We start from the raw sequence: 131,587 nt of genomic DNA, 5'->3' as shown, positions 1-131,587 counted from the left end.
CGATCCCGCACCCTCTTCTCCCCCGGACCCCCGGCCAGGCACTGGACCAGGCTGCCCAGGGCAGTGGTGGGGTCCCCATCCCTGGAGGGGTTCAAACACCGTGTGGACGTGGCACTTGGGGACACGGTTCAGCAGCCGTGGGGGTGTTGGGGGGACGGTTTGGCTTGATGATCTTTAAAAGGTCTTTTCCAACCTATAATTCTATGATCCCGTGATTCCAGCGGCCCAGCCACCCTTCCCAGCCTAGGCAAGGAGGGGAACTGGCACCCAAGGGTGCCCAGCGCTCGGAGATTTTTCCGATCAGATTTTCCGAGCGCTCACCTTTTCATCTTCGGGAATGGGGATCTTGCTGTCGAAGTAGGTGGTGAACGGCTCGTCGGAGGAGGCGTCCGGCGGCTGCAGCGGGTTCATGCTGCTGGAAATGGTGCTGACCACCTCCCCGTGCTCCCCCGAGGCATCTTCTGCAGGGGGGGAAGAGGAGCAGAAAGGGAAGGAGGAGTGAGTGAGGGTCCCTGGAAACCCGGCAAAACCCGGCAGAGGCCTGGCAAGACCCACAGGCAGCACATTCTGCCCTCACAGCCAACGCTAATTAGGTCATTAAGAGACAATCGAACGAAAATAACACGCACTGCTCCAACCCCACCCCAGGAGACCGCGCTGCCTCGCCTGAACTCTCCCTCTCCCGCACGGTGGCAGGAGGCGGGCTAGCCGGTAGTTTATTTATTCAGATTAATTAAAAAAACGCCGTCACGGGGCACTGTGCGGTGTAACGGCAGCCCCGCAGCGTTACCGCAATGATCAACCGGGAGCGAACAAACCAGACCCCGGAGAAACCCGCGGCAATTTTTGCACCGTTCCCGAGTGCGTTGCCCCAAACTCTCCTGGCTAAGCCACCTGCGAGGGGCTCAGCCCGGGGAGGTCCCTGCTCTGCGGGGGCCGCAGGGACCGCAGGACGCAGCGCTTGGCTGGAAGCACCCGGGAGACCGCCTGACAGTTTTCCCCCCTCCGAAAGTGTCCGAGGCAGGCGGGAGAGCCAGCCTGGATGACTTTTCGGGCCGGTTTCTAAATTTCAGTTCTGAGGAAGGCGCGTGGGGTTATTCCAGCGCGTTCCTACGGCTCGTAACGCCGCCGGCTTCCTCCCCTGCCCGCCTCCAGCCCCTTCTCCCGAGTCGCGGCGGGACTCACTCTCGCTCTCCCGACGCGGCATTCCGCGTGCGTCCCGGGCGCCCAGCCTCCGCAAGAGGAGGGCTCCAACCCAGGCCAGCTCTTTTACCGAGTTTCCTCTTGCATCATCAGCGCAAACCGAAGCCGGTTGCTCCTCCTTTTTCCCTGCCTCCCGAACACCTCGCCGGGCTGCCCCGCCGCAGACCCGTTTACGTGAGGGACCCAGAGCCACCCGTGTGCGTGCGGGCAGGAGAGATGGGTCCGCACCGGACAGGCTCGTTCATCTCGTTAAACACGGCTGAGCGAGCCCCGGGAGCTGTAAATCTCCTGCTGGGCTCAGCTCCAAAGCCTGCGGGTTTGTGCCGGCTGCGGCAGCCAAGCGTGCGGGGCGGGGAACGGGCGCGCCGGCTCCGTGGGGGGGGGTTCGCAGGCCACGGGAATTAATTAAATGGGAAGCGGATGGATGAGAGCGAAATGCGCTGCGCCGCAGCGCGAGCCTTACCGTAGGACGCCTTCCGCTCCGTGTCCCAGTTCCCCATGGCGGGGCTTTTCCAGTGGCCGGGAGACTGGTTCAGATTGGCCACACTGGCTGTGGAGGGGGGGAAAAAAAACACCCTGTCAAGGTGGAGGATGAAAACCTGCAGCAGAGGTGGGTTTCTGGGCCAGCTTTACGCCCCCAGCCCGCTGCCAGCTTCGCAGACCCTCGCAGGGCGGGGAGGGGGGGGGTTGAGCCCGGGACCTGCGCGGAAACTCCCGCTGCGACACCACGAAGCCGGGGGGAGCGGACCGACCCCGGGCACAGCAGCGCCGCGGGGTCGTCTGCGAGCGGCCGGGCTGAGGACAGCGCCTGTTGTGAAACGCCGGCGAAGGAAACAAGAGTGGAATTTCCATCATGTGTAAAAATGACACCCCACCCCTCCCCTTCCAGGCACGGTTCTCACGTCTGCGCCCCAGCCCGCACGGGGCAGCTGAAGTTTCTTCCGAGGGCACGGCGCGACTCTTTCATCGCGGCGTGATTTTTAAATGTAACCCATGTGGAAAGGAACCGGGGGATCTGGCACAGGACTTTGGGTGAGGCTGGCGGTTCTCCGGGCTTGAAGAGGTCAGACCTCCCCCCCAGACCCTCAAGGACGAGCCAAAGCACCCCCAGCAGATACGTCTGGTATGCAAAGCACTTATCTCCCTCAAAGCCCGTTGTACGCTAACGGGAGAGCTCCTTATAACAAGGCACTATTGGTCCAGCGAAGACTTTGAAGGAAAACTTTATCCAGGAATTCATTTTAAGTCTTTTGGACCAATTTTAGGTTTTCATAGATTAATTCCCCGGTGCCGCAGCCAGCTCCACAGGCGGTTTGTGACCGAGGCAGGCACGCTAAAACAATCCAACAGGGTTACCTCACGCAGGGCCGCGGCGATACCGCTTCTTGTCGGCAGGACTGCAATTGTTACTTATCTTTCCAAATATACTTAAGATTTTAGTGTTGACTCTCGGGCAACAAGACGAAGAAAGCACGCCCCGTGCCCCGGGAGCTCTCGGCTCTGCGCAGCGAAGCCGCCCGGGCGCAGCGCTCGGGGAAGGGGTTTGCTCATTCCGCCACTTTGCAAATAACCTCGAGCGGTGGCTCCGGGCGGGCACGTCGGGGAATTCACCCGAGCCGGGCAGAGCGGTGAGGATTCACCGTAAGGTTCCACGTCCCGTTTTCTCGCTGCTCCCACACGGCTGCGCGCCAGCCGGCTCTGCCGAGCAGAAACCCGGTGCTAAAGGCACCCGGGGCCGGGGGAAGCGGCTCCGGTCCCGGAGGTGTTCGCCCGGGGACGGGAGGGGTGATGAGGACGCGGGGCTGCCCCGTCCTTGCTCCCTGTGCACGACCCTGAGCTGTGACACCGCGGTCTTCAACACATCGGGGCCCCCGGACCCCTTCCCGGCTTTAATTGCCCCCAAATTGCTGTGGGGAGAAACGGCAAGTAAATACCCCCGGCCACCTCGGAGAGGACGAGGGCCACCGCTCCAGCCTCCGCAGCCTCAGACCTCCCGCTCGGACGGGCGCAGCCCCAAGGCCGGAGCAAAGCTCTCCCCCGTCGCACACGCTATTTTCTTTCTTCAAAGGCTCCTTCGGAAAGCGCTAAACCTGAGGGCTTCTGCGGAAAAGAAGCGCCGCAGCTCAGCAAGGAGCCATCTTCTCCCCCAGATGTGACTCCTCCGGGAGCAGCAGTGCTTACCCTGGCAGCCCGTCCCGCGACACGCTCACTCCATTAAGAAAGGCGAAGAGGACGACGATCGCACGGAGGGCGTTCGTTACAGCGCGAGACCGACCCAAATATCTCCTCGTGAAACGCACCCCAGCCTGGGCGGGAGCGAAATCGGTTTCCCTATCTCCGCCGGCAGCTGCCGAGCTGGCGACGCGCTCATCCGCCGCCGGACGCAGGGGACGCTTGCCCGCGCGCGCCGGGTTGGAAACGCTGCCCGCAGAGCGCCGGTAAAAGCAGCCGGCGGCCGCAGCCGGGTGCGAGTATTTCGCACGCTTTCCAGCCTTGGGAAGCGGGGAGCTGGCAGGGGAAAGGCGGTGGAAACGCGTCTGAGCGACGTTTTGTGCCCGCTCTGCCTCCACGCTGCTCTGAAAGCACGGCTCCAGGGACGCCCCGCCGCCGCGCTCAACGCGGATGGAATTAGGGGATAAAGAAACTGCAGGATAGAAAAGGTTGGGGTTCATTGCTGCTTCTGCCCATGACCTCTGTGAACGTCTTCACGCGACTCCTCAACGCCAGGCGTGGGCTTACAGGCCACGTTCCGCCTCCTGGAGGTAAAACACCCACCGTACCCTTCACACGCCGCGTTCCCGCTCCAGCAAGGCGGCCGCCTTCCCGGGAGGAACATTCCTGGGAATAAGGCGAAAACCCAAGAGCAGAATATCAGGAGGCTGCTCTAATCGAGAGAGCAAAGACACTGGGGCCGTTGTCCGGACCTTCAGCGCCCGCGGAGCGAACAACGGGTCATTCTTCCACGTGCACCCTCCCTTTTCACCGATGAAACCGCCTCGGTGCAGCGGGTCTTTTCTTCTCGACAGCCAGCAAAGCCGACGGGGGGAGAAGACGAGGAGCCGACGGCTGCTTGCTCATCCTCACCGCGGAGACACGGGGGTTCGGCGGCCAAGAAGGAGCGCGGTCTCGCCTCACGCCGGGAGCGGTTCCTGCCATTGAGATTTCTGCGTTTGATGTTGGGCTTTGAACTCGGGCTGGTTCCTGCGGGACACGCCACCGTCGTTAACTCTTTCAGAGCCGTTCTGGGGCCGACGTCTCGTTAGCGCGGCGTTCTGTTCATACGCGGGCCGGCTGCACCCGACCCCGTTCCTTCCAGCTCACGAGTCGCGCCGGGGCAGCCCTGAGCACCACCACCTACCAAAACCGGAGCAGACGACCCGGTTAACCACTCGCCGTCCCACCCGCGGTAACTCCTCGCCCGCACAACCAGGTCACCCCCTTGCCGGCTTCCCAGACGCCCACGCCGCTCTGCCGGCACCGACACCGCCCGTTCCCGGCCCTGGAAAACCTTCTCCTCCGCACGGACCTGGCGGAGAAACACCCCAGGGCGGCAGCACCGCGGGTTTGGCCCCGCAGGATTCCTCCTCGCTCGCCCACGTCCCTGCGATGACCACGGACGATAAAAGCGGGTGAAGAAACGGCCGTGACGTCGGCTTCGCTCCCATCGCCGAAGTCCCCGCTGGGCTGTGCCGAGCCAGGTCACCCAGCTGGCTCCTAAATGGGTCGGGCGAGCTCGTTCCCTGCTAATTGATCCTCCCGGGTCGCCCGCTCGCTCTGCCTGAGCTGGGACGTGCCCCGGCCGCAGGAGCCAAGGTGTGGGGGCGCGTGGGGGCACGACGGAGCCCGCGACGGAGCGCGGTGTATTCATTCGTACGGAACAGCGGCGGGGAAACGACCACCTGGGAGCAAGGAGCAGCTCTGCTCCGCAGCCTGCTCGACCCGGAGGCTCCGGGATTCGGGAGCCGGGGCCTGCGGCCGCGCCCCGCCACGCTCGTCTGCTTCTCCTAAGCGTGGAAACGGGGGGGGCTGACGCACACCTGAGGCTGCAGGTATTTTCACGACATGTAATAAATCAAGCTGATTGAAAAGCTCTATTCTAGCAGCAGCCAGGAGGCTTGGGGAGTAAAAATACCCTTAAAAAATACAAGACGGCGCCTGAGACTGTGGAAATCTTGGTGAAGAGGTGGGGGGAAAGAGTGACGAGCAGTGGGGCTGAGCTGTGGGGTGGGGCGGTGGGGCTGGGGGTCGTCGCGTCGCCCCGGCGGCCCCAAGCCTTGTCCCACCTCGTCCCATCTCATGGCCGAGCGCAGCCTCCCGCTCTCCCCACAAACTCCTGTGGCTCAAGCGATCGCACCCCTCCCCCGAGGAAACCTCCGGCTTGCGGCCACGCGTGGACTTCGGTCACGGACGGCGCCTCGGGAGCGTGGGGCTGAGACGGGGGCCGCGAAGCCTTGCCGGGGTCACGCCGACCTTCGCCGAGCTGGGCCCAGCATCAGCCGGCAGAACCGCACCACGGGCAGCCATCGCCGCCGGCCGGCCTCGTCCCCCCCACCGCAACAACCCCAGGCGGGCGCCGCAGTTCGGACCCCCCCGGGGACGCCGGGCTGCGGCTCCGCAGGGACACCAGGACGCGGAACGCCGAGCGAGCCAAGGCTCGGAGAGCCGACCCCTGCCCGCAGCCCCCAGCCCCCCTGCGAAGCGCGGATTGTAACAGCGTCGAGCGCTCGGACGCGCGGGGGACGGGGCTGGGGGGAGCCGGGGCGGTGTCACCCCCACCCCCGAGCGCGGGGGGGTTAATGTCCGACCCAGCCCGCGGGGAGGAAGGCTGAGGATGATGAGGATGAGTAGGGGGTCTCTGAGCCAAGCCGGCCGTCAGTGCTTGCGGCAGGGCGAGGAGCGCCTGGCAGAGCCCCCCCGGGGCCAGGGGACCCCCCCAAGGTCACCGAGCGCCCGGGGAGCCCGCGCTCACGGGGGTCGCTGAGCCCCAGTGACAGTGGGGTGGGGGGGGGGGGCGGTGCCTGGGGTGCTGGGGACCAGCAGCCCCATGGCCCCCCCCTCGCTGAGCTGCTGCGGGGAGCCTGCAGCCCCCCCAGGGGTCCCCCCCACCACACGCAACGGACCCCCCCAGGGGGGGTCCCCGCTAAAATACCCCGGGATCCCTCAAGGACAGGGACACCCCCCCCCCCCCCAGGGGTGACCTGAGAGGGGGATCCCCCCCCCCCAGCGCACCCCGGCTCACCCAGGGGGGATCCCCCCGCAATTCCCCGGGGACCCCCCGCCACTGCTCACCGCCTCAGCCGCCCCCGGCCTCCGCCGCCGCCGCCTCATGCCCCGACCGCAGCCAACGCTGCCGCCGCCACCGGCCTTGCGTGGCTCAGCCCGCCCCGTGACGTGGCTCGGCGCGACCGGGGACACGCAGCCGGGGTGCGGGGGGACACCGGGGCCTGGCTGGGGGGCACGCACCGACCGCAGCGTTCCCCGCCACGACCCGCACCCCAGGCCCTGTTCCCGCTCCGAGGTTTTCCCGACAGCGGCTGATTCCGCCCCGAAACGCGGAGCCGTCGGCAGCCAGCCATCTCCGCCGGGACCTCGCCGACCTCCGCAGCGCTTTTCCTGCCAAAAACCCAAATTTTGAGATTTTTGGCAGCCGGCAACCGGCCGCAGACACGCGACGTCCTCGTTATTTCTGAATGCAGCTGCATCTCACAAAGGATACGCCCTGTTTTGGGGTACAGGTGCCTTGATTTGGGTTTTGTTTGGGTTTTCCTCTTTTTTTCTGCAGGGAGAAATGCTGCTTTTTGACAGGATTCCTCTTACTCTGCATATTCCCTCGAAAACTGAAGATAATTATTTTTAAGCAACCCCTTCCCGAGAGCTAAACCAACAGATTTAATTGGCGAGACATGCAAGAAGCCTGCCAGCCCGGGAAGCGGCGCGTGGCAGGAGCAGCGTCGCTTCCAGCGCCACACGAGCGCTCCGTGCTCTTATCTCCGCCGTCCCGACCTGTTAATTTCTTGGCCGACGGTTAATTTTGTGGGGACCAGGGCTGACGGAGCGGGACACCCCGACCTGCGCGGGAGAAGCCGCTGGATAAGAACCAGAGCCCTTCGCCAGGCAAAGCCGCCGGCAGCGGGGGAGGCAGCTCCTTGCTTTTCCCAAACGTGGAGGTTTTGCAATCTGCGTTCCTTATTGTTTCAACACACAAAAAAAACCTCACAGGACGTTGCTGAAATGACCAAATCCTGGAAAAATAAGAAGAAAAATCTGGGAAAGGGGAGATTCCGCCACTGCGGGTTTAACGTTACCTCCAACCTGACAGCGCGGGCGTTAGAAAGGGGAATTAAAACCAAGCCGCAGCATCGCTCCCGCGTGGGAACGCGAGTGCCGGCCTCGCCGAAAGCACCTACGGGCGGGAGAAACCTCGCAGGAGGTGGTTTCACAGAATCCCAGCATGGTCGGGGTCGGAAGGGACCTCTGTGGGTCACCCAGCCCAACCCCCTGCCCAAGCAGGGTCACCCAGAGCAGGGGGCACAGCACCGCGTCCAGGCGGGGCTGGAATATCTCCAGAGAAGGAGACTCCACAGCCTCCCTGGGCAGCTTGAAGCTGGAAAATTCACATTATTCCCCAAATCCCAGGGTCTTTGGGGCTGAGGCGTCCCAGCAGCAACACCACCCCGCAGGGACGGCGAGCTCGCCGGGGTGGGCGTGCGCGGCACTCACCCAATTCGCAGCCGGGCGAGCTCTGCTTCAGGGTGTATTTCTTGGGCATGGCGTCGGCGCTTCTCACGCTCCCGTGGCAGTTTCTGGGAGCAGACGGCGCGGTCAGCGTTCCTCTCGCTATATAGGAGGTGTCCCCACCCTTCCCCGCCGGCTCCCCTCCCTCGCTCCTCCGCCCGCAGCGCCCGCACCGCGCCGCTGGTGCAGAGTTCCCCGAGGGGACCTCAGGAGAAAACTCAAAGTCTCTCAAAACCGACCGCATCCGCTTTCGGCCTTATCGTTTATTAAAGCACTATAAAACCCGCCGAGGTCAGGCCAGCCGAAGGCTTTGACGCGGAGCCTCGGCCCCGCGGCGGCGCTGGGCTTGGGAGGGAGGTGGGTTACGCGCTGCCCGGGGCACGTTATCAACCCGGGAGGCTCAATTAAAAAGCCGTTTGGTCGAGCATCAGCTACACTCCGGTAATTAATGCGCCAGGCGGCCTGGACTCTGCTCCACCGGAGCTATTTGGCAGATTAGAGCCCAAACTGGTACTTACTGGGCATTTTCCAGCCGCTGGTACGTGCGGCGCTGATAAGACACGATCCCTTCCCAGCGTGGATCAATACAATCCATTATCAGCGATCCCCGCTGGTCCAAAACCCGCCGAGGCGGAGCGATAACCCTGCGTTTGTCGGGGCTTTTAAATTTTTTTTTTTATTTTCCTTCTTTCTCTTGTTAAAAAGGGCCCCCGGTGCCTTTTTCTGATAAGCAACAGCTGAATGCGCAACAGGGCCAAGACTCACCAGGCAGGAGGGCAAAGATGCGGGCGTGCGTGCCCGGCGCCACGTTCCCCAGCTCCCCGGGGCCGCGGGCGGCGAGCGGGGGGCTTCTGGGGCGCAGCCGGAGCGAGGGGAGGGGGCTCACCTGGGGAAAGCATCCCTGAGGATTCGCGGAAGACGGAGGAGCAGCCGGAGACCTGCAAAGAGGCGACGCGGGGCCGGGTTTGAGCAATGCCTGGGGGGGAAGGGGAGGATCGACCCCGCGGGCAGGGGCAGAAGCCACGCTTGTCTCCCGCGAGGCCCTCGGTGCCGTTTCTGCCGGCGCTTGGAACGCGGAGAGCAAACATGACCCAGATGCAAGCGCCCGGGGGCAGCTGCAGAACTGGTCTGGGCGCTCGGCGCGCAGCTTGGCTGCGGGACGGACGGACGGAGCTGGCATCTGGACCCGGCTGCGGGCCAGGGAAGCCGAGCCCGAGCCGAGGGAGCCACCCGGGACAGGGACCGCGGGGCTCAGGGGGGGGACCCACGGCCAGGCTGTCCCTCGCTGGCGTCCCACAGTGGGGGTTTGATCCCCCACACCATGCCCGGGGCCGGGCGGCAGCAGCCAAGGGTGAGTTACAGCCCCACCGCGGGCAGGGGCACCCCTCGCAGGGCCAGGGAAGGGGTTGAACCCCCACCCCGGTGCCGAAGGGCCGAGGAATGGGTTTAACCCCCAGCCCTGGTGGTTGAAGGCTGAGGAACAGGCTTAACCTCTGGTCCTGGTGCTCAAAGAGCCAGAGAATGGGGTTTAACTCCCTGTGCCGGCGCTCCAAGGGCCAGGGAATGGTTTTAACCCCGGCCCCAGCACTCCAAGGGCCAGGGAAGGGGCTTAACTCCCAGCCCCTGACCTGAAGGGCCAGGGAATGGGTCCAACCCCAGCCCTGATGCTCCTAGGGCCAGGGAAAGGGTCCAACCCCAGCCCTGGTGGCTGAAGGCCAAGGAACAGGCTTAGCCTCTGGTCCTGGTGCTCAAAGAGCCAGAGAACGAGGTTTAACTCCCTGCTTCAGTGCTCCAAGGGCCAGGGAGAGGGTTTAACCCCTGGCCCCGGTGCCGAAGGGCCAGGGAACGGGTCCAACCCCTGGCCCTGGTGGTTGAAGGGCTGAGGAACGCGTTCAACCCCTGGTCCTGGTGCTCAAAGAGCCAGAGAACGGGGTTTAACTCCCTGCGCCGGCGCTCCAAGGCCCGGGAACGGGTCCGCCCCGGCCCTGATGCTCCAAGGCCCAGGGTAAGGGGCCCAACCCCCGGCCCGGTGCCACCTCCCGCCGCCACAGGCAGAGGGGGGGAGGGGTTCCCGCTCCCCTCCCCCGCATTCACCACCCACCGGCACCAAGAAGCCGAGGACCCGGGCGGGGGAGGGGACGGGGGGGCTGGGACAAGGCCGCGGCCCCTCGGGGCTCTCCCGACGAGGCCCCGCGGGCCTGGAGGGGGGGGGAACCCGCGGCGGGGGCGCGGCCCCGAGCTCCGGGGGGCTCCGGGAGGTGCCGGTCCCCAGCCGCGGGCCCGGGGCACCGGTAACGGGGCCGGGGGTAGGGACGGCTCGGCCCGGTTCGAGCCCCGCTCCGCGCCCCGGCAAGCCACTTCCGCCTAGCGGTCACGTGACCAGCCACGGGGCGCTTCCGCCTGCCGTCACGCGGGCACCGGAGCGGCAGCCAATCAGCGCTCAGCTCACCCCCCCCGCTCTCGTCCCCCTCGCCCCCGCCCTGTGACCTTCGCCCTTTGGCCCCGCGCGCTGCCCCCGCCAAGATGGCGCTGTCCAGGGCCGCCTGCCGCGGCCTGCTCTGGCGCCTCGGCCCCGGGCCCGGCCCCGCCGCCGGCCTCAGCCGCTCCCGGGGGCCGCCGGAGCCGCGTCCCTCCCGGGGCCCGCCGAGGTGAGCGGGGACGGACCCGAACCCCCCCCGGAGCGAGCCCTCCGCGGCCCCGACCCCCCCCAAGGCCCCGGCCGCGGCCTCCTCCTCCCCCGCTTTGCGGCCTCGGGCTCTCCCCGGGGCTCCCCGCCGTGCTGCCCGTACCCCCCCCCCGCTCCTCAGCACCCAGCGACCCCCCCCCGCCCGGTGTAACCCCCCCCCCGTGCCACTCTGAGCTCCCCAGCTCCAGGCGCGGCCCCCCCGTTACCAACCCGGCCCCCCCGCTGCAGCTCCTGGCCCCCCCGTTACCGACCCGGCCCCCCCGCTGCAGCTCCTGGCCCCCCTGTTACCGACCCGGCCCCCCTGCTGCAGCTCCTGGCCCCCCCCGTTGCCGACCCGGCCCCCCCACTGCAGCCCCTGCCCCCCCCGTTACCGACCGTGCACCGCCCCCCCCCCGACCTGTGCCCCCCTGACCCCCCCAGCGCCGAGCCCGGCCCCCCCAGGCATGGGGGAGCCCCCAAACCCCCCCTCTTCGGGTTCTGTTCCAAATCCTCCCCCCGCTCCCCCCAGGCCCCGTCTCCAGCACCGGCCCGGGCTGCCCGTGCAGCTCAGGGGGGGGTCCCAGCATCCTCACCCCTCTCTGTGGGCTTCAGGACCCCCCCCCAGCCCAGCCCCCCGCCCCCTGCTTTCCTCGGAGCCTTTTTCCACAAAAAGCTGTCAGAAATAACCGCGGCGGGGCCGGGGGGGGTGTTGTTGCCGCAGGGCCGCGGTCTGCTGCCTCTCCACGAAAACCGGCGCCAGGTCCCTCCTCGCCGCCCTGGCCTCGGGAGCCAAGCGCCTCAACGGGCGCTACGAGAGGTTTCTGGAAAGGACCTTCCCCCGCTTCTACGTCCTCTACGCGACTTTCACCAGAGGTGGGGCCCGCGGGGAAGGGGACCTCTCTGCTCCTCCGGGGAAATCACAGAACCCCAGCATGGCGGGGGTCGGAAGGGACCCCTGGGGATCCCCCACCCAACCCCCTGCCCAAGCAGGGTCACCCAGAGCAGGGGGCACAGCACCGCGGCCAGGGGGGGCTGGAATATCTCCAGAGAAGGAGACTCCACAGCCTCCCTGGGCAGCCTGGGCCAGGGCTCCGTCACCCTCAGAGGGAAGAAGTTCTTCCTTGGGTTCAGCTGGAGTTTCCTCTGCTCCAGTTTGTGCCCGGTGCCCCTTGTCCTGTCGCTGGGCACCACTGGAAAGAGTCTGGCCCCATCCTCCTGACCCCCCCCCTGCAGATATTTGTAGGCATTTCTGAGGTCCCCTCTCAGCCTTCTCTTCTCCAGGCTGAACAAGCCCAGCTCCCTCAGCCTCTCCTCGTAGCAGAGATGCTCCAGTCCCCTCCTCATCCTCGTAGCCCTCTGCTGGACTCTCTCCAGTAGCTCCTCATCTTTCTTGAACTGGGGAGCCCAGCACTGGACCCAGCACTGCAGATGGGGCCTCCCCAGGGCAGAGCAGAGGGGGAGGAGAACCTCCCTCGCCCTGCTGCCCACACTCCTCCTCATGCACCCCAGGATCCCACTGCCCTTCTTGGCACCCAGGGCACGCTGCTGGCTCAGGGTCACCCTGTCGTCCCCCAGCACTCCCAGTCCCTCTCCGCAGAGCTGCTCTCCAGCAGCTCAGCCCCAGCCTGTACTGGTGCCTGGGGTTGTTCCTCCCCAGGGGCAGGACCCTGCCCTTGCCCTGGTTGAACCTCACCAGGTTCCTCTCTGCCCAGCTCTCCAGCCTGGCCAGGGCTCGCTGGATCCAGCACAGCCTGCCGGGGTGTCCACCCCTCCTCCCAGCTTTGTGCCAGCAGCAGACCTGCTGCGGGCCCGCTCCGTCCCCTCCTCCAGGTCATCGGTGAAGGAGCTGAACAAGACTGGGCCCAGTCCTGACCCTGGGGAGCCCCACGAGCTCCAGGCCCCCAGCCAGGCTCGGCAGTGGCAGCTGGAGACGCGCTGCCTGTTCCCTCCCCGGGGGGGTTAAAAACCGCGTCCCCGGCGCCGTTCGCCCGGGAATCGGGGACCTGACGGCGCTCTCCCCTTCCGCAGGGGTCCAGGCGCTCTTTCTGGAAGTCAGAGAAATCAGGAAAATCAAATCGGAAATGTCCCGTCAGCGACTGAGCGCGCAGCAGCTTCCCTACCGGGAGATGGAGAGGCTGCGGCAGGTACGGCGCGGCGCCGGGCACGCCTGGCTCTGCCACCCCGTGGAAGCGGGCTCGGGTTCGCGTGCGGGGCCGCGGAGAGGCCGATGCCGCCGGGTGAGCCGCGTGCCCTGCTGGAAAAATGGGTTCGGAAGCTGCGGCCGGGGCCGTGGGTGTGAATTAGTGCGGGGATTTCAGCCGAGTTCGGCGTCGGATCCTGATTCTCTCTCCTGGTTTCGGAGGCAGTTTCGCAGGGACGTGATCAAGGCCATTCCCGTCGGGATCATCGCCATCCCGCCCTTCGCCAACTTCTTGGTCATCGTCTTGATGTGAGTACCGGCGGCATGGCGATCGCGGCGGTGACGTCACGGCGATGGCGCCGCGGCCCCCGTCTTCCGCCTCCCCGCTCGCTTTAATTTCATGGAGCTGGGGGGTGGTGGTTTTTTTTTTCAGGGTTATAAATCCCGCTTCCCTTCCTCACTCTGCTCTCGCTGGGGCAGAAAACACCGGTGGCTGGGCGAGCGTTTCGCAACGCTGGCTCCTGCGAGCCAGCGGCCCGCCCGGCCCCGCTTCAAACGCGGAGAAATAATCCCCGGCACGCAGGGAGCAGCCGCGCGCGTGCTGGGCCGGAGAAAGCTCCTCGCGCAGCTCCCTCCCAGCTGTCTCCGTAGCGCCTCAGACGTCCCTTTTGCTGCCAGCTGTCCCGACGCCCGAGCTAAAGCCGGGCTGAATCCCGGGGTTTTTCACAGAATCCCAGAATCCCGGCATGGTTGGGGTCGGAAGGGACCCCTGGGGATCCCCCACCCAACCCCCTGCCCAAGCAGGGTCACCCAGAGCAGGGGGCACAGCACCGCGTCCAGGCGGGGCTGGAATATCTCCAGAGAAGGAGACTCCACAGCCCCTCTGGGCAGCCTGGGCCAGGGCTCCGTCACCCTCAGAGGGAAGAAGTTCTTCCTCGGGTTCAGCTGGAGCTTCCTCTGCTCCAGTTTGTGCCCGTTGCCCCTTGTCCTGGCACTGGGCACCACTGGAAAGAGTCTGGCCCCGTCCTCCTGACCCCCACCCTGCAGATATTTAGAGGCATTTCTGAGGTCCCCTCTCAGCCTTCTCTTCTCCAGGCTGAACAAGCCCAGCTCCCTCAGCCTCTCCTTGTAGCAGAGATGCTCCAGTCCCCTCCTCATCCTCGCAGCCCTGCGCTGGGCTCTCTCCAGTAGCTCCTCGTCTTTCCTGACCTGGGGAGCCCAGCACTGGACCCAGCACTGCAGATGGGGCCTCACCAGCAGCCTCCCCTCTGCTCCCTGGCTTTCGCGTCCCGCGGGTGGGCGAGACCCCGGCGCAGGGCAGAGCTCTTTGCGTGGGGTTGAGCCGTGACTGCGGCGGAGCAGCCCCAGCCGGGCCCGGCAGCGATCCGAGCGCCCCGTCCCGAGGCTGCCGTGGCCTTTGGAGGAGCGAATCTCCTTCAGCGACGAGGTGACCCGCGCCGGGGAGCAGGGAGCGGCCGTGGATGCCGTTCGCCGTCTCAGATCCGTTCGATTTGTCCGTGGCACTGCTTCCCGCAGCGTTTTTCCGGGAGAACCCGGCTGCCCGTGGCGTGGGGGTGGTCGGAGAGCGATCCGGCTGGCGGCCGGCGATGAGCCGCCGTTCCCCGGGGCTCGGCGCCGCGGCCGGTTCTGTTTCACGTCGTCCCCGCTGACCTGGCCGAGGGGACCGAGCGCACCCGCGGTGTTTTCGCGGCGGGGGTGGGAGCGTTGATGTGCTGGGGGGCGGAACGGCCCCGCGGCGGGAGCGCTACGTTGCGTGAGGTCCCACGCTGGGGTCACAGAACCCCCCGCAACGCCGCGGGCTGCTGGAAGAGGAGCCGGGGGGGTCGGTCGGGAGCCGGGGTGGCCAAAAAGGCCGATGGTGTCCTGGCTCGTGTCCGAAAGCGTGGCTGGCAGGCCCGGGCCAGCGCCTGTCCCTTTGTCCTCGCCTCGAATCCTGTCGTCGGCTTTAGCTTCCACGACGCTGAGGTGCCGGAGCGCGTCCGGCGACGGAGCTGGGGAAGGGGCTGGAGCCCGCGTCCTGCGAGCGGCGGCCGAGGGAACCGGCGTAGGGCGAGAGGAAACGGCCCCACGCGGCGCCGGGGGAGGCTGGGGTGGGGTTGGGACGCGCTTCCTCACCGAAAGGGTCGTCGAGCGTCGGCGCGGGCTGCCCGGGGACGCGGTGGAGGGATCCCCGACCCTGGAGGTGTTCAAACGACGCGGGGACGCGGAGGGACGGGGCTCGTGGTGGACGTGGCGGCCGGGGCTTGGCGGTCGGGCTCGATTTTAAGGATCTTTCCCACCCTGGATGAGCCTCTGGTTCCCAAGCCAACGCCCGCGGGTCCTGGGGGTGGGACGAGCTGCCGCGGCGCGGGACGTTGCTTCCATCCCTTTCCGGCAGCGCGGAACCCGGCTGCGCCGGCTCGTGCGTCCGCTTTTCCTCCCCGATTCCCCGTCTCCTCTTCTCCCCAAGGTATTTCTTCCCGCGCCAGCTCCTCATCCGCTACTTCTGGACCCCCAGCCAGCAGATTGAGTTCCTGGACGCCTACGACGCCATCCGGAGAGATTCCTACCGGGACGTGGTGGAGAGTTTGGCCCTGGCAGCGCGTTCCCTGCCCGAGCCGCAGCTCCGGGAACGCCTGCAGGAGCTCTGCGCCGAGGTACGGCCACGCCGCGGCCGGCAGCGCCCGGCCCTCCCTGCGCCGCCGGCCGCCCGCGGGAGGTGTCGGCAGCGCCCGCCGTGGCTCTTCCAGGTGCAGCGAGGTTCCCAGCCGCGCGCGGCCGAACTCTACGCCGTGAGGAATTTGTTTTCGGGATCTCCGCTGGCTCTGAGCAAGCTCCGGGTGGCTCACGTGGTGAGTGCGGCGTTTCCTCCGCCGGCCGCTCGCAGCTGGCGCGGACCGAGGCGCGAATCCCCTCGGCTCTGCCCTGGCACCAGCCCAGTTCGGGGAGGGAAACTCAAGATCAGCTGGAAATGTGTCCTCGCAGCCCGGAAAGCCCCCCGTGCCCTGGGCTGCATCCCCAGCAGCGTGGGCACAGGGTGAGGGGGGGGAGTTCTGCCCCTCTGCCCCGCTCTGCCGAGACCCCCCCGGGAGTCCTGCGCCCAGCTCGGGAGCCCCCAGCACAGGGCAGAGCTGGAGCTGTGGGAGCGGGGCCGGAGGAGCCCCAGCCATGATGCGAGGGCTGGAACCCCTCTGCTGGGAGGAGAGGCTGGGAGAGCTGGGGCTGGGCAGCCTGGGGAGGAGAAGGCACCGGGGAGAGCTTAGAGCAGCTGCTGGGGCCTGGAGGGGCTGCGAGAGCTGGAGAGGGGCTGGGACAGGGCAGGGGGTGACAGGACAAGGGGTGAGGGCTTCAGACTGGAAGAGGGGAGATTTGGATCAGATATAAGGAAGAAATTGTTCACCATGAGGGTGGTGAGGCTCTGGCCCAGGCTGCCCAGAGAAGCTGTGGCTGCTCCCTCCCTGGCAGGGCTCAAGGCCAGGTTGGACGGGGCTTTGAGCACCCTGGGCTGGGGGAAGGTTAAGCAGAGTGTGGGCAGCAGGTCCAGGGAGGTTCTCCTTCCCCTCTGCTCTGCCCTGGGGAGGCCCCATCTGCAGTGCTGTGTCCAGTGCTGGGCTCCCCAGTTCCAGAAAGATGAGGAGCTACTGGAGAGAGTCCAGCGCAGGGCTACGAGGATGAGGAGGGGACTGGAGCATCTCTGCTACGAGGAGAGGCTGAGGGAGCTGGGCTTGTTCAGCCTGGAGAAGAGAAGGCTGAGAGGGGACCTTAGAAATGCCTCTAAATATCTGCAGGGTGGGGGTCAGGAGGACGGGGCCAGACTCTTTCCAGTGGTGCCCAGCGACAGGACAAGGGGCAACGGGCACAAACTGGAGCAGAGGAAGCTCCAGCTGAACCCGAGGAAGAACTTCTTCCCTCTGAGGGTGCCGGAGCCCTGGCCCAGGCTGCCCAGGGAGGCTGTGGAGTCTCCTTCTCTGGAGATATTCCAGCCCCGCCTGGCCGCGGTGCTGTGCCCCCTGCTCTGAGTGACCCTGCTTGGGCAGGGGGTTGGGCTGGGGGACCCACAGAGGGCCCTGCCAACCTCTTCCATGGTGGGTGCTGTGCAGATGTCCCTTCTCATGGCAGGGGGTTGGGCTGGTTGGCCTTCAAAGGTCACCTAGGACAACCAGCCCCAGAACGCGACCGTTTGCCCGTCCCGGCTGTCACTGGGACCATCGCCTGCGCCGTCCCGGGCCGGGCAGCCCCGCTGGGTGGAGCGAGCTGGGCGCAGCTCAGGATTTCAGCGGGACAATTTGCCGGATAATTAAAAGGGACCAAAACCCCGGGCGTGTCTGGAACGGGAGAGGCGTTGTCTGATGTAATCTGTGCCCGAGTGGGTCGGACACCCGTGCTGGAGGGCCCAGCCGCCCTCGGCGCTGACCCCGCTCTCCTTTTCCCTCGCAGAAGGCCCTGAGCCGCGTCCTCTTCCTGACCCCCCACCTGCCGCCCTTTTTCCTGAGGCGCCGCCTGCGGAGCCACGTCCTGGAGATCCGGCACCTGGACCGCGCCATGCTGCGCCTGGGCTTGGGCCAGCTCTCCGAGGAGGAGCTGAGAGCGGTGAGGCCCCCTGCTCCGGCCCCCCGACGTCCGTCGCGGAGCTGCGTCGGGGCGCGGCGCCTTCCCCCGGCCCCGGCGTGAGGCGGGTCGCGGCCGCTCGCCGTCGCGACGGCGTTGGCCGAGCCTGTTCACCGCGCCGCGGCACGGCGGGGAGCGGATCGCCCTGCTGAGCCCCGCTCCACGCCGAGGAGCGACCCCCGGCGCGACCCCCGGCGCGACCCCCGGCGCCCCACGTAGCCCTGAGCCTCCATCCCTGAGCGCGGCCGTGGTTTGTGTTCTCTCCCCGCTCCGCAGGCCTGCTACCTCCGCGGCCTGAACTCCACTCACCTGGGCATGGCCGAGTGCCGCGCCTGGCTGGAGCAGTGGCTGAGGCTCTCCTGCAAGCTCCAAGGTAACGGGGTGGGGGGGCACGGGGGAGCCCCTCAAGTTTCTCTTCGGCTCCGGGGAAATTTGGGGCCTGGACAGGCCGGAGAGCTGGGCAGAGAGGAACCTGGTGAGGTTCAACCAGGGCAAGGACAGGGTCCTGCCCCTGGGGAGGAACAACCCCAGGCACCAGCACAGGCTGGGGCGGCCCTGCTGGAGAGCAGCTCTGCGGAGAGGGACTGGGAGTGCTGGGGGACGACAGGGTGACCATGAGCCAGCAGCGTGCCCTGGGTGCCAAGAAGGGCAACGGGATCCTGGGGTGCATGAGGAGGAGTGTGGGCAGCAGGGCGAGGGAGGTTCTCCTCCCCCTCTGCTCTGCCCTGGGGAGGCCCCATCTGCAGTGCTGGGTCCAGTGCTGGGCTCCCCAGTTCAAGAAAGATGAGGAGCTACTGGAGAGAGGCCAGCAGAGGGCTGTGAGGATGAGGAGGGGACTGGAGCATCTCTGCTACGAGGAGAGGCTGAGGGAGCTGGGCTTGTTCAGCCTGGAGAAGAGAAGGCTGAGAGGGGACCTTCGAAATGCCTCTAAATATCTGCAGGGGGGGGGTCAGGAGGACGGGGCCAGACTCTTTCCAGTGGTGCCCAGCGACAGGACAAGGGGCAACGGGCACAAACTGGAGCAGAGGAAGCTCCAGCTGAACCCGAGGAAGAACTTCTTCCCTGTGAGGGTGACGGAGCCCTGGCCCAGGCTGCCCAGGGAGGCTGGGGAGTCTCCTTCTCTGGAGATATTCCAGCCCCCCCTGGCCGCGGTGCTGTGCCCCCTGCTCTGGGTGACCCTGCTTGGGCAGGGGGTTGGGTGGGGGACCCCAGAGGGCCCTGCCAGCCCCCACCACTCTGGGATTCTGTTTTGTTTCAGCTTCGGAAGCTTCGCTCCTGGCGAACAGCATGGTCCTGCTGTCCCTCAACTACGTCAGAGCCAAGGAGTGAGCGCGCTCAGCGCCGGCGTCGCGCGCAGCCTTGGCCGCCCGCAGCCCGGTGCTGCCGAAACGCCTTTTCGGTGACGAGAAACCGCAGCCCGGAGTCGGCGCGAGGAGGGCGAAGACGCGATTCCCTCCCTCCGGCGCCGCAGGTCTGTGCTGCCGCCGGCTCTTCCCGTCCCCTTCCCGTCGGAGCCGGCTGGCGACGCCGCGGGGCCCAGCTCCGGCGTCCGGCGCGGCGGCTTCGCTGTTGCGGCTCTTCAAACCGCGTCGCTGTCATGGCGGGAGAGGAGCGGGAGCGTCCCCGCCGCCGCGGGGCACCTCCCTGCGGGTCTCGTGGTAGCGGGCTCCCTTCAGCTTTGGGTTTTGCTGCTCTGTGCCTCGCGCGGGGAGTTTTTATTTAGTTTCTTTCCTCCACTGAGCAGTCTTAAAGATTAAAAAAATCTCCCTGAGGGGGTCACGAAAAGACCCCCCCAGTCCCCGGGTGCCCTTACGGGGGGGTTCCCATGGTTTTGCTCGGCTGCGGTTGCGTCCTGGTGCGGCCGGGGCTGGAAACGCCGCTGCCGATGGAAATTTGGGCTGGAAAAGCAGCGCTGAGCTGCGGCGAGGCCTTCGGCGGAGGCCGCGGGCTCGCGTTCGTCAAGTTCTGCCTAATTAATCGTTCTGCCCGGCGGCGGGGGCTTGGCTGGCAGCTCCCCCCTGCGCTGAGGGCTTCGCCCCTCGCCTTGCCCCGGCGCTGCAGGGGAAGCCTCTGGCGCTGGGGTGGGTTCGACCCTTCGTGGGGCGTTTTAAAGACGGAAGCGGGCGAGCGAGCGGCTCGAGCATCCCCGGCGGCCGCTGCCTGGCTCCGGGGCTGGGTCCCGCTGACGGGGCCCCCCCGGCACCTGGAGAATTTCCTCCTTTTGAAGCATTTTTAGGTTGTGAAATGGCCCAGTGCTGAGCTCCTCGCTGACCCCTCGCCCCCCCGTCCTCCCCGTTCCCCCAGGGATTTGCGGAGGGGAATTCGCTGGGGTGGGTTTAACCCCCCCCCCCCCCCCAGACACAACTCGCTGCGCAAGTTTGAGCATTTCTTTTTATTTTTTCCACTTAAATATTCTCTTTAAATACAGCATTATCACCAGGAGAGGAACAGAAAAGGCTGGGGGGGGGGAAATAAAGGACAAGCTTTGGATTCACACTGGAAAATGAGAAAGTAAAAAGCCCGGGGCGGGGGGAGCCGAGGCGCCGGGGCTGCGGCCGGGCCGCGTTCCCCGCAGCGCGGCGGCGGGGAGGGGGCCGGCGGGTTTCTTCCCCGGCGCTGAAGCGAGCGGGAGCCGGCGTTCGAACCGACCCTCGCAAAATACCGGTGAGAGGCGCTTTCATTGCACTATGGACAGCGGAGGCATCTTTGTAAAAATGGAATAAACCCGAGGAGGTCGGTGCTCGGCGCAGAAGCCGCCGGCATTGCGGGATTCGGGCTGGCGGTTGGCCGAGCCGGCGCCCGGGGCCGCCGAGGGTTTGGGCCCCAGAGCCGGGGGGGGGGGAGTCTGCTGGAAATTAAAAAATAGGAGGGGAAACAGCCCAAAATAAAGACTTCCACCCATTCAAGTGTCGCCATTTGCTCCGTGGTTTTTTGTGTTTTCGCCGCTCGGAGTCGTGTGGGAGGGGAGAAGCCCCCGCGGCTCACCCGGTGCTGGCGCGGCCGCCGCTCCTTGCGGTGGGGCCGCGGCCGAAGCGCCCGGTGAGGCCGAAGGCTCCGTTCCTCCGGGCTCAGCCCCAGGAGAGCTGCTGGGAGCGCGCCCCGAGCCCCCCAGGCTGCAGCCGGCCCCCTCCCCTCCGCTCGGCCCTGGGGACGCGGGGGGGAAGCGCTGGGGCAGCGACGGGGGCTGAAACCCCATCGGGCGCCGGCTGGGAGCGCGAGAAGGGCCCGAAACCCCCCGACCCCAATTAAAGCACTTCGTTAGGCCGAGGTTTTCCCCTCCCAGGACGGCTCCCTCGGAGCAGCGTCCCCGGCCAGGGGTTTCTCGGAGGGGAGACGCTGCCCCGCGGCCGTGCCCAGGCTGGGGGGTTAAAGCTGCCAGGGCGAGGGCAGGGACCCCCGACTCCGCAGGGACGCTCCCAGGGTGGGGGGGGGGGGGGGTGGGTCCCATCCCAGCGCTGGGGGTCCGGGGGGGCGGGAAGTGCCTTGGCTGCGGCCGCTCGCCTTGGCCATTCCTCGAGGCCAGCGCGGCGCGGAGGGACGGACAGACGGACGCGGGTCTCCACCACGGCTGTCCCGCGGGATCAAACTCTCCCAATCCAGGATCCAGCTGGTGAAACCCCCCCCCCCCCAAATTTTTCAGGGAGCGTTTGTGGGCCGGGGTCTCGCCCCTCGTGTGTGACGGGAGCCTCCCCGCCGGTGCTGGGTCCTTCCGGAAGCGTCATGGCCGTGGTGACCGGTGCCGGAGGGACGGGGCTGGAGCACGGCCGGGAGGCGGCGGGTTGTGCCGCAGCGCGGTGAACATTCATTAACGGGGGGGGAAAAAACTGGAAATAAGGTCTTTTTTCGTTAAAAACCAAAGAGGGCAGAGGGCTCCTGGCGGGAAGGAGCGGCCAAGGGAAGCGGGAGGCTCCATGTCTGGCGCGTCCCGGCCACCGGCATCGGCCGAGCCGCAAAAACTGTCTCCGCCGGGCAAGCGAGCGGCTCCCGGCAGCGGGGACGTTGTCTGACACCCCCTGTACAGAGCAGCCCCCGCTCCCCCCGCCCCCAGTTCAAGAGCCACCAGTGCCCGCCGCTGGTCCATAAAATATCACTGTCAATAAATAACCGAGTGCCGAGGGGGGCCGGGGCCGCTCAGACGGGCAGGACGGGCCCCAGCGAGCGCTCGTCGGCGCAGGGCGGCTCGCGCGCCCGCTCCGGGGCTGGCGCCGGCGGCGCTGGGGACGAGGGGGGGGGTTTGGAGGCTTCGCCCTTGCTCCCGGCGGCCGGGCTGCAAGTCACCCCGGGGCCAGGGACGACGCCGAGGGTCTTCTCGGCCGGGCAGGAGGACGGCGCCGGCGGCTCCGCCGCGCTGCTCTCGCCCTTGGCGCCCGGCACCGGCCGCTGCTCCACCTGGTAGTAGACCACAGGGCCATCGTTCAAGTAGGGTTGGTCGCCCGCGGCCGAGGCCGCCTGCTCCGAGCCGTCGGCGAAGCAGAGGACGGACGAGCCCGGAGGTAACTGGGCTTGGATGAGGATGGGGGCGGCGAGACCCGGGCACAAACCCTCCGGCACGGCCAGGGGCTCCTCCAGGATGCAAACGCCCAAGCTCTCCACGCCGGAACCGTTGCTGGAGTCTTCCTCAGCCTTCAGCCTCTCCAACTCCTCCGCCGTCTGCAGGTGCATGACGGCCGTCTCGTTCTCTGCCATGAACTCCTGGAAGTCCTGCGTTTCGGCCGGCTGCGGCCCCAGCCAGTCGCTGGCGGAGCCGTGAGCGGCCGCGGCGGCCGCTTCCTCCTCCAGCGCCGGCGCCCGCCCGCCCTGACGCTTGTTCTCCAGCTCCAGCTTCATGATGGTGTGGAGGTAGTGAGTCCGCACCCGGATGGGGTTGAATTCGATCCGACCGGCCATGTTGCCGCAGCCGTCCCGGGAGCAGCCGCAGGGGAAGGACACGCGATCCACCTGGCAGGGAGACGGACACGTGGCAGCTCCGCCATCCCGCAGGATCCCTCCCCGGCGCCGAAAACCCCACCGCGGCGCTGCCCGACGGCGGGGATTTGGCGCTGGGGGAAGCTTCTCCCCTCCGAGGCGTCCCCGGAACAAGGCTGGAGCTGCGCCCCGGCCCCTCCGGCAGCACCCAGCACCCGGGGAAGAGCCCCGGCACCCCGGTTTCACCGCCGGCACCTCCTCCCCGGACTCACCTGGCATTTAATCCCCGCCTGGCTGCAGGCGCAGGCCTCCGGGTCGCAGTAGAGGCGGCAGTCGCAGCCGCACTCTTCCCGGGACAGGCGGATGGCCCGCAGCTCCTGCTTCTCCTCGGCGTCGATGCGGTGGACGCCGGAGGCTCGCAGCAAAGCTCGCCGGCGTTTGGTGGGCAGCGGCTGCAGGAAGAAATAGTCGTCCACCTCCACGTTCTCCACGTCGATGTCGTCGTCCGAGACGTCCTCCAGCGTCAGGCCGTCCGCCTCCTCCGACTCCACCGTGCCGTTCTTGGTGAGCTGCGGGGCAGAGTCAGCGCCCGCCCCGGGGGGAAGACGCCGAAGCCCCGGCGAGGACGCGCGTCCCTCCGTCCGGCTCCGCGTGCCCCACCGCCTGCCCAGCACCCGGCTCGGAGCCTTCCCTCGGCCCCCCGGCACCCGGCGGGGTCCGGCACGGCGAGCTGAGCCCCGCACAGAGCCCACACCGGGTGAGCCACGCTGCGGGCGGGCCCACGGCAGCTCATGGGGGAAAAAAAACGGGGTGAAAAAATAAATAAAGAATTCAGAGCAGAAAATCCCTTTTCTGTCTCCCCTCCGCTACGGCACCCTGCAAACAGCGAGGTGAACAGAGATTTGCCGCTGCTCAAAACACCGGGAGCGCCCGTTGTCCCCGGGGAAAATGAGGTTTAAAAGCAACGGAGGGGCCCGAGCCGGATCCTGCAACGAGCCTCCCGCCCTCCCCACGCGCCAAAATCCCCCCAGATCTCGGCCTCGAGGATAAATGGGGGTCCCCAGCCCTCCGAAAGCTGGCAGGCGCAGAGGCAGCAGCCGGAGGGCTCCGTGGCCTCCGGAGGAGCGGGTGGAAAAGCCTTTGGTTTTAAAAAACCCATTAAAAAATACAGAAAAGCAAGAGGCGGCGGGCGGGATCAGCGTTCCTTCGCCCAGAGCCGGCTGCCGCGGCCCGACCGCAGGCTCCGGGCACGGCCCGCGGGCACGGCCCCGGCACCCACAAACCGGGTAGGGCTTGGGGAACCGGCAGAGCCACCCGAGCTCCCCGCCGGACCCCACGCTGCCTCCTCCCAGACTGGGATTTCCACCGGCACGGACCCGCTGAGGCTTGGCCGACGGCTCCAAACCCGGCACAGGTCGATGCTGCCCGGCCGGCTGCGCGCGCGGACACAGCATCGACACAAAAAAGAGGTAAAAGGAAGAAAAAGGAAGATTTGAGCGGCGATAAACCCATCCCCAGCCGGTGCGGAACGGCAGCCTGGGTCTCCCCCCTCCGACCGGGCTCACGCTCCCCCGAAGCTCGGGGAGGTGTTTTCCGCGGATTCCACCAGCGACGCCTCGCCTCCCCGGCCATACCTTCATCTTCTTGGCGTGGAGCTTCTCCTCCTTGAGGTGCTCGCGGAGGATCTCCCGGTGGTTCACCTCCTGCTCCTGGGCGAACTCGCAGAGGGTGTAGCGACGGACGGAGTTGTGGCGCTGGGCCATGCCCAGGGAGCTGCCGCCCTGGCTGGGCACGCTGGTGAAGCCCTGGCATCGGGCGAAGTAGTAGACGGTCACTTGGTTGAAGCGGACGTTCTTCCGGCGAAGCTGCTTCTGCCGCTTGAGGATGGAGGTGGCTGCAGGGAAGGGAAGCCAGAGAGGGGCTGTTAGCAGCAAAAAAACCCCTCGGGGGTCCCGTGAAGACCTCCTGCCCCGTCGGGAAGAGGCTTTTCTGCAAGCCTGGGGCTCCCAGGAGCGGGGCGAGCGCGTGCTGGCGGCCCTGAGCTGGCTTTGGGCGACTTCTCCCAGGTAACCAGCGACAGGACGAGAGGCAACGGCCTCAGGTTGTGTCAGGGGAGGTTCAGATTGGATATCGGGAAAAATTTCTTCGCTGAAGGAGTTGTGAAGCCTTGGCCCAGGCTGCCCAGGGCAGTGGTGGGGTCCCCATCCCTGGAGGGGTTCAAAAAACACATAGATATGGCACTTGGGGACACGGTTAAGCAGGCGTGGGGGTGCTGGGGGGACGGTTGGACTGGGTGATCTCAGAGGGCTTTTCCAACCTTCCTGACTCTGTGACGGCTGCGTCTGCACGGGCTGCGTCCTCCCCCCCGATGCCCCCCAGACCCCGGCACCATCACCACGCCGTTCAGCCACCAGAGCATCCCAGAAGGGGCAAATGCCAGGAGTGGGATAGAAAAGGTCCAGGATGGGCCTTGGCCAACCAATCTGGGGGCTAATACGGGGAATTCCCTGGGGTCTGGCGCAACCCGTGCTCACGGCACCGAGCGGGTGTCCGCTCATCACCCCGCAGGGGTTCTAAGGGATGAACGGGCTCAGGTTGCGCCAGGGGAGGTTCAGATTGGCCATTAGGAAAAATTTCTTCGCTGAAGGAGTTGTGAAGCCTTGGCCCAGGCTGCCCAGGGCAGTGGGGGAGTCCCCATCCCTGGAGGGGTTCAAACACCGCGTGGACGTGGCCCTTGGGGACAGGTTCAGCAGGCATGGGGGTGTTGGGGTGACGGTTGGCCTTGATCTGAGAGGTCTTCTCCAACCTCCACGATTCTGTGATTCTAACGGGGGAAGAGCGGAGCCAGCCCAGCGCCGGGAGCTCGCCGTCCCCCACCACTCACGGATGAAGCCGGTGGAGCTGGAGGGGTTGACGCTGTCGCAGCTGTCGGCGCTGTCGCTGTTGGAGATCTCGTCGTCCGAGTTGGAGCCCGGCGAGCCCACGTCCGCATCCTCGAACCTCCTCTTGAGCCCGGCGCTCGCGATCGCATCCATTGGGCCGGGGTTCGCATGGGGAGCTGGCGGGCGGCGAGGGGGAAGCGCTCGGCCACCGGCTCTTGGGCGCCGGCCCCCGGGGCTGCCGGCGGGCTCACCGCGTCCCTGCGGACAGGGCGAGAAGCTGTAACGGCATTTCGGATACGCCAGCGTCGCTCGGGATAACGGGAAAGGTTTCCCCGGCGCAGGAGAGGAGCCGCCCCCACCCCTGCCCTCCCCACCCCGGATAAAGCCCCCGACGCGGCTCCGCTGTTCTCCTCCCCATGTCTGGTCTGCGTGCGGTTATTTATTATTATTTAATAACAGCCGTTAATTTTTGGGTGGCCCTGGAGGGGTCGGGCAGTCGGGCAGGGCGACGGCTGCAGCTCCCGTCCGGCTGAACTCTGTTCTAAACCGATTCGTGGCCGAATTCACCCCGCAGAAATGGAGACGCCGGTTTTATACAGAAAGGACACGACCACCGCGTGCTTCACCCCAGAAATCACCTTTTCACCGAATCCCAGCATGGCAGGGGTTGGCAGGGACCCCTGGGGATCCCCCACCCAACCCCCTGCCCAAGCAGGGTCACCCAGAGCAGGGGGCACAGCACTGCGGCCAGGGGGGGCTGGAATATCTCCAGAGAAGGAGACTCCACAGCCTCCCTGGGCAGCCTGGGCCAGGGCTCCGGCACCCTCAGAGGGAAGAAGTTCTTCCTCGGGTTCAGCTGGAGCTTCCTCTGCTCCAGTTTGTGCCCGTTGCCCCTTGTGCTGTCGCTGGGCACCACTGGAAAGAGTCTGGCCCCGGCCTCCTGACCCCCACCCTGCAGATATTTCGAGGCATTTCGAAGGTCCCCTCTCAGCCTTCTCTTCTCCAGCCTGAACAAGCCCAGCTCCCTCAGCCTCTCCTCGTAGCAGAGATGCTCCAGGCCCCTCCTCATCCTCGCAGCCTTAAGATGTTCCAAGATGTTGGAAGGGACAAAGCCGCCGTAGGATTTTGCTCCCAGAGTCTCCAGAGTTTTCCTGCCCCCTCGTCCATGGTTTACCCGCGGGAAGCCGGGAAACACTCGGCTCCAGCTCAGAATTTTCAGGGGCTGATCCGGCGGCAGGAAGGCTGTCGAGCATCGCTCCTCATCCTCCCGATGCTTTTCACCGGTGGCTTTTGCTGTTTCAGGGAGCCCCGGGCATCCCTTGCTGCCCGGGCTGCCCCGCACCCACCCAGCTGTGCCATCTCCTCGTCCCTTTACGTTCCCTCCGCTCCGATCACCGTTCTCATGGCAACGGAACAACCGGCTTCGATAAAAAGCATGTCAGCCACCGGCATCCCTGCCGAACGCCGGGGAGCCGACGGGATTCGGGGACAACCGGGCAGGCAGCTCAGCGACGGGCCCCGCATCCCCTCCGCCATCTTCAGAGCCGAAAAGGGAGCGCGGGGCCCTTCTCCTCCCCCGAGAGCGGACGCGCCGGCGCCAAAGCCGCAGCGGCACCGGGGCCGCGGCGAAGCCCCCGAGCAGGGCGCGACTTCCCAGCGCGTGGATGCCACGGCTTGGGGTTAAATACAGCTTTTTGGGGTGTTCTTCTGCAGGTAAATTGCTTAATCCTGTCGCTAAAGCATGGGGGGGAGCAGCTGCTGAAGCAGCCCAAGCCTCAGCCCAATTAGGGAGCTGATTTAATGAACGCCGATCCCGCACATCATCCCAGGGGAAAAGCGGAGGTGGAAAACACGCGCTCGAGCACCGCCGCCACCACGTCCCTGACACCCCCCCCGCCTTGGTTTACCACCTCCATCGCCCCAAAACGGCCCCGTTTCCGCGCCCGGGGGGCCCCGGCCGGGCTCCTGCGGGTGCTCCCCCCTGCGCCGGCGATGCTCGTCCCAGGGTCGTCAGCCTCGTTTCATGCAGAAGATAATTAACGAGGAGACTCTCGGCGGTTTCTCCCCTTCCCTCCAAAGCAAATTTTTCAAAATATCACCTAAAAATCCTCTCTGTTGGGTGCCCCCGGCGAGGAACCTCGGACGGCGTCCGGGTGGACACCTCCACCTCCGGCACCAAACCCCGTCCGGGGCCGGAGCCGGGACCCTTCCCCGGACGCGCCCGTCGGGACGCAGCCCACGTCCTTCACGTTCCCACTTGAGGAGCAGCTCCCCGCGCCGGGGGGGTCCAAACGGCCCCGGAGTGCGGGAGAAGGAGCCGGAGGCAGCAAGGCGGGCGCCCGGCCGGGCTGGGCCGGGGACGCGGAGCCGGGAGACGCTGCGGGGACGAAGCCATCGGGAAAATGAAGTTTCCATCTCGTGCCGCCGCGCCGGAAGCTCCCCGCTCGCGCAGGCGTCCTCCTCCGCCGCCATCGGCGTGGCCGCGGCTGTGTAGGTCAGCTTAATTAATTTATAAGCCTAAATTATCCTTTCTTTGATGGAAAAAACCCCACTTTTGAACACAAGCAGGGCGCGGAGGCGAGCCCGGCAGCTCGGGAGCCCCCGAGAGCCAGCGCGGAGCCTGGCGACGCCGCCGGAGCCTCCGCGAGCGAGGACGGGAGACCCTCGCGTCACCGTCCGCTCCCAGGGTTCGCGGCCCCGAGGTCGGGCTCTGGCTCGGGCGAAGGCTGAAGGAACGCGGCGGGGGCGAAGAGCCGGCGTCCTCCGTAGCGCAGGGCGGCTCCTCCCGGCCGCAGCCCGCAGGGAAAGCCTCTCCTCCCCCCTCGATCAAAAACACAGCCGGGGAATGAAAATTAATAATGATAAACCTATTAACGTCAGCGGCAAGAGTCAGAGTGGAGGGGGAAAAATTAAAATAAACCCTTTGCAAGTTTTGTTCCATTTTTCAATGGAGATAAAGCCCCCAGGAAGGGGTTTGGGTCGGGGGAAGAAGGGGCTTGGCTCAAACGCCGTGCTCCACGCGGCCCCGGCTCCCCTCCCTCCCGCTGCTCGGCCCCAGCGAACGGAGCTCGATTAAAAATATGAATTTTTTCCACGGCAGCCGTTGCTGGAATTGCCTTTGGGAGCGGGGAGGGGTTCGGGAGACGGACAGGACTCACGCGATTACGGAGCCCGTCCAGCCGCGGGGCTCCCAGATCCGATCGGGAGAACCTGCCGGCTCGAAGCTCACCCGGGGTTAACGAGCCCGCATCATCACACGTAATTAACGCCATCAATAACCCCCCTGGTTTGTGGCTTCCCAGCTTTGAGGAGAGGAGGGGGAGAGGGATGCTCCGCGGTCCCCAGAGCTCGTTTGCCGACGCCGAGGGATCGGCCAGGTCCCACTAACGAGTTTCCCGTCGCCTCCCGTGCCGCCGGCGATCCCCGATCCGCGCCGGACGCGCCGCCGGGCAGCGACCGACTCCGGAGCAGCGAGCGGTTTCATTCCAGCTATTCGGAGCGATTCAGTAATTCCCAGGCGGGGACCCCCTCAGCCTCCCGCGGATCTCGTGGTCGCTCCCGGGAACCTCGCACGGACGGCGGGCTCCGGGACGGAGCAGCTCGGAGGATGCTCCCGATTTCCTCCTCGGATTTGCTCCCCTCTGTCGCCTGCTCCAGCTGCGTCCCTCCGGCCCCGCTTTCCCGAGGGTTTCCATGGGCCGCCCGTAAAAAGCCAGAGGCAAAGCGGGCCCCGGCAGGGTTTGGAGGTATCAGAGCTGTCGGACACAGGGCCGCGGGATTATTTCGGCAGCCAGATGAGGAGAGGAGAGGAATGATAAGCAAAAAGGAATTAAAAATAAAATAATATATATATATATACATGTATATACATATATATACACAGGGAGAGACCTCCGGGCTAGGCAGCAGCCTGCTGGGCTTCGGAGCAGCACCCCGACCCCGTCCTCCTCGCATCGGAGCAGCTCCCCGACCCCGTCCTCGCCGCGTCGGAGCAGCACCCCGACCCCGTCCTCGCCGCATCGGAGCAGCACCCTGACCCCGTCCTCGCCGCATCGGAGCAGCACCCCGACCCCGTCCTCGCCGCATCGGAGCAGCACCCCGACCCCGTCCTGGCCACGTCGGAGCAGCTCCCCGACCCCGTCCTCGTCGCATCGGAGCAGCACCCTGACCCCGTCCTCGCCGCATCGGAGCAGCACCCTGACCCCGTCCTCGCCGCATCGGAGCAGCTCCCCGACCCCGTCCTCGCCGCATCGGAGCAGCACCCCGACCCCGTCCTCGCTGCATCGGAGCAGCTCCCCGACCCCGTCCTCACCGCATCGGAGCAGCACCCCGACCCCGTCCTCACCGCATCGGAGCAGCACCCCGACCCCGTCCTCGCCGCATCGGAGCAGCACCCTGACCCCGTCCTCGCCGCATCGGAGCAGCACCCTGACCCCGTCCTCGCCGCATCGGAGCAGCTCCCCGACCCCGTCCTCGCCGCATCGGAGCAGCTCCCCGACCCCGTCCTCGCCGCATCGGAGCAGCACCCTGACCCCGTCCTCGCTGCATCGGAGCAGCACCCTGACCCCGTCCTCGCCGCATCGGAGCAGCTCCCCGACCCCGTCCTGGCCGCATCGGAGCAGCACCCTGACCCCGTCCTCGCCGCATCGGAGCAGCACCCTGACCCCGTCCTCGCCGCATCGGAGCAGCTCCCCGACCCCGTCCTGGCCGCATCGGAGCAGCACCCTGACCCCGTCCTCGCCGCATCGGAGCAGCACCCTGACCCCGTCCTGGCCGCATCGGAGCAGCTCCCCGACCCCGTCCTCGCCGCATCGGAGCAGCTCCCCGACCCCGTCCTCCTCACGTCGGAGCAGCTCCCCGACCCCGTCCTCGCCGCGGACGGGCGTTATTTCAGACTGGCCCACGGCACGCAGGATAAAACCGGGAAAACCCAATCGAGGAAGAACCGAAGGAGCCCATTTCACCCCGCCGCAGCGCCCGGCGTCTCCCGGGAGGCGATGCCGGAGCGCAGAGCCGGCGGCTGCCAGGAGCCCGGCTGCGATTTCCTATTCCTCCCCCCTCCCCGAGACGAGGGCGGCTCTCGGCAGCGCGGAAAACGGTGAAACCCACCCAAAAAGCGGCTTCCCCGCCGGCTCGGCGCTCTCCCTCGTTACCGGTGATGCAGCAGGATGAGCGTTGCCGGCGGTGACACGGCAGCGTCGCTGCAGAGCGTCGCGCCGAGGCGCTGAGCACCCCCCGCTCGCCCCGAAAGCGCCCGCGCCGGATGAAGCACCGCGACGCGGAGCAGCAGCTCCCACCGTCGCGCCGGGTCGCACGGCAAAGCCCCGAGCCCGCCGAGGACGGGGGAACGGGCGTCTGTCCCCCGGTGGAGGCGAAGAGAAACCCATAGGGAACTCGAAGCCGCGCTCTGCGCTTCCTCCGCTGGGAAAGAACGCCGAGCTCAGCTCCCCACGGCGGCCGACGGGATGGGGACCCCCCGCGGCACCACGGAAAATCCGCTTCGGTTCGGGTTCGGTCCCGCTTGGGAAGGGTCCGGCGCGCTCGAGCACGTGGCCGGCTGGAGCGGAGCACGGAAACCCCACGCCGAGGGGGGTAAAAATGAACCCCACGCTCGATAATCGCCGGAGAATGAAGCCGGGAGATGGAGAAGAGGGCGGGATGCGGAGGGACCTCCGCCCGGCCCGGCGCACGCGGTCCCGTCGGGTCCCGGCGTCGGGGCAGGAGCTCGGACCAAGCCCAGAGCCGGGATGAAGTGACCCCGGCGGGGCGGAGGGCACGGCCGCTCGGCCGCCGCGCAGAGCTCGTCAGACGCCTCCCGCGAGGAGCCGCAGCCGGGAGGTCGGCGGATCCGCTGGGCACGCCGGCGAGCCGAGGTCCTCACCCCGCCAGCGAGCGCCCACCTTCGGGTTTCGGTGACCAACGGCAGGAGGTTCGGTTTCCTCGTCCACGCCGCCGCTAACGAACGCGGCTAACGAGTAAATCTGGGCTGCGGCTCCCACGGCCCGAGCAGCGCCGGAGCCTGCGCTTACGCAACCGGCGGTGGCGAGGGGTCCGGGCTGTCCCAGGGCCCCGAATCACCTCGGCGCGGCTGCCGGAGCTGCCGCCGACCTCCTGGGGACGGCCACGCGGGCGCGACGGAGACGGAGGGGCCCAAAAATCCCCCCCGGTCGCCCGGAATCGAGTCGTGAAGGTGGGTCCGCCCCACACTGCGCGTGGTGGCTCCACGGATGACCTCCATCCAAAGACCTTGAAGGTGAAGGGGAAGGCGAGGGCAACGGAAGACCTTGAAGAGGAAGGTGACCTCGAAGGGGAAGGTGAGGCCAACGGGAGACCTTGAAGATGAGGGCGAAGGGACACCTTGAAGACAAGGGTGAAGGGAGACCCTGAAGGTGACGGTGACCTCAACAGGGGACCTCAAAGGCAAGGACAACAGGAGACCTTAAGCATGAGGGCAAAGGGAGACCCTGAAGGTGACGGTGACCTCAAAGGGGAAGGTGAGGGCAACAGGAGACCTTCAGGATGAGGGTGAATGGAGGCCTCCAGGACGAGGGTGAATGGAGGCCTCCAAGGACGAGGGTGAATGGAGGCCTCCAGGACGAGGGTGAATGGAGGCCTCCAAGGACGAGGGTGAATGGAGGCCTCCAAGGACGAGGGTGAATGGAGGCCTCCAAGGACGAGGGTGAATGGAGGCCTCCAAGGACGAGGGTGAATGGAGGCCTCCAAGGACGAGGGTGAATGGAGGCCTCCAAGGACGAGGGTGACCTTGAAGGGGAAGGCGAGGGTGAAGGAAGACCTTGAAGATGAGGGTGACCTCGAAGGGGAAGGCGAGGGTGAAGGAAGACCTTGAAGATGAGGGTGAAGGAAGACCCTGAAGGTGAGGGTGACCTCGAAGGGGAAGACAAGGGCAATGGGACACCTCGAAGACGAGGGTGACCTCGAACGGGAAGGTGAGGATGAGGGGAGACCTCGAAGATGAGAGCAAAGGGAGACCCTGAAGGCCCTGGCGAGGGTAGGGCAGTTGGAGAACGTCGCCCTGGTTGTCCCACCAGTCCAGCTTCTCCTGAGGGTGAGCGCAAGGCTGAGGAGCCGAACCCTCGCTCCTGGACGTTCTTCCCTGGCCACCACGCCAGGAGGAGACCACGGAGCAGCCAAGCCCGCGGGGTTCCAAGCCACCAGCCCTCGGCTCCCACCGCGAGAACCCTGCAGAGGGTGGGGGCCACGGCTGGGCAAGGAGAAACCTTCTCCGGCGCAGACTGGTGGAGGTCCCACCACGAGGGGGGATCGTCCCGGCCCCCTCCTGCCCTCCTGACGCCTGCAACGGGGCCAGGACCTCCACGCGACGTCCCCTCCCCATGCCACGTCCCCTCCCCGCCCTCGCAGATGCCAGGCCAGGACCCCCCCACCCTCCATGACGGTTCCTCTGCCAGACCACCGCATCCCACCACCATCACCAGCTCCACCCCCCACCACGAGCGTCCCCCCAGAGGGCAAAGCAGCCAGAAGGTCCCACAGGACCCTCAGCTCCCCTCCCCAGGACAGCAGTGGGGAGAGCCTCCACCACAAGACCCCCCCCATCCACTATAGCCCCCCCCCGCATCCCCCATATCCCCTATAGGTCCTGCAGCTGGAAGGGGGGGGGCACATCCCCTATAGGCCCCCACACCCCCTATAGCTCCCCCCCCCCAGCCAGAAAAGGCCCCCGCACCCGCCACAGGCCCTCAGCTATAAGGGCCCTCCACATCCCCTATGCCCCCCCCGCCAGTAAAGCCCCCCCTCATGTTCTCTACAGGCGTCCTGCATGCCCTACAGCCCCCCCGCCGTAAAGCCCCCCCCCATCCCCTACATACCCCTGCACCCCTCTGTATGTCCCTCTGTAAATCCCCCCCCCCGTCCCCTATAGGCCCTGGCATCCTCCACGCGCCCCCACACCTGTAAAGCCCCCCTATCCCCTATAGCCCCCCCCATAAACCCCTGCATCCTCCATACATCCCCCAGCTGTAAACCCCCCCCATCCCCTATAGGCCCCCCTTCTCTATAGGCCCCTCAGCTGTAACATCCCCACTCTCTATAGCCCCCCCAGGCCCCTGATGCTCCACGTGCCCCCCCTAGCTATAAAGCCCACCCCAACCCCTATAGCCCCCCCCTTCTCCATAGGCCCCTGCATCCTCCATACGCCCCTCAGCTGTAACCCCCCCACCCCCTATAGCCCCCCCTATCCTTTATAGCTCCCCCCAGGCCCCTGCATCCTCCATGTGCCCCCCCCAGCTATAAAGCCCCCCCACCCCCTATAGCCCCCCCTTCTCTATAGACCCCTGCATCCTCCATACGCCCCTCAGCTGTAACCCCCCCATCCCCTACAGCCCCCCCATCCCCTATAGCCCCCTGCTTCCTCCACGTGCCTCCCCCAGCTATAAAGCCCCCCCATAGGCCCCTGCATCCTCCATACGTCCCTCAGCTGTAACCCCCCATCCCCTATAGCCCCCTACATCCTCCACACGCACCCCCCACCTACAAAGCCCCCCCCAACCCCTATAGCCCCCCCTTCTCTGTAGGCCCCTGCATCCTCCAGACGCCCCCCCACCTGTAAAGCCCCCCCCATAGGCCCCGCATCCTCCATCTGCCCCTCAGCTGTAACCCCCCAACCCCTACAGCCCCCCCATATCCTATAGCCCCCCCTTCTCTATAGGCCCCTGCATCCTCCATACATCCCCCAGCTGCAAAGCCCCCCCCCCGCCCCCAGCCCCCCCCAGGCCCCTGCATTCTCCACCCGCCCCCCCCAGCTGTAAAGCCCCCACCCTCTATAGCCCCCCCATAGGCCCCGCATTCTCCACCCGCCCCCCCCAGCTGTAAAGCCCCCCCCATAGGCCCCGCATCCCCCATCCGCCCCTCAGCTGTAACCGCCCCCCCCCGCAGGCCCCCCTCCCCCGCACCCCCCCCCCCACTCACCGGGTCCCCGCGGGGGGGCGGGGCCTGGCGGGGCGGGGGCGGCTCCCGGGGGGCGGCCGGGCGCGCGCTGGGGCTGGGGCCGCGCGGACCCGCCCCGCCGCCCGCTCGCCGACAACAATGGGGCCGCGAGCGCTGCGCCGCCCCTTATAACCCCCGCGTCACGTGACGGGGTCCTCGCCCACCGGCCTCCCCCCCGCCGCTCCCCGCCCGCGCCGCGGGGGACGCTGGGAAAGCGAGGCCGGCAGGGGAGCGGCGGCGCGGGGCACGCTGGGAAGTGTAGTGCGGAAGTGACGGGGGGGGGGGGGGGGGGGGGCAGGTCGGGCCCGGTCCCCTCGGCCCGGAGCCCTCCGCGGGACCTAGCGCGGGGCCTGGGCGGCTTCACCCCCTCCGGGGCTGGGGCAGGGCCTGGAGGGGAGCGGGGGGACAGCGCGGGGAGTGCTGCAGGCCGCAGCCCCTCACCCCAACGCGGCGGCCCAAAGCCCAGGGCCCGGCCCAGGAGCCCAGGCTGGAAACAGCAGGAAAAACCCCCAAATCGCCGTATTTTAGCAAAAAAGGAGCAGCTGCAGCTCCAACGGCTGGGAACCCACGGGGCAGCTCAGCGGGGGGGGGGGCCAGGACCCCCTCGGCAGGCAGCAAGCCCCCCCCCCCGCTCCATCCTCCCCTTCCCCAGGCAAGGGGGCAGGGGGCTGCGGCCCCCCCCGAGCCGGAGCAGCTCCCCGGGGGGGTGGTGGTGGGGTGTGTGTCTCCCTGCTTTGGCTGCTCCCTGCTCCAGGAGCCCCCCACTCACCTCGGCTCGGCAGCCCCCCCGACGCGGCGCTTCCCCCGGGGTTACGCATTAGCCGAGTTATTAACTAATAAGCAGGCCAAGCGATAGGATTAACAAACCTTCGTTTGCCCCCCCCCGACTCCGACCCCTTCATCCCCTCCTTGTTTCCAGGGTGGGAGGAAGGACGAGCCCGTCGCTACCCCGAGAGACGAGTCACTCTGCCGGCATTTTCCTCACCCGACGGATTAAAACCAGCCGCACGCGCCCAGCAACGCCGGCACGCGGAGCTCACCGCGCCCGCAGCGCTGCGGTGCGCGGCCATCGCGCTCCTCGCGTCCCAACGGCTAAAAACCCGGCATTAAAGCGCGCATCTTCCCCAGCACCAGAACGCGAGCCCCTCCGCCCACGGAGCCGCAGCTGCTCCCCAGCGTCTGCAGGGAGAAGCCAGCAAAATCATTCCTTTTTTTTTTTTACATGATTTTTCTTGGCATCTTTACTCCTGACTGATGTAGGAGGCTTTGGCGGCTCGGGGCAGGAGCAGCAGGAGCTCGGGGCGTGCTCGCGTCTGCTGCCAGGTTAGAGAAGCGAGCGGTCTCGCTCCAAGCCAGGCGAGGAGACCAAGCGGCCTCCTCCTCCCCGCCGGAATCACCAGCGGGTGCCTCTGCCCGGACGCTTTGGCCCCGGAGTCCAAGCCCAGGTGGAGAGGATCCGGGATCCCCGCTGCCAGCACTCGGCGACGGCCCTTCCCAGGATTATCCTCTGGATCCCCCGGCTCCTCGCCACCCCTGCCGCGACGCAGCAGCTGGGAGGCGATTTTGGGGGCGAGGGGGAGCTGCTGCAATCCCCACCGACAGTTTTGGGGAGCTGCTGAGCTACATCCTGCCTCCGGCGCCGGAGCGAGCGCCTGCCGAGCAGCGTCACGCGCGATGGGGCAGGGAGACGGGGACGCTACGGGGCCCTTCGCACCCGGACGGAGCCTCAAGCAGCGGCCGCGGGAGCTCGCCCAGTGCAGGCGAAGGATGGGAAGGTTTGGCCAGGACTGAGCCGGCTCGAATCGGTGCGCGGGATCTTGATTGCCTCTCCAGGAAGACGACAGCCGGTCGAGAAAGACAACAGAATCTTTTATGGCTCACAAACAGAAGAGCAGCCGGTGTTTTAGCAGCGGGGACGTGGCCGTCACCGATTGTTGCATCCACCGGTGCCTTCACTCGCCCCACGGGCCGTCCCCTGACCCGAGCCAGGACCTACATCGCCAGCCTTGGGCTGGAGCTCGTTGCAGCCTTATTTAAAAATAAGAGCCCTGCTTTATGTTGTAGTTTTTCTTCTTTTTTGGCTCGGAATGCCCTCAGGGTGATGGTGAGAGGCAGGCGCTACCCCAGGCACCTCGGCCTCTGCCGGGGAGCTCTTACAGGCGGGGAATGGGATCCATCGCCTGCACGGTGTGGCAGATCCTGCACCCGCAGACTCCGCCGCCGTCCTGGAAACCAGCACAGGGGCACTTTTGTCACCGTCAAGCGGCTTTCAGTGAGCCTTTGGCCTCGCCGCCCGCCTCCTCCGCAGCGCACGCAGGGCTGCACCGACGCTGGGGCAGCTGCGGAGGCCGGGCAGGGGGACGCAGGGGCAGCGAGCGGGGCAGCAGGGAGGCGTCGCTCCGAATTTGCAGCACATAGCCAAGTCTTCTCTTTTTTTTTTTTATCTCCCCAAACCATGCAGATAAGAATCCCACAGACCAAGCTCGTTCACTATTTCTTTATCCAACTCAGCTTCACGTTCTGCTCCAGCTTTATACAACTAAATCCGTATATAAAGTTCCTGCCGACCTTAGCAGTCGCGAGGGAAGAGCACCCCAGCCGCACCCGCGCGCACACACACAGCCAACACCATTCTCGGGGCGGGCGAAGAGGAGCGAGACCGAAGTCGCCACCTTTGTCTAACAGACGCGTTGTAATGTTAAATGAAAGCTTCATAAAATCTTTTCAGGAAATCCCTCCCAGCCCTAGCCGACCACTCCGTCAGCACAGCACGCAGCGCGGTTGAGACCTGCTCAGCTCGGCACGCGCCCGAGGGCCAGCTGGCTTTCTCGGGCCAGTCTGAACTCATGTTCTCTTGCCAGTCTGCGGGCGTCGCGGGAGCCGATGCCTCTTGGAAAAGCAGGGCAAAAAAAAAAAAAAAAAAAGCCCTCACGCAGGTCTTAGGTCCCAATGGCAAATTTCTACTGGGAGCTACACGAGCGTGCGACCTGGTGGCTTCAGGCCTCAGAGCTCCAGCCATTCAGCAGCGCGTTACCAACGGCTGTTCGGATGCCGGCAGAGCACGGAGGTCCCCTGCGAGAAAGAGAGCCGAGTGACCAACGGCTCCGGCTCTTTCCGGAGGGTGCCCAGGTGTTTCCAGATCTCTGCTCGCGTCCTTGTGCTGGAAGTGAAGGGTCTTCACGCGCGACGAGAGGACGGCGGGTGCTCCTCAGCCCGTCCCCTCCTATTTTAAGATGATGTGGTAGCTGTCATTGGTTTCAGCTGCAAAAGAAGCAAAGCTCGTGAGCCACCCGCAACAGCGCGGAACCCGCTGGGCTGAGCGGATCCGACACAGGAGCTCCCCAAGAAGTACAGCAGGGAAATAAAAGACGGAGCCCGGGTATCTACGCACCTTTCATGGTGTCCAGAACGAAACAGGATTCGTCTTGGAAGTTCTGTATCATCTGAAAGAAGCCAGGAAAGCCGGCTCAGGCTGCGTTCCAACACAGCGGAAGCGCTCCGCAGCCCTAAGCGAAGGCTTTGTGTTCGGCCGCTCAGCGATGGGCACAGCGTTAGAGCACCGAAAGGGCTGGAAGCTGCTCAGGCAGGAGCTTAGTGCCCTGCGAGGTAGGAAAGGCACCAGCCAGAAATCTTTATTCCTTCCTCCTTTCTCCAGAACCGAAGGTCTGAACCAGCAAGCCAAGAGAGAAACCATCGGACTCTGGGATGCGGGTCTGGAAGCAGAGTCCTCTCACAGCAGTTGCCCCCCATTTTTATAGCCAAGCTAGAGAGCGCGCGCAGCCTGGAGCAGCTCGGGGAGAGCCGTTCACGGCCAATAAACCTCACGGGTTTCAGTGAGGTGCCCCCAGCAGCAGAGCAGCGTCCCCAGACTTCAGTGATTAACTCCCAATCCTTCGGAAACCGGAGGCAACGGAGCCTTCCCGAACACCTGCCCAGGGGACCCGTCTCCCCCCAACCTCCCCAGCAGAGCTCAGAGCATGATCGGACACGAAGCAGCTGAGGGAGGTTCTCCTCCCCCTCTGCTCTGCCCTGGGGAGGCCCCATCTGCAGTGCTGTGTCCAGTGCTGGGCTCCCCAGGTCAAGAAAGATGAGGAGCTACTGGAGAGAGTCCAGTGGAGGGCTACGAGGATGAGGAGGGGACTGGAGCATCTCTGCTACGAGGAGAGGCTGAGGGAGCTGGGCTTGTTCAGCCTGGAGAAGAGAAGGCTGAGAGGGGATGGTGTAAATGCCTCTAAATATCTGCAGGGTGGGGGTCAGGAGGACGGGGCCAGACTCTTTCCAGTGGTGCCCAGCGACAGGACAAGGGGCAACGGGCACAAACTGGAGCAGAGGAAGCTCCAGCTGAACCCGAGGAAGAACTTCTTCCCTCTGAGGGTGCCGGAGCCCTGGCCCAGGCTGCCCAGGGAGGCTGTGGAGTCTCCTTCTCTGGAGATATTCCAGTCCCCCTGGCCGCGGTGCTGTGCCCCCTGCTCTGGGTGACCCTGCTTGGGCAGGGGGTTGGGTGGGGGATCCCCAGGGGTCCCTTCCGACCCCGAACACTCTGTGAAGCGACCCAGCACAAGAGGTCGAAAACGAGCACGCGGAGGCTGTTACCTCGTCACTGATCAGCACGTGTATCCCCGTCGGGCCTTGCTTGTAAATCTGGCTGATCTGTTGGGAGGAGATGCTGAAGAGCTGGGCCAGCTTTTCCGTCAGTTCTACGGCCGTCAGCTCCTCCAGATAAATCGCGTGGTACACTGCGAGGAGAAGAGCTGTCACAGCCAGACGCCAAGCGCAGCTTCGATGCCCGGTCGCAGGGACGCTAACCCAGCCAGCGGATGCTTAGGGGAGCCCCTAACGGGCTGCTCTTCGCCCGGGAACCTCGTGGCCCCGTCGGGAAGGGCCTGCGTGCAGCCCAGCTATCGAGAGCTGCTTTTCAGCAGGTTAAACACCCGCTCTGCTGCGCCCGACTCGCACAGCTATCGTCTTCCCGAGCCCAGGCTGCTAAATCTACGCGCAACCGCAGCCCGTCGCCGGCGTCTGCTCCTGCTACGGGGCCGCAGCGTGCCCCGAGCTACAAAAGCACCGGCTCCACAGCAACCTGGCTCTCATCAGCGTCCCGCAGTGCTGCTGTATTTACGCAGTCTTTGCCCTAAAAAGCCTCTCTTTTGACTAGCGTCAGCCGAGCAGCGCGTTGTCCCTTTCCTGGCGGTTTTCAATCCCAGCAGGATGGAAACGCCACCCCAGCACCCCCCCCACTCTCACGAGCGAGGTCCTGGGGGGAAGCGAGAGGATCCGAGTTGGAGCAGGGCAAGGAAAAGACGAGCTCGCTGCTTTTCCGCTTGCCGCTCCAGTCACGGAGGTGGATGAAGCGGCGCCTGGCGGCACCGCAAATGTGGGTCACTCGCTGCTGCCTGGGCAGCGCTGGGTTCTCGCGGGAGCTTCCCGGCTCAGAGCGGGCAACAGGCTGACAGATTCTGCAGCCACCCATTTGGTGGGCAAGGAGAAAAACCAGCTGCGTAGGCCCCGTGAAAAGGGTTCGCCGCCATCTTCCGGCGCCCTCAGCGAAGGAGAGCGCGCACAACGCCTCGGTTTGCCTACAGAGCCTGCGTTCGGCCTCGCACGTGAGCTCGCTGCCTTCTCGCAGCGGGGAGGCGAGGACGCCGGCAGCCGAAAGCAAAAGCCCCAGACGCTCCTGGAGCCGCTGCGCAGGCTCTGGCAACACGCAGCAGCCCTGGCTGCGAGAGGGGACCTTTCGCCAGCCCAAAACCTGTGGGGACGAGGGGATCGGATGCGACTGGAAACAGCCCCCACCGCATTCCTGTTTGCCGAACCTCCCCCCCCCCGGCTGTTATTTCCCCCGGCTCTGCTGCATCGGCAGCCACCCCAGCCAGGCTTCGAAGCCCTTACCGAAAAAAGTACTGGTTACAGTGTCCCCATCGTCGTGTTTCTGCTGGAGGTCCCTCAGCTGCTGGGACTCCTGACAGACGTAGATGGTCAGTCTGGGCCGCACCATCCTGCGGACAGAGCAGCGAGCAAACACCATCGGCTTTGCTCAAGGACACATCTAGATCCCGGCGCTTTGCCAGCGCTCTTCCCCTCCCCAGGATCCTCAGGAGGAGAAGAGGAGATGGACGAACTCCTCTCGAACCGAAAGGATCGCGGTTGTCCCCACCTTGCTGATGCAGCAAAGGTTTTTGTGAGAAGGGGACAAAGCCTGCACGGGGACGTGGTGCCAGCTGGCTCCCGAGCAGCCAGCTCCCGAGGACGGAGCGGCCGCAGCTCAGAGCGAGCTCTGCCTGGTACCACACACCCTCCTCCTTCTTCAGAGTCTCATTTTGCTGTGCAAAAGCCGGCAGCGTCTCCGGTCCTTCCTGCCCTTCTCCTCCGCCCAGCGCGACCACCTTTCCCCGCTGTCTCCCGAGCCATCGGACGCAGAACATTAAACCCCTAGAATGCTTCCCACCGGCGCAGCTCTTGCTGCCCCGTATCAGAGACCCGCGCTGACGCCTCCCCAGACCTTCCCTCCGGGATACAGCACACCCCGTGCCCAGCAACTCTCTGCCCGGCCGCAGCGGCGCCTTCGGAAATGCTCCAGCTCAGACAGGAGGTCAGTTACACACCAGTCCCTGCTTCTTCAGGGAAAGGGGCAATGGAATATTCCCCTTTTGGGAAGGTAATTCCACTGAGAGGGGGGTCAGGGGACGGAGGAAAGAAGTGCTGTATCGGCTTCTGGCTTGTGGCTGGGTTCTCCGACCCTCAAAGAGTGAGACTGTTTCTAACACTCCTCTCCCACATAGATTTTCCGCCCCAAATTGTCTCTGGAGCGGTTACCCCGCTGGCTAAGTTATCAAATTTGACTGAAAGAGGTTCAGGAAGGTTAATGAAATTCTGCTCTCTCTAAACACTGCCACGGGTTACCCAGAGAGGCAGTGGAGGCCCCATCCCTGGAAACATTCAAGACCAGGTTGGACAGGGCTCTGAGCACCCTGATCTCGTTAGCGGTGTCCCTGCTCGCTGCGGGGGGGTTGGACTGGATGGCCTCCGGGGGTCCCTTCCGACCCAAAACTTTCTGTGATTCTGTGATAACAGCGAGAGCCAAGCAAACGGGCTAAAACAAACACGATTCACCTGCCATCCGCGCCCAGCTTTGAAGCAACCAACCTACCGTCCTTTCAGCGCGTTGAAGAGCCTGATGCCATCCGCAGGGCCGCAGATCTGGATAACGTCTTCTCTGGTCAGCTTCAGTAAGTCTGCACCTTCAGGTTTAAAAATCAAAAGGGAGATTAAAGTCACACAATCCAACCCAAAAATGTCCGGGACGGGTGGGCTCTGGGCACCGCAGCTCTGCTGGCTCCCCCTCCTCCTCCTCCTCCTCCTCCCAGAGTTCACCCCATTCCCAAATTGCTTCTGCCTCCTGCTAACAACCTCCCCCCTGCATCCCCAGAAGGATGCTCGCAAGATTTTTCTTCCAGACTGGTTTTGCAAGAGCTTGTTTTGGTACAACCCCGGGGCCGGCGTTATCAGTTCCAGCCGGCTATCCAGCGCCTCGGTGACCCTGGATAGCGGAGCCCGTATCACCAGGAGAGGAGAGCAAAATAAACACGAAGCGTTTCTTTACACCCAGTGCTTTCCCCCACATCAGCACTGCTCAGCTTGTTTTACGGTCAGCGGGTGCTGCGAGCTCTTGGAAGAGAAACCACCCCAGTCCCCACTATCTTGCCAGTTGGGAGCGAGGTGAGAAACAAAGAACACAGCTTTCAGGAAGCCAAGTTTTATTGTGTTACAAAAAATAGGACATTTTTAAAAGCATTTATATTTGCAGCGGTAACACGAAGATGGCCTCGGGAGCGAGAGGAGGCGGAGCGACTCGGCACAGAGAAGGGACAGACACGGCGGGGGCCGTCGTAACCTACCTGAGAAGTTTCTGAAAAGCCGAGAAAAAGTGGAGAAGCGGTTTCGGTGCAGCCACTGCTGGGCCTCCTGGGGTGTGCTGGTGGGCAAGAGGTTCTGCAACGTAGGAAAAGAAGGGTCACGGCCTCGGAGGGGACGTGGACACCGTTTCCAGCGAGGAACGAGCAGGGGTCAGCTCAGGCAGCGTTTACCATCGCAGCCTTCGATCAAGACCCGAGCGGGCCAGGCTGACAGCACACGCACACAGTGAAGGCCGCAGCCCGGACAGTTTTTTGGTTTAAAAGGCTTCAGAGGGACAGAGAAAGAGGAAGGAAGCAAAGGGGAAAGCACAGCGAAGATCCAGGCAGTAAGTAAAGGTCACAGCGAGCTACCATCAGCTTGCTCACAGCTCCGCATCGCTGGACTGGACATTTTTCACCCTATCGCCTCTTTTTCCAAAAAGGAGTCAAAAAGAAGAAGTTACAGCTCCCCAGACGTTAAACAAGAGCAGTTTCTCCCCCAGCAAACTACAGCCGCCCGCGAACCCGCCCCGCTCCGTCCCCAGACCCCGTTTTTCTGACCTGTGCACCATCCTTACCACAAGCATAAGCTCTGAGGTGTGACTTACATCTGCGATCGGCGGGGGTGGCTCGGGCTGATGGTTCGGAGAGCCATTGCTAGGGCGGGGAGAAAGAGCCAGACAGGGCGGAACACCAAGTTAACGCCGCTCTTCCCCTTCCGGCACGGGATCCCGGCGGGCAGCAACCAACCCCCTCCAAACCCCACAGCCAAGCCCAGCGAAACACAGCGGCAGCAGCAACACCGTCGTGGCTGCAGCGCGACACTTCGTCAGAACGAAGGGCTTGTGGTGGAGCATTAACGCGACGGGGAAAGGCAGAGCGGAGCGGGCTGGAAGCTGAACTGCGATCAAACGCACGCAGGCTTCTCCTGCCGGAGCCGAGCTTCGCTGCAGCCAGGAGAGGTAACAGCGCTCAGCTTCGAGGGCTTTAATTTAATTTTCCCCCTCGCTGACGCAGCCTCTTAGGCTGCCTCCACCCCTGTGCGCCGTGGAACCAGGCCCTTCCTTCCAGCTCAGACACATCAGCCTCTGGCGCGAGGCAGAAATCGATAGCCAGCCAGCCTCTTCGCAGACTCACCCTTCGCCAATGGAAAAACTGCTGTGGGAACTGTTGAAGCCAGGGGACGGCGCGTTGTTGACGTACGTTATCTCCGGCCAGGGAGAACACTGGAAAGGAAAAGCCAGGAGAGTCACAGGATTGCTCTGGGCGAGCGCATCTGCCCCGGGCGGCACAGGTTAACAGCTGTTTGTTGACCGACATGCGACTATAAAACAGAATTAAGGAATAAAGCAGATTAAAAGAAGCCACGCCGATTCACGGCAGACGGTCACAAAGCTCAGCTCTAGCGATTCTTCATCTCAAAAGGCCAAAAGTCACAAAATTCAAACACGGCGAGATAAATGCCTACAAATATCTGAAGGGTGGGTGTCAGGAGGATGGGGCCAAGCTCTTTTCAGTGGTGCCCAGTGACAGGACAAGGGGCAATGGGCACAAACTGAGGCACAGGAAGTTCCGTCTGAACATGAGGAAGAACTTCTTCCCTCTGAGGGTGACGGAGCACTGGAACAGGTTGCCCAGGGAGGCTGTGGAGTCTCCTTCTCTGGAGATATTCAAGACCCGCCTGGACAAGGTCCTGTGCAGCCTATTGTAGGTGACCCTGCTTCAGCAGGGGGGTTGGACTGGATGACCCACAGAGGTCCCTTCCAACCCCTACTATTCTGTGATTCTGTGATTCTGAGATCTGGGATCTAAACCATTGCTCCGGCCCCGGGCTGACACACAGAGCGCCCGCCAGCCTGGGCACCTCCCTGCAGCGCGTCGAGCCTGAATCGGGCACCGACGAGCGTCCCCGAATCCGCCCGGGGCAGGACGAGGGCTCCCTCCCCGGGGCTGCTCAGCCCCGACCCCTCGGACAATCGTATTTTAATAAACCGACACCTTCCGCTGGCACAGGGAGGAAACGCCGGGGTTTTCTGCCAGCTCCCCGCCTCGGTGGCCAGCTGCAAAACAAAGCTTGCAGGGAGAGGTAAAATCTTTTATTAGACGATCTGTTCCAGCAGGGAAAACCCCTCCTGTTTCCAGGCACAAGAGCCCTTTTTCGGGTCGAGTAAGAAATACCTCCTCTCCCTACAAAGTTTCTCTTGCTTTTGCCTTGCAGCTGTTAAGAACTCGGCCAAGGGTTTCGCCGCAGACCAGCCAGTTCCTTCGCCACCCGCGAGCGAGGCGAGCCACGTTTCGTTAAAACAACAACGCCGGCTGCCGCGCGAGAGAGCACCCCACCTCTGTGAGTATCGTCGTTTCGTAGGAAGGCTGGTATTTCTCTTTCTCATGAGGCGTTCGCTTCTCCATCTTTTCCCTGTCCGTTTTCTGCTTCCGATCAGCTCCTTTGGGCTGGAAAGGAGACATTCCCGTTAGAACAGCAGCCTGGGAGGGCGGCAGCGGACGGCTGGACCGAGGCACAAGAAATGCAAGGACCAGAAAAGGTGACTTGTCCTTCTATTTGCCAACTTGTCGCTTTATGGAGGGAAAAGGAGGAGGGCTGGGACTACCTGCTTAGGGCCACAAAGATGATCCAAGGGCTGGAGCACCTCTCCTAAGAGGACAGGCTGAGGGAGCTGGGGCTGTTCAGCCTGGAGAAGAGAAGGCTCCGGGGTGACCTTAGAGCAGCTGCCAGTGCCTGAAGGGGCCAACAGGAAGGATGGAGAGGGGCTTTTCACAAGGGGGTGCAGTGACAGGACAAGGGGGAACGGCTCCAAACTAACAGAGGGCAGATTTAGATTGGATATTGGGAAGAGATTCTTCCCCGTGAGGGTGGCGAGGCCCTGGCCCAGGCTGCCCAGAGGAGCTGTGGCTGCCCCCTCCCTGGCAGGGCTCAAGGCCAGGCTGGATGGAGCTCTGAGCACCCTGGGCTGGTGGGAGATGTCCCTGCTCACGGCAGGGGGGTTGGAACCAGATGACCTTTAAGGTCCCTTCCAACCCAAACCATTCCATGACTCTACCTGCGCAGAGGATTCACTACAGCTGATCTACCCACGCCCCAAAAAAGGGACCCAGAACATCTGAACAAGGAGGTGAAGCCTTTTTTTGGGAGAAACTTCTCCCGGCAGCAGACATTGGCCCTGCGCGGACAGAGGCCGTTTCGTGGCGTCGCGTAGCTGAGCTGTGTCTTCTGCACCTTCCCCCGCCACGCTCAGAGGCGGCATTCCAGCGGCGCGCACCGCACCAGAACACGAGAGCTCTCAGCTACGTCCCTGCCTTTGCCACGGCCTCGGAAAACCGTGCCCTTTCTCCTACGCCCGCTTCACGTGACTTCACTTGCTGCCTTTATCCCGTGCTCCAAGCCCTGAGCAAAGCCGCGAGCGAGAGCGCGGTGTTACAGCCAGCAAAGCCGCCCCGCCGCTCCCCGCGGCAGAACCCCGAGGGAATTCCCGTAACGCTTGGCCGTGCACGCTCTCCGCTGCGGGAGGAATTTGGCCTGGGTGGGCCGACACAGCTGCCCACCCACACACGGACGCCTCCCGCGTGGGCGCCCACGGCAGCGGCAGGGAAGCTGCAGGACTGCCAATACAGCCGGCGGCCGCAGCCCTCCCGCTCCCCCGAGCTCCAAATCTCTTTTCCTCTGGACAGCAAAACCGAGACGAGACCAAGCTACCACCACGCTCGGAGCTGGGCGAGGAGCTGCTGCTCGGCTGCGGCTCCACCAGCCAGCTCCTGCCACGACGATCTCACGGCTGCTCTTCTCTTCCCACGGTCAACACCGCTGCTTCCGGCAGCGCGAAAGGATCTGCGCTCCAGACACCGGCGAGCGTGGGTAAGGGTGTCAGCAGCCATTCCGAAAGGACCGAAACGCTCCCAGCTTTGAGGGGCAGAGGGAGGAAAGGGCAGAGCAGGGCAGGAGGCCGGACGGCGTTCACCCAGCGAGGACACCCTCACGCAGGGAAGCAGGCGCTGGGCGGCGAGCCTGCCGCCCAGGCAGCAGCCCTGATCCCAGGGGAGCGGCTGCGTCGGGCGAGCGGGAGACAAAGCCGAGGCCCTCAGAGACCGTCCTCCACAGGGAGACCGTGCCCCACAGCCACAGCCTCGCCGCTCTGCGTTTTCCTCGTTCCAGGTCATCAGAGCCAACAGCAAAACCCCAAGCCCACAGCCCATCCCTCGGCACGAAGAGCCGAAGCTCAGCGGAAACACCGCGCCAGGTGCCCCGCAGTCTCAGTCCTCCGGGCGCTTCTTTGCGGCCGCCCTTATCTCCCAGCTCCGCCGCCATCCGCTTCGGCTGTCTGCATCAAGACACCGGCCAGAGCTCAAACAAGCCCCAGCAAATCACACCGCTGCCCTCCACGCGTTATAATCCAAACAGGTGAAAGAGAAGCGAGAGAAGGGGCAGGACGCCAAGCCAAGAGCAGCGGGCGCGCTGCCCGATACCCCGCAGCAGCTCCACGGCGGAACTGCAAAGCAGCGCAGGCGCCCGGCCAGGCGACCGCCCCGCTGCGTGCCAGCTCCCCCTCGAAGGGAGAAGAGGAGAGGAGCCATGGCCACGATTTCACGTGGTGTTCCAGAGAGGACGGGCTAACGGAGGCAACCTGAGCGAACCAGACAGCGTGGGCGCGGCGTGCCCCTACTCCTTCCCCGCACAGCCGCCCTCGGGGCGCGACACAAATGGTTTGCGACAGGGACCAGACACCTGCGCCGCTGGAGAGGCCGGATCCAGACGGACCGTCAGATGCAGGTGATAATAAAGCGTGGCGTTTAGACAGACACCAAAGCTCCTTGGGGGATCTCCCAAGCTGATAAGAGGGATCTCCCAAGCTGATAAGACTCAAGACCAAAGGTGGGAGGTTTCAGACGGAGCCAACACAACCCTTGTTCTCCCTGCACGTTGTTCTCGGCTTACTGGTTTTGTAGCCTCAACAGCATCCAGACTTGATTGACAGCGAGGACACGGGGACAGAGCGGTGACGCAAGACCAGAAGGACCAAGAGGCCCTTCCGCTGGCAAGCTCGGTCACCGTCCTGCACCGGCGACGCTCACTGGGGCCGCGGCGTGAACTGGGACTGACTCCCAGTTTGTTTCCCAGCAGGGGAAGGACACGTCAGACGGGCCAGGGTACCTTGAAGACCTTGATCTGGCAGCTGGCAGAGTGCAGGTGCTCCGTGTACTCCCCGTTCTCGTTCTCCTTAAACGTGTCTATCTGGACCCGAAAGGGTACCCCCTTCTCCCCGCCGTGCTTCCGCATGGTGAACTCCGTGCTGATGCAGTGGACCTGGGGGGAGGCAAGGCACCCCGTGGTCAGCGATTCGGCCGCGTCCGGCTGACCACGAGCTTCCCACTCCCCTCGCGGGAGCCGGGACAGCGCTGATGGAACGGGCAACCTGGTGAGAAGGGCGAAATGCAGAGCTGGGACGGGAGCTCCCCGAGTACCCCCAGCGCTAAGGAGTTAAGCGGACGCCACGGCAGAGGTGGAGCCGCATTCTTCCAAGTTTTGCAACCTCTGATGTTACAGAAAAGCGCCGGATCAGCAGGGCAGAGGCCTCGGGCGCTGCAGCCTGTTTATTCTAGGCGGGAGGGCCAGATTTCCGAGCAGCGTTTTACGTTTAGGCAGCTGTCAAGATGCCCAAAAGCATCTGAACGAGATGGGAGACCCCAAATCCCAAAAGCAGCGGGAGCTAAACCACCGCAAAAACGTGGAAAACAACTTAGTGGTGGTCAACTGTGCCTTGTGAACGCACAAACTGCTGCTCTCTCGCACTGCTTGAGGGGAGTGGGCTGTATTTTGGCTGACATCCTTCTACCACCGTAGCACCTGGCTGCTATTTCAGAGCTCTGAGTCAAAAAAGCGTCTCCTTCCCCCTTGGAAAACTTGTTTTTTCCCCTAGATCCACGCAACAGGAGCTGCCCCGCTCCTCCTCTTTCACCTGGATGAACACAGAAGTCCTCTTCGAAGGATCCCACAGAAACTCCACTGTGTTGAGCTGCGTTGGGTTTGCTCTGGGGTCAATGATGCCCACCGACATCGGGATATCTGCAGGGGCACACCCGGAGAACACGCTGCCGTTTGTAGCAGAAGGAAGAGATCCACAGGGAAGAACCAACCGCGTCGCTCAAAGCGCAGAAGCGTGAACAGCGCTTTGTCCCTTCCCAAGGGACCGGGAGCCCGGCTGGAGGCACTTCGGGCATCTCCTCCAGCCCCAGCCCAGGGGCTGCCGCGGGGACTCACCTATGTCCAGGATCCTGTCCCCAGGCCTGTTCCACCGCCAGCCCTCCAGCTGCTGGTGCTCCGTGTACTGCAGCCGCCGGTCGTGGAACACCACCCGGAATATGCTCTGGAGGGGAGAAACCGTCAGTGCCTGGAGCCGCCCCGGGAAACCCGACGTTCTCCAAGCTGCGAGGCATTTCCCAGAGAGAGAAAAGGGGCAGAGAGGGGAGCAGGGGAGCCTGAAGGCTCCAGAAAGGTGCCATAGCAGTAGGAGTGTGGGCAGCAGGGCGAGGGAGGTTCTCCTCCCCCTCTGCTCTGCCCTGCTGAGGCCCCATCTGCAGTGCTGTGTCCAGTGCTGGGCTCCCCAGTTCAAGAAAGATGAGGAGCTGCTGGAGAGGATGAGGAGGGGACTGGAGCATCTCTGCTACGAGGAGAGGCTGAGGGAGCTGGGCTTGTTCAGCCTGGAGAAGAGAAGGCTGAGAGGGGACCTCAGAAATGCCAATAACTATCTGCAGGGTGGGGGTCAGGAGGACGGGGCCAGACTCTTTCCAGTGGTGCCCAGCAACGGGACAAGGGGCAATGGGCACAAACTGGAGCAGAGGAAGCTCCAGCTGAACCCGAGGAAGAACTTCTTCCCTCTGAGGGTGACAGAGCCCTGGCCCAGGCTGCCCAGAGGGGCTGTGGAGTCTCCTTCTCTGGAGATATTCCAGCCCCGCCTGGCCGCGGTGCTGTGCAGCCTGCTGTGGGTGACCCTGCTTGGGCAGGGGGTTGGGCTGGGGGATCCCCAGGGGTCTCTTCTGACCCCTGCCACGCTGGGGTTCTGTGAGAAGAAAGCCCAGCCAGGCGCTTGGGACAGAGGCAGCAAGGTGGCAGCTCACCCCTCCCGAGCGCTGAGCGATCGGCAGTCGCCTCGTGGCTTCACCCCAGGCCCCACGGGACCGGCTGGACACCACCGGCCAGGCTGGTCTCGACACGGTGGGAGAAGGGGCAAGGGAAAGCAGACCCCCCCCAGCCAGCCAGTCCGACCCCCCACGCGCCGTCACGGAGGCCGCTGCAGCAGGGCAGGACAGGAGCTCGCCCGCCGCTCCCTGCAGCAGGGCACGGCCCCGGCTGCACACGCGTACGCGTGCTCCCCACGTACCTTGACCAGTTTCCCATTGATCTCTGGCAGCTCCCCGATTTTCCTGTTGTCCAGCATCCGGATTTCATAGGACTGCCCTGAGGGGAAGAAGATGAGGGCACCCTGCCGTGAGCCAGGGACGGAGCCCGCCTGCCGCCCCTCCTCTGGCATCTGGACGTGTTTTTTGGCCACGACAGACACGCCACTTGATTTTCTCGCCGTGTTTTAGCGAGGGGTCATAGGAGCACGAGCCGTTGGAGCCACACAACGCCCCTCTCCAGGAAGAGACAATCCTCCCCCCTGCTGCAGCCGCGCTTTCCAGGAATCACCCTTCTCAACCCGAGATCAAGAACAGGGAAGGAATCGTTTACGCAAGCTTCATCTGGCTTTGGTCGCCAGCCCTGGTCTCCCAGTCCTGCTCGCAAGCAGCGGGCACCGCTCGAACCCGCACGGCGTTGCCGCTGCAGAGCACCCCGGCACGGGTACGCCAGCGCACCGCCTCACACCGCACGGATCTGAATCAGCTTCAGCCCCACAGGCGATTCCCTGCCGGAAGCAGAGGGCAGGCAGCAAGGCGAAGGAGCTGGCGCTTCCAAACGAGGGCGGTCTGGCGAGCCGCCGCTTCCCGTTCCCGAGGGGAAATTTCCAAAGGTAGAATTTTATTATTTTTTTTTTAAGGTGCTTACATCCACGGAGGGTACCGGGCTTCTCTCACCTTGGTTGAGATAGGTGAGCGTCTCGTCGTGGAGCTTGACGGCGGGGGAGGTGGCAGCACACAGCACGTACTGGAAGGGCAGAATTTTGTTCTCGTTTTCAGGAGGCAAACTCGATTCCTCCTGCTTGAAGATGGGCAGGGCGAGGACGTCGCTGCGAAAGAGATGGGTCAGACAGATTCGTTCCGGCTCTGGCTACAGAGAGACGCGACGCAGCTGGCATTGAGTTCGTCCTCCTGGGAAGAGCTTTGGAGCTTTTTTTAGTTAGAAAACCCCCCCCACACACCCTGACATCTCTCGGCAGAGCGAGCAGCGGGCCCGACACTTGCTCGCGCTGAAGCTTTTTTCAGGTTAGCCTCCCTGCCCACCAAACCCCGCACGCCCCTTCCTTCAAAGCTGAGAGACAACAGAGTTTGTGCTCCAGACCACAGCCCAGCCCCTCCCGCAGCGCGACTCCTGCACCACCCGTGCAGACAGACGCACGCAGGGCGACACGCGTCGCGCCGATGAGCGCCCGTCCTCTTCCTCAGGTACCGGCCCGCTCTCCTCCGCCACCAAACCGGCCCCTGACCCCTTCCCCTGCTCCCAGCAGAGCGGCCAGGAGCTCGTTTGCCCTCCAGGAAAGGCCTGGCATGAATTCGAAGTCTTGGCCAGGTCAAGGTCGATGATTTTTTTTGCCATTGCCTCTCTGGGCTTGTAAAAGGCCCCGCGGTGTGGGGCAAAGCGGGGACAGAGACCCCGGGGCACATCGGACGGGGCAGACGCCCGCTCAGCGCACCGCAGCCTCCCTCCCGCAGCCGGCACCTGCCGCAGGACGCACGCAAGCGTCTCGGCGGGGCGAACCCCACGGGCTCCGCCGTGGGGAGAGCCCTTCTGGCACGACGGCAGCAGGAGGTGGACCCCCCAGAGCTTCCACCGACAAGCCCCCAGCCCCACGAGCCCGCTGCGCTGGGCACCACGCAACCCGCCAGCCCCAAACCGAGCGCGTGGGACGCCCGCGGAGGTCAGACAATGCTCCGCGTCGCCGGCGGCACAGCCCACGCCGTGGGTCCCCACGCCACGGGACGTGGGAGAAACCAGACCCAGGTGGGAGATCGCCACAGGCAGACCCGTCTCTCGCCGAAAGCCGACGAGACTCCTGCCCGGGCGACATGGCAGGGTTGGATCTGCCCTGGGGAGCCGTCGGGACGGCTTCACCACCAGCCATCGACCTGCGCCGGGCCAGGCACCCTCCCGGCTGTACGAGGCGAGTCGTACGGGCGCTCCAGGCCATGCCAGGGAGCAGCACGGAGCCGTTCGGCTGCCGCAGGCTTGGGTTCATCGTCCTCGGGATCACAGAATCCCAGCATGGTCGGGGTTGGCAGGGCCCTCTGTGGGTCCCCCAGCCCAACCCCCTGCCCAAGCAGTGTCACCCAGAGCAGGCTGCACAGCACCGCGGCCAGGCGGGGCTGGAATATCTCCAGAGAAGGAGACTCCACAGCCTCCCTGGGCAGCCTGGGCCAGGGCTCCGTCACCCTCAGAGGGAAGAAGTTCTTCCTCGGGTTCAGCTGGAGCTTCCTCTGCTCCAGTTTGTGCCCGTTGCCCCTTGTCCTGTCGCTGGGCACCACTGGAAAGAGCCTGGCCCCGTCCTCCTGACCCCCACCCTGCAGAGATTTAGAGGCATTTCTGAGGTCCCCTCGCAGCCTTCTCTTCTCCAGGCTGAACAAGCCCAGCTCCCTCAGACTCTCCTCGTAGCAGAGATGCTCCAGTCCCCTCCTCATCCTCGCAGCCCTGCGCTGGCCTCTCTCCAGTAGCTCCTCATCTTTCTTGAACTGGGGAGCCCAGCACTGGGCACAGCACTGCAGATGGGATGCTGTCACGCCGCTCCTGGCACCGGCCAGGAAAAGCCAGGGTGTTCAAGCCCCACGCTACCGACGTTTCCCAGAAGAAGGATGTCTCCAGGCCTTTGTGGCTGGGCAAAAACCTCGCTGCCTCCACTCCCCTGCCATCACAGACACTCTTCCGTACTCAGAAGGCCACGCAGCAACAAGAACTTGCTGAATAAGGTTAATTTTAAAAACACCAGCGATACCACTGAGTGTACGGACACGGATTTAACAGGAATTGTTTCAGGAGCCGACTCCCCGCAGCTGCTGGGAGCCGTAGCAGCAGCCAAGCGTGATCACTCCGCAGCGTACAAACCAGAAGAGCCTCCCACCCACCCACGCGAGCAGAGAACACGCCTGAGCGCGGACGCGACTGCAGGGCATCCCCAGGAGAAAGGCCGCTGGGGACAGGGACAGTGGGGGCCCTTCGAAGGGCAACAGCCCTGATGAGGAGTCAGGCGGCCTTCCTCCCGTTACAGGCTCCTGGGCTTGGGATGCTCACAGAGGCGCAAGGAAGGAGTTAAATCAGCTTTTTTTTTTTTTTCCTTTTCCTTTAGTTGAACATTAAAAAACCTTTCCCAAGGAAGAACTGGACTTGTCTGGCCAAATACCAGCTCCCACCCCACCAGGGCTTTAACCCTTTGGTCTCAGGAGATCAAATACCCGCCCTTCCTCCAGCGCTGTGCCACTAACCCCGATCGCTGCTGCCCAGACGTGAGCAGGAGAGGCCTCCCCCGCCCAAATCCCAACTTCTGGGACACCCCACAGAGCCACGCGGATGCCCTGGCCTCGGCGACGCATCAAGGCGCCGTGGTCACAATTAGGCAAATGACACAACGCGGAGGACGAACGTCCTCGCAGCTCCACCTCCCAGCAGCGGAACGGCGTTCCCTCCCGCGGAAGGGTTTCTCGCCCGCGCGCGCGGAGCACGGACGCTGTCAGATCCCTCGCACGAGGACGCCCAGCGCTAACCTGCTGCGCCCCGACAGCTGGGGAAATTAATTTAAAGCCTACGCCCTGCACAAATTCCCCCGGCAGCCGGAGGAATGCAGGATGCAACTCTGCACGCACGAGCGCTCGTTTTCCTCATCGGCTTTGACACGGCGACGCTTCGATCCCACGCCGACAGCCCGGTTCTGGCTTTGCCTCGCACAAAACCAATCTGGGCGCGAAAGAGCCCCAGCCCAGCCGCGTCCTTCCTGCACGTTCACCGAATCCCAGAGTGGTCGGGGTTGGCAGGGACCTCTGGGGTCCCCCACCCAACCCCCTGCCCAAGCAGGGTCACCCAGAGCAGGGGGCACAGCACCGCGGCCAGGCGGGGCTGGAATATCTCCAGAGAAGGAGACTCCACAGCCTCCCTGGGCAGCCTGGGCCAGGGCTCCGTCACCCTCAGAGGGAAGAAGTTCTTCCTCGGGTTCAGCTGGAGCTTCCTCTGCTCCAGTTTGTGCCCGTTGCCCCTTGTCCTGTCGCTGGGCACCACTGGAAAGAGTCTGGTCCCGTCCTCCTGACCCCCCCCCTGCAGATATTTAGAGGCATTTTGAAGGTCCCCTCTCAGCCTTCTCTTCTCCAGGCTGAACAAGCCCAGCTCCCTCAGCCTCTCCTCCTAGCAGAGATGCTCCAGTCCCTCCTCATCCTCGTAGCCCTGCGCTGGACTCTCTCCAGTAGCTCCTCATCTTTCTTGAACTGGGGAGCCCAGCACTGGACCCAGCACTGCAGATGGGGCCTCCCCAGGGCAGAGCAGAGGGGGAGGAGAACCTCCCTCGCCCTGCTGCCCACACTCCTTGTGATGCACCCCAGGATCCCGTTGGCCTTCTTGGCACCCAGGGCACGCTGCTGGCTCATGGTCACCCTGTCGTCCCCCAGCACTCCCAGTCCCTCTCCACAGAGCTGCTCTCCAGCAGGGCCGCCCCAGCCTGTGCTGGTGCCTGGGGCTGTTCCTCCCCAGGGGCAGGACCCTGCCCCTGCCCTGGTTGAACCGTTGCCGTCATCCCGGCTCCCGCTGGCTTCTCCCGTGCACGCCGAGCTCTCGTGCGACGCTGGAGCCGTGCTCCGCAGCACAGCGCTCTGCTGAAAACCCGCGAGCCCACATAACCACGACCCGAAACCCACGTTTTATTGCGAGCTGCGAAAGGGGAGAGGGGGGAAAAGCCACCTTAGGGTAGTCGCATCCCTATATCTCTGGAACAAGAGTCCAAACGCAATTAATCAGGAATAATCATCACGCAAACGAGGGTTTGCTTCTGCAAGCGGCTGTTGGGGAAGCAGAGCTGCTTTCGGCGCAACAGAGCATCGCCGCGCCGGCGCTGGCCACCCAACCCCGGCGTTTCTGCGCTGTAGGGCGCAGGTAACAGCGTCAGGGCGTGAGAAAAAAAAATAAATCAGTATTTATAGAGGGGACGTGGCTACAGAAGAGCAAGGGAAAGCTCGGCCGCGGCGTCTCCAGGGCAAGGACAACCTCAGCCACCCGAAAACGGCAGCGAAACGCCGCAGCCGTGACCCGCAAGGTGATTTGCGGCAGCGCAGAAAGCGCTCTGTTATTCCCCCCCCCCCCCAAGTTCAAGCTCAGCCCTTTGCTGGGTGGGCTGGGGGACAGCTGGGTGCTCCGGGCACCCCCGGCCCCCGAGCAGCCCCCGGCGCCGGCCCTGCCAGCCCAGCGTGCCCAAACCCAGCTGCCAGCGGCCGGTTTTTTGATTTCAGGCAAACCCACGCAGGGTCCCCACCGGCTCCGAAGGCGCCCGGAGAAGTTGCTGCGACTCCCCGGGACGCGTCTCCCTTTGAAAACAGAATATTTCCCTAGAGAATTCAACATATTTTAGGGAAAGACACTTTGCTTAAGGCCTCTGGTTCTGGGCTGGGAGAGAATCTCCCGGCAAAGAAGGGGGACAAACAATTACACAAAAACTCTGCGGATGGATGAGTCCAGCCAACGCCTGATTCTCACCTCCGCTCTCCCAAAATCCCCGTTCCAGGGAACAACAGCAACGCCAGGAATCCTGGCTCGTTCACAAACGCCAAGCGCAATCCCACCACGCGACTCAAACGAGGAACCGCTCCCAGCCCCAGCGACAGCGCTCGTCTCCAGCCTCCACCTACCAGCGCTCGTTCCCAAGGCAGTAACGGGCCTCTTCCATCGGGATGGGGATGGAAGCGGAAAATCCCCGCGGGGCCAGCACGGAAAAGCCACGAACACGCTCCGAACCCAAGGTGCCTGCCGAAACGTTCCCCCCCTGCCTTCCCACAACGCCGGAGAAAATGTCAGATGTCAGGAGAGGGAGGTCGGCGCGCTCACCTACGGGGCACCCGCTCTATTTACGGGCAGCGGAGGGCAAGAGAAAGGCTCCGAAAGAAGAGTCGGGTTTCAGGCGGCCGAGCGAGCCCCGCGGCCAGCGCAGCGCAGCAGCGGCACAGCCGCCGCCACGGAGCTCAAAGCTCTTTTGGCGCTGGTGATTCCGGCACGGAAAAGCTTTGCAGCCGGGCCGGCGCACGGGGCCGTGCGGAGCCGCGGCCTCGGGAAGCCTCCGGCGCTGGAAACCGGCGCCCGGTGAAGGATGCGAACGCTCCGAAGCCGCGAGCGAACGGAAGATTTCCTCGTGCGGTTACAACTTTCACCGCACGGCCAACGGGTTTCAGCAAATGTGGACGTTACGACGATCCACGCCGCCTCTGCTCGCCCCCTCTGCAAGGAGAGCGCTCGTGCACGGGACCCCTCGCCCCGAAGGAAGGGGAAAGGGGAGGAAAAGGAGCTCCGAAGCTTCACGACTCCCCCCCAAAGCAAGGCTGGGCCTCCCCTGCATAGGCTCAATCGGAAACTCATTCCCTCCCCGGCGAAGGCGACGAAGGAGGAATCCCTCCTCCGAAAGCTGCCGGGAGAGGAGATGGCCGGGCGGCCTCCCAGCTCGCTGCCTTTGGGACTTCGTCGCCCAGGGTTTGGGTTTTTATTCCAAGCACCCCGACGAAACAAACCCCCAAGGCGGCGGCAGGTCCGAACGGCGGCCAGGGATCGCCTCAGCACGGCACCGGCTCTCCTCGTCCCGGAGGGAAGGAGCCGGAGAGGCGGAGGCTGGCAGAGCAGCGCTGCTCCTCCACCTCCCCTGGGCCAGGGCAGCGGGTTGGAAGTTGCTAATCGTCGTTTTTAATCCCGACATTTACCATTTCCAGCTGCAGATGCCGCAGAAAACCCCACTCTGGCGTCCAGGGATCCTCTCGCACGGAGAGCAGAGGCCAGGGAGGCCCCTGGACCTTCGTCCGAACTCCCGGCTGTGTCTCCGGCCCGGAGGGAAAACCAGAGCGGCTTCCTCGGGCCCCGCAGCCCGGAGCGGCTCAGCCGCCTTCTCCACCGCCCGGCCGCAGCCCGGCTCCCGGCATCGCTCCGGTTCCTCCTCCCGGTCGGCTTCGCCTCGGCTCTCCATCGATTTTTGGGCCTCGGCCGAGCGGCCGGACTCCGGAGCCGGGATCGGGAGCGCAGAGCAGTGGAGCCGGGACCCACGGCCGGAGCCGGGGCCTCGTGCGATGCGGTTCGAGCATCCGACGCCGCGAGGTCCCAATCGCTGCGGGCGTGTGCGGGCGCTCGGCCCCGCGGGCGTCCTGCTCCTCTCCTCTGCTCCCCGTTTCGCTCTGAGTCAGGAGGCCAGAGCTGGTCCCACCCGATGAACGCGTGTTAATTAGCCGGGAGGGTCATTAAACAGCGCAAAGCACCGCTCCTGGGGCGATCACCGTACGCTGCGTGAACCCAGAGCAACCGGCCACGGGCCCTTCTCGCCGGCGGCGGGGGCGAAGCGTGGGACGGAGGATTCAGCTGCTGTTCGAGGGCAAACCCTGCGCCCCCCAGCACCCCCCCCCAGGATCAGCCTCCCGGCGAACCCCCAGACCCCGAGCGGCCGCCGGGCTCCTCGCGCCTGCGACCCCCCCCACGTCGCAGCGGCTCCCTCCCGAACCGTCCCCCGGCCACTCAACCTCCAGCTCCGCTCCCCCCATCTTTCGGCTGGGTTTTGGGGCTCCGCAGCCCCCCCTGCCAGCCCCTTGGGGAGGGGCTGAGCGCTTTGGGGGTTCCCGGGGGGTGAAGCCCCCCCAGGGGCGGCGGGAGCAGCCCACCTACCTCATGCTGTAGGCTCCGGCGCCCAGCTCCTGCCCGATGCCCGACAGGCTGGCGTCGAAGTCCTGCACCAGCCCGGACTCGATCACCTCGTCGGCCAGCGGCAGCTTCAGCGCCCAGGCCATGCTCGCCCGCCGACGCGGGGCGCGAGCCCCCGGCCAGGAGGGCAGCGGGGTGGGGGGGGGTCTCGGCCCGGAGCCCCTCGCAGAGGAGAGGTCAGGGGGCTCAGCGGTGCTCGGCGCTTCGCTGAGGGGTCACGAGCCCCCCAGACGTGGGGGAGCAGATGTGGGGACCCCCAGGACCCACTGCCGGGGACTCAACGCTAAACTGCCCCCCCCGCTCCGGCTCCTGCACCCCTCAACTCCTGCGGACCCCCCCAAAGGGCTACAGACACACCCGAGGGGGGACTCACCCCCCGGGAACCCCCAAAGCCTGCAGCCCCTCCCCGAAGTCTTGTCCCCCCTGGGGACCCCCCCAGGCACTGCTGTCCCCCCCAAAGCCCTACACCCCCCCCAAGGGGCTTCCCCCCCGGGGACCCCCCCCAGGCCCTGCTGCCCCCCCCCAAGCCCTACACCCCCCTCAGGAGCTGCACCCCCAGGGGACCCCCCCAAGCCCTGCCGCCCCCCCCAAAGCCCTACACCCCCCCACAGGGGCTGCCCCCCCAGACCCTGCCGCCCCCCCCCCAAGCCCTCAGCCCCCCCCAAGGGCTCCACCCCCGGGGATCCCCACAGGCCCCGCGGGCCCCCCCGCGCTCCCCACGGGGTCGCCCCGACCCCGGACCCCCCCTCGAAGGCCAAACCCCCGCCCCCGGCGCCGCCTTCCCAGGGGCTTCTCCCCCCCCCCCGGTTCCGCCGCTCCCGGGCCGCGGCCCCCGCAAGATGGAGGCGGTAGCGCCGCGGACCCCCCGCCCCCGCCGACAGCGCTGAAGAGGCCCCGCCCCCCTCGGAGTCCAGCCAATGGGAGCCGCGCGCCGCCGGGTGACGCGCGGCGGGTGGTAGCCAATGGGGAGCTTTGGCCCGGAGCCGCGGAGCAGGGATTGGTCGCCAGGCGGGGCGCGAGCGGCGCGGCGTGGGACGCTCGGGGCCGTGTCCCGGTGGATCGCGGGTTCGAGTCCCGGGCCCGGCTCATGCGCTGAGTTGCGGGGGGTCTCAGCCGGCAGCGGACCCGGGGGAGGCGTTTCGCTCCCTCCCGGCGCTGCAGCGGGGACGGGGGCGGCGATGGCGGCCCTCGGAGCCGGCCCAGCTCCGTCCTCGGGGCCGCTTCCCCGAAAACCCGGGCGCTGGTGGCACGGGGAGCCAGGGCAGGGTGCCATGAGCAGCCCTCCCTCGGGGTCCCCAGGGTCTGGGACCGTGCAGGGTGGGTAGGGACCCCCCCCAAGTCCCTCTTCTTCCCCCCCCTCCCCAACTCCGGAAAAAAAGGGAAAGGAAAAGAAAAAAGAAAAATACTGTTTATTTCACACCACTACATCAAGTGCATCGGTCTGCCGCGTCCCCGGCGAGGCGACCCGGCGTCCCCCCCCCGAGACCCCCCAACCTCCCCCCCTCCAGCCATTGCCTCTTCCCATCGCTCCCCGGTCAAGAGGGGGGCGAGGGATGGAGCCCCGGGGTGCGGGGAGGCGAGGAGGGGGCCCTGCCTCCATTACGGGGTTTGCCCCCCCCAAAAAAAACCCCTCTCGGGATGGTGGGGAGCCCAGCGCAGGCCCCAACCACCACCCCCAGTGCTGTCCCCACGGTGGGGGGGGTCGCACCGCGCAGCCCCCGCCGCTGGCGGGGACCCCCCTCAATCAAAGCCGGGGTGAAATTAAATGGGGGCTCCCCCCGCCGAGCTGTGACGCTGCCTGGAGAATGCGGGAAAATGGCCAAAAAACGAAAACCACTCTTTTTTTGGGGGGGGGATGGGAGAGGCGGCGCGTGAAGGCGGGGGAGGGGGTCCGTCCCCACGCCCGGCGGGAGGAGGCACGCGGCAGGGCGCGACGCCCGACGCGAACACGCTTGGGTCATGTGCGATGCGGCGGAGCGGGGACGGACGGACACACGGACACCTACGGGGCCGGCGGGGCTGACGGAGACCCCCGCGCCCACCGCCGGGCTGGGGAGGGGGACGACGACATCGGTGGCGAAAGTGCTGATGGCGGGCGATGGCGGGGGGAGACGCCCCCGTCCCCGTCCCCAGTTCAGGGGATCTGGAAGACGTTGAGTTTACTGGTGTTTTTGAGGGTCTGCCGGCGGTTGCAGAACCAGACGCGGACGACTTCGCGGTCGTAGTTGAGCTCCTTGGCGATCTCGGTGATCTCCTGGCCGGTGGGCAAGGCGTTCTTCTCGAAGTAGGCGTTGAGCGCCTCGATGGCTTGCGGCGTGAAGGAGGTGCGGCGCTTCCGTTTCTTGGAGGGTTCTCCCCCGACGAACTCCATCAGGTTCTGTTGGCCTTCTCGGTTCCGCAGCTCGGCTTCGCTCAGCCATTTCTCCAACACCGGTTTCAGTTTCTGGGCGCTCTTGGGGGTGATGTCCAGCTTCTCGAACCTGCGGCCGGCACCCAGCAGCCCTCAGGGACGCGGCCGGGACCGGGGGGGGGACGGCGGGGGGGACGGCGGGACGGGGCTGGGGGCCAGTGAGACACGGCCGGGAGCAACGGCGCAGAGAGGACCCCAGGCACCCTCCCTCCCTCCCAGCTTCCTCCTTCCCTCCCATTTTCCTCCCTTCCCTCCCATTTCCCTCCTTCCCTTCTTCCCATTTTCCTCCCTTTCCTCCCATCTTCCTCCTTCCCTCCCATTTTCCTCCTTCCCTTCCATTTTCTTCCCTTTCCTCCCATCTTCCTCCTTCTCTCCCTCCCATTCTCCTCCTTCCCTCCCTGTTTCCTCCCTTTCCTCCCATTTTCCTCCCTCCCTCCCATCTTCTTCCCATTTTCCTCCCATTTTCCTCCCATTTTCCTCTTCTCCAATTTTTCTCCTTTTCTGCAGTTTTTCTTTTAATTTCCCTCCTTCTCTCCAATTCCCCCTTTCTCGAATTTTCCTCCCTTTCTCCCCTTCTCCAGTTCTCCTCCTTTTCTCCCATTTCCCCTCTCCATGTTTCCTCCCTTTCTCAATTTTTCCTCCTTTTCTCAAATTTTCCTTTTCTCTGACTTTCTTCTCCTCCTTTTCCTTAATTTTCCATTTGGCTAATTCTCCTCCTTTTCTCCCATTTTCCTCCCTTTCCCCCATTTTCCTTACATCTAATTCTCCCCCTTTTCTCCAATTTCCCTCCTTCTCTCTGGCTTCCTTCCTTTCCTTCAATTTTCCTTCCTTTCCTTCAATTTTTTCCTGTCTTTCCTTCAGTTTTCCTCCCTTTCTCCCATTTTCCTCCCTTTGTCTGATTTTCCTCCTTTTCTCCCATTTTCTCCCTTCCCCTAATTTTCCTTTTGTCTAATTTTCCTCTTTTTCCCCAATTTTCCTTTTCTTCCATTTTTCTCCCTTTCTCCCATTTTCCTCCCTTTCCCTGATTTTCCTTTTCTTCAATATTCCTCCCTTTCCCTAACTTTCCTCCCTTTCCCCAATTTTCCTTTCCCCCCGTTTCCCTCCCTTTCCCCAATGTCCCTCCCTTTCCCCAGTTTTCCTTTTCTCCCTTTTCCCTCCTTTTATCCCATTTGCCTCCCTTTCCCTGCTTCTCCTTTTCTCCAGTTTTCCTCCCTTTCCTTAATTTTCATCCCTTTCCCCAATTTTCCTCTTCCCCCGTTTCCCTCCCTTTCCCCAACTTTCCCGTTCCCTCATTTTCCTTCTCTCCCATTTTCCTCCCTTTCTCCCATTTTCCTCCCTTTCTTTAATTTCCCTCCCTTTCCCTAATTTTCATTTTCCCTTATTTTCCTCCCTTTCCCCAGTTTTCCCTTTCCCTAAGTTTCCTTTTCTCCAGTTTTCCTCCTTTTCTCCCATCTTCCTCTCTTTCTCCCATTTTCGTCCCTTTCCCCAATTTTCCTCTGCCCCCGTTTCCCTCCCTTTCGCCAATGTCCCTCCCTTTCCCCAGTTTTCCTTTTCCCCCATTTCCCTCCCTTTCCCCAATTTCCCTCTCTCTCCCCAATTTTCCTTTTCCCCCTTTTCCCTCCTTTTATCCCATTTGCCTCCCTTTCCCTGCTTCTCCTTTTCTCCAGTTTTCCCTCCTGTCCTTAATTTTCATCCCTTTCCCCAGTTTTCCTCTTCCCCCATTTCCCTCCCTTTCCCCAACTTTCCCTTTCCCTCATTTTCCTTCTCTCCCATTTTCCTCCCTTTCTCCCATTTTCCTCCCTTTCTTTAATTTCCCTCCCTTTCCCTAATTTTCATTTTCCCTTATTTTCCTCCCTTTCCCCAGTTTTCCCTTTCCCTAAGTTTCCTTTTCTCCAGTTTTCCTCCTTTTCTCCCATCTTCCTCTCTTTCTCCCATTTTCATCCCTTTCCCCAATTTTCCTCTGCCCCCGTTTCCCTCCCTTTCCCCAATGTCCCTCCCTTTCCCCAGTTTTCCTTTTCTCCCTTTTCCCTCCTTTTATCCCATTTGCCTCCCTTTCCCTGCTTCTCCTTTTCTCCAGTTTTCCTCCCTTTCCTTAATTTTCATCCCTTTCCCCAATTTTCCTCTTCCCCCGTTTCCCTCCCTTTCCCCAACTTTCCCGTTCCCTCATTTTCCTTCTCTCCCATTTTCCTCCCTTTCTCCCATTTTCCTCCCTTTCTTTAATTTCCCTCCCTTTCCCTAATTTTCATTTTCCCTTATTTTCCTCCCTTTCCCCAGTTTTCCCTTTCCCTAAGTTTCCTTTTCTCCAGTTTTCCTCCTTTTCTCCCATCTTCCTCTCTTTCTCCCATTTTCGTCCCTTTCCCCAATTTTCCTCTGCCCCCGTTTCCCTCCCTTTCCCCAATGTCCCTCCCTTTCCCCAGTTTTCCTTTTCCCCCATTTCCCTCCCTTTCCCCAATTTCCCTCTCTCTCCCCAATTTTCCTTTTCCCCCTTTTCCCTCCTTTTATCCCATTTGCCTCCCTTTCCCTGCTTCTCCTTTTCTCCAGTTTTCCCTCCTGTCCTTAATTTTCATCCCTTTCCCCAATTTTCCTCGTCCCCCATTTCCCTCCCTTTCCTCAATGTCCCTCCCTTTCCCCAGTTTTCCTTTTCTCCATTTTCCCTCCTTTTATCCCATTTGCCTCCCTTTCCCTGCTTCTCCTTTTCTCCAGTTTTCCTCCATTTCCTTAATTTTTGTGCCTTTCCCCAGTTTTCCTCTTCCCCAATTTCCCTCCCTTTCCCCAACTTTCCCTTTCCCTCATTTTCCTTCTCTCCCATTTCCCCCCATTTCTCCCAATTTTCCTCCATTTCTCCCAACTCTCCCCCTGCCCTCCCTTCGCCCAGGTGCCCCCGCCCGGGTGCCCCCAGGACGCCGAGGGGCTGGCGGTACCTGCAGATGGCCGACTGGCTGTAGGCCGGGCCCTCGGTGGCCGTCAGCGCCTGCCCGACCTGCGTCTGCGTCAGCCCCAGCGACAGGCGGCGGATCTTGAAGTTCTTGGCGAATTCCCGGATCTCCTCCAGGTTAATCCCGTCCTCCTCCGCGCTGCTGTTGGGAGCCGGGGGCTCTGCCGGCGCGGGGACGCGGGGGCTGCCGTCAAACAGCCACCGAGCCGCCTCTCCCTCCCCACCGTCACGAGCAGCCCCTTCGTTAGGCGCCCTGACGAGGGCTGGGTGCTGGCGGACATCCCCAAGGACGCGGGGCGCGGGTGCGCAGCTTGCCCTCCCCATCCCAGGGGGTCCCAGACCCTGGCATCCCCCCAGTAACCCCTCCAGTATCCCCAGCACCCTCTCCCCATCCCAGGGGAGCCCAGTCCCCAGGGTTCCTCTTCCCAGGGGATCCCAGAACCCGGTATACCCCCAGTAACCCCCCCAGTATCCACTATATCCTCTCCCCATCCCAGGGGAGCCCAGTCCCCAGTATCCCTCTTCCCAGGGGATCCTAGTCCCTGGTATATCCCCAGTATCCCCCCCAGTATCCCCAGCATCCTCTCCCCATCCCAGGACATCCCAGACTCCAGCATCCCTCCAGTATCCCAGTCCCTAGTATCCTTCTTCCCAGGGGATCCCAGACCCCAGCATCCCCCCAGTATCCCCAGCATCCTCTCCCCATCCCAGGACATCCCAGACCCCAGCATCCCCCCAGTATCCCCAGCATCCTCTCCCCATCGCAGGGGAGCCCAGTCCCCAGTATCCCTTTTCCCAGGGGATCCCAGTCCCTGGTATCGGCCCAGTACAGCCCCCAGTATCCCCTAGATCCTCTCCCCATTCCAAGGGAACACAGTCCCCTGTATCCTTCTTCCCAGGGAATCCCAGACCCCAGCATCCCCCCAGTACCCTCCCCAGTATCCCCAGCATCCTCTCCCCATCCCAGGGGAGCCCAGTCCCCAGTATCCGTTTTCCCAGGGGATCCCAGTTCCTGGTATCGCCCCGGTATTCCCTAGATCCTCTCCCCATCCCAGGGCATCCCAGACTCCAGTATCTCTCCAGTATCCCAGTCCCCAGTATCCTTCTTCCCAGCAGATCCCAGTCCCTGGCATCGCCCCAGTACAGCCCCCAGTATCCCCAGCATCCTCTCCCCATCCCAAGGGAACACAGTCCTCTGTATCCTTCTTCCCAGGGAATCCCAGACGCTGCCATCCTCCCAGTACCCTCCCCAGTATCCCCAGCACCCTCTCCCCATCCCAGGGGAGCCCAGTCCCCAGCACCCCCGGCCGGGACTCACTGGAGACCAGCTGGCTGACGGTGGGGGTCTCCGAGCAGGTGATGGGGACGGGCGTGGGCGACGCCTTCACCGCCGGGGCCGGGTTCGCCACCACCACGGCCGGCTGGGCGAGCGCCGGGGCCGGCTGGATGGGCTGGACCTGGGGCAGAGGGAGGCTCAGCACCCCCAGAGCGGGACCCCCCTCCCGGCGCCACGGCCGGGCTGCTCCCTGCCCACCGGAGAGCGGCCACCACGTTCCTCTTGCTGATAGCAAGGGGAAGGCAGGCTGGGACGGAGAGGGGACACTGGAAACCTCCCAGTTCCATGCTGGGAATGGGGACGTGGCGTTCTGCACTGGGTTCGGGGGGTCCCACCATGGAGGTTTGGGGGTGACCAGCACCTCTGCTCACGCCGAGGTGGGGCTCGGGGCTTCCCAGCTGGGAAATGTGGTGGGCACCGAGAGCGGGATGGCCCACGGGGCAGGAGGGGACACACCCCGGAGACGCTCACGGGGTCCCAAAGCAACGTGGATGGGTCCCAGAGGTACTCAGGTGCCCCAGAAACAGCATGGCTGGGTCCCAAAGATGCCCAGGTGCCCCCCTTAAGCAACGTGGCCAGGTCCCAGAGGCACTCAGGTGCCCCCAGAGCCACGTGGCTGGGTCCCAAAGATGCTCAGGTGCCCCCAAAACAATGTGGCTGGGTCCCGAAGATGCTCACATGCTTCCAAAGCAACATGGTTGGGTGCCAAAGATGCCCAGGTGCCCCCCAAATAATGTGGCTGGGTCCCAGAGCAACGTGGCTGGGTCCCAGAGGTGCTCAGATGCTCCAAAGCCATGTGGCTGGGTCCCAAAACAACATGGCTGGATACCAAAAATGCTCAGGTGCATCCAGAGCCACGTGGCTGGGTCCCAAAGACGCTCAGGTGCTCCCAAAGCCACATGGCTGGGTCCCAGAGGTGCTCAGGTGCCCCCCTTAAGCAATGTGGTTCGGTCTCAGATGTTCTCAGGTGCCCCCAAAGCCACATGGCTGGGTCCCAAAGACACTCACATGCCCCCAAAGCAATGTGGCTGGATCCCAAAGACGCCCAGGTGCCCCCAAAGCAACATGGCTGGGTCCCAGAGGTGCTCAAGTGCCCCCAAAGCCACGTGGCTGGGTCCCAAAACAACGTGGCTGCATCCCAAAGATGCTCACGTGCTCCCAAAGCCATGCAGTGGGGTCCCCAAAGCCACACATCTGCGTCCCAGAGATGCCCCCGGCCTCCAAAAGCAATGTGGCTGGGTCCCAAAGCCAGACGGCCAGGTCCCAAAGGTGCTCACGTGCTCCAAAAGCAATATGGCTGCATCCCAAAGATGCCCAGGTGCTCCCAAAGCCACATGGCTGGGTCCCAAAGCAACATGACTGGGTGCCAAAGACGCCCAGGTACCCCCAAAGCCACGTGGCTGGGTCCCAAAGATGCCCAGGTGCCCCCAAAGCAACGTGGCTGGGTCCCAGATGTCCTCAGGTGCCCCTGAAGCCACATGGCTGGGTCCCAAAGCAATGTGGCCGGGTCCCAGAGGTGCTCAGGTGCCCCCGAAGCCACGTGGCTGGGTCCCAAAGACGCCCAGGTGCCCCCAAAGCAACGTGGCTGGGTCCCAGATGTCCTCAGGTGCCCCTGAAGCCACATGGCTGGGTCCCAAAGCAATGTGGCCGGGTCCCAGAGGTGCTCAGGTGCCCCCGAAGCCACGTGGCTGGGTCCCAGATGTCCTCAGGTGCCCTCAAAGCCACATGGCTGGGTCTCAAAGCCACGTGGCTGGGTCCCAGAGATGCCCAGGTGCCCCCAAAGCAACGTGGCTGGGTCCCAGATGTCCTCAGGTGCCCCCAAAGCCACATGGCTGGGTCTCAAAGCCACGTGGCTGGGTCCCAGAGATGCTCAGGTGCCCCCGAAGCCACGTGGCTGGGTCCCAAAACAACATGGCTGGGTTCCAGAGATGCTCAGGTGCCCCCGAAGCCACGTGGCTGGGTCCCAGAGATGCCCAGGTGCCCCCAAAGCCACGTGGCCGGGTCCCAGAGGTGCTCAGGTGCCCCTGCAGCCACGCATCCGGGGACGCCACCAGCCCCGTGGCCGAGCGGCCGCCATCCCCGTGCCCGTCGCTCACCTCGCTCTTGACGGGGGGCTCGGGGCTGCCGCTTTTCTTGATGGCGGCCGCCGGGAGGGTGCCGCCGGCCAAGGTGGCGATGATGTGGCCCTGGGCATTGAGCAGCAGCTGGGGCGTCACTGTCTGGACCTGCAGGTTCGGGGCCGGCAGAGCGGCCGGGGCAGGGCCGGCTGCCGCCATCCCGGGGGGGTTCACCACCCACGGCAGGGTCCCGATCACCTGGGCGAAGGGACGAGAGGCAGCGCTGATGGGGGGCGGCTGCACCCCACAAACGCCCTGCCCCGGGGTGCGGGGCCACGCCGGCTGCGTCCATCCCGGGGGGACCACGCCGAGGGCGGGGGGGACACGGCCAGCGGCCGGTTTGCCAGGGGGCAGGGCCCCCCACAGCGGTACCTGGCCCTGCACGTTGGTCAGGATCTGGCCCGTGATGCCCTGCACGCTGGAGATGGTGTTTGCGAGCACGGGGGTGGCCGCCAAGGAGCCCAGCAGCTGCGTTTGGCCCCCGAGAGAAGCCGCGCCGATCTGCGGAGAACCGAAAGCCGGGGGTCAGGCGGGCGGGGGGCACCCCGGGCCGCTGCGTCCCCCCCCCCCACGCGTGGCCGGCCACCCCTTTCCCCGCGGCAGGGCCACCCCCGCCTCGCCGCCGTGACGCGACGCAGTCCCTTGACGTCCTTAAATCCGTCCTTCAGATTTCGCCCAAAGCAAAGCCGCCTGCGCCATCACTCGTCGGTCGCCGGGGATGGGGAAACTGAGGCCGGGATCTCGCATGACCCCCCGGGAGACGACGGCTGAGCCAGTGGGCTTCGGCCCCGGGGACGCGCGGCTCCGGGTAACGGGGAGCGGGCGTCAAACTCCACGCGGCGGGCTGCCGGGCTCCTTACGATGCCGGCGTTAAAGGCGAATCCGGCCGGCTGGACGGCGATCTGCGTCTGCGTCTGCGTCTCCAAGGGCTTGGCCGCGGGCGGCGTGGGCGCGGTGGGCTGCGGCAGGATGGGGGGCTGGCTGGGCACGGCGGGGAAGACGCCGGGGGGCTGGAGAGGGGGCCGGGGCTGGCCCGCGGCCTGCAGCGGCTGGGCAGGCTGCACCGGCGCTTGGATGGTCGCGTTCAGGACGGCGGCGGCTGCGGGGCGGAGAGACGGAGAGAACGTGAGGTTGGGGACGCCGGGGAGACCCTGAGCTCGGTGCGTCCCCCCCGCCGCTCCCCGACCCTTCCCGAAGGACCCCGAATCACCAGGTGATTCCTCCCGCGATCGGAGGGAGCTCGAGAGGAGACGATTCCGTCTTCGGGGAATCCTGCGCCGGAGCGGCTCCGATCCCCCTCCTCTCCCGCCCCACAGCTCTCCCCTCTCGCACCCGGAGCCCCGAATCTGCCCCGGAGCTCCCAGCCCACCCCTGCGTGCTGCCTTCCTTCCTCTCGCCATCCTCATCCCACCTCACGCCTCTCCTCCCACGCTCCCGGCACCTTTCGCACTCGGGGAGCCGCCAACGAGTGCCCCGAAAATCAAAACGCCGCTTCGGAGCCCTCCCGGAGAGGACGGCGTGGGTTCGGCGGGACGAATGGAAAGAGGCCGCCGAGGCGGAGAGCGGCGGTTACCTTGCAAATTGGCTATAGGCGGTTTGAAAATTCCCCCTGAAGGAGAAGCAGCCGTCAGTCCGGGAAGGGCAGCGACCGTTGCTGTAGGAAATGTCCACACAGCCAGCCCCTGCTGACCTGCCACTTGACCTGCAATACTGATGGGGATAAGAAGAGGTTGAGTAACTGTCCCTGCCGGAACCATTACTCCTGTCACAACTGTTGCTAAGTTTTCCTGAGTCAAGACCTGCAAAAGCAAACAAGATTTAAAAAAGAACAAAAATCAACGCCACTGCAGATCGCATCAGCGGAGCATAAAAAGCTTTTTGCAACAAGGGGCGCGCAGAGCGGGCGGCCGGGGGTCCCTCCCATCTCAGCAGCTGGGTTCCCAGCTCCGTGGAGCCCCCTCTCCGTGGGGAGACTTGGGGGGATCCCCCCACCCCCACCCCTCATCACCCCACTCCTTGCCCCACGGCCCCGACGCGTCTCTGGCAGCACCTCGGCGGCTCAAGGCCCTTGGCGAGGGCGCCGAGCAGGGGGAAACCGCCTTGGCTCGGGGCGTAGGTCCTACACCCCGCGCCACGAGCGGCACTCGCTGCCCTCAGGGGTTGCCTACAGCAAGCGGACGCCTCCCCGGGGGTCCCCGCCGCGTCCCCCCCCTCCACCCCAGCCCGCTCCCGGCCCGCTGCGTGGCTGCGGGGTAGTTACCTGCGGGGCCGCTTGCACGGCCAGCGGGGCCAGCGGCTGCGGCTGCTGGCTCGTGAAGGTGCCGACGGAGGGGACGGCGGCGGGGGACGCGCCGGGCGCCGGTTTGGCTTTGCCTGGGGAAGAGCAGAGGAGAGCGGCTGGAGAGACGCTGCCGGTTGAGCCACGGCAGCTCGTTAGCCCAAAGGGTGGGGGTGAGGGTGGGGGGCACCCCAATGGGGATGAACAACCCTCCCATGGGTGTCCCGGGGAAGCCGCAGCCCCACGGAGCCAGGGTGAAACCCAGCACCCTTGGGAGCAGGACCCCGGGTCGCTGCGCAGGTGACGCGACGCCGGGGAAGGGGCGTTTGGGGGCTGCTTCTGGTTTTGGGGAGGAAGCAAAGGAGGGAGAAGGGAGAGGTTTGGCGAGGGGAACGTGCGCGAAACCGCGGGGTCGGGGGGAGAAAACGGAGTGGTCGCGTGTAAGCGGTGTGCTGGGCTGTGGGTGCCTCTCTCGGGCTGCCGGATCCGGCGGGAGATGTTTTCCTCCGCCCGCTGCCGGCTCCAAAATTAGCAGCAATGAAAGCGGTGTCAGCCCCGGGGAACGGGCAGCTGGAGGGGGAAGGGGCCGGAGATCGCCCGGCCGGTGCCCGGCAGAGTGAGGGTCCCCGCGGGCTGAGCTTCGCTCGGTGTGTCCCAGCCCCCTGCCCCAAGTTCCCAGAATATCTCAATATTCCTCAGTTATCGCGAACATCCGAGGAAGAGGAAACCTTGTTCCCAATCCGTATTTATTACTTGCAAAAGACCCGCTTGGTTTTTCAGCGAGCTCTTCTATTTATCCTGCTCAGCTTCTAATAATGGCAACCCTCGAGTGTAAAATCCACTTCATCCCCTTCTATTTTTGTAAGAAGACAAACACCCTTGTCCTGCCTTTTCCTTTGGTGGAAAAAAAAAATTTACCAAACGCTTTTCTCAGCTAAGAGCCAGACGTTTCTCGGGTTTGGTTCCTCGCCCAGAAATAACTACAGGTCTGGAAGATTTTAAAGAGTCTCTATTTTTTTTTTTTTTTTTCACTTTTCCTTCCAAACCCAAGCCCAGAGGACAGCCAGGACTTCCCAGACTGCACAGACTGCGCTACGGGGCAGCGACGCTGCCAGGTCCGATGGGCTCTGCGGCGCCCGCTGCGCTTTTCCCCCCCTCCAGCCCGCGGCAGCAGGACCGGAGCAGCCCCCTCTTCTCCACCGGCCCCAGACAAGCTCCGGCCCTGCCCGTTCGCTTTCGGCAGAAGCTCGGGGACCTGGCTCTGCTCCGAACACAGCGCGGAGGCGACAACCAGAGAAAAGTCCTAGCAGTAAATCAAGCCCTGAAGCGACGGGACGGGGCGCTTGCGGGCGGACTCGGGCTGGATCTGCGGGAGGGGTGGGCTGCTGGCCGAAGAGCAGCGAGGAACACGGTGGGACCTCCCCAGGAGCTTTAATCCCAGAGCCGCGTTCCCAGGCGAGAAGGGACGGACCCGCAGCGAGCTCGGCACGCCGGGGCGAGGGGCAGGGGAAACCCAAGGCCCTGCTCTACGTGGCTGCGGGAAAACCCAGCTCCCCAGCAAAACCCCTCATGGCCGAACGTCCGCTCTGTGCCCAGCACGAGGCGGAGGGCTCTCCTCGATGCTTTTCCCCATCAGCTCCCCAGGAGGAATCGGTTTTGCTGTCTCCTAACGCCGCTCGGCACGGGGAGCAAGGCTGCCATCGCTGCCGGGCGCAGCTCGTCCTCCCGCCTCCGACCAGCGGTCCGGAGCCCAGCGTCGCTCGCAGGGACGGACGGACCGCGGGCAGCCCAGGGAAGGAGCCCCGGAGAAGGAAGGCGTCTTACCGGCTGCCTCCCCGCTGGAGGAGCTCTGGGTGCTGGGTGGGACGTCCTCTCTGCCCGGGTGGCCGGTCTCTCCCGGGGAGCCCCGTGCTACCTCCCTTGGTGGCATCTCCAAGGCTTTCCGGTCCTCCTCGGCCGGGAGCGGGGTGTCCACACCGACCTCCAGCACTCGGATGGTTTCATGGCTGGACATAACGATCACCTGCAAATGCGCCCCAAAAATGTCCGTCAGCTCGGGGCGCCCGGCCCCATGGCAGCGTCCCTGGGGCCACCCAGCCCAGGACAGAGGGAGGCAGCGACCCCCATCCCGCCGGCCACGTCTTGGGGCGACCCTTCCAGCAAACCAAGCAGAGCCCAGCCCACCGAGGAGGGACGGGTGGGGGGATCACAGCACCCCCCCCAGCACCTCACTGCTTTAACCAGCAGCTTCTGGGCTTTGCCAGAATGAACCCCAGCTCGGTGGGCATCGTCAGCAGGCACAACATGGGTGCAGCAGCCACAGCACCGCCGGCAGAGCCACCAGCACCGTGTCTGCAGCATTAGAGCGAGCGCTGACTGACAGCCCCGTGTCTCACAGAATCACAGAACCCCAGCATGGCAGGGGCTGGCAGGGCCCTCTGGGTCCCCCACCCAACCCCCTGCCCAAGCAGGGTCACCCAGAGCAGGGGGCACAGCACCGCGGCCAGGGGGGCTGGAATATCTCCAGAGAAGGAGACTCCACAGCCTCCCTGGGCAGCCTGGGCCAGGGCTCCGGCACCCTCAGAGGGAAGAAGTTCTTCCTCGGGTTCAGCTGGAGCTTCCTCTGCTCCAGTTTGTGCCCGTTGCCCCTTGTCCTGTCGCTGGGCACCACTGGAAAGAGTCTGGCCCCGTCCTCCTGACCCCCACCCTGCAGATATTTAGAGGCATTTCTGAGGTCCCCTCTCAGCCTTCTCTACTCCAGGCTGAACAAGCCCAGCTCCCTCAGCCTCTCCTCGTAGCAGAGATGCTCCAGGCCCCTCCTCATCCTCGTAGCCCTCCGCTGGACTCTCTCCAGTAGCTCCTCATCTTTCTTGAACTGGGGAGCCCAGCACTGGACCCAGCACTGCAGATGGGGCCTCCCCAGGGCAGAGCAGAGGGGGAGGAGAACCTCCCTCGCCCTGCTGCCCACACTCCTCCTCATGCACCCCAGGATCCCATCGGCCTTCTTGGCACCCAGGGCACGCTGCTGGCTCATGGTCACCCTGTCGTCCCCCAGGACTCCGAGCCCTCTGAATCACAATACGATTTCCCCCACGTGACATTACTCAGGGACACATGGGGAGCGAGGAGCAGAGAGACCTGCTCCCTCCTACAGCTCTCCCGCGGCTGCAGGCACCCAAACCCCGGAGCAAAGATCTCTTGTGAACAGCACCCGCAGCTTCGCCAGGCTTGCCGGGACGAGGACCTCGCGCCTCCTCTTCATCGTTAAAAAAACCCCAACATGAGGCAGCCAAGCTCCAAAAGATGGGGCTGAATGTCTGCATGCCCAAACGTGGGGGCAAACGGGGTGGTCGTGAGCAACGGGCCCGGGGCCAGACTCTTTCCAGAGGTGCCCAGCGACAGGACAAGGGGCAACGGGCACAAACTGGAGCAGAGGAAGCTCCAGCTGAACCCGAGGAAGAACTTCTTCCCTCTGAGGGTGCCGGAGCCCTGGCCCAGGCTGCCCAGGGAGGCTGTGGAGTCTCCTTCTCTGGAGATATTCCAGCCCCGCCTGGCCGCGGTGCTGTGCCCCCTGCTCTGGGTGACCCTGCTTGGGCAGGGGGTTGGGCTGGGTGACCCACAGAGGTCCCTTCCGACCCCGACCACGCTGGGGTTCTGTGATTCCAAGATGGTTTTTCATGCCGTGCAGGGCACGCAGTGGGGCTCCAAACCCCAGCTCCCCAGCCCTTGGCCCTCCCGGCCGTGGGGCGCGGCGGGGACGCAGCTGGCGATGCCCGTACCTGCTCGTTGACCGTCAGCGAGGCCTCCTGGGGCTGCACGGCTTCGGTGTCCATGGTGTCCCGGCGAAGGTGGGAGAGGGCTCAGACCTTCCACATGCTGCAAGTGGGGGACAAGGGAGGGCTCGTCACCGACCCAGCGAGCGGCTCCGGGGTCATGCGCTGCCTCGAGCCGGGACGCAGAGCAAACTCGGGCTCTCCCACCGCCTCCTCGCTGCTCTGCGGCTCTGCCACCCCCTCTGCCCGCCCTGCGCTGGCCCCGGCTGCGATTCAGGGCAGTGCAGAGCTCGCTCGTGCCCTCCTGCCCCACGCCGTGGGGAGAGGCTTTGCTTTGGGCTCTCGCCACCTCCCGTCCTCCTGGCAAAGAGCGCACGGACGCGGGGCAGCGCGGTTCATCGGGGGAGCATCAAATGTACGAGCAGCGGAGCAAGGGAAGGGTTATTCCAAGGGCCAGGCCTTTCCCCCCGCTCCTCTCCCTTCGGGAGGTGGGGATGCAGTTCCTGCGACCCCCAAACCCCAAGCAAAGCCCACGTGGAACCGCCCGTGCTCCCCATCTGAAGCCCGGCGCAGGTCCCCGAAGTCTCAGCCCGACCCCTCGCAGCTCCCGCAGCGCCTGACGCCGGCTGCGAGAAGCAGGAGAGTCAATTTGCTCCTTCCCGAGGGGACCTAAATTGCCAGCGACGCTTCGTTAAGCTGGTGGAACGAGCCGCTGGCGGAGGGCAGGGGCTCGGCCCACCTGTTGGAAGGCAACTCTTCCTCTTCCAACGCCCTTCGTTAACTCATTTGGTCACGTATTGTCCCCTCGCTGCCTCGCAGCAGCATAATTGCCTTCATAAGAGGCTTATGAATTTTTTATTAGGAACGTCTCAGGGATGCGTTTAACCAGCCAGCCTGGATGACATTCAGAATCGCTCGACGCGTGTGCGAAGGTGTCCTTGTTGTGTGACTGCTCGGGAGCCCCGGGGGGCACGGCGACGCGGGCCGGCGCAGCCCCAGCTCTCCCAAAACGCCGGGCAGCGTCCACTCACCCCCGGCGCCGACCCCGTCTCTGCCCCACCGAGGACGCCGGCACCGCAAAGCCCGGCGTCTTAAACGGAGGCAGAGCCTCCCCAGCCTCCCAGCTCGTCCGAAAGGGAATTTCGGCCCCCGGTTTTTATCAGTGCATTTCATCTATCGGTTTTTAATTCTGCCAGGGAATCTGGGGCGGCACGGGCATCCCCCGCCGCCCCGCTCCGCTGCGATGCATCACCCGCTCCCGCCAGCCCGGGAGGCACGTCCGGGGCGCGGGGAACACCCCCGGCACCGGTTCACGAGCCCTTCATCGCTTCTCTGCGTCTCAGAAGCCGCCAGGCTCCTGCTGAGGCCACCGAGCGTATCCTGAGCCCGCGCTGGCATTCGTATGCGATCAGTAAACACCGTTACTCGGCTCCTGTTGATCCAGAGGGGCCTAAATTGAATTAAGAGCCAAATTCTCATTTGAAACTCAACGGGGGCCGAGCATCTAATTCCCTCAGGCTGGCTTTTGTACACACTGCTCGTTATTTATTATCTGCAGTGAGGTGGCACTCGGGGTCCCGGCAGAGACGGGGCCGTTTCCTCCGCCGGCCGCCCGCCACAGCTCTCCTCCTTCCTCGGCCCGGCCAGGCTCAGCCCCAAACTTCCCGCAGGACCCAGGACCGGCCCCGCTGCCAGACTCGGTGCGGATTTTCGAGCCGCCGGTGGCTGATCTCTGGCAGCCGCTGTGAGTTTTTAAACCTGGCCTTAGCTTCAGAGCAGACAAACACCTTGGGATGCCGGCGCGCAGTTTAATTAACAATTTATCCTGGTGCAACAGAGAGCGGAGGAAGGGACGAGCGAGCGGCTTACGCAGGCAGCTGGCGTTATTAAAAGTTAATGAGGTCTCCAGCAGCCAGAGCCCGGCAAAGGAAGCCGGAGCGAGGGATATCTGTGCAGCCGGCGAGGGACGGGCACCGCAGGCGAGCCAGCAAACCGAGGACGCAAAGCGTCCCGCTGCAAGCAGAGCGAGAAGGGAAGGGAAACGCTCCAGAGGAGCTTTCTGGAGTTCTGGGGAGAGCAGCTGGCAACGGGGAGGGCTGCTGGGGGCACTGGGGGGGCTCTGACCCCACGTCCTGCTGGATTCACCCCACCGGGTGGGATCCACATCACTTTATCCCCCCTCCGCATCACGGGACCACGCCGGCCCCGACGGATCCCGGCAGGAGCAGAGCTGCCCTCCGGGCTTTGCTGCCGAGGAGCAACCTCCCCGCCCCCCACGGCAGCTCCGTCCCACGCCTGAGCCCGCAAGGGGTGGGAAAGCTTCTCGCTTTCGTCCCATCAGCTCCCCGCCACCGTCGCTGCCCCGGGGATCCCCCCCAGCCGCCCCCCGTGCCCGTCACACAGGGCTCTTCATTAGATCTTGCCAAACTGGGAGCCCAAACTGGCAGGCGAGGGCCGTTCGCTCTGCGGGGAAACCCTTCCCGCACAGCCGGGGTGCGTCCGAACCCCCCAAACCACCCACGGAGCCCCCGCAGAGCCCGGAGCGGGCGGGGAGCTGCTGCGCGGGGAGCACGGAGCCGAAATCCCGTGGGATCGCGGCGTGGGAAGAGGCGGCAGCCCCGGTACTCACTCACGGTTTGCTCTGGGGTGGAAGGATGCTCCCGGCGGGAGACGGGGCTGGCGGCTGCGTCCTGGCTCCTCGAGGCCGGCTGCCGGGCTTGGGCTGCGGGGAAAGAAAAACCGGAGCTGTCTCTTTGCCGAGCTCTGCTGTCGCTCCTCGTCGCTTCTGGGGAGCGCAGGATCCCGGACGCCAGGCTGCTGGCGAGAGGGGACAGCTCAAAAGGATCCCCGTCCTCGCAACTTCGTTCTCCCTTCTTGCTCCTCGTGGCTGCCGAAGGGCAGCGGAGCTTCGGGAGCTCGAGCTGAAGGGGCGAGCGGAGGTACCAAGGCCGCACGGCATGCACAGGTATCTTGGAGTCACAGAATCACAGAACGCTTTGGGTTGGAAGGGACCTTTAGAGGTCACCTAGCCCACCCCCCTGCAGCGAGCAGGGACATGTCCAACTGGACCAGGGTGCTCCCAGCCCCGTCCAGCCCGGCCTGGAATGGTTCCTGGGATGGGGCATCGACCTCCTCTTGGGGCAACCCGTGCCAGTGCTTCACCACCATCATGGTGAACAATTTCTTCCTTAGATCCAGTCTAAATCTCCCCTCTTCCAGTTTGAAGCCATCACCCCTTGTCCTGTCCCTCCCTGCCCTTGTCACCAGCCCCTCCCCAGCTCTCTCGCAGCCCCTCCAGGCCCCGGCAGCTGCTCTAAGCTCTCCCTGGTGCCTTCTCCTCCCCAGGCTGCCCACCCCAGCTCTCCCAGCCTCTCCTCCCAGCAGAGGGGTTCCAGCCCTCGCATCATGGCTGGGGCTCCTCCGGCCCCGCTCCCACAGCTCCAGCTCTGCCCTGTGCTGGGGGCTCCCGGGGGGTCTCAGCAGAGCGGGGCAGAGGGGCAGACCCCCCCCCTCGCCCTGTGCCCACGCTGCTGGGGATGCAGCCCAGGGGACGGGTGGCTTTCTGGGCTGCGAGGACACGCTGGGGGCTCACGCCCAGCTTCGCACCCCCAGCACCCCCACGTCCTTCTCCTCAGGGCCGCTCTCCGTCCCTGAGGCTGCCCTAAAGCCCACGACGCCGAGCAGCTGACGCGCGCGTGGGCGACGTCAGGAGCGCCGAACGCCGCTGCGAACGCCAGACCTCGCCGCGCTCCGTCCCCGTCCAGCCCAGCCCAGGCCGAGGAGCCTCTCGCGGCACCGCGGGTTTCTTCCGGCACGACGCGAGCGGCGAAAGGCTGGCGAGGGCACAGCGTCCCCGCTCCCACCGCTGCGTCCGTCCCCGCTGCGGGTCCGTTCAGGCCTGCCCCGCGGGGGAAGACTCAAATAACGAGGAGGAAAGAGGAGAGAGAGCTTTTTTTTTTTTTTTTTTCCCCTCTGTGCCGTGCAAAGAGACCAATTAGCGCGCTAGACGATTAAGCAGACATTTCATAACGCCGGGCTCGGTGCCGTTTGGCGGCGTGCTTCGGATTTGGGAGCGGGCTGCTTCTCCTCCAGCAGCCGGTCGGCAGGTCGGCAGTACCATTTCATTTCGGTTCTTCACACTTCTTTTTTTTTTTTTTTTTCTTTCTGCAATTAATGGGACAAATAATTTGTCCAGATGGTGGTGTTAAGTGCACGCAGCGAGGAGACAGCCATTTCGCAACAGATGGCGGCAAGGAAATGAAATGCACAAAATAATAATAATAATATTTAAAAAAAAAAAAGGAGAAGGGGAGGGGGAAAGGAGGGATAATTTAAGATGCTCCGAGTCTCACTGTGAATATAATTGCCGTGTTAATTACAAGCGTTGATGAGTCAGAGATGTAGCCACTCGGATCCCAAGTGGGTGGAAAGTGAAGTCTGAACCAGGTGAGAAACCCTCTGAGGTCGATGAAACCTGACGCTCGGACACGGCTACAGCTCGCTAATTACTTGCTGTCGTTACCCTGGATTAATTCCTTCGGACGGACGCTCCGATCCCCGGCTGAGGAGCCCGAACGCGTCCCAAGCAGACTCCGGCTGCGGGCAGACGAGCCCTAAAGTCGTCGCTGAGAGGCCGGTTCGTGGCCCAAGGCAGGTTTGCACGCTGAGACCCAACGCGGCGAGCGTGCAGACACCAGCGCCCGGCAGAGCCGTCGCTGACCCGAAGCGGGACAGGTCCCGGTGTGATGGTAACGACGCAGGCCCCAGCATCCCTCGCCGCGGTCTCACCAGCTCGCGTGATTTGTTTTTTTTCTCCCCGCGTTTGGAGCAGAAAGATCCAGGCTGGAAACGACACCGGCAGCGGGAGTTGTTCTCCACAGAGTATTTCCAGGTGTCCCCAGGGTGCAGATCTGGATGCAAGTGCACCTGAGCAGCTTGCAGGGCTTTTTTCCCTCCTCACAAATCAGCTTCCCTCTTAAAATGCCTTTTTACTCTTCTAAACTTTACTGCTTTTAAGACCCGGCTGCATTTACCAGTGGGGAAACTGAGGCAGGGGATGGGATGCGACGCGTTGCTGCCGGCAGACCTGGAAACCACCCGTCTCTGACGAAGACCCGCGAGCCTGGCAAGCATCCCCGCACCCGATAAACACGAGGAAAAAAGAAAACCAGGCGTTTTCTCCCGCTGGGCCAGCCCCAGCCTCCGAATCGAAACCCTTCTGCCAAGCAGCAAGACGACGTCCGTCGAATTTCTGCCCCATTTCCCTCCCGTTCTCCTGGCCCTGCGCCAAACTCCCCGGCACGGCACCCCGGCAGGGCTCCGGCGCCGGGCACCGGACCGCAGCGAGCCGACGCGGAGCCTTGCTGAGCACCGTTTTACACCCAGCTGCAAAATTCCCTGAAGATCGGGGCTGTAAGGGAAAGCCGCCAGCGTCCGCACCGGCAGGACGGCGAAACCTTCTCTAAGCCGAGGTTGTTTTCTGCTGGGAGGCTTTCGGAGGAGACATGGCAGCTCCCCAGCATTCCTCGTCCACAGCGTTGAGTCAGCTTCGTGCCTGGAAAACCCCGTGCCAGGGCTGGGGCAGCCGAATCACAGAATCACGGAATCACAGAATAGTAGGGGTTGGAAGGGACCTCTGTGGGTCCCCCAGCCCAACCCTCCTGCCCAAGCAGGGTCACCCAGAGCAGGCTGCACAGCACCGCAGCCAGGCGGGGCTGGAATATCTCCAGAGAAGGAGACTCCACAGCCTCCCTGGGCAGCCTGGGCCAGGGCTCCGTCACCCTCAGAGGGAAGAAGTTCTTCCTCATGTTCAGACAGAACTTCCTGTGCCTCAGTTTGTGCCTGTTGCCCCTTGTCCTGTCACTGGGCACCACTGAAAAGAGCTTGGCCCCATCCTCCTGACCCCCACCCTTCAGATATTTGTAGGCATTTATAAGGTCCCCTCGCAGCCTTCTCTTCTTCAGGCTGAACAAGCCCAGTTCCCTCAACCTCTCCTCGTAGCAGAGATGCTCCAGTCCCCTCACCATCCTTGTAGCCCTGCGCTGGGCTCTCTCCAGTAGCTCCTCATCTTTCTTGAACTGGGGAGCCCAGAACTGGACACAGTACTCCAGATGAGGCCTCACCAGGGCAGAGCAGAGGGGAAGGAGAACCTCCCTCGTCCTGCTGGCCACACTCTTCTTGATGCAATCCCGAAGGAGAGGCCGGGAAAACTCATTTACCGGCCAAACTCCTCTTCCAGCGCCGGTGGAGAGGCGCAGCCGGGGCCGCTTGCGGTGATTCTGAAGTTTGTCGAGCGAACCGAGGGGCTACGCTGAGCCCGGACGCGTGGCCGCGGGGACGCCGCCGGGGCAGGAGCCAGCTCGGGAAGGGAATTTGCCATCGGTGGAGAAAACGGAGCCGCCGGCACGTGGCGGGCGCTTCCCAGCCTGGATTATCTCGCCCGAGAGACGCAGACGGCAGCGGAGTGGGAGACGGAGAGGTCGGTCGGCATCGATCGGCCCCCAGCGAAGCTGCCGGGGTCGAGCAGCGAGCTCGGCACCCCGATCCCCAGCAGAAATACAGGCGATCCTTGAATCACCTCATCAGGGCGTCTGCTGCCCGGGCCGGGGCGAGGAAACGCCCGGCGGAGAGTCCCCAAACCTGCTGGGAAGGAAGGGGGGCACCCCCAGACCAGCTGACCAGGCTTTCCTGCCGGTTTAACCCCGCTACTTGCAAAATCCTCTCCGCACCGTTAAAAGGAATCATTTTTCTCCTGGCCACGGTGTGTTTTTCCTGCTTTCGGTGATTATCACCCTAAAACCCCTTCACCCCGCGCCGGCTGCTCCGCCACCGCCCGCCTGCGCGGCCTCGGTTGAATCTCTTCACCTCCGCTTTCCTTCCCACCCTCACGGGGTTTTGGGGGGCAAAAGCCCGAACCCGAATAAAACCTCCTGCCTGCGCAGCCGTGCCGAGGGTGATGGCGTTCCCGTCTTCTCCTCCGCCTGCTTGCGATGCAAAGCCCGGCCGGCTCGTCCCGCCGGCACGGGGAGCAGCCGGCTCAGCTTACGGTGACTTCCCAGGAATCCGCTCCTTTCTCCGGAGAAGAAGGGAAAGTATTTTTATTCCCGCTACGGAGGAGACGGGACGAAGTTCACCTCCCAAGGTCACGCCAGCGGAGCGTGGCAAAACCAGGAGCAGGTTTCGGCTCCCCCAAGCCGGTGCCCGAGGAGCTCCCCACCCGTCCCCCCCAAAACAGCGCCCGGAGCGTCGACCACCCTCCGTCCTGCCGACGTCCCGCGGCTGGGAGCCACCCCGAGGGCCCAGGACACCTCAGGGGGACATGGCGGTGGGGTTGGGGGGCACAGGACCCCCCCGCTGAGCCTACAGCCCCACAAAATGCCATGGGGGGGGCAGCGCTCTGCCCCTCGTCACCCCTTCGGGGGCTTTTAGAGGGGGGTTCACTGGCTGAAGGCAAAGCCCAGCCCCGAAACGGTGCTGGGGAAGGGTCTAAGGGGGGGGGGGGGCGCAGCCCCTCTCCTCCCCTCCACGGGGAAGGCGCCGACGCAGCCCCCCATCGCATTTCTCACCCCCCAGACGGTTGGGATCCACTGTACCCCACACAGTCCCCCCGCCCTCTGCGCTGTCGGACCCCTGAGCGCTGGGGCTCTGCAGCACTCAGGGAACGACCCCCCCCACCCCGAAACACAAGTTGAGGGGTTCAGGGTGGCAGTGACTCCCCCCGCAGGGATGCACAGCCCCCCCCAACCCCTCACAGCCCCCCACGTCCTGCCCCACGCTGTGCCAGAGCACCCCAAAACGCCCCCATACCCCCCCCTACTCCGGGGGCTCTGCTTGCCCCCCCCGGAGAGCTCGGGCACCCAAATCCCTGCCTGGCACCCGCACCCCAGGGGCAGGGCCACTCCCTCGTCTCCCACCCGGGGGTCCCTTCGCCGTCCCCCGGCAGGACCCCAGCACCGTCCTCCTGTCCTGGCCCCCCCCAGCCCTGTTTGTCCTCTCCTGCACCCCAAAATCCATCTCCCACAGCCCCAAATTTCTCCTTGCCGCCCCCCCCCCCTTCCCCAGGGCAGTCACCCACTTTCCCCGGCCCGAGGCTCGCCAGCCCCCTCTGTCCCCCTTTCCTGGACACCCCCAGCTCCGGGGTCCCCCCGGGAACCCCCATCCAGCCGTGGTCTCCCCTAATCCTCCCCCCCCCCCATGCCGGTACCCCCCCGTCTCTCCCTCGCTGCCCCTCATCTGCTTCCCCACTCTCACTGTGCCCCCCCCGCAGTTCTCCCCATTCCGCCATCCCCCAGCTCCAGTGACCCCCCTCCAACTCCCACTGCCCCCCCTAATCCCACCCCCCCCAACCCTACGGACCTGCCTTTCCCCCTCCAAATCCAAGCATCCCCCTCCCAAAATCCCGGTGCCCCCCCCCTCCCCAGCGCTGCACCCCGCTTTCCGCCGTTTTCCCCTCCGCGCCGGTTCCCCCCCACCCCCCCAATCGCTCTTTATCATAAATATATAAATTATGCTAATTACGGCATTGCATATTCACCGCGGCGGGGCCCGCCGCCCCCCGCCCCGCACTCACCGCGCAGCCGGGGCCGGGCGCTCGCTGCGGGGCCGGGGGTCGCGGCCGGGGATGGGGGGGTGGGGGATGGCTGGGTTGGCTGGGGGGGGGGGTCTCCGCGCTGCTCCGCGCCGTTCCGCGCTGCTCCGCGCTACCCCGGCTGCCGGGGAATAATTAAAAATTCATCTCACAGCGGCGGCGGCGGCGGCACAAAGGGGAGGGAGGCGGGGGGGGGGGGGGGGGGGGAGGCGGGGAGCGGCCCCGGGACCCCCGGCCCGGGGAGGGGGGGGGAGGATTTTTTGGAGGCGGGGGGCAGTGGGGAGGATGGGTGGTGGGGTGTTTGGGTTTTGTTGGTTGTTTTCCGGGTGGTTGAGTGGGTTTTTCTGGCTCCCCCCCCCCCCCCCCCCCCCCCCCCTCCTCCGGGGGGATTTTTTAGCTGCTGCGTCATGAACATAATTTATGCGCAGGCCTTTGCCGCATCCGCGGGGCTGCCGCGCCGGGCGCTGCCGCCGGGGGCGCACCGGGACCCCCCCCGGCCGGGGACCCCCCCGGAGCCGGGACCCCCGGAGCCGGGACCCCCCCCAGCCCCGAGACCCCGAAACCAGAGACCCCCCCCGACCCCAGAACCAGAGAATTCCCGCGATCCCTGAGCCTGGGAGCCCCGAGACCCCGAAACCAGAGAGCCCCCCGACCCCCAAGCTAGGGACCCCCCCAGCCCCGAGACCCCGAAACCAGAGAGCCCCCCGACCCCCAAGCTAGGGACCCCCCCAGCCCCGAGACCCCGAAACCAGAGAGCCCCCTGACCCCAAAATCAGAGACTCCCCGCGATCCTTGAGCCAGGGCCCCCCCCCCAGCCCCGAGACCCCGAAATCGGAAAGCCCCCCGACCCCAAAACCAGAGACTCCCTGCGATCCTTGAGCCAGGGACCCCCCAGCCCTGAGACCCCAAAACCAGAGAGCCCCCCGACCCCGAAATCAGAGACTCCCCCGACCCCAGAGCCAGGGACCCCCGAGACGCTGAAACCAGAGAGCCCTCCGCCCCCCGAGCTAGGGACACCCCCCAGCCCCGAGACCCCAAAACCAGAGACTCCCCTGACCCCGAAACCACAGTCCCCAGCCCCAAGACCCCGAAACCAGAGACCACCCCGGCCCCAGAGCCGGAGCCCCGCGTCCCCAGCCTCAAGACCCCCAAACCAGAGAGCCCCCCAACCCCCAAGCCAGAGTCCCCAGCCCTGAGACCCTGAAACCAGAGAGCCCTCCAACCCCAAAACCAGAGACTCCCCACGATCCCTGAGCCAGGGACCCCCCCTCAGCCCCGAGACCCCGAAACCAGGAGCCCCTCGACCCCAGAGCTGGAGCCCCCAGCTCTGAGACCCCAAAACCAGAGACTCCCCCGACTCCTGAGCCAGGGACCCCCCCCAGCCACGAGACTCTGAAACCAGAGAGCCCCCTGACCCCAGAGCTGGAGCCCCCAGCTCCAAGACCCCAAAACCAGAGATCCCAGCCTTGAGACCCTGAAACCAGAGAGATCCCAGACCCCAAAGCCACAGACTTCCCTGACCCCAGAGCCAGGGAGCCCCCAGCCTCGAGACCCCGAAACCAGAGAGCCCCCCGACCCCAAAACCAGAGACGACTCCGACCCCAGAGCCGGAGCCCTCGGGCTCAAGACCCCAAAACCAGAGAGCCCCCAGATCCCGAAACCAGAGACTCCCCTGACCCCACAGCCAGAGGTCTGCAGCCCTGAGACCCTGAAACCAGAGAACCCCCCCCAACCCCAAAGCCAGATCTCCACAGCCCTGAGACCCCAAAAACAGAGACTCCCCCTACCCCCAGAGCCCCCAGCCCTGAGATCCTGAAACCAGAGACCCCCCCAGATCGCAAAACTAGAGCTCTGCAGCCCTGAAACCCCGAAACCAGAGATCTCTGAAACCAGAGACCCCAAAATCAGAGACCCCCAGACCCCAAACCCAGAGCTCTGCAGCCCCGAGACCCTGAAATCAGAAACCTGAAATCAGAGCCCCCCAACCCCAAAGCCGGAGGCCTCAGCCCCAAGACCCCCCAAAACAAAGGCCCCTCCAGCCCCAAGACCTCCAAAGCAGAGCTCCCCAGCCCCAAGACCCCCAAACTAGACCTCCCTCCAGTCCCCAGCCCTGAGACCCCCAATCCAGAGCCCCTCCAGACCTCAGAGCCCCCTGACCCTGAAACCAGAGCCCCCCAAACCCCGAAGTCAGAACCCCCTCCAGCTCCAAGATACCCTCTCCAGCCCCCAGCCCCCAAAACCAGAGTCCCCTGCAGCCCTGAGACCCACAAAGTCAGAGCTCCACAGCTCGAGACTCCCCAAAAACAGAGCTGCCCCCCCCCCCAGCTCAGCGTCCCCCAGATCCAAAGTTCCCAAACCTGAAGCCTCCCCAACTCAGAGCCCCCCACACTCAGGAGGCCCTCCCAAGCTTGGAGATTCCCCCAACCAAGGTGCCCCCCCCAGCCTGAAATCCCCCAAAACAGAACTCCCCCCAGCTCAAAGCTCCCCAAAACCAGAGCCCCCCCATCAACTCAGAGCCTCCCCAAATCCCAAACTCCCCAAAGCAAGAGCACCCCAAGCCCGGAGATCCCCCAGAGTCACTCCAGCCCAGAGGCCCCCCCAAAACTGGAGGCACAGCCAGCCTGGAGCCCCCTCCCCCCCAGCCTGAAGACCTCCCAGCGCAGGGCATCGCAAACCCAGAGCCCTCCCAAACTGGGAGCCCCCCGCCCCAACCTAGCGCTCCCCCGGACTCGGAGCCGACATCGCAGACACCCTCAGTCCCGTCCTCGACACCCAGAAACTCCCAAAAGCCAAACGCTGGAGCCCAAATCGCTGCCCCCCCTCCAAAAGCCAGAGCCCCCAAATCCCAGATCCCCCCCAAGACCCAGATGCGCCCAGTCCCAGACCCCCCCTAAAGCCCAGACCCTGAAGTGCGGGGACACCCCAAAAACCCACAGCCTCCCGCCCCCAACTTCCCCGAAAGCCCAGACCCCCAATCCCAGGCTCCCCCAAGCCCCAGCCCCGTTAAATCCCCGATTCTCCCAAAGCCCCCCAACCCCATTCCCAGCAGCAGCCCCCCCCCCCCCCCAGCTTTGGGGTCACCCTTTGCGAACCCCAAGCCACCACGTCCCCAGTTTGCCGGGGTGGGTGCCCGCGGGACCCCCCGGCTCTGCACCGCCCCACAAGCAGGTGCCCGGAGCAGCCCTCCTGACCCCGGCTCCGAGCCGGCTCATCAAAACGCTAATACAGCATTTCATCTTCATAAATTAATGCATTAATCATCACATTAACGCGAACCACCCCGGGGCAGCACAAAGGATTCAATTTGTTCCCTTCACACCCCCCCTCCCCGTTATCCAGTTTCCCCCGGGGCCAGGGCTCGGGGCAGAGCCCCGCTGCCCAACCCGCGACCTGCTGGGGCTCGGGGCTTCGCCTGAAGGGACCAAACCACCCCAAAAATCCTTCCGGCGGCTTCCAGGGTGGAGCGGGCGGCAGGGCCTGGGCGGGAGCAGCGCCTGCCTTCGCCCGGGGAAGCCACAGCAATAATTCAAGAGGCTCCATCTTCCCGGCGCAGCGTCAGCGTCGGGTCCAGCCTCCCGCCGGAACACGCAGGAGGCCGAGCTCCGCGCGCCGGGGTCGCATCCAGCCCTGCCGGGGCTCCTGCCCTCCTCTGGGCTCCGAAGAGTTCGGGGGGGGCTTCCCCCACGCTCCGAGCCGCTGGGAGAATGAGGTCGATATCAAAAAGGAGCCGACAGCTCCCTCACCGGCGCGCCCGGGGCTTCGGGGGACCCGCGGAGCCCCGACAACGCGACGGCGCGCAGCCGCTCGCACCCAGCGCGTCGGCAGCGGGGACCAGGGGCTACGCCGCGGCGCGGGGACGCGGCTCGGCCAAGCTCGAGGCCGCGGGGCTGCTCGGGGGGCGAAGCCACGGAGAGCGACGGGTTGGCCGGGCAAGGAGGCGATTTGCGTCTCGGCGTCTCCGGGAGGGAAAACGCTCTCCGAATCTTACCAATAACTCCAATTTCCAGGCGCGATCACGCGGGCTGGGGCGAGGCGCGCCGCTCCTGAATCCGTCCCGGTCCCAGGGCCCCGTCACCCGCCTCGGAGGGAAGATTTCTGTGGACGGGGTGAAGGAGCGTTCTGGTTTTGACTGGGACAGCGTTAACTTTCCTCCCAGTGGCTGCCGTGTTTTGGATTTGACGCCAGAGGAATGCTGATAACACCGATGTTTTCAGTTGTTGTGATCAAACCAAGGACTTGTTCTGCTTTCTCATCTTCAGCTAACGAGCAGGTGTGCAGGGGCCAGCCGCGCCGGGCGGTGGGAACGCTCCACACCACAAACGCCACGCGCGGTTGATGAACGGGGGTTGGCCGGGGGGCGGGAGGCTCTCGGCTCTTCTCCTTTTCGTGAGTTCAAACTTTTGGGGGAAATTCGGGATTTTAATGTTCTGCGATTGCTGCTTGGGGACTGGGTGCGAATCACAGAATCACAGCAGGGTGGGGGTTGGAAGGGACCTCTCAGGTCCAAGGTCACCCAGCGAAGGCTGCACAGCACCGCGGCCAGGGGGGTTGGAATATCTCCAGAGAAGGAGACTCCACAGCCTCCCTGGGCAGCCTGGGCCAGGGCTCCAGCACCCTCAGAGGGAAGAAGTTCTTCCTCGGGTTCAGCTGGAGCTTCCTCTGCTCCAGTTTGTGCCCGTTGCCCCTTGTCCTGTCGCTGGGCACCACTGGGAAGAGTCTGGCCCCATCCTCCTGACCCCCACCCTGCAGATATTTAGAGGCATTTCTGAGGTCCCCTCACAGCCTTCTCTTCTCCAGGCTGAACAAGCCCAGCTCCCTCAGCCTCTCCTCGTAGCAGAGATGCTCCAGTCCCTCCTCATCCTCGCAGCCCTGCGCCGGACTCTCTCCAGTAGCTCCTCATCTTTCTTGAACTGGAGAGCCCAGCACTGGACCCAGCACTGCAGATGGGGCCTCCCCAGGGCAGAGCAGAGGGGGAGGAGAACCTCCCTCGCCCTGCTGCCCACACTCCTCCTCATGCACCCCAGGATCCCGTTGGCCTTCTTGGCACCCAGGGCACGCTGCTGGCTCATGGTCACCCTGTCGTCCCCCAGCACTCCCAGTCCCTCTCCACAGAGCTGCTCCCAGCAGCTCAGCCCCAGCCTGTACTGGTGCCTGGGGTTGTTCCTCCCCAGGGGCAGGACCCTGCCCTTGCCCTGGTTGAACCTCACCAGGTTCCTCTCTGCCCAGCTCTCCAGCCTGGCCAGGGCTCGCTGGATCCAGCACAGCCTGCCGGGGTGTCCACCCCTCCTCCCAGCTTTGTGCCAGCAGAAAACCTGCTGCGGGTCCGCTCCAAATCAGTCATCGGGTGGTGAGAAAAACTGTATCGTATATAATTTGGTTTGCATATTCATTATTATAATTGTTCTTATTACTAGTAGTAGTATTTAATTTGTTGTCATATTAAATCAGCTTTATCTCAGCCTACGAGTTTCCCCTTTTGCTCGTTTTCTCCTCGCTGTTCTGTGGAAGGGTGAGCGAGCGGCTGCCCAGTGCCAAGCTGCCAGGTGAAACGCCGCCAAGGAGCGAGGAAAGCAGCGCCACAAAGGGAGCTCAGGTGCGACTTTATCCTCGTCACTACGTAATTAAAAGAAGGAGGAAAACTATTTCGGTAATTGCAAAGCTCGTTAGAAGTGCAGGTGCAATTCTGCGGCTTTGCAAGCCAGCTTCTGGACCAATTATAGCTTGTTTGGAATCATTGAAAAGAAAAGAAGCAGAGTATATTATTATCTTGCATTCTGTATCTTTTACAATTTTAAAATTGTAACTTCCTTCTTATCTCCTGGCAGGAAAAAAGGAGGAAAAAAACAAAGAAAAAAAAGGACAAAACCTCCAACACATCTCAGTTATTGGCACCTCTCACAAACAAGCACGGCTTGATGAAGCCAAATTATTTTTACCTCTTTCCCGTCCCTACTCGCTGGAAAGAACCGCACCATCCGTCTTTCCCTGCAGAAAAAGCCGCTGGATTAACTGAAATCCTTCCTTCCTAACACACCTCTTTTGGAGCTCATCACAAGACGCTCCCCACCCGCTCCCACCGCGCTCTTCCCATCGGCCGGGAGCGAGTAGCAGCGTTAGCACGGACCTAAGAGGCAGCCTCGTTAAAAAAGCGCGAATACCCCGCGCGGTTCTTCCGCGGCTGAACCCGTCCCACGTCCTCTCCCGCGCCCGCAGGAAGCTTTCGGGAGTTCACGTCGCTTACACTGGCCTAGCCTCTTCGTCCCGGCTTAATATGATGACATTGAGCGCCGCGTAGCGCCCGCTGCTGCCGCCGACGCTCAGATTCAGCGGGAATTAAGCGAGCGCTTAACGTCCGGAAGAGGTTAACGCCGAGGCAGGAATATTAACGAACCCGCAGCCAGCGCTGACCACTTTTTCATTAATAATCAAATTAGATACGTGGCAGCATCTTCGCCCGCGTGCAGCTGCTGTTTGAGACTGCAGCGCGATTCTGCCGAGAGCCTGGTTTGCATACGCTGTGATTATGAATATTTAAATACTTCCCTCTAGTTGAATTTCAGGCTCATTTACATACATTGGCATACTGGTTCCTATAACGCGTGTGGGGAAACGGGTGCACGGTGCATTTTTAATTTTTCTTCAAGGGGAATTGATTTTACGAGTGCCGAGAAGCTTTTTTTTGTCGTTCGGGAAAATCGCTCGGGAATTTCGCTCGGAGTTCGGGAGCACCGCAGCGCTCTTGTCCGCGCTTCTTTCGCCGACCGGGCTGCTCTAACCAGGCGCAGCACCGGGACAGGGGAGGGTTTGCACCTCACCCTGCGGCTCCTGATTCGCCGCGGAAAGGTTTCCGGCCCTGCAAGGAACGCGTATGCCCCAAACCACCTCATTCCAGCTGCTCCAAGAACTTCCACGGCTGAAAAGTGCAGGAAAAAAGCGTGAGCCAGGGCTTTATTTCGGCTCCCAAGGTGCAAAGCGACTCCGGTTGAGGAACAAACTTCCCCAACCCTGAGCTTCAGCGTGTGCTTTGTAAAGACCGCGGCAGGGTTTAGCGCAGGCTCGCGGGTGCTGCGCGAGATCCGGCCTCCGCCGAGCTTCACCCCTCAAAACTCCAAATTTCCAGGGGATTTCTGGGTGAAATCCGGTCCTGGCAAAGCCAAGCACAGAACCCCCTCGATTTCAGCGGTGGGAGAAGGAAGGAGAGCGTTTTCCCTAGGTGGAAGACACCATCCAGTAATTAACAACTGCTTCTTCGTTATTTTTTTAATTAATTATAGCCCTACACCCATAGGGCGCTCGCTGCTCACAGTACATCCTGCCTCCGACTACTCACTCGAGTAAAGCTCCACAAACGCGCATCTGCTCGCAAGGCCACCCATACCAGCTGAACTTTTACCGCTACTTTATTTTTGCTACCGCTTCATTTTCGCTACTTCAGGTAGCAAACAAGGGGTATCACCCCCGCCCGCTCCGCTTCTACTCAGGGTGAAGTAACCCCGCGCTGTGTAAACAAGGACTTTCAGCGCGGGCCCTCTGCTCGCCCCAAAACGCCGACGCGGCCATGGACGCGCCGGTGTCCGGCGCGTCGGCGGCGATCACGCGCCCGGTTCTTCGCAGAGCGTCCCCTCCGCCTTCCAGCGGCGCCCGGCGTGGGAAGCGAAGTCCGCTGGCGCGCGGCCAGGCAGCCAGAAGCTGCCTCGACTTTCCCAGGTTTCCATTTCAGGGCTGCACACACACGGCGCAAGAAGACCCACGAGGTGATTTTTCAGGGCTTTTGATGTTTACTGGAAGGGGTTTTTTTCCCCTCTCAGGAGTCCCAAGAGGCCCTTAAAGAAGGTAATCAGCGATAAAAATACAAATAAAAACAATCCCAAGGAGTTTGAAGGCAGGTGCCTTCAGAAGAGCTTGGCTCTACTGAACGGAAACGCTTTCTCCTCGCCTCTCCCACCTCGCAGAGCGTTTCCACTTCTCCTTTGTAAGGAAATTTTCTGCCTAATGGTAACAGGAGAGTGGAAAAAGGCGCGTTTGTTAGAGTAAATCAGGGTCTGAAGCCAGGAGCTGCTGAACAGGTCGAACCCTGCGCAGTTCTGGCGAGCTCCGGGGCTTCGCAGGGTCGGGTTTGGGAAGACGGCCGCGCTCGGCCCCTCCGCAGTCGCCGTCCCCTCCCTGGAGCAGCTCTCCCCTTCGGTTACTTTCACCACACTTAACTACAGCCCACCTCACTCCCCGCTTCCCCGGGGCAGACCTCAAGCCGTCTTCTCTCCCACTTTAAAGGGTAAATATTTTAATATTTTCTTTTTTTACAGCTCCCGTGCAGTTGCAAGGTGAAGAACGTTTTCTAGACATGAATTATGGATGAAGCCCTCCCAGGCACACCAGCCAACGTGCATATTCATCAGGCAGCCGCTACATTATTCATGAGAAGTTCACTTAAATAGGGACGAGAACAATGATGTTGTTGATCGAGATGCCCGCAAATGAGCTTGAGAAAGAGAGCTGCGCCCTCAAACTCTGGCCAAAACACAGCCAGAAAGTTTATTAAAATACAGAAAAAGGGGGATTTTTATACTTTCAGGGGGTATCTTTACTGTGGTCCGTTCATAGCCACCCCTGTACGTTATTTTTTTCAACAAGGAAGACTTTACAGACAGAACTACGAGATGGCATCATACCTTCTCCACGCCTCCGACCGCACCTCCTGCTGGTGCATCGCTCTTCAGCGGGCGGCACCTGCAACAGATTTTTGCAACAGATTTTTACATCAGTATTTAGGCCCCTAAACTCCCCCCAAACCCAAAGGTTATCACGAGGAACCTCGCTCTCCGCCTTTAACCCAGCGCTGTTTCGAAGCAGAGCTGGATGCCAGGGCTGGTATTAAGAGCAGGGGCTGCAAACGCGGCCCTAAACACCGGGCGAAAGAGGGGTTGAATCCGAGGGGTTTTATTTCCAGGAATCTGCTGAGCTCCCTCCTGGGCTGCTGCTGGATGACGGGGAACAGGAGGGCAGAGGGAGCCGGAGAAACGCACGCGCCTGACCGCAGCTTCGGCTTCTCGGCAGCTTTAGCCACACTTACGGCAAGAAGCGGAGACCACGGTCACCTCCGAGAGGAGCCTGCTCCGTACGCACCCCACGGGTGCTGGGGGAGCCCTCGCTGAAGCCAGCGGGACCCATGGCAGGACATTGCCCCCCACAGCGGGGTCTCCAGGGGCTCCCTCAGACGCTGCCCCCCACAGCGGGGTCTCCAGGGGCTCCCTCGGACGCTGCCCCCCACAGCGGGGTCTCCAGGGGCTCCCTCGGACGCTGCCCCCCATAGCGGGGTCTCCAGGGGCTCCCTCGGACGCTGCCCCCCACAGCGGGGTCTCCAGGGGCTCCCTCGGACGCTGCCCCCCACAGCGGGGTCTCCAGGGGCTCCCTCGGACGCTGCCCCCCACAGCGGGGTCTCCAGGGGCTCCCTCGGACGCTGCCCCCCACAGCGGGGTCTCCAGGGGCTCCCTCGGACGCTGCCCCCCACAGCGGGGTCTCCAGGGGCTCCCTGCCACAGGGAGGCAGAAAACGGGGTCTCCAGGAAAGGCCTCGGGCCTTGTGACAACAACCCCAAGGACAGGGATTAGAAGAACCAACACAACCTGGAGCTCGGGCTGCAGCCACCGACTGTGAGCGCAGTCACCGCGCTAAGGAGCAGCTCCGCCTGCTGACACTTCCCACAGCCCTTAAGACTTAATTAAGCTTCACAATATTTGGAGGTTACCAACCACTTCCCTTGATCTTTTATGCATGAGCTCAGCGGCGGGTTCTCTCGCTGGGCGCAGTTCAGGAGGAAGCAGGGAGAGAGCCAGGGGCTCCCTCGCCCACCAGTTTCTCCAGTGCTGTCCCAGGCCCCGGCAAGGCTGGGTCCTGCTGGGGCACCCCATGTTGCACCCGGGCCATGCTGGGGGAGCCCCACCTCACCTATGGGCCTCGATAGACCCCCCCCCCCCGAGCACTGGGGACTGTGTGGGGACACCCCACCCCCCAGGCCCCCCTCCCTCCCCTTAGGCCCTGCCCAGGGGCCCCTCTCAGGTCCAGCCACTACTCTAGGCTCAGCCTGGGAGCCCCATTCCCCTCCCTGCCCTACTTAGAGGCCCCCTCACCCCAGGGACCCACCCAGGCCCTGCCTGGGACCCCCCCCCCCCCAGGCCCTGCTCACAGCCCCCTCACCCCTGGGCCTTCCCTGCTACTCCAGGCCCTGTCTATGCCCCCCCTAGGCCCAGCTTAGGGCTCCCCCCCTCACCCCCAGGCCCTGCCTCCTCCCGCTCCTGCCTGGGGACCCCCCTCCATCCACTCTAGGCCCCCCCAGACCCTGCTGAGGGGTCCCCTCAATGCCGGGGCCTACCTAGGGCTCCCCCCAGGCCTTGCTTAGGCCCCCCCCCCCCACCTCAGCCCCAGAGCCTACCGGCCCCCCACCCTGACTCAGGCCCTGGAGATCCCCCCGCTCCCCTCCCCACTAGGCCCTGGGGATTGAGCCCACCCCCCTCCCCATTCTGCGGTCCCTTTAAGAGCGCGCGGCCCCGCCCCCGGGCGCGGTGACGCCAGGGAGCGCGCATGCGCACGGCGCCGGCTTCCTCCTCCCCCCCCCCGCCCCGGCGCCCCGCCCCCTGCCCTCCTCACCCCCCCCCCGCCCCCCCCACCCCCCCGCAGCGCCGCGGTGACACGGAGGAGGAAGCGCGCGCGGCGCGGGCAGAGCGGGAGGCGCCGCCATGAACGGCAAAGGCAAGGACCGGGCCGCGACCCCCCCGCCCCCCGCGACCACCGGCAGCCAAGCCCCCTCCCCCCGGCCCCCCCGCCCGCCCCACCGGGCCGCGCCGCCCCGGGACGCGGCGCCTTTAAGGGCGGCGCCGCAGCGCGTGACCGCGCGAGCGGGCCGGGGCCGCGCGGGCGCCCGGCGACCAATGGGAGCGGGGCTGGGGGGCGGGCGGCCAATGGGAGTGGGGCAGGGGGGCGGGAGCGCTGGTCGCCATGGCGCCGCGCGCCTCGGCCCGGCCTTAACCCTGCGAGTGCCGGGGGGGGGAGGGGGGAAGACCACCCGGTGACGCAGGGGGGGCTGCTGACGTGGGGGAGCACCCAGGCATGACGTAAGGGGTCTCCATTCTATGGGGGGAGAGCGAGCTGAGGCGGCGGAGACCCCCTCCGGGTGACGTAGGGGATCCCCCGGATGACGTAAGGGGGACCCCAGTAGGAGTCGGGGGGAGCTGGAGCGGGAGAGACCCCCCCCGCGTGACGCAAGGGGGATCCCATTAGATTGGGGGGGAAGAGCCCCCCCCGCTGACGTAGGGGATCCCCCGGTGACGTCAGAAGGGACCCCATTTTCTGGCAGGGTGCGGGAGACCCCCCCTTGGTGATGTAAGAAGGGCCCCCCCCCCCCCACGGGTGAAGCAGTGGGGGGCCGGTGGGGGGTCTGCACCACGGGGGGGGGTGCCCGTGGTGACACCGGGGACCCCCTGGGTGACGTAAGGGGGGGAGGGACGAGACCACTTCGTTCCGCGGGGGGGGGGGGGGGGGGGGCGGAACCCCCGTTATATTTGAGGGGTGCTGGGCCGGGGGGGCCTCCCCAGGGGACACCGTCAGGGTCAGCCGAGGGGGCTGGGACCCCCCGAAAGCCCCAGCCTGGGGGGGAACCGGCCTGGGGGCACCCACGGGGGGCTCCACCTTGGGGGGGGGGCCCCTTTGCCCCCCCAAACCGCAGAAGGCCCCGGCGGGGGCGGCGGCGGCTCGGCTTCGTTTTGGTTTCAATTTCAGAATTTTCCAGCCCGGGCGACCCGGAATTGTTTGGTTTATTGCTACCAGGTGTACTGTGAGGCTATTATTGTTATTAGGATGATTATTAATAGGTATATTATTATTAATAATAGGTTTATTATTAATTTGTTATTATAAATAGGTTTATTATTATGAAGTTTATTATTATTATTAGATCTATTATTATGAATAGGTTTATTGATATTAATAGGATTGTTGTTATTAATAGGACTATTATTATTAGGTTTTTTGTTATTAATAGGTTTGTTGTTATTATTGTTATTGTTATTATTATTATTACTATTATTACTATTATTATTGCTGTTATTATTGCTATTATTATTGCTATTATTATTACTATTATTATTGCTATTATTGCTATTATTACTATTATTATTACAATTATTATTACTGTTATTATTACAATTATTATTACAATTATTATCATTATTTCCCCCTTGCGGCCCTCCCGCCGCTCCCCATTCCGCCGCAGGACGGATTTTACCTCTCGCTTGCCGTGGGCCGAGTCGATCGCCCCAACGATTCCGCAAATAAATCGTGCCCGCGGCCGATCCTCCCTTCTCCCCCCCCCCCCCCCCCCCCCCCGTGCTAATTAAGACCGGGCGCTCTCCCCGAGGAACAGCTCGTCAGCCGCAGCTCGTCCGCGTCGCGGCCGGCCCCCGGCCCCGCTGACGGCCCCTCTGCCCGCAGGACCGTACCCCAGCCCGCCGTCCTACCCCGTCGCGTCGCCCGCCGGCCCGGCCGTCTTCCCGCAGCCGCTGGCCCTGCCGCAGCCGCCGCCCTACAGCGAGGCGCCGCCGGCGTTCTCCGAGGTAGGCGGGGGGGCCGCTCGCGGGGCCGCTTCGCTTCGGGGGGCGGGGGGGGGGGATATAAATCTCTTCGAAAAAACGGGGCAGCGGGAGGTTTTGTTGTCGCTTGGGTGGCGGCGGGTGATCGCATCGGTGGATCGGGGTCACGGAGGTTGGAGAAGACCTTAGAGATCACCCAGCCCAACCGTCCCCCCAGCACCCCCACGGCTGCCGAACCGTGTCCCCAAGGGCCACGTCCACACGGTGTTTGAAGCCCTCCAGGGGTGGGGACTCCACCCTGCCCTGGGCAGCCTGGGCCAAGGCTTCACAACTCCTGCAGTGAGGAAACGCTTCCTGGTGTCCAGTCTGAACCTCCCCTGACATGACCTGAGGCCGTTGCCCCTCGCCCTGTCGCTGGTTACCTGGGAGGAGAGACCAACCCCCACCGCACCACAAACTCCTGTCAGGCAGCTGTGGAGAGCGAGAAGGTCTCCCCTCAGCCTCCTCTTCTCCAGGCTGAACAGCCCCAGCTCCCTCAGCCGCTCCTCGGAAGACTTCTTCTCCAGACCCTTCCCCAGCCTCGCTGCCCTTCTCTGGACGTGCTCCAGCACAGAATCACAGAATCCCAGCATGGTCGGGGTTGGCAGGGACCCCTGGGGATCCCCCACCCAACCCCCTGCCCAAGCAGGGTCACCCAGAGCAGGGGGCACAGCACCGCGGCCAGGCGGGGCTGGAATATCTCCAGAGAAGGAGACTCCACAGCCTCCCTGGGCAGCCTGGGCCAGGGCTCCGTCACCCTCAGATGGAAGAAGTTCTTCCTCGGGTTCAGCTGGAGCTTCCTCTGCTCCAGTTTGTGCCCGTTGCCCCTTGTCCTGTCGCTGGGCACCTTCTTGTAGTGACGGCCCCAAAGCTGAACACAGGAGTCGAGGTGCGGCCTCAGCAGTGCCGAGCGCAGGGGCCCGATCCCTGCCCTGCTCCTGCTGGCCACACGGTTCCTGATACCGGCCAGGCTGCCGTTGGCCTTCTTGGCCACCCGGCCACACTGCTGGCTCCTGGTCAGCCGGCTGTGGACCAGCACCCCCAGGTCCTTTTCCACCGGGCACCTTCCCAGCCACTCTGCCCCAAGCCTGCAGTGTTGCATGGGGTTGTTGTGACCAAAGTGCAGGACCTGGCACTTGGCCTTGCTGTACCTCATACAGTTGGCCTCAGCCCATCGATCCAGGCTGTCCAGATCCCTCTGCAGAGCCTTCCACCCTCGAGCAGATCGACAGTCCCGCCCTGCTTGGTGTCATCTGCAAACTCACTAAGGGAGCACTCAATCCCCTCACCCAGATCATTGATAAAGATGTTACACAAGGCCGGCCCCAACACTGAGCCCTGGAGAACATCACTTGTGACCGGCCACCAGCCGGATTTAACTCCGTTCACCACCACTCTCTGCGCTCGGCCATCCCGCCGGTTCTTCACCCAGCGCAGAGCGCACCCATCCAAACCACGGGCAGCCAGCTTCTCCAGGAGGATGCTGTGGGAGACAGTGTCAACGGCCTTACTTTAGTCCAGGTAGATGACATCCACAGCCTTTCCCTCACCCACGGGGCGGGTCACCTGGTCACGGAGGGAGATCAGGCTGGGCAAGCAGGATCTGAGATCTGAATCGCCAGCTCGAAGTGCAAACGTTCTTCAAGGCTTCCCCTTGGCTAAAGGTGATGGATTTCACAGAACCGTGTCATGGAATCGTAGGGCTTGGAAGGGACCTCTGGATCATCTCGTCCAACCCCAAAATTTAGCTCTCCAGGAGCCGTAAAACACATCAACAGTTGGAGTGGGGGAAAACTGTCCCCAGACGTCCTCCCACTGTCCTGGAGAGCGGCCGCTCGGGGCGGGGGATTCCCGGGCGCGGTGGGAGGGTGGGAGCCAGGTCGGGGCTGGTGCGGTGCCCGAGGGCACGACCCCGTGTCAGGGCTAACGAGCCTCGAAACTCATTTGCTCTAAACTCATTAGCACTGTTTTGTTTGGTTTTTTCCCCAGCTTTACCGGCCCAGCTTCGTGCCTCTGGGAGCTGCCACCGTCCCCACCATGTCTGCGGCGTATCCGGGCGCTTCCGTCTTCCTGCCGGTGGCCCAGTCGGTGGCCGTGGGTCCCATCGGCTCCTCGGTCCCCGTGGCCTATTACCCCGTGGGGCCGCTTTATCCGCCGGGCTCGACGGTCCTCGTTGAAGGTGGCTTCGACGCTGGCGCGAGGTTTGGGGCTGGTGGCACCGCCAGCATCCCCGTAAGTACCCTCAGACCCGCGCGGGCGGCAGCGTTGGGGTCCAGGGACGGGGGAGAAGAGTGGCATTTTGTTTTCTGCAAAAAACACCTTTCTGACCCGATCCATCGTCTGGGAGCGGAGCAGGCTCCTTGGCTGCGCAGGGTCTGCTCGGCTCTGCAGCCGCGTGGGCTGGCGGGTGGCTCTGGCTCGCGGCACAACCGTTGCGTGGCCGGCGCTGGCGCGGGTTTGGCCTGCGGGCCGTGGTGTGACGCGCGTCGGGGGCAGGCAGGGCAGCAGGGCTGCTCGGCGACCCGGCGTTGCCCAGCCCCAAACGCGGGCTTGGCCTCTTCCCGTGCTGTGGTGGAGCTCTGGGAGGTTCCCGCTCCCCCTGGACTTCCCACCCGTGGCTCACAGCCACGTGAAGTTCTCGTTCCACGGCTCGGAGGTTCCTCTGTGCGGGCAAGTTCAGCCCTCCCGGCTCTGAAAACAGGAGGCAGGGGCGTGGACGAGGAGGCAAGCGTCAGCTCCTGGACTCTGTCACTCGGTGGCAAGCGCCGGGCACGTGGCCTGGGAGGTTCCCGGCTCCCCGCGGCCCACGGCGGCTTCGTGCCGGCTCACAGAATCTCACAGAATCACGGAATGGTCGGGGTTGGAAGGGACCCCTGGGGATCCCCCACCCAACCCCCTGCCCAAGCAGGGTCACCCAGAGCAGGCTGCACAGCACCGCGGCCAGGCGGGGCTGGAATATCTCCAGAGAAGGAGACTCCACAGCCTCCCCGGGCAGCCTGGGCCAGGGCTCCGTCACCCTCAGAGGGAAGAAGTTCTTCCTCATGTTCAGCTGGAGCTTCCTCTGCTCCACTTTGTGCCCGTTGCCCCTTGTCCTGTCGCTGGGCACCACTGGAAAGAGTCTGGCCCCATCCTCCTGACCCCCACCCTGCAGATATTTAGAGGCATTTCGAAGGTCCTCTCTCAGCCTTCTCTTCTCCAGGCTGAACAAGCCCAGCTCCCTCAGCCTCTCCTCGTAGCAGAGATGCTCCAGTCCCCTCCTCATCCTCACAGCCCTCCTCTGGCCTCTCTCCAGTAGCTCCTCACCTTTCTTGAACTGGGGAGCCCAGCACTGGACCCAGCACTGCAGATGGGGCCTCCCCAGGGCAGAGCAGAGGGAGAGGAGAACCTCCCTCGCCCTGCTGCCCACACTCCTCCTCATGCACCCCAGGATCCCACTGCCCTTCTTGGCACCCAGGGCACGCTGCTGGCTCATGGTCACCCTGTCGTCCCCCAGCACTCCCAGTCCCTCTCCGCAGAGCTGCTCTCCAGCAGGGCCGCCCCAGCCTGTGCTGGTGCCTGGGGCTGTTCCTCCCCAGGGGCAGGACCCTGCCCTTGCCCTGGTTGAACCTCACCAGGTTCCTCTCTGCCCAGCTCTCCAGCCTGGCCAGGGCTCGCTGGATCCAGCACAGCCTGCCGGGGTGTCCACCCCTCCTCCCAGCTTTGTGCCAGCAGCAGACCTGCTGCAGGTCCGCTCTAGCTCTTCACCCAGGTCATTGGTGAAGAAGTTGAACAAGACTCCCGCCGTCCTGGCACGGACCTCGGGTAACCCTCTCTCCTTCGCCTTTCCGTGTCTTGCAGCCCCCCCCTCCCGGCTGTCCCCCCAACGCCGCCCAGCTGGCCGTGATGCAGGGAGCCAACGTCTTGGTGACGCAACGGAAGGGCAGCTTCTTCCTGGGAGGCTCAGACGGCGGCTACACTATCTGGTGAAGGAGGGGGGGCGAGGGGGGAGGAGGGGGGGGCTACGTTTGCGTAGGGAAAGACATCACATACTGTCAGCACTTCTCACCATGTAACTGCTTTCGTCCCTAATTAACCTGAAGTCGCAGATCAGACGCACGGCGGTGAGGTGTCTTCCCGCGGGCGCTGGCGAGCGAAACGAGAAACCCCGTTAACGATTTATCGGACGGGGACGGGGGATTAATTCGCCAAATGAGTGGGAGCTCGGCAGCCCCGCCTCTTCCTTTCGTTTAATACCGCGGCGCTGAGCTTTTATTAATTGGCTGCCTGGCTGATTGGGAGGGAGCGGGTTCGGTTTCGCCTTCCCTCCGTGGTCCCAGCGCCGCAAACCCCCCCACAGCGTTTCCCCAGCGAAGGCACCGGGGGGGAAAAGCGAGGGAAACTTGGCTTCCCGGCAGCGGGGAGGGCACCCTGGCGCTTCCTTCTTCCCGACCTCGCGCTGGAGCGGCTCCTTCGAAGCGCTCCGTGCTCACACCCGGCGTTTTTCCTCCGGGAAGGGGCGCAGCCGGCGCCTGTCGTGGGATTTTGGGGTTGGTTTTTTTTTTTATACACTCCAAGTAACCTTGGATTCCTTTGCACATTAGATCTAATCGAAGCCGCGCTTTGGGGCCAGAAACACGACGCAGCTCATGTTTGAACATTTCATTCGATGCTATCTCGGCTTTTAGAATGGCGCTTCATAAGCAAACAAACTTCTTCATTTTTGATTTTATTTTTAAACTCAGCCTGGTGTCCCGACACCACAACGCTTTGGGGCTGTTGTTCAGACGGAGAGGCCGGGTACCGACCGCCCAAGGGTGTGCGGCGACTCAGTCAGCACACCAATTAGCTCGGTTAATGGGGTGTTGTACGGCCGCGTACTTTAAAAGTGGCTCGGGTGTGATGAAGTCTTAGTAGGATGAAGAAGAATATTTCAGGGATCCTCATTGTTCTGGTTTTCTTTTCTTTTGGTTTTGTTTTCTGAAGAAAAATATCAGATTCCGATATATTTTATCCGGAGGTTTCAGTTTAATCGAAATCTGTGTCTTGTACCTGTTGTGTCGAACCGTACGACTGACTGTTATGGAAGTTCCGCATCGCGTCTCTCTCTGTACACCCTGTGGTGCACTTAACTGGTGGATTTTTTTATACTAAAAAAAAAAAAAAAAGCAGAATAAAGACTATTTTGAAAATTTGAATCAAGTAGCAGATTTGCGTTAGACCTCAAATAAAACCCCTCGGCTCCTGCCCATCGCAAGCCTGAGGGTTTCTTCACTTATTTCCTCTCTGCTGCTGTTTTGTGGACTTCCTCCTTTGGGGTTCGGGGGGGTTTTTTTGGGGGGGTTTGGTTTAAAGGAGGAACCGCCCTCGAGAAGGGAGCGGAGGGGAGTCGGGAGCCGCTCCTCGCCCCGGCTCTGTGTGGAGGGGAACGCGTCTCTCTGCCTGCCCGAGCCTCCGTGCCGGGGCCGACGCCGGCGCTGCGGACGGAGCAAACCCGCTCGCGGCCGATTCCCCCGAGCCCTGCGAGGTCGGGCGCTCTCGGTGCGGGGACGCGCTTCCCCGCCTTCGCCGCCTACAGTGGGGCTCTCTGTAACGTGGCGTAAGCTGATTTTCCATGCACGCGTAACCTCGGCGTCCGAATTAGCCCGTGGCTAATTACCTGCCCCTGAATTCAGCGGCAGAATAACCAAATTGTTCCGTGAGACCGGGGAAAAGAAAACCACGGCGACTCTCGGGGCGGTTGTCACTGGGCTGTAGTCGAAAGCGCCGAAGGGAGGAGACCGGGGGGTGCGGGCAGCTGGAGCCCGGCCGTGCCCGCTCCCCTCCGCCGAGCCGAAGGGCTCAGCGAAGGCTCGGACACCCACCGATTTATTTTTCCTTCCGTGGTTGGCTTAATAAATTAAGGGGGGAGGAAGAAAAGCAGCTTGTAGATGCCCAGCTCCGGGGGTTTTAGGCGGCTCGGCGCTGAGCGCGGTGGAGAGGTGTGCGCTGGACCCCCGTGGCTTAGATAAAATATTCTGCTTTCTCTTTGGATGGAGCGTCCTCCATCTGCACCGCCGTGTCGGTCTCCGCCGCCGGCTGCTCGTAGGTGAGGTAGCTGCCTTTGTTTCTGTACAGGTAGATGATGATCACCACCAGGACCGTCAGCAGGGTGAGGAACACCAGGGTGATGACAACTGCCATGGAGAAGGCAGGGAGAGGAGCTGGGTTTAGTCCCGAGTGGTCGGTACCGAGCGGGTAAACGGGGCGGATCTGGCGAGGAGAGCCCCTACCTGCGATGACCGCGGTGTTGGCGGCCTCATGGAGAGGTGGGGTGTGAGCCGCCTTCTCAAAGGGGGTTGTCAGCTCTTCTTCGTTGAGGATCGGGAAGGGAGAGAGGAGAAGGTGAGCAAGGCTGGTCCAAACCCAGCTCTGAGCCGGGCTTATAGAATCATGGAATCGTGGACTCATTAAGGTTGGAAAAGACCTCTCAGATCATCGAGTCCAACCGTCAACCCAACCCCACCGTGCCTGTGTCTCCTGCAGTGCCACATCTACAGGTTTTTTGAACCCCTCCGGGGCTGGGGACTCCCCCACTGCCCTGGGCAGCCTGGGCCAAGGCTTCGCAACTCTTGCAGTAAATAAATTTTTCCTAACATCCAATCTAAACCTCCCCTGACACAACTTGAGCCCATTCATCCCTTAGGACCTGTTCGGGGTGACAAGCAGAGACCTTGCCAGTGCCAGGGCTATGGGTCGTGCCAAACCCCAGGGAATTTCCAGTATTATCCCCGCAAATTGGTTGGCTAAGGTCTCTCCTGGACCTTTTCTATCCCCGTTCTCGGCATTTGCCCCTTCTGGGATATTTTGGTGGCTGAGCGGCGTGGTGATGGTGCCGGGGTCTGGGGGGCATTGGAGGTGAGGGCGCAGCCTGTGCGGACGCAGCCATCATAGAGTCACGGAATCACAGAATCGTGGAGGTTGGAAAAGCCCTCTGAGATCATCAAGGCCAACTGTCCCCCCAACACCCCCACGCCTGCCAAACCGTGTCCCCAAGGGCCACGTCCACACGGCGTTTGAACCCCTCCAAGGACGGGGACTCCCCCACTGCCCTGGGCAGCCTGGTCCAAGGCTTCACAACTCTTTCAGTGAAGAAATTTTTCCTGGTATCCAATTTAAACCTCCCCTGACGCAACCTGAGGCCGTTGCCTCTCGTCCTCTCGTCCCAGCTTAGCCGGACGGGGCACACGGGTTTCACCGAGGATTTTTTGGCACGAAGCCGGGGCGCTCACCTGCAGTCAGAGGGGGCTGATCTCCTTCCATCGCATCGGCTGCTCCCAGGCGCAGGGCTGGCGTCCTTCAGAACTACCAGAAAAAGAGGAATAGGAGCGATAAATTCACACGTGACACCCCGCCGGGCCCCGCCGCGGTGCCGATCGAAGCGAAGGATTTATCCGGGGCGATGGCGAGGAGCGGGCTGGGCCGCGCCAGGCTCGTGGCGAGGTGGCGAAGCTCCAGGCGGCAGCGAGAAACCAGCCGCCGGCTCCGCGATCCGCCCTCGAACTTCGAGAGCTTCAGATTGCCCGTAAATCCTTGCGAATCCTCCCATCAGCGTCCCCGGGTTGACGCCGCAGCCGGGACCTTTCGCCTCCAGAAAGCAGCCGGAGCAGCAGCCGCTGAGCCGACCTCGCCGGCTCTGCCCGTGGTGGGGGGACAACCTTTGTCACCCCCCCCGCCCCCCCAAAAAAATCCCTTCTGCAATGGCTCCGGCGCTCGGGCGCAAGTGACTCAGCGGCTCGGCGGAGACGTGCCGCTAGATGTCAGGAGCAATTAAAATTTAATTTATTTATTTTTTTTTTTTAGAAAAGAGAGGAAATTGAACGGCGGGAGCGTGGCCGCGGGCCAGGAGCGGGGAGCTGGCAGCGCAGCCGTGCCGGCAGCGTGCAGCTCCCAAGGACGGGGCGACGCTAACCCTGCGCCGGCCGCCTCCCGGATTTTGAAAACACGGGATGAATTTCCCAGATTTTGGAAAGCGGGGATGAGTTTCCCGGATTTTGGAAAGCGGGGATGAGTTTCCCGGATTGCGAAAAGCGGGATGGATTTCTGGGGATCTGGCCCTGCCCCGCTCGCCCCACCGTGCCCTCGTGACTCACAGCGCTGTCGGGCGTTTGCGAAACCTCGCTGACGACGTTTTGCTTTCGGGTGCTACCGGAGCGCGAACGCTCGGGCGTCACGGGTACTGGGGAGCAGAGGTTTCCCCCTTCCCAGCAGCGCGCGGGGATGGGCGGGCGGCGCCAGCCCCGCTCCCACCGGCTGGGGACTGGGACCCCGAGTCTCCGGCAGCTGCCCCATGCACGACGACTTCCCTCCGGGCTCGAGCTCGGGCTGGCACCAGCCAGCGACTCCTTAAACCCAGCTCTGCATTAAATCCAGCTCTGCATTAAATCCAGCTCTGCATTAAACCCAGTTTTGCTTTAAACCCAGTTTTGATTTAAACCCTGCTTTGCTTTAAACCCTGCTTTGATTTAAACCCAGCTTTAATTTAAACCCAGTTTTGCATTAAACCCAGCTTCCATTAAGACCGGTTTTGGGATAAACCCAGCTTTGATTTAAACCCTGCTTTGATTTAAACCCAGCTTTAATTTAAACCCAGTTTTGCATTAAACCCAGCTTCCATTAAACCAGGTTTTGCACTAAACCCAGCTTCCATTAAGACTGGTTTTGGGATAAACCCAGCTTTGATTTAAACCCCGCTTTGCATTAAACCCGGCTTTGCTTTAAAGCTCGTCGGGCTTCTCCGGCAGCGACGTGTGGGCGTTGGGGAGCTGCACCCCATTTCCGAAGCCAGTCGCAACCTTCCCACGGGGCAGCAGCCGCTGCTTGGGTGGCTTCGGAGCAATAAATGGGTAGAATTTCCCCCAAAACATAAAGTTGGGATTTAAGGGAAAAGAGGAAAAGGCGCTGCTCGGTGGCAAGGGGGCTGGTGGGAGGCGGCTGCCCCGGGGAGAGGGCTTCTTGGGAAGCGTTCGGCATTCCCAGTGGGATATGCAAACCAGGTTCGTGCCCACAGTATCTGCAAAACGGGGTGCTGGGACTCACCAAGGATTTAAACCAAATTTTAGCTGGGGGAAAAGATTTGCTTCAGCCTGAAAATATCAGTGGTCCGGAAAGCGAAGCTCCCTGCATTGCCTCCCCGGGGAGGGATGCTCCGCCGGGACACCCCCTCGCCGCTCCCACTTTGGGATCACGGGAAGGGACTCGCCAAACCCACCCGGGAAGGAGCCCCGCGCTCCACGGCACGGGAAGCCGCGGGGGTTACCTTGGCGGGCCGGGCTCCAGCCGCCACGCTGTCGGAGCCTCCGGCGTCCGCAGCGGCCGTGCCGGGGGCTGGCGCAGGGGGGTGACGGGGGGTGACTCACTTCCCCAGCGCGCTGGATCCGTACGGATCTCCACGTGCTTTTTACAGCGACGCAGGGGTTGTAAAAAAGAAAAACAACCCCAGAATCTTCCTCATTCTTGCTCTCGGGTCAAGTTGCTCAAGAGCCGTTCCCACAGCGAAACCCTCCCCGCCCTGCGGCTCCGCTCCCGAAAATCTCCGCCGAGCGCGGCTTGCCGTCGGGGATGCTCGGCGGTGCCTGCGCAGCCCCCCGTTCCCAGTCCCGTTCCCGGCGGATGGAGGACGGGATGAGCCAATCGTCACCGCCGCCCGCTCGCCCCCGATTCTCCTCCGTCACCCCGGGACAGGTCCCCCGGCAGCGGCGTTTCGCTCTGCCCCGCGCCCCACTCAGCGTCCCCGCCGGGTTTTCGGCTTTCCGCCTCTTGCCGGGGCAGGATCAGCCCCTTTCCCTTCCCGCTCACCTGAAATCCAACTGGAAAACCCCCGGCCGAGAGCCGACGTGTCGGCTTCTCCCCCAAACCAGCCGCGTTCGGCGTCCCTCGTGCCACGACTCCGTCGCCTCCCCACGCAAACCCACGTCCCCGCTGCAGCCGAACCCCCCCAAACCTCCCGGAAAACGGCGGATTTTCAGAGGGGGGGGTCACCCCAGAAGCCCCATCCCCCACCCCTCAGCTCTCACCTGCGCCCGCCGTGCCGGGGCGAGCGGCTGCCGGCACCATGTGCGGCGGCTCCGAGTCTCGCCCCGGCCGAGGCGTTGCCCTTTTCCTGCCTCACCTTTCCAGTTTGGCTGCAATGGTGATAAAAAACCCAGCAATGCGTCCGCCGTTAACCCCTCGCTCGCCGGGGACCAGCCCATCGCCGGGCATCGGGGCGGCGACGCCGGCTCTTGTGCCGGGGCGGCGATGGCCGGCGGGGTGTTGCTTTAATACCGGGGGGTTTTACAGCACCGGAGGGGGTAAAATCGGGGGGTATGTTGGGTTTTTTGGGGTGGTTTTTTTCTCGCGTGGTAGCACATTTTCCAGGAGCCGGCTCAACCGGCTCGGTGCCTTTTTCCTGAGTCACCGCAAGGCGCCGAGGCAGCGGCGCTGGGCGCCGGGGCAGAACAGGGCGACAAATCCCTCCCGCACCCGGCTCCGGCCATCGGAAACGCGCAGGCGGGGACCCCCCGGCGCTGGCGGTGACCCCCCCATCCCGGTGATGGGCTGCTGCGGGACCGAGATTTGGCCCTCGCCCACCTCACCGGCACCTTCGCCGCCCTCTCACCGCCTTTTCTGCCTTTATTTCAGATGGGATGGGAGGGGGAAAGCGTGTGACGGCTACAGGGAAATAAAATCTGCCCATGGCACAACGAAACGCCATTTTCCCGTGCCGGGTGCCAGGCTCACAGGGAGGTGAGGGTTTCGGTGGGGTCCTGGGGGGATGTTGCTGCTGGGGGAGGGTCCTCGCTTGTGTCCCGGCCCTTGTCCTGCTCCGGCGTCCCGGGACAGCCTTGCTCCTGGGAGAGACACAGATGCGGCGCTGAGCCGCGCGGGACGGAGACCTCGTAATTCGATTAAATCGGACCCGAGAAGGACCGGTGGGGGAGGGGACAGGTCGGCGTCTGCCCCCGCGGCGTCGCCGCACCAACCTCGGTCGCGGAGCCGGAGGAGGAGGAACCGCTGTCCCCAGTGCGGCCGCTTGACGCCGCGTCGAGGGCCGGGTCCGGCCCCGTCTGCCGGCAGAGGAGCATCGCGCCGGGCTGGATCTGTCCCCCGCCCCGTGTCCCCGCATCCCGCCAGATGCCCCCCAGCATGGGCTGGGTCTCCGAGCAAGCCGGGCATCCCCATGCCATCGTGGGGCGCGGACGCGATGCCCGCCATGCCACACACCCTCCCGGCGCCAGAACCTGCTCACCTGAGTTTTGGCTGCCTTTGGCTCGACGTCCACCTCCTCCACGCTCTCCTCGGAGTCGCCGGGGTTGCCCGCGGCTCCGGCGTGCTGGCACGGGGACGGCCACGCCGCCGGCAGCGCCGCGGGACCGGGGGCATCGCGGGGGGCTGGGGACGGTGGGGTTGGGGACGGTGGGGTTGGGGACGGTGGCGCTGGGGACAGTGGCTCCCCGGCACGCACCCGACCCTCAGTGTTAGTGGCCGTGGCGTCCGGCTGATGGGGGTCCCCTGCGACAGCCGCAGCTTCGCTCGCCGCCGGCCCAGCCTGGGCTTTACCCGGCTCCGACGGCGCAGCGCCGGCAGCCTGGGCGATCGCCTCGGATAAAATCAGGGACGCCAGGGAGGTGGCGATGCCCTCGGCCCCTGCCTGCTCCCCGCCGGCAGCCCCCGCCGGCTCCACACCCCGGCTTTCGGCGAGCCCGGGGGTGCTGGTGCCCGGCTCCGCGGGTGCCACCGATGTCCCCTGCTCATGGGACGGAGCTTCGGGGCCAGGCTCCAGGGCCTCCTCGCTGGAGACCGACGCCGTCTCCGACAGGGACCCGCCGCTGGCGGGCGAAGCTGGTGGGGGGCCGGGGATGGCGGCACCCAGCTCCCCGTTGGAGACGGCGTCGGCGGCACCGCTGCCCGTCCCGGGGGACCCCGCCGTCGCCTCCGCTTCCGCCGCGGGCTGCCAGTCCGGCGCCTTCCCCGGGCAGGGGAACATGGCCGGGGGGCTCACGGGCGAGGAGATGACCAGCGAGCGCCGGTTGCTGCGTGGGGGGAGGACAGAGGAGGTCAAAGCCCCTCTCCGGCGCGTCCCACGAGCACCATCCTTGGGGACGCACGGCACCGTGGTGTCACCGCCAGCATTCGCTTCCCCATCCAGCGGCAAATGACCCAAATTAATTAACCCAGCACGTCCGAAGCGCCCTCAACCCGGCGTCGGAGACGCTCGCCCATCCCAAGGAGCACAGGATCGGGGGGCTACATCACCCCTATGGTTTTTGGGGTGGGTGCGGGGTGGGGGGGGGATTTGGCCGCTTGAAGCCCCGCACCCCACCGGAGCTTGCCCGCTCGTTCACCTGGGGACGCCTTTGATGATGAAGACTTTGCTGGAGTGCTGCTTGTCCAGTTTGCTCATCACCTCGTAGAGGTCGCGGTTGAGCTGCGAGGAGGTCGGGGTTGGGGGAGGGGAAACAGGGGGGCATCAGAGGGGGCCCCCCCCCGGTGCCACCCATCACCCCCCAGCACCACGAGCTGCTCGCAATTAGTAAATTAAACGAAGAGCAGCAAGGATTCGAGGTGGGCAGCTGGCACTGGCGTAGCCGGAGGACCTGGGGATGGCCACGAGACTGGGGAGGGGGGTGAGGGGAGAGGTTCCTTGGGGTGCCACCTTGCCCCACACCTTGCTCATCTCCTTGTAGAAGACGTCCCGGAGGTTGGAGATGTTCTGGAAGATGGTCACATAGCAGGCGACGCGGCTGCGGGAGGGAAAACACGGCGGGAGGTGGGGGGGTCAAGGGGTTTCCCGCGGAGGTTTGGGGTGCTGAGCACCCAGCCGGCGAGCACCCATCCTCCGGGGTCCCCGTGGAGGTGGGGAACGGCGAATAAACCCTCGGGGTGAGGACAAAGCCAGCCTGGACGCTTGTCCCGAGGGCCAGCGATGGTGCTGGCAGCTCCGGGCTGTCACAGCCACCCGTGGGTGACGTCCCTCGGGACCTCCGCTGCGTCACCGCCGCGGCCTTTTGGGACAAAACCCCGCTTCTTCCCCGCCGCGGGGGCAAACGGCACCCAGCCGCCGGCGCCCGCGCCCAGCCCACGTCCCGGGGCTCCGCGACCGGATTCTGGGGACCTCGTGCTCAGGTGCTGCTTTTCCCAGGGGACCCATGGGGTTGGGGAAGGGGCTGCCTTCACCTCCCCCCTTGCAAACTGGGGGGCTGTGGAGGCCAGAGGCTGCTGGGCACGATCTGGTGCCTGCCCCAGCCCCACAGTGTCCCTCAGCCCTGTGATGTCCCTCAGCCCTGTGATGTCCCCCAGCCCCTTTAACCTCCTCTGGCACCATGACGTCCCTCAGCCCTACAATGTCCCCCAGCCCCGCAGTGTCCCCCAGCCCTGTGATGTCCCCCAACCCCATGATGTCCCTCAGTACCTTTAATGCGCCCCAGCCCCGTGATGTCCCTCAGCCCTGTGATGTCCCCCAGCCCTATGATGTCCCCCAGCCTCACGATGTCCCTCAACCCTTTAATGTTCTCCAGCTCCATGATGACTCCCAGCCCCGTGATGCCCCCCAGCCCCTTTAATGTCCTCCAGCCCCATGGTGACCCCCAGCCCCATGATGTCCCCAAGCCCCATGATGTTCTTCAGCCTCTTTAATGTCCCTGAGCCCCACGATGCCCCCCAGCTCTGTGACACCCTGAGCTCCTGCAATGTCCTGCAGCCCCTTTAACGCCCCCGAGCCCCATCATGTCCCTCAGCCCTGTGATGTCCCCCAGCCCCATGATGTCCCCCAGTCCCACGATGTCCCTCAGCCCTTTCATGTCCTCCAGCTCCATGACAATCCCCCAGCCCCATGATGTCCCCCAGCCCCATGATGTTTTTCAGCCCCTTTAATGTTCCCCAGCCCCTTTAATGTCCTCCAGCCCCATGGTGACCCTCAGCCCCATGATGTTCTCCAGCCCCTCTAATGTCCCCGAGCCCCACGATGTCCCCAGCCCTGTGATGTCTCCCAGCCCTGTGACACCCTGAGCCCCTGCAATGTCCCACAGCCCCTTTAATGACCCTGAGCTCCATGATGTCCCTCAGCCCCGTGATGTCCCCCAGTCCCAAGGTGTCCCTCAGTCCCACGATGTCCCTCAGCCCTTTCATGTCTTCCAGCTCCATGACGACCCCCAGCCCCATGATGTTTTTCAGCCCCTTTGATGCCCTCCGGCCCCTTTAATGTCCCCAGGCCCCATGATGCCCCTCAGCCCTGTGATGTCCCCCAGTCCCACGATGTCCCTCAGCCCTTTCATGTCCTCCAGCTCCATGACAATCCCCCAGCCCCATGATGTCCCCTAGCCCCATGATGTTCTCCAGCCCCTCTAATGTCCCCGAGCCCCACGATGCCCCCCAGCCCTGTGATGTCCCCCAGCCCTGTCACACCCTGAGCCCCTGCAATGTCCCGCAGCCCCTTTAATGCCCCTGACCCCCATGATGCTACCCAGCCCCGTGATGTCCCCCAGCCCCTCTAACGTCCCCCAGCCCCACAGTGTTCTTCAGCCCCTTTAATGTCCTTCAGCCCTATGATGTCCCCCAGCCCCACGATGTCCCCCAGCCCCTGGTACCTGCCATACAGAACCGGCAGCTCCTCCCGAAGGTCCCTGTTCAGGTCTTCAAACACCGCTTGGGCTTTATTAAACTCCTCCTCGGCCTGTGGGGAGGGAAGGGGGGGCCGTGGCTTTGCTGGCATGGCTGGGGCATGGGGGCTGCACCGGGTGGGGGTCCCCCGGGAGGCTCGACCTTGGCGATTTTTGCCTCGTCCTTTTTCTTGGCGCTTTGCAGAGCTTCCAGATGATGCCGGGCGCTGTCGTAGTCCACCAGCTTACGGCCCCGCTTGGCGATGCGCTCCTGCACGGGGGGGCAAGGTGAGCCGGGATCCGGACCCCCGTCCCCCCGACACCGCGCACGGGGGGTACCTTAAAGTCCCCGAACTGAGCCAGGTAGTTCTCCATCAGCCGCACGGCTTGGTCGCCCAGCTTCGCCTCGTAGTCGTCCCACAGGAGATCGTTGCTCTACGGGGTGGAAAAAGGGGGGGAAGGGGGTCTAACGCCCAGCTTCCCCCCCCCAGCTCCTCTCCAGCCGTACGTGCTGGGCTGCATCCCCAGGGACCCCCCCCGGCCTGGCCCGCCGCCCCCCCCGATGCTCGGAGGGGACCCTTGGGGACGGGGGGGGGGCACGTCGAGGGGCTCACAGCTGCGATGGCTTTCAGCTCCTCGTGACCGTCCCAGTCGGCGCTGTAAATCTCCTGCAGCGTTTCAGCCACCTTCCGGGAGCTCTCGTGCATCACTGCAGCCCGGGCGGGCGATGCAAGTAGATAATTTATTATTATTTATTATTATTTATTATTATTTATCATTAGTTATCATTATTTGTTTCTTATTTATCATTGTTTATCATTATTCTTTATTAATTATTTATCGTTATTTATTATTATTTATCATTATTTATCATTATTTATCATTATTTATTTATTATTTAACATTATTTATCATTATTTATTTATTATTTATCATTGTTTATCATTATTTATCATTATTTATTGTTAATTATTTATCATTATTTATGATTATTTATCATTGTTTATCATTATTTATTTATTATTTATCATTGTTTATAATAATTTATCATTGTGCATCATTAATTATTTATTTTTTATAATTGTTTATAATTATTCATCATTGTTTATCATTATTTGTCATTATTTATCAATATTTATCAATATTTATTAATTATTTATCATTATTTATTATTATTTATCTTTATTTATAAATATTTATCATTATTTATTATTAATTATTTATCATTATTTATCAATATTTGTCAATATTTATTATTACTTATTTATCATTATTCATTATCCCGGGTGAGCAACCACAGCGATGCCCAGCCCCCTCCCAGCTCCTCCGCGGTGCCCACGGGGCTCTCCCCGGTGATTTACGGGGGCGGAGGGGCCGCACCTTTCACCGCGCCCAGGAAACCCTTCAGGTCTTTGTAGAGTTTGTTTCCTTCGTTCTGCAAAGCAGCGCGGCGAGGGGGTCAGCGACGTCCGGGGGGCCCGCGGTGACTGCCACGAGCCCGCGGGGACGGAGGGACCCTGGGAGGCAGCGGGGCCAAGGGCTGGTGTAGGGGTGTCCCCGTCCCCCCCTTTCCCCGCTCCCCGGCGCGACCTGCTGCAGCTGGAAGTTGTAGGCGCTTTGCTCGAACTGCTCGTCTTTGGTTTCCACCGTTTTCCCCAATTTCTGCAAAACCTGGGGTGGAAAGAGATGGAGACGGGGGAAAAGCCTTCGGCCCCGCGCTCGGCGCTGCCCCCCGGGCTCTGCCTCGGGCGGGGAGCGGGCTCGGCCCCGCAGGAAGCCCCTCGCGTGGGGACGCTGAGGATCGGCGGAGCCGACGCTGAGCAGGGCTTTGGATGGGGAATGCAAAATTTCGGTGCATCCCTCCGCACTTCTATATTTTAGGGGAAAACGGTGAATTATTGGGCGCTAACCCATCGCCCCACCCTATAAAACTCTATGGGTGCACCCCTATACACCCCAAAATATCCACACGTGTGATTACGGGTGCGGGCGAAACCCTGGGTGCTGCCTCGCCAGGCAGCGGGGACACCGTGCCGAGGATGAGGATGGTCTCCGGGCCGAAGGCTCCTTCCGGACCCACCATCGCAGGAGCGCGGCGAGGCTGGGGCGGTGCGGGGGGGAGCGTTGGGGTGTCCAGGAAGATGTTGACCCCCCCAGGGAAGCAGCCGCAGCCTGGCCCGGGCTGATACGGCCGCAGCGGAGCTGAATTTAGCACCGAGCCGCAGCCCAGGAGCCCAGGAGCTCATGGGTTTGGTGGCGGTGGGGGCTTTGCATCGCCCCCGAGGTGGGAGTCGCCACCTGCTTTTTTTGGGACAGAAAGGGAAAGAGATGGCCCCAAACCACCCCAAAACAGCCGAGAATTGCCCCGTTTCTGCCCGCTTCCGGCGCCCTTCCCCCTTGCTTCCTGCGCGGCCAGTGCGGGCTGCACTGGCGTTCCTGGGACCATCCCCACGCTGGGTCCCGCTGGGGACTGTCACCTCCAGCCAGCCCCTGGGACCCCATGCCATCTACACACTGTCCCCCCATAACTTGCGGAAGGCATTTTGGGTGGAAAAATCCCGCTTTTAGGGAACCCAGCGGCTGCCACAGCAGCTCAGGGGACTTTGGGGAGATGCTGTCAAGCCCAAAGGCTTGGAGCAACCACGACGTTGACCCAGAAGCGCCCAAATTCCCACCCTCTGAGCACCCATGGGTGCCAAGATGTGCCCGTCGTGCCGACCCCTCGGTGCTGCACCAGCAAGAAAATCCAAGAGTGAAATAAAATAAGGGATTTTGGGGGCTGGGCGTCGCGGGCGGGCGTCGCGCCGTACCTTCTCCTGCGCCCGGCTGAACCGTTTCTGGACCTGCTTAGCGAAGAGCCCGGCTCCCCCACTCTTGCCCTCTGCCATGGCTGCAGCTCGGTTCCTGCTCGCAGCCGCGCGCTGCGGTTTGATGTTTGCTGTGGAGGAAGTTCGAGGCGAGGCAGCTGCCGGCATCCGCCGAGCACCCGGGCACCCCCCCACGCCGTCCCCCCCCCGGAAAGGCTCCCCCAGGCACCCAGCGACGTGGGTGGGCCAAAGGGGTGACTGGGAACGCGCGCTCGCCTCTTTGTTCTTCCACGAGCAGGTTTTGGGTTTAAATTTGGCTTTTGGTGCAGTTTTGGTGCTGGTATTTTATCCCTGTGCCAGGTGGGGGCTGCAGCACGGTCGCCACTCCAAGATACAGCAGCGGGGCGAGGCAGTGACGGTCACCGAATCCGACAGCTCTCATTGCCACCGGGGTCGGTTTTGGGTGAGAAATGGAGCTAACGGCGGGGAAAAATCCCAATCGGACCCCTCCGTGTCCCACTGTATCCCTGCTGTGTCCCCAAGGAGCTGCGTCGCTGCCCACAGAGGGGATTTAGAGTCATGGAATCATGGAATCATTAAGGTTGGAGAAGACCTCTCAGATCATCAAGGCCAACCATCCACCCAACACCCCCATGCCTGCTAAACCATGTCCTGCAGTGCCACATCCACACATCTTATGAAGCCCTCCAGGGGTGGGGACTCCCCCGCTGCCCTGGGCAGCCTGGGCCAAGGCTTCACAACTCCTGCAGTGACGAAATTTTTCCTGGTATCCAGTCTAAACCTCCCCTGGTTCAACCTGAGGCCGTTGCCCCTCGTCCTGTCGCTGGTTACCTGGGAGGAGAGACCAACCCCCACCGCACCACAAACTCCTGTCAGGCAGCTGTGGGGAGCGAGAAGGTCTCCCCTCAGCCTCCTCTTCTCCAGGCTGAACAGCCCCAGCTGCCTCAGCCGCTCCTCGGAAGACTTCTTCTCCAGACCCTTCACCCCTCGTTGCTCTTCTGCTGTTTGCAGCATTTTCCCCTCTTCCATTATCCCAAGGATTTTCCAGCTGCCGCTTTTCCCCGCTGCTCTTTCCTAAGGCGTGAGGAAGAGGAGGGACGCGGCCAAATGGATGCTCTGGAGTGCAGGAGGGGAAAGGATCCCGCGGGCTGGAGGAGCAGGTATTGCCGGGCTGCGGGGCAAAGCATCCACCAGTGCGCTGAAGAGAGGAACAGCTTTTATTGACATTATTTATTGATTTGATTGAATGCCCCCAACCAAAACATGGGGGAAGCTGATGTCCATCGCCCAAGCCAGGGACCGGGCTCTTCTCCTGCCACCGCTCAGTACTGGTCAATCACCTGAAAGGAGAAGAAAGGCAATGGCTGAGCCAACCAGGGACCGAGCTGGTGCGTCGGTGCAACGACAGCACCAGGTCTCAGCTACCGGCCACCCGAGCCCTGCCGTCGCCTTACGCTGTCAATCCAGGAGATGTAGGCAGAGACGCGGGTGAAGACGGTGGGTTTGCGCGAGACGTTGCAGCCCAGACTGGAGACGAAGCTGGTGACGCCGTGGACCTGGTACTCCCCGTTCACCTTGCAGTTGAGGGGACCACCCGAATCACCCTGCCAGAGCGAGGAACCCATATGAGATGGGAGCAACGGGGATGCCAGTGGGATGCTGGGGATGCCCGGGGACGTACGTTGCAGCCGGCACGGACGCCGTCACCACCGGCACAGACCATGGTGTTCTTGACGGTGGAGCTCCAGTAGGAGGAACTGGAGCAGGTCTGGTAGTCCACCACGGGCAGGTAGGCCTGCAACAGGACGCTGGAGAGCTGCCCGTTGGCTGCACGCAACCGAGCACCGGTTAACGCCACACCGGCAAAGACCTGCGAGACCCGCAGCAACCCACCCCCTCCACAAAGCAGAGCCTGCAGCCACCACTGAGCCCCTTGTCCCGCGTAAAACCCCCCTCAAACCTTGGCACGACGCTACCCAACGTTGGGCATCCCCATGCCTGGAGCGAAGCCCTGAGTGATGCCTCCTGGGACCTCAAAAGGCTTAAAAATATCATTCAGCTTGCCCCGTTTCCCACATTTTTGGGGTGATAGAGGGCCGGGGCGACCCGTCGGCACTCACTGCGGGTGAGACCCCAGCCGGTGATGTAGCAGGGGTAGTCGTTGCTCAGGATGGTGCCCGACGAGGGCAGGACTGCCAGCTGCACGTAGCTGTTCAGGGTGACGGAGCTGGACAGGCGGAGCAGGGCGATGTCGTAGCTGGCGAGAGGAGAGAGAGGATGTTGGAAGGACCCCCCCACTCCCAGCGACGCGGCCTCTTCAAGCCCCCCCTCCCCACGGGCGTTACCCCGCGGCGACATTGTTGCTGTTCCAGGAGGGATGGATGATGATCTTGCTCACGCTGATGACCTGCTCGGTGCCTTCGGTTGAGTCGAGGTTGTGTTCGCCGGCCACGATGCGGAAGCTCCGGTTGCTGCCGGGAAGGAGAAAAAACACGGGATCAGGCCATAAATTGTTATTATTTTAACCATGAGCTGACATGGAAAGGATCAGTGCAAGAAGATGCTCCCAGAGATGGTCCATGTAACCCCTAAAGGAGGACCAGTAAAGACCCTAAAGGACCGTTGCTCCCTGGGTAGGGGCAGTCAAAATTTCTCCTTGGAAAGGTTTTTGGTGGAAAACCGTCTTTTGCACAAGAGGGAGGTGGGGACCCCGCGCCCGCTCACCTGTCCACGCAATGGGCCGCCGTCATCACCCAGTTCTTTTTGATGAGGGACCCTCCGCAGGTGTGATGCCAGCTGCCACTGGAGGAATACTGGAGGGAGATCTGCGGAGAGGGGGACGCGAGACATTGGGGGGTGTCACCGCGTGGTCCAGGGGCGGTGAGAGTCCCACGGGATTTACCGGCTGACCTCGGGAAGAACCCACCTGGGAGGGCCAGGCGTGCGAGCTCGCCTCGGTCCCCCCGACCACCCGTTGCATCCCATTGAGAACCTGCTCGGAGCAGCGTCCTGCAGGAGAGAGGACGGGGAGCGGGGAGTGAGCCGCGACCCGGGGGGGCCGTCGCCAGCTAACGAGGGCGACTGCTTCCCGCGGACGACGCACCGCAGAGGGCGAGGGCGGCGAGGAGCACGAGCTGCAGCATCATCCTGGACCACGACAGCTCTTCGACTGCGGCGGGGGCTGCGCTGACGGCGGCTTTAAAGGGGATGGAGAAGGAGGGACGGGAAGAAACCCAGGTGCCGCAGCCCTATCGAGCAGCCTTGGTCCCTCTTCCAAAGGACGCACGGCCTCGACCTTCGGGGCTGGAAACGCCCGGGTGCACCCCAGCTCTCCCTTGGCTTTGGACAGGCAGCCCAAATCCCTGGGGGGACGATGCCCTCATCTTGCATCTGCCTCTTCTGCGCATCTCAGGCAACATTGTCCTGAGTTTCTCCCGGTCTCGAGGCCCTGCGGTCGCCCCAGCTGCGGCTCTCGCACCGCGTTTATCCGTGGGATGCGTCGGAGAGTTTTGTCCAACACATGCAGGGTGCCTGCATGGACCCCGGGACGGGGAAATCGAGGCAAACGCTGGGCAAGACCCTCAACCCCTCCAAGAAAACCCCAGCCAGGACTGGACACGACCTACACAGAGCATTCTGAGGTTAAACGAAACACCAATGTGGTTTGCGATAAAAATCTGATTCCTGGCCAAATCAGTTTTAATTTTTTCCCCTTTTGAAAAGCAATGGAGGCCTTCGGGGGGGCGAAGCTGCGGCAGCAGCGAGGTTTTTCGCTCTGCTGATGGAGCAGCCGCTGGAAAACAGCATTTGTGACAGCGGCGATTAAATGTTCATCCAGTTCAAAAAAAAAAAAAGGAAAGAAAAAGGCCACCTGCTGCATTTCTGCTCTTATCTCTACGGAAAACACGAGATTTCATGGCTAAAATGGTCTCCGAATAATCACTTAATTGGTTTTATCAGTGCAGGAGGGAACACAGCAAAGGACAGCAGCAAAGCCTCCGCCCCCGAGCAGGGGTGCCCCAACCTACATTTGAACCCCCCCAGCTGGACAAGTCATTGCTAACGTGGCTTTAAATCCACTTTTGGGCTGCAAAAGGGAGTTTCCAGGGTGAGAAGCGGGAGGGAAATTAAGTTGGAGGAGGAGTGGGAGCTGGGAGAAAGCCAGAGACGGGACGTCCGTAAAATAAATCATCTCTTTATTTGAGGTTGTGTATCCAAAGGCAGGTTCTCCCACCCCCACGCCACTTCCAGGAGGGGTTTCGCCCCCTGCTATAATGAAATGGCGACGGGAGCGGCAGCTACAGTAGTCGGGCTGGAAGAAAAACAGGGAAGGGAGGAGATCTCACGCCCAGGTGCCGGCGAGAGCCTCTCCGGGAGGATGCCGCGGTGCATTCGAGCCACTCTGTCCGGGAAAAACCTTCCTCCAGATCAGCACGAGCCGAACCGCGCCAAGGAATCATCATCATATAATAATAAAAATAATAGTAATAAAAAAAATCTAAATCCCCCCCCAACATCAAGCCTGATACCCAAGGCAGAGAGCCCAACTCCTCCCGTCCCGGCAGCAGCGACGCAAGACGCTCGCCGTGCCGTGGGGCCGAGGGCCGGATCCTGACAGTACCGGGGGGGGGTGGGGGGTGGGGGTGGATTCCCTTGCCCGCCCAGGGCGACGACAAAGCAGGATCCACGCTCCTGCGGGATGAGCCCTGCGGCCGCCATCCTCCTCCTCGCAGGCAGGCGTTCCCCCACCCGGCTCTCGCACGCAGGGCGGCGTGGCTGCGGTTTCCAACGCCCGATGTGAACGTGGAAGTCTCTGGCTGGAGCCGGGGACGGGACCAAAGAGCATCCTCGGGCGTCTCTGCGAGCGCCGTGTTCTGGGCTCCGTGCGGTACCACTGGCCCAGCTCAGCTCCCCGGGCTTCCCCGCTCCAAAGGCACGGGGCTGCGTTCAAGGCAACCGTGAAATGCAGCATATTTAAGGCTTTTGCTTCTTAAATTAAAAAAAAAAAAAAAAGTAGTTCTTTTGGATTCTGGTCTCCCGAGCACGGCTGGGGATGGCCGGGGGCTTGGGCCGCTCTGCTGCCCGCCTAGCTGAAGGACCAGAGCTGGTGGGCGTCCGCCGGGTCGCAGGGAACCATCGCCGGGTGCTTCCCTCGTGCCGTCAAGCACATACCGGAGGCCGGGTTTTTAATCAGCCGATCCTGCTGGAAAACAAAGACAGCATCAGCTCGGAGACGCCGGTGGGATGAAGAACGGATGCGACCGAGGGGAAGCGGCAGAGAAGCACCATCACGGGGAGGAGGATGACGTCACCACATCCTTGGGTGCTTCCCGGGATGGAGATGCATCTCCTCACCTGCACCAGGTCCCACTCCTCGCTGGCCGGCACCCGCCCGGGCTTCCCTCGGTACTGGCAGGCGCCCAGCTCGGCCGACCCCGAGCTCGCCCGCAGGCAAAGCTCCTTCCCGATGTTGTGCCGCAGCTCCCGCTGGCTCGTGTACTCGAAATACTGGGGGGGTGAGACCAGAGAGGGGACGTCACGCTGCTGTGCCCCAAAAAAGTAACCCCCAGGGGAAAACCAGGGGGTCTGCCAGCAGGGGGGGAAACACTGGGGGTTCATGGGTGCCCACCTGGTTGCCCCCCATCCCATGGCAGGGGTACATGATGAGCGGTTTCCCACCGTGGTTGTTCTCGCCGACGTCCAGGCAGCTCTTGGTGCCCTCGTTTTTTATCTGCAAGGGTGGGGGCAATAAATAAAAAGGGGCAGGGAGGTGAGCTGGGCTCTGAGGTCCCAGGGTAGGGACCCGCCTTGAGTTTGGGCTTTGCAGGGTGCTTAATTCTTGCTGTACAAACACGGTCCCGGTACTCGGTGCCGTGTCCGGGTCCCTTGCCCTTTCCAGGACGCGAGGAACGCCCGTGCCAACGCCTCCGTCCCACCGAGTCAAGGGCGAGAGCCGCCCGGGACGAGGTTTCAGGAAACAAAGGTGAATTAAAACCTGGACGGGAGCCAGCGCCCGGCCCTCACCGCATCCAACGGCGGCTTCCGCGTCGCCCCGGCCGGGCAGGGTCGGACGCAGACCCCAAACACCCGGCTCAGAGGACAGGGGCTTTTTTCAGCCGCTCCTTCCTAGGGATGGAGCCAGAGCTCCGTGTCTTGCCCTTCCCCCGCCCGCCGACGCTGGCACGGCGTTCGGGGAAGCTTTCGGCTTTTTCGCCCGATTTCACCCAGCGCCACGTCTCCCACCCCGTAACTCGGCCGGAACCAGCTCTGCCGGATTCCAGCTCTTCCCCATCAGCCAGAGCCCAAACCGGCCCCACCAGCTGACGACGGACGTGGTGACGGACGCAGCTGCCCCAGCATCCTCACTCGCGCTGGTTTGAACGCAAAAAACCCAAATTTTGGGGACGTCACTGCCACGGCTATATTTACACAAGGACGGAGCCCGGCGGGATGCTCCGGGCAGCCCCGTGCTTACCGCTCCGTAAAACGTCGGGGTCAGGTCGGGGACGAACATCTCCGGGTAGACGGTCTGGAGGTACCAGGTGAAGTTCTTGCAGTGGAGCCGCTCCCTCAGCTTGCGGCGGTCTGTAATGTCACCATACGTCTTCTATCGACAAAGTCACGTGAGAAAATTTAACCAACCTCCGAAGCCAGCAAGGAAAAAAAAAACAACCAGAAAAAACCCCCTCCCGAGCCGGGGCTCCGAGCCGAGGGGTCCTCCCGGCTTTGCTGTTGTCCATCGCGGTGCGCCCGGGACCGAGAGCGGTGGGGGGGTCTTGCCAGACACCCCGGTCCCGGGCAGGGACCGCTCGCCCAGAGGGCTGGGACGTGCCGCCGTGCCACCACATGACATTGTGACATTGGAAAAATACAATTTTAAAAAGTCAAAAAATGAAAACACCTAAAAAATGTCTATGTTTTTCCTACTAGAAAATGTTCTGGCCCAATTAAAAGAAAAAAAAAGAAAAGCTTTTCGGCTACATCTTTCCACCTGCATTTGCTCTCCCACCTCCAGGCTAAGCCCACCTCCTCCCTCTGCTCCAGCCTGAGCTCCCAGCAGGATCCGGCCCCCCCGGGAGAGCCAGCAGCCCACTGGCGTGCCCGGTACCTCTCTGGCCATCTGGGCAGCTTGCTGGTTCCTCCTGTAGAAGATCTCCTTGTAGTCGTCCATCCAGACCTCGGCCAGGCGGACCTGGTTCCTGGAGATGACCTGGGTGCCCTTGGGGAAGGTGTGGGGGCTCTTGGAGCGGAAGACGTGACCCACGACGGAGCAAGGGATGATCTCGACTTGACCCCCGCACTGCCAGACCTATGGGGAGGTGACACCTGAGACGTGGGGGGGGTCCAACGGCCCCGTGGCCCCCCCAACAAGGGGCATCCCTGAAGACGCCCTTCGGAGACGGCGCCGACCCGGCCTTACCCTGAAGGACATTTCCACGTTCTCGCCCCCCCAGATCTCCATCTGATCGTCGTAGGAGCCGATGTGCTCGAAGTAGGACCTGGAGATGGCAAAGAGGCCACCGGCGAAGGTCGGGGACCTGCGGAGGAGGGAGAAGCAGAGCCTGAAGCAGGGGAAAACAGGGCAAAAATAAAAATAGAAAAGCAGAGTCTGAGTTTTGGGGACATCGTGGCTCACACGGTGGGCACGAGCACTCTGCAGCCGTGTCGTGTCCCCCCCCGGCTCCCTGCCCCATCCAGCTGTGCTCCAGACGTGGTGGCTTTGGCGGAGGGACCGGACCCAGCTGCCGGGAGGGGACGGCGGCAGCGTGACACCGAGGGGCCTCGCCGCCGGCTCTCGACTCACAGCGAAAGGGGGATATTGTAACCGAAAACCTATCGCTGAAAAGCAGGGGGGGAGATTAGAGCACAGCGCCCGGCGCCCCATTCACTCCTCCCGCTCCTCTAATCTTTTCCATCTGATCTTTAGAAGAGGCTGGAACATAAAACTTGCTTTTATTCAGGAAAAATAAAAAAAAAAAGGATTCGTTGAGCTGCCGCGTTCCTGCTGAGCGGAGATGAGATGCTGCCGGGAGCCAAACCGCCGGCTCGCGGTAAAAGGGACCTTTATTGGGACGGGGACGTCTCCCGGGTGACCTCTGCACAAAGCCAGCCCCGCCGCCGGCCGGGGGACGGGATGCGGACGGGGCCAGGCAGGGTGTCCGGTATCTCCCGGTGGGAGCACCCGGCTTATCGTGGGGCACCGACCGAGAGGCGCAGCGGGAACAAAATGCCCAGAGTTCCTCTGCAGGCAAAATGGGGGGTAAAAATTGGGGGTTTGGTGCCATCCGTTCCGCCGGTGACATCTTCCCGCTGCTGTGCCAGCGCAGGTGCCCACCCTGTGCCCCGGTAGCTGGGTCTCCAAGAGCGAGAAGATGCAAGACAGTGATTAAGCCCCTAACGAGAGGCTTTGCAGGAATGGAGAGATGGCTGGAGAGAATCCCAGGGTCTTTGTGAAAAGGTCTTTTCTGGTTCCAGACCCCAGGGGAGGTTTCTCCTCTGCCAGCCCCACAGCCCCCACTGTGCCCGAGCACCCTCTCCCAGGCACAAACCACCTGAGATCCCTCCAGCCAAGCACCCCACAAGGGAAGCTCCGCCGGGAAGGGACAGCATCACCCCCCCAGAAGCACCAAAACCAACAGGGAAAACCCCAATTTGTGGGAAAAAGGAGCAAAAACGACCGGAGGACGGGGCAGGTTTGCAGCACAGGGCACCCAGCTCTTTGCCACCCCGGCCGTGCCTCCCTCAGCACCCCGCTCAGCCAGTCCGTTCCGCAGCCGTTGGGTCCGGACACGGCGTTCCCAGGGCTCATCCAACCTTTGGTACCCGCACGCCAGCTCCGAAGCGGATCAGAATTCCCCCCCGCGACGGCTTACTTGATGGGGAAGGTCTCATCCTTCCTCCGCTGCCTCTCCCGGGACGGGACGACCTCCCAGCCGAAAGTCAGGCTCCAGTCGAAGTTGCCCCGGCTGTGCTGCTTGCCGTTCTGGATGGGCTTGGAGAATTCGAAGGTGTTGAGATCGATGGTGGCGATGTCGGGGCTGACGACGGCCGTGGGCTCTTCGGCGATGCGGGATAAGAGGGGTTCCAGCCAGCCGTGAAAACACTCGCCTGGGGCATGGGGAAGGGTTTGGCCATCGAGTGGAGACGACTTCACCCCCGCCAGCTCCGCGGGGACCCCCGGGAGGTGATGGTGGTTACTCACAGTGGGCGTCCAGGAAGGTCAGGACCTCCCCGCTGGCCACGCTGGCCCCCAGCAGCCGTGCCGTGATCAGCCCCTTCCTCTCCTCCTGCCGCACGACTCGCACGATCTGGAGCTGCTCCACGTAGCGATCCAGCTCGTCCTTCAGGTAGTCTGGGAGGGGAAAAAGCGTGACCAGCTCCATCAGAACATGGGGGAGAAGCCGGCTCCTGCGTCCCACCAGCCCGTCCTGCTGTCCCCCCCCATCCCAGCCCCTCGCAGGAGCTCCCGCTCAGACCCTGCAGCCGGGTTCGGATGTGGCCGTGGGCTTGGGGAGACACGGAGCCTCCTTCCCCCCAAATTCCGAGCGGGTTTTTGGCTAAAGAAAGTGGGGTTTGCAAAGGAGCTGCCCACCCCCTCTAATCCTCCACCGAAGTAGAGGAACGACGGGGCAGGAGAGTCTTGTGCCCTGGGGTTAAAGCGTCGCCGGGATCGAGCGGACGAGCTGTCACCGAGAGAAGGGACAGTGGACAAGGGGGCACCCAGGGAGATCGGGATTTCTCTCCTCCCTTGGCAGATGCAGCCGAGCCAAAAGCTGGGAACCGCCAAGGGAGAGCTGGGACGTCCTGGCAAGGGACCCCAAGCCCGACGGGAGCCAAGCTCACGGGTGACAAAGCCCTGCACCGCCCCGAGGTCTCTGCTCCTTGGGTGCCCGTGCAGACGCCGTGGGCACAAAGGGAGCGTTTATCTCCGGGGCGAGGGCAAAGTCCGCTCCTCTCCGGCACCCTGAGGCTGAACCACGTCGTTAACCTGCTCTGGGTGCAGCTAACGAGGATCGCAGCCTGGCGGGCGAGCCAGCCGCCGGATGAGGGCTTTGCGGGGAGGAGCGCCCGGTTTTTCTCCAGGGCTGGGTTAAAGGCAGCGCCGGAGAAGGGAAAATCCCTGAGGGTGCTCCCGGGCGGACGCGAAACAACGCGGAAGAGCTGTGGGACGCACCCCGGGCTGCTCGGAGACTCGGCTCGGAGGAGAGCGGCTCAGAACCGCTGCTCCCAGGGATGGAAAGATGCTCGGTATCTCCCCGCATCCCACCATGGCTCCTGCATCCCGCCACGGCTCCCATGTCCCGCCACGGCTCCCCACGTCCCACCATGGCCCCTGCATCCTGCCACGGCTCCCATGTCCCACCACGGCTCCCTGCGTCCCACCACGGCTCCCGTGTCCCACCACGGCTCCCATGTCCCACCACGGCTCCCCGCGTCCCGCCACGGCTCCCACCCACCGTCCGTGCTGGCGTCGTCCACCAGGATGATCTCCTTCAGCAGCAGGGCCGGGGAGGCGTGCAGGACGCTGTACACCGTCCGCAGCAGCGTCGACCACGCTTCGTTATGGAAGACGATGACGACGCTGGTGGTGGGCAGGGGCGGGCACCGCTTGAATTTCTGGTCGATGCACCTCCGAGAGAGAAGAGCAGGGGGCTAAGCAAGACGGGGAGGGCACGGCAGAAACAAAACACCCCCCGTCCCCGCAAAACCCCGCAGCAGGAGAGCGGCTCCCGGCCCCAGCGGCTCTCGGCTCGTCGCCGCTTTGATTTTAATTGATTGAATCACATTCCTGCCGCCCGCCCGGCCCCGGTGTCCCCCCCATTGTCACCGCTACACCTGCTAAGCACGGATAATCGCCGGCCAGCGCGGGGAGGGGGCAGTTTCCACACCAGGGCTGGGTTTCTACCCCCTATTCAAGCCTTTTTGCAGCCCCCCAAGCCTTTCCCCAAGCCCCCCCCCCCCCAGCAGGCAGGGGTTGGAGGCAGCCACGCTTTAATCCGAGGAAATCTCTCAAGTTTACGCCGCTTCCTTCCCCCCACCCCGACCCCAGCGGGGTCTGAGGCTGTTCCACTCGGCTAAGAAAAGAAAAAGTCCGATTACTGGAGCCAGCTGAAATAAAAGAGGGAGGGGAGGGAAAGCGGGGGGAGATGCCGGAGCCACCCGGCCGCGAGCAGGTACCCAGAGACACAAAGAACGGCTGCTGGCCTTTGGCCATCGCTGTTAAAAAACCCAAGAGGACAAAAATTAGGGGGAAAAATAATAATAAATGTATGTATTTTCTCAGCCCTGCCTCCGCTTGATCCCCTGCCAAGGATCAGTGACATCCCGCTCCTGATCTGCTTTGATTTCCCCTTAAACTTCCCCGTGGCGGGAGCAAGCGGCCCCCCGGGGCGGTCTGGGCGACGCTCTTACTCCGGCGGGCGGCTGTCGGGCCCCAGCGCGCGCTGGAGGGAGATGCGGTCGCTGGCGAAGGCGTTGAAGCAATGCTTCTCGTAACCTCGCTCCTTCTCCTTCGTCTCCTCCGGCGTCCATCGATCCTTCTTGAAGGCTTTGCCGTCGGCTCCGGGGCTGGCGGGGTCTTGGGGGGGTCTCTCCATCAGCGGCCGCAGCTCCGCCGCCGTGTAGACGCCGGGCAGGCAGGAGCGAGCGCTGGGCGGTGGTTCCTCCTGCCGCACCGGAGCGCCGATCTGCAGCTTCGGCATCGAGTCGCGGATGTTGTTCACCGCCCCCAGCATCAGGTCGAGGACTTGGTCCTTCCCCTGGACGATGTTCTTCAACCAGGGTTCCTCTCTCGGGTCCTTGCTCCCCACATCCTTCTGGAGGATGAAGAGGAAGATGACGAAGACGGCGCCCGCCAGAGCCACCTTCAAGGGGCCGTAGCGTCTCCGGAAAAGCCTCATTTTTTGTTTCTGGAGGGTGCTCCCCACGGCAATTTCAGGGACGTGGGGTCTCGGGATGCTTCATGCTGATCTGCTCCGCTCCGCTAACCTGGGGAGAAGCAGCAACACCCGCGGGTTAACTCACGCACCAGATGCACTTCGGGCGCATCCCCTTGATATTAATATAATAGTAATTATATATTTTTATATTAATATTATTAATTATATATTGCTATGAAGTTAATCTCTGCAAGGGAGCAAGCAGGACCCGTGCAATCCACTCCCCCCACGGCCCTTCCAGCCTGCAAATCCACACCGAAAATAAAACGCCAGGAACAAGCGAGGTTCGAAAAACGCTGCGAGACGCGCTGGATCCGGCCACCACAAAAGCGCGTTTCTCCCGCGACCGAGCCGGCTGCTGCGGCATCGCCCCCCGCGACCTCCCCGCGCGCGCCGGCAGCAGCGTCACGAAGCTAAAATCAAGCCGCAAAAAATTGCCGGAATATTTTTGGCCGTGCCGAAAGAGCCTTTCCTCGGGTCTTTTTCCTCCCTGCAGCGCTGCTGGGAAGGAAAACGCGTGCGAGACCCCGCGGCGCTTCGCTTTCGGCTGAATCGGAGCGGCAGATTCGGTGTCCGGTGCCGCGCCGGAGCTCAGCACCGGCTGCAAAGCCTTCGCCGGGACCGGCCGAGCTTTCCCACCGCCAGCAAACCTCCCGCGGCTGCTCTTTGTGAGCCGCGGCCGCCGGAGCATGGACAAGCTCCACGGGAGCCATTCACCGGCATCTCCTCCTCCTCCTCCACTTCGGGGTCCCCCTCCCCTTTATTTCTTTTTTTTTTTTTTCCTTTTCTTTTTATTGCCTTGGAAAAGGCGCGGGCCCCGGAGCGGAGAAGGGCACCTGCCAACAACTTCAAGGGCGAGGAAGTTTCGGCTTGTGAAGGAGGAGGGGTGAGGCGGGCCGCGGGGTCACCGCTTTCAGCGCCGCGGGGATCAAAGCCGGCGGCCGGACCACGCTTCACTGCCAAGGGCACCCGTCCGCGAGCCGCGGCGGGACCAGGCAGCACCGGCTCCGCGAGATGGGGGGAAAAAAGATGAATTAAGGGGGGAAAAAAAAAACCACCTCAATTTGTGCTCGTATCCGAGCAGAGATGCTGCCACCCCACTTGTACCGCTGAGACCCGACGGATTCATTGCACGGTGCAAGGCGCTGCGAGGAGGCGGGCGGCAAAGAGCAGCCTGCTTTGGGGAGGAAAAGCCCCTTTCCACCATCTCCGCATCTCTCCCAGAGTCTCTTTCCTGCCATGTTGCTGTGACCACGTTAACGAAGCGTGCTCGTTAGCCGCGCGATGCTAACAAACCCCGGGGCGGCACTCGTGCACGCGGGGGTTTGCGCAGAACCGCAGTGCGGCGGCTCCCGAGGGGGCTCCGACTCCGCACCCTCTCCCCATCTCCTGCCCAAAAAAACCCCACAAAAAGCAAAATAAAAACCCCCCAAATCCCCCCCAAAAGAGCCGGGGCGGCTCTTGCGACGAGCTGCAGCGCGAGCTCCCGGCACGCTCGCGCTCTCCCCCGCAAACACGCGGGGTCACCCCACGCAGATCTCCCCGAAAATCCCACGATGGGATGGAGCTCGCTCTGCTCCCCGGAAAACCGACGCCAAAATTATCCAGTGGAGCCCGTCAGGTTGGGAATGGGGGGGGGGAAAAGGGGGTTGGGTGGGAATTTGGTGGCAGCCGGCGCATCCTCCGCGGCGCGGGAGGGAGGAATCATGGGGAGCGGTGGAAATCGAGAGGCGCTGCCCTGGCAGGGGGGGGGGAAATAAATTAAATAAATAAATAAAACAAATAAATAAATAAAATCACGGCAAACCAACGCCGCGGCGATGTCGCGGGCAAACAGGGCGGCCGTGGTCGACGTGGCCGCGCGCTCCACATGGCAGCGAGCCGGCGGCCGGGCTTGCGATGTCGGAAGCGGTGGGGATTGCACAACGGCAGCGGCGGGAAGCGGGGTGCGATCCCCCACCACCCCGGGGACCCTGCGCCGGCTGGGACGGGGCTGAAAAGCCGGGTTCGTTACCGGCGGTGCGGCGGGGTGGCGGGCGCTGCCGGTGGGATTCAGCTCCTCTCGCCGGAGCATGGCGGCAGGGGTCCGGTTTTAGGAACCGGTGACGCCGAGGGGCATGAGGGGAGGGTGGGGGGGGTCCCATGGGGGACCCATGGCCTCGTCCTGGTTGGGGTGAGGCCCTCGGGGTCCCGGAGCCGCTCCCGGTGGGGGGAATCGGGGGACCCCTCCACGATGGGCTGGGTGGCGGCTCTGCCCCACCGAGGGGGGGTAACAGGGAGCCAGCTCCGGGCCCGATCCTGCCCGCAGGACCCGCTGCGCTACGCCGGGGGGCTCTGTCCCGGGTCCCCCTTCCCTGGAGGAGGGGGGCTTCCACACTGAGACCCCCAGACCCACCCTTCCCCCGGGAGTGAGAGGCTCCGCACCGGGACCCCCCGGACCCGCCTTTCCCCTGGGGGGCTCCGTCTGGGGACCCTCCAGCTCCTTCCCCGCGGGGGGTGTCCGCACCGGGACCCCCCGGACCCCCCTTTCCCCTGGGGGACTCCGTCTGGAGGCCCTCCAGCTCCTTCCCCAGGTGGGTGTCCGCACCGGGACCCCCCTTTCCCCCGGAGGACTCCATGCGGGGACCCCCCAGCTCCTTGCCCGGTGGGGGCTCCGCACCGGCCCCCCCCGGACCCCCTTTCCCCGGGAAGACTTCATGCGTGGACCCCCCCAGGTCCTTCCCCGGTGGGAGGTCCGCACCGGGACCCCCCTTTCCCCCGGAGCACTCCATGCGGGGACCCTCCAGCTCCTTCCCCGGTGTGGGGTCCGCACCGGAACCCCGGACCCCCTTTCCCCGGGGAGGGGGCTCCGGACCGGCATCTCCCCATCGCGCAGGGGCCCTGGAGCGGGACCGGGACCCCGGGGTCCCCCCTCGCCCCCCCCACCCCCGATCCCCGCTCACCCGGCTCCGCGGCGGCAGCGGGCGCGCGGCCGCAGGTGCCGTCCCGGCGGGGCGGGGCGGGGCGGGGCGGGGCCGGCGCGCGGGCGGGGCGGGGCCGCCGCCGCCACCTGCCGCCTCCCCGGGGTACAGGTGCACGGGGCGGGGGAGGCGCCGCCGCGGTCCTAGCGCCGCCCGCCAACGGGAGCGACGCCGCCGGCTCCGCGCCGGCCTCCGGAGGGCGATGGCGGGCGGTTGCCGGGGCCTGGGGGGGTGTCCGGCGGGGTTGGTTGCGGGGGTCCCGTGCGTGGCGGGGCTTGTAGGAGCTGTAGGGGCCGGGCACCGGCGGAGCGGAGCGTGAGTGGGGTCACAGGGGCTACGATGGCCTGGCACTGGGCGTGCTGGGAGCCACAGGGGCCTGTGGGAGCCATAGGGGCTGTAGGGGCCTGTCAGTGGGGGGTGGTGGGAGCCAGAGGGGCCCAAAGGGGCTATAGGGGTCTGTCAGTTGTGCCTATGGGGGCTATAGGGGCCTGTCAGTGGGGCTGGTGAAAGCCAGAGGGGCCTATAGGGGCTCTAGGGGCCTGTCAGTGGGGCTGGTGGGAGCCAGAGGGGCCCAAAGGGGCTATAGGGGCCTGTCAGTTGTGCCTATGGGGTCTATAGGGGCCTGCCAGTGGGGCTGGTGGGAGCCAGAGGGGCCTATAGGGGCTATAGGGGCCTGTCAGTTGTGCCTATGGGGGCTATAGCAGCCTGTCAGTGGGGCTGGTGAGAGCCAGAGGGGCCTATAGGGGCTCTAGGGGCCTGTCAGTGGGGGTGCAGGGAGCCAGAGGGGCCTATAGGGGCTACAGGGGCCTGTCAGTGGGGCTGGTGGGAGCCAGAGGGGCCTATAGGGGCTATAAGGGCCTGGCACTGGGCTTGCTGGGAGCCACAGAGGCCCACAGGGGCTTGTCGTTGGGGGTACTGAGTGCCCCAGGGGTCTATGGAGGCCATAGGGGATAGAGTTGCCTGGAACTGGGGTTGCTAGCAGCCACAGGAGAATATAGAGTGCATAGGGCATAGAGAGGCCTTTCGGTGGGGTTGCTGGGAGCCACAGGCACCTATAGAGGTGATAGGGGCCTGGTACTGGGGGTGGTGGGAGCCACAGGGGCCTATAGAGGCCATAGGGGCTATAGAGGCCTGATACTGGGGGTGGTGGGAGCCATAAGGGCCTGACACCAGGGGCACGGGGGTGAGAGGGGCCTGCGGGGGCCACAGGGGCCTGGAACTGGGGTTGCAGGGAGCCACAGGGACCTGTAGAGGCCATAGGGGCCTGACACTGGCCGCAGTGGGAGCCACGGGGACCTATAGACACCATAGGGGCCTGACCCCAGGTGTGCTGGGAACCAGTAAAGACCTGGCCCCAGGGCTGCTGCCAGGAGCTATAGGTCCTATACTGCCCAGCTGCCGGGCGGCAGGGAGAGAGGCACCGGTGCAGTGCGAACCCCCTCCTGCCTGCCCCTGTTCCTCAGTTCGGGCCATGCTTGTTGTTGTTATTCTATTTATTAATTACTCCATGGGCGCTGTGGAGCCTCCCCAGCTTCCTGGCTCGGGCACAGCCCTTCCCTGTGGCTGGGCGTTCCTTTACCGTTGCTTTTACCGGGACACTATAAGCGTGGGTAATATTTTTTTGCGAGCACACCAGTCACTATAATTAGACAATCAAGACGGGAACTTGCTAATTATTCCCATCCCTTCATGTCATCCCTCACTAGTCTGTCTCCCGGCCGATGGTGCCAGCTTGCTGCTCTCCACCGGTGTCCCGAGGCTGCGATCCCCTCCGGCATGAACCAGGTGAGCCCCCCGCTCCGAGCACCCCGAGGCTGCGATCCCCTCCGGCATGAACCGGGTGAGCCCCCCGCTCCGAGCACCCCGAGGCTGCGATCCCCTCCGGCATGAACCGGGTGAGCCCCCCGCTCCGAGCACCCCGAGGCTGCGATCCCCTCCGGCATGAACCGGGTGAGCCCCCCGCTCCGAGCACCCCGAGGCTGCGATCCCCTCCGGCATGAACCGGGTGAGCCCCCCGCTCCGAGCACCCCGAGGATCAGCAGCTGATAGACGCGGCACGAAAACACCCCGGAAAAGCCAGGTGAGAAAAAGAAAGGTTGGCAATGTGACTCAAAGCCCCTTCAGGGACGATGTGACGAGCACAAGCCCTTCAGCGGGGAAATCCTGCGCTTGCAAGGAAGGGCAGGAGCAGCCCCCAAGCCCCCCGCACACCCCAGGAGAGGCTGCGGTTGAGATGTGCAGGAGGGCGACAGGGAAAAGCCCAGCGGCTTCTCCGGGATCCCGGAGCAATGAGCCCTACGCAGGTTTTAATCTCCCGGCTGAGGATTTTACCTTGGCTCCTGCGCTGTACGGAGGATTTGCAAGATTTGAGCTGGGACAGAGTGAGTATTAATTTGGATTATTGGGATATTAGCTTGAATATTAGCTGCTTTACAGGGGATAAGGTGGGCAGGGCTCTGGGGCATCGCAGACTCACAAATACCCAGCAGCCTCCACATTAAAAGCGCTAACGGGTCGCTAGAGAAAGGCGAGGGGAAACTGAGTCACGGAAAAGGCACCTGCCTCACCCAGCACGGCGCAGAGAGGAGCCAACACTCACCCGCCATGAGGCCACCCTCGGCCTTCGTACTCGTCTGCTGTGCATTTCAGAGCTAAATTTAAACGCTGGGTTTGCGCAGCGGCTGCCTGTAATTCACTGCCGCTTTGTTTCCTGCCTCGCCGCCCTGTAGAGGTTTCGCTCTTAGCGCAAAAAACTGCAGGGGAAATTCCCTACCCCAAAGTTTGCTGCCGCTGAACTTTTTTCTGCCGCGACTTGCCGAGCCCGATGTCGCGCCGCAGCCGCCCGGCCGGGGGAAGGAGGGCCCCCCGCCAGAGTAAGTGCGCTTCTGCGGAAAATGGAGCTTTTTTTTGGCTTTGTGAGGTCCACGCCGGGCTGTGTCGCGGGGGACGGGGTGGGGATGGGCTTTTCACGGCGTTAAACCAGCCCCGTTCCCCGGTACCGAGGGAGGACGCGGCGGAAGGCAGGTCCTGCCCCTCCGAACCGCTCGGGGAACGCCGAGCATCTGACCTCCCCAGGATTTTCGTGTTCTCGGATTGCTGCTTTTAATTGCGATTTTCCGAAATGCTTTTCAGATTGCGCGGGAGATTAAAATCTCCTGGTGCACTGGCCTCCTGGTGTCACAAAAGTAATTTGGGGGGAAATGAAGAAGCAGTTAACTACTGAACAAACCGGCAGGGATTGTACAAAATCAATACAGGCTGGCTTGGGAATGACGGTGCCAAATTACACGCTTCTTAATAATTAATTGGCATAGGAATATATAAGTCTTAGCCAAAATATACCCTCTTAATCTCTGATTGGATAGGATAACTATGGGGTTAGCTGCTTTGGAGGATGCAAAATGTTTATCCTTGGTTTTTAAGAATCGATGGCACCCAAACAGCTGAAAATATGATGCAGCTACCATCACGGCCGGTTTGTGGTGGGAGAAGCGCAGAAATGCCCTGCACTGGAAGCGAACCTTACCATTTTGTCGGCAGTTTTCCTGGCGCCGGGTGCGTTTCCTTGGGGCCGGTCGGGATTCCTGCCCTTCGCCCCTACCGGGGAATCCGCATCGCTGCGAGCGTCAGAGGAGGCTCCATCCAACCGATCAGCCGAGCCCCTAATTAGAGAGCCGGAGCTGAAAATTGCAGCGCTGAGCAGCAGCGAACCTGGAAAATATGACAGAAAGCAAAGCCGATTTGCATATTTATGCTAATCGAGATTGCACGAATCTTTCAAATTAAAACGTACTTTGCAGATGGCTTGCAGATTTCTACCAAGCTTTGGGTTTATTTATTATCTTTCAGACCAGTAATAATTGGTGCAATATGGTAAAACTGGAAAGTCTAATCCACAATACAGCTGTTAAAGCAAGGAGAAATGTGTTGAACACAATGCAGGGAGATTTTTTGTCATAGTAACAATGTTTGGTTAACCGTGTGCCTGGGAGCTGGATTTTCATTTGCGGGGTTTTTCTGAGAGCCGAAGGGGCAGCTCGCGGGTGAGCGTCTGAAGAAAGGGGAATTGTGTCCCCGCGCTTGGACGTCGTCCCCCGTTTGGCTTTGTTGCTGGGAGTTTGCTCTCACACCGCTACACAAAAACTTCGATCCCTTGGTACGAAGTGAACGGGAAATGCAACTTTTTCCAGGTAGCTTTGTCAATAGTTGGGACTTTCGGGTTGTTTGCAGCTGAGCTCGTGGCAGCTGTGGGCTGAGAGGTGGAAAAGCCCGGCTTGGCTGTACAGTTATCCCCTGACTCGGACAGAATCACTTCCCTTTTCAGTTTTTTTGTGTGTAAATTGTAAGAGAAGTGGGAGTGCTTCTTTCTGTGCAGTCCCGTGCGTGTGAGCACGCGGGATCTCCAGGGATCCTGCAGCATGACAGAGCCCGGTCCTGCCCATCCCACCAGCTCGGGGTAACCTTGGCGGCTCCTTGCTGCCTTTGGATAACGCACAGCCGGTCATTTCCTCTTGCTTTTCCCCTCATCAGGCACGATGGAGATGGAAGAAATATTCCTCCAGCTCTGTGAGGAGGTCGCCAGGCTGCAGGATCTGTGTGCCAAGCAGGGCGAGCTCCTCCAGAAGCTGACGGCCAGGAAGGGCCCCGTCCTTGGTAAGCAGCGGGGCCGGGGAGGGTGCACTGAGAATTGCTCCTTCGCTGAAAAGAGCAGATCCGGGTTAACAAGTGTGATCTGAACCTCTGTCCTCATGCCAGTGAGAAGTTTGCTGCTGAAAGTTGGGATAACGTGAAGCTGGTTTAAGGCAGAAACACGCTCTGCTCCCTGTGCTGGCTGTCACGGCTTTTTGGCTTCGCCTTCTCCATCACACGCGGAGTACCGTGTGCGTGTGTCTGCTTCGAGTCGTGTCAAAGCCACCGCAGGCATGCCGCTGCTATTCACACGTCTCGTCCCTGGGGAGAGGGGGAAGGAGCACAGGGCAGATGGTACCCATTGCCTAGAGCGTTTTTGGGAAGCAGGGGGTGGCAGTGGAGCCTCCACAGCCTGGAAATCGCCCGGGGAAATGTTCTCGCCCTCCCCAGCAGCCTGCCTGGTTTTCCAGGCTCTCCCTCCCGGTGCCCCGGCCGTGGTCCATGCGCTTGTCTGTCCCCCCAGCAGTCACATCATTCCCGTGGGGTTTTGCACATTGTTCCCGACCTCAAAGGGTGTTTTCTGCGGTCAGGAGGGATTGGCTTGGGCAAATGACTGCCATGTGCTGCAAAACCAGCTGCTGGGCAAGCTCTTGTGCTCCCCACCCCTGCGCTCGCCTCCTTGGCGAGCTGGTGCAAATAGATAGATCCAAACACGACCCAAACCAAAGCCATTACTGGGATCGGCTTTTGGGGACACAGCGCTGTCTCAACATCTCCTACGGTAGCTGATCCTCCTCCGACTCTCAGCCCTCTCTGGCTGTCCTTGGATGCCCTTTCTTTGCTGGCCCAGCCTCGTGTTTCATCGAGCGATGGAGACAGGCGAGCTTTGCCAGCAAGGAGGTAGCGCCCAGTTGTTTCGCAAGCGCAGACAGAGAGCGAGGCAATGGGAAGGCAAAACGCAAACGCCGTTGAAGTCCCAGGAATGACCGCTCTGGCTTGCTTTCTTTCAAAGATATCCCCGTGTCGCTGCCGATCCAGTGCACGGAGGACATGGTCACAGAGGAAGGGGAAAGGCCACCGGGGAGCCGCCAGAAATGCTCAGAGGCCCCGGCGTCCGCTGCCTCCAACCCAGAGGGCTCTGCTCGTCCCCTGGCGCAGCCGCACGCTGTCGACACACTGCCCGGCTCCGACGGCGAGTGCCCAGCAAGCGCTGCGAACGGCAGCGTCTTCGGCGCTGGAACTGAAGGAGCGGCTGTTGCCGTAGCTTTTGGCAGCGACAAGGCAGAGAGGAGCGAGAAGGTGGATGTAGACACGTGGCTGGAAACCTGTAGGATGCTTCCTACCGTGAAAACCCCCGAGGAAGAAGTGAGAGCTTGCTGCAGCCCGCAGGAGTTGGCGGCACCGAACCCAGTTGTTGTGGACTCCTTCCTGACCCTGCTCGACCTCTACGAAGCCCCAGAAGCTCTTCAGAGAGAAGATGCTCCTGGCGAAAGTGCTCTGCCTGCTGA

At 63.3% G+C, this 131,587-nt stretch overlaps 10 protein-coding genes across 21 annotated transcripts in view; 2 read left to right on the top strand and 8 right to left on the bottom strand.

Moving 5' to 3' along the window:
- Positions 1 to 8,893, bottom strand: part of SLC11A2 (solute carrier family 11 member 2) — a 27,589-nt gene extending 18,696 nt beyond the window's left edge. For 2 of the 4 annotated variants that reach the window (XM_075445745.1, XM_075445748.1), the window contains exons 1-4: positions 8,825 to 8,893; positions 7,924 to 8,006; positions 1,667 to 1,753; positions 322 to 461 (exon numbers count right to left, since the gene is read on the bottom strand). In XM_075445745.1, coding sequence (XP_075301860.1) covers positions 322 to 461; positions 1,667 to 1,753; positions 7,924 to 7,972 — 276 coding nt within the window. In that variant the 5' untranslated portion in view covers positions 7,973 to 8,006; positions 8,825 to 8,893. Of the gene's footprint in view, positions 1 to 321; positions 462 to 1,666; positions 1,754 to 3,384; positions 4,558 to 6,492; positions 6,602 to 7,923; positions 8,007 to 8,824 lie in introns of those variants that run through there. The other 2 variants (XM_075445747.1, XM_075445746.1) reach the window with 2 other exon arrangements.
- A 1,568-nt stretch (positions 8,894 to 10,461) lies between these two features.
- LETMD1 (LETM1 domain containing 1) lies at positions 10,462 to 19,748 on the top strand. The gene is made up of 9 exons (XM_075445751.1): positions 10,462 to 10,586; positions 11,325 to 11,476; positions 12,632 to 12,747; positions 12,970 to 13,052; positions 15,214 to 15,400; positions 15,494 to 15,595; positions 17,181 to 17,333; positions 17,628 to 17,724; positions 18,610 to 19,748. Exons 1-9 carry the CDS (start codon positions 10,462 to 10,464, stop codon positions 18,678 to 18,680), a joined length of 1,086 nt encoding a protein of 361 aa, XP_075301866.1. The 3' UTR covers positions 18,681 to 19,748.
- Positions 19,749 to 20,322: 574 nt separating this feature from the next.
- Positions 20,323 to 34,129, bottom strand: CSRNP2 (cysteine and serine rich nuclear protein 2). 2 transcript variants are annotated; one of them, XM_075445749.1, is made up of 5 exons: positions 34,085 to 34,129; positions 25,141 to 25,396; positions 23,891 to 24,150; positions 22,529 to 22,825; positions 20,323 to 22,289 (listed from the first exon to the last, which is right to left on the bottom strand). In XM_075445749.1, exons 2-5 carry the CDS (start codon positions 25,289 to 25,291, stop codon positions 21,483 to 21,485), a joined length of 1,515 nt encoding a protein of 504 aa, XP_075301864.1. In that variant the 5' UTR covers positions 25,292 to 25,396; positions 34,085 to 34,129; the 3' UTR covers positions 20,323 to 21,482. The 2 variants fall into 2 exon arrangements, with proteins under 2 accessions (XP_075301864.1, XP_075301865.1); XM_075445750.1 differs by lacking the exon at positions 34,085 to 34,129 and adding an exon at positions 30,248 to 30,302.
- A 2,455-nt stretch (positions 34,130 to 36,584) lies between these two features.
- On the bottom strand, positions 36,585 to 57,395 carry TFCP2 (transcription factor CP2). 3 transcript variants are annotated; one of them, XM_075445693.1, is made up of 15 exons: positions 57,038 to 57,395; positions 50,080 to 50,231; positions 49,386 to 49,462; positions 48,266 to 48,371; positions 47,964 to 48,070; positions 47,159 to 47,311; positions 44,335 to 44,445; positions 43,132 to 43,220; positions 42,603 to 42,651; positions 41,998 to 42,091; positions 41,250 to 41,340; positions 39,992 to 40,098; positions 38,696 to 38,838; positions 37,494 to 37,545; positions 36,585 to 37,363 (listed from the first exon to the last, which is right to left on the bottom strand). In XM_075445693.1, the coding sequence occupies exons 1-15, from the start codon at positions 57,157 to 57,159 to the stop codon at positions 37,326 to 37,328; spliced, it is 1,491 nt and encodes a 496-aa protein (XP_075301808.1). In that variant the 5' UTR covers positions 57,160 to 57,395; the 3' UTR covers positions 36,585 to 37,325. The 3 variants fall into 3 exon arrangements, with proteins under 3 accessions (XP_075301808.1, XP_075301807.1, XP_075301809.1); XM_075445692.1 differs by having other exon boundaries at positions 42,573 to 42,651; positions 57,038 to 57,394; XM_075445694.1 differs by lacking the exon at positions 57,038 to 57,395 and adding an exon at positions 55,036 to 55,182 and having other exon boundaries at positions 42,573 to 42,651.
- A 1,172-nt stretch (positions 57,396 to 58,567) lies between these two features.
- On the bottom strand, positions 58,568 to 80,682 carry POU6F1 (POU class 6 homeobox 1). Of its 2 annotated transcripts, none has more exons than XM_075445754.1 (12): positions 80,492 to 80,682; positions 74,552 to 74,644; positions 71,929 to 72,025; positions 69,974 to 70,172; positions 68,132 to 68,244; positions 67,445 to 67,670; positions 66,732 to 66,970; positions 66,244 to 66,372; positions 65,851 to 66,069; positions 63,737 to 63,875; positions 62,405 to 62,579; positions 58,568 to 59,553 (listed from the first exon to the last, which is right to left on the bottom strand). In XM_075445754.1, exons 3-12 carry the CDS (start codon positions 71,980 to 71,982, stop codon positions 59,208 to 59,210), a joined length of 1,839 nt encoding a protein of 612 aa, XP_075301869.1. In that variant the 5' UTR covers positions 71,983 to 72,025; positions 74,552 to 74,644; positions 80,492 to 80,682; the 3' UTR covers positions 58,568 to 59,207. The 2 variants fall into 2 exon arrangements, with proteins under 2 accessions (XP_075301869.1, XP_075301870.1); XM_075445755.1 differs by having other exon boundaries at positions 74,556 to 74,644.
- Positions 80,683 to 91,164: 10,482 nt separating this feature from the next.
- Positions 91,165 to 98,383, top strand: DAZAP2 (DAZ associated protein 2). Of its 2 annotated transcripts, XM_075445765.1 has the most exons (5): positions 91,165 to 91,255; positions 92,993 to 93,114; positions 95,119 to 95,361; positions 96,967 to 97,091; positions 97,710 to 98,383. In XM_075445765.1, coding segments are annotated over exons 1-5 (504 nt in total). In that variant the 5' UTR covers positions 91,165 to 91,242; the 3' UTR covers positions 97,711 to 98,383. The 2 variants fall into 2 exon arrangements, with proteins under 2 accessions (XP_075301880.1, XP_075301879.1); XM_075445764.1 differs by having other exon boundaries at positions 96,967 to 98,383.
- On the bottom strand, positions 98,371 to 102,474 carry SMAGP (small cell adhesion glycoprotein). Of its 3 annotated transcripts, XM_075445767.1 has the most exons (4): positions 102,404 to 102,474; positions 100,377 to 100,449; positions 99,378 to 99,455; positions 98,371 to 99,281 (listed from the first exon to the last, which is right to left on the bottom strand). In XM_075445767.1, the coding sequence occupies exons 2-4, from the start codon at positions 100,405 to 100,407 to the stop codon at positions 99,109 to 99,111; spliced, it is 282 nt and encodes a 93-aa protein (XP_075301882.1). In that variant the 5' UTR covers positions 100,408 to 100,449; positions 102,404 to 102,474; the 3' UTR covers positions 98,371 to 99,108. The 3 variants fall into 3 exon arrangements, with proteins under 3 accessions (XP_075301882.1, XP_009941232.2, XP_075301881.1); XM_009942930.2 differs by lacking the exon at positions 102,404 to 102,474 and having other exon boundaries at positions 99,378 to 99,452; positions 100,377 to 100,582; XM_075445766.1 differs by lacking the exons at positions 100,377 to 100,449; positions 102,404 to 102,474 and having other exon boundaries at positions 99,378 to 100,147.
- A 1,304-nt stretch (positions 102,475 to 103,778) lies between these two features.
- Positions 103,779 to 110,636, bottom strand: BIN2 (bridging integrator 2). Of its 2 annotated transcripts, XM_075445782.1 has the most exons (12): positions 110,534 to 110,636; positions 109,314 to 109,394; positions 109,104 to 109,158; positions 108,338 to 108,432; positions 108,063 to 108,158; positions 107,887 to 107,994; positions 107,712 to 107,797; positions 105,794 to 105,869; positions 105,471 to 105,553; positions 104,375 to 105,158; positions 104,109 to 104,192; positions 103,779 to 103,976 (listed from the first exon to the last, which is right to left on the bottom strand). In XM_075445782.1, exons 1-12 carry the CDS (start codon positions 110,609 to 110,611, stop codon positions 103,863 to 103,865), a joined length of 1,740 nt encoding a protein of 579 aa, XP_075301897.1. In that variant the 5' UTR covers positions 110,612 to 110,636; the 3' UTR covers positions 103,779 to 103,862. The 2 variants fall into 2 exon arrangements, with proteins under 2 accessions (XP_075301897.1, XP_075301898.1); XM_075445783.1 differs by lacking the exon at positions 104,109 to 104,192.
- Positions 110,637 to 111,873: 1,237 nt separating this feature from the next.
- On the bottom strand, positions 111,874 to 113,694 carry CELA1 (chymotrypsin like elastase 1). Its single transcript, XM_075445724.1, has 8 exons — positions 113,655 to 113,694; positions 113,478 to 113,560; positions 113,276 to 113,376; positions 112,897 to 113,022; positions 112,672 to 112,808; positions 112,233 to 112,378; positions 112,006 to 112,155; positions 111,874 to 111,891 (listed from the first exon to the last, which is right to left on the bottom strand). Exons 1-8 carry the CDS (start codon positions 113,692 to 113,694, stop codon positions 111,874 to 111,876), a joined length of 801 nt encoding a protein of 266 aa, XP_075301839.1.
- Positions 113,695 to 115,589: 1,895 nt separating this feature from the next.
- Positions 115,590 to 122,451, bottom strand: GALNT6 (polypeptide N-acetylgalactosaminyltransferase 6). The gene is made up of 10 exons (XM_075445651.1): positions 121,964 to 122,451; positions 121,009 to 121,181; positions 119,754 to 119,903; positions 119,425 to 119,659; positions 117,972 to 118,089; positions 117,660 to 117,860; positions 117,027 to 117,158; positions 116,181 to 116,282; positions 115,907 to 116,059; positions 115,590 to 115,751 (listed from the first exon to the last, which is right to left on the bottom strand). The coding sequence occupies exons 1-10, from the start codon at positions 122,449 to 122,451 to the stop codon at positions 115,638 to 115,640; spliced, it is 1,866 nt and encodes a 621-aa protein (XP_075301766.1). The 3' UTR covers positions 115,590 to 115,637.
- Positions 122,452 to 131,587: the final 9,136 nt, after the last annotated feature.

This window comes from Opisthocomus hoazin, chromosome 32 (assembly GCF_030867145.1).
Source record: "Opisthocomus hoazin isolate bOpiHoa1 chromosome 32, bOpiHoa1.hap1, whole genome shotgun sequence".
Taxonomy (NCBI): Eukaryota; Metazoa; Chordata; class Aves; order Opisthocomiformes; family Opisthocomidae; genus Opisthocomus; species Opisthocomus hoazin.
The sequence above is the reverse complement of the archived record's forward strand: the minus strand, read 5'-3'. Positions and strand labels throughout refer to the sequence as shown.

Bases quoted from the DNA above. Each gene is read 5' to 3' on its own strand.
- LETMD1 (XM_075445751.1), top strand. From the start codon at position 10,462: ATGGCGCTGTCCAGGGCCGCCTGCCGCGGCCTGCTCTGGCGCCTCGGC. The intron at 10,587-11,324 runs GTGAGCGGGGAC...TTGTTGCCGCAG, and splicing joins CCCTCCCGGGGCCCGCCGAG to GGCCGCGGTCTGCTGCCTCT. The intron at 17,334-17,627 runs GTGAGGCCCCCT...CCCGCTCCGCAG, and splicing joins CCGAGGAGGAGCTGAGAGCG to GCCTGCTACCTCCGCGGCCT.
- CSRNP2 (XM_075445749.1), bottom strand. From the start codon at position 25,291: ATGGATGCGATCGCGAGCGCCGGGCTCAAGAGGAGGTTCGAGGATGCG. The intron at 22,826-23,890 runs GTATGGCCGGGG...TCTGCCCCGCAG, and splicing joins TCCACGCCAAGAAGATGAAG to CTCACCAAGAACGGCACGGT. The intron at 22,290-22,528 runs GTGAGTCCGGGG...TCTCCCTGCCAG, and splicing joins AGGCGGGGATTAAATGCCAG to GTGGATCGCGTGTCCTTCCC.
- TFCP2 (XM_075445692.1), bottom strand. From the start codon at position 57,159: ATGGCCTGGGCGCTGAAGCTGCCGCTGGCCGACGAGGTGATCGAGTCC. The intron at 47,312-47,963 runs GTGAAAGAGGAG...GCCTCCCCCCAG, and splicing joins GGACTTCTGTGTTCATCCAG to GTCCACTGCATCAGCACGGA. The intron at 42,092-42,572 runs GTAAGGATGGTG...CCTACGTTGCAG, and splicing joins CCTCAGAGCTTATGCTTGTG to AACCTCTTGCCCACCAGCAC.
- POU6F1 (XM_075445754.1), bottom strand. From the start codon at position 71,982: ATGGACACCGAAGCCGTGCAGCCCCAGGAGGCCTCGCTGACGGTCAAC. The intron at 67,671-68,131 runs GTAACTACCCCG...TTGCTTTTGCAG, and splicing joins CCGTGCAAGCGGCCCCGCAG to GTCTTGACTCAGGAAAACTT. The intron at 66,971-67,444 runs GTAACCGCCGCT...TCCGCCCCGCAG, and splicing joins GCCTATAGCCAATTTGCAAG to CCGCCGCCGTCCTGAACGCG.
- DAZAP2 (XM_075445764.1), top strand. The intron at 93,115-95,118 runs GTAGGCGGGGGG...TTTTTTCCCCAG, and splicing joins CGCCGCCGGCGTTCTCCGAG to CTTTACCGGCCCAGCTTCGT. The intron at 95,362-96,966 runs GTAAGTACCCTC...CGTGTCTTGCAG, and splicing joins GTGGCACCGCCAGCATCCCC to CCCCCCCCTCCCGGCTGTCC.
- SMAGP (XM_075445766.1), bottom strand. From the start codon at position 99,555: ATGAGTCCACGATTCCATGATTCTATAAGCCCGGCTCAGAGCTGGGTT. The intron at 99,282-99,377 runs GTAGGGGCTCTC...TCTCCATGGCAG, and splicing joins CAACACCGCGGTCATCGCAG to TTGTCATCACCCTGGTGTTC.
- BIN2 (XM_075445782.1), bottom strand. From the start codon at position 110,611: ATGGCAGAGGGCAAGAGTGGGGGAGCCGGGCTCTTCGCTAAGCAGGTC. The intron at 107,995-108,062 runs GTACCCCCCGTG...CCCCCCGTGCAG, and splicing joins CTCAGTTCGGGGACTTTAAG to GAGCGCATCGCCAAGCGGGG. The intron at 105,554-105,793 runs GTGTGGGGCAAG...ACCTCCTCGCAG, and splicing joins TCTACAAGGAGATGAGCAAG to CTCAACCGCGACCTCTACGA.
- CELA1 (XM_075445724.1), bottom strand. From the start codon at position 113,694: ATGCTGCAGCTCGTGCTCCTCGCCGCCCTCGCCCTCTGCG. The intron at 113,377-113,477 runs GTGGGTTCTTCC...CCCTCTCCGCAG, and splicing joins CGCACGCCTGGCCCTCCCAG to ATCTCCCTCCAGTATTCCTC. The intron at 112,156-112,232 runs GTACGTCCCCGG...TCGCTCTGGCAG, and splicing joins GCGTCCGTGCCGGCTGCAAC to GGTGATTCGGGTGGTCCCCT.
- GALNT6 (XM_075445651.1), bottom strand. From the start codon at position 122,451: ATGAGGCTTTTCCGGAGACGCTACGGCCCCTTGAAGGTGGCTCTGGCG. The intron at 116,060-116,180 runs GTGGGCACCCAT...TCACCCCCCCAG, and splicing joins ATGGGATGGGGGGCAACCAG to TATTTCGAGTACACGAGCCA. The intron at 115,752-115,906 runs GTGAGGAGATGC...GTTTTCCAGCAG, and splicing joins AGGAGTGGGACCTGGTGCAG to GATCGGCTGATTAAAAACCC.